General features: G+C 46.8%; 5 protein-coding genes and 1 non-coding gene across 17 annotated transcripts; 2 read left to right on the top strand and 4 right to left on the bottom strand.

Annotated features, from left to right (window-relative positions):
• The first annotated feature begins 9658 nt into the window (after positions 1 to 9658).
• ITGB7 (integrin subunit beta 7) lies at positions 9659 to 24618 on the top strand. 2 transcript variants are annotated; one of them, XM_066369618.1, is made up of 17 exons: positions 9659 to 9800; positions 9902 to 10068; positions 13303 to 13506; positions 15280 to 15481; positions 15564 to 15734; positions 16449 to 16690; positions 17052 to 17210; positions 17479 to 17574; positions 17716 to 17805; positions 19218 to 19364; positions 19674 to 19867; positions 20233 to 20456; positions 20690 to 20909; positions 21042 to 21250; positions 21568 to 21728; positions 22368 to 22453; positions 22560 to 24618. In XM_066369618.1, the coding sequence occupies exons 3-16, from the start codon at positions 13306 to 13308 to the stop codon at positions 22431 to 22433; spliced, it is 2382 nt and encodes a 793-aa protein (XP_066225715.1). In that variant the 5' UTR covers positions 9659 to 9800; positions 9902 to 10068; positions 13303 to 13305; the 3' UTR covers positions 22434 to 22453; positions 22560 to 24618. The 2 variants fall into 2 exon arrangements, with proteins under 2 accessions (XP_066225715.1, XP_066225714.1); XM_066369617.1 differs by having other exon boundaries at positions 9660 to 9800; positions 22368 to 24618.
• Positions 18242 to 18317, bottom strand: TRNAP-GGG (transfer RNA proline (anticodon GGG)). The gene has a single exon. It is a non-coding gene; the product is annotated as a tRNA-Pro (tRNA).
• A 140-nt stretch (positions 24619 to 24758) lies between the features above and the next one.
• ZNF740 (zinc finger protein 740) lies at positions 24759 to 33661 on the bottom strand. 4 transcript variants are annotated; one of them, XM_066369644.1, is made up of 8 exons: positions 33525 to 33661; positions 32383 to 32700; positions 31939 to 32031; positions 29016 to 29165; positions 28589 to 28678; positions 28016 to 28139; positions 27404 to 27522; positions 24759 to 26458 (listed from the first exon to the last, which is right to left on the bottom strand). In XM_066369644.1, exons 4-8 carry the CDS (start codon positions 29097 to 29099, stop codon positions 26369 to 26371), a joined length of 507 nt encoding a protein of 168 aa, XP_066225741.1. In that variant the 5' UTR covers positions 29100 to 29165; positions 31939 to 32031; positions 32383 to 32700; positions 33525 to 33661; the 3' UTR covers positions 24759 to 26368. The 4 variants fall into 4 exon arrangements, with proteins under 4 accessions (XP_066225741.1, XP_066225739.1, XP_066225742.1 ...); XM_066369642.1 differs by lacking the exon at positions 31939 to 32031; XM_066369645.1 differs by lacking the exons at positions 31939 to 32031; positions 32383 to 32700; positions 33525 to 33661 and adding an exon at positions 32124 to 32363.
• Positions 33497 to 72412, top strand: CSAD (cysteine sulfinic acid decarboxylase). 7 transcript variants are annotated; one of them, XM_066369640.1, is made up of 17 exons: positions 33587 to 33630; positions 49414 to 49476; positions 58682 to 58821; positions 59074 to 59210; positions 59827 to 59953; positions 60033 to 60123; positions 60673 to 60779; positions 62178 to 62293; positions 62803 to 62882; positions 63173 to 63227; positions 68755 to 68871; positions 68947 to 69011; positions 69300 to 69381; positions 69882 to 70033; positions 70181 to 70232; positions 70372 to 70461; positions 71772 to 72412. In XM_066369640.1, exons 4-17 carry the CDS (start codon positions 59085 to 59087, stop codon positions 71943 to 71945), a joined length of 1434 nt encoding a protein of 477 aa, XP_066225737.1. In that variant the 5' UTR covers positions 33587 to 33630; positions 49414 to 49476; positions 58682 to 58821; positions 59074 to 59084; the 3' UTR covers positions 71946 to 72412. The 7 variants fall into 7 exon arrangements, with proteins under 7 accessions (XP_066225736.1, XP_066225734.1, XP_066225731.1 ...); XM_066369633.1 differs by having other exon boundaries at positions 69834 to 70033; XM_066369639.1 differs by lacking the exon at positions 58682 to 58821 and having other exon boundaries at positions 33497 to 33630; positions 69834 to 70033.
• A 23946-nt stretch (positions 72413 to 96358) lies between these two features.
• On the bottom strand, positions 96359 to 121449 carry SOAT2 (sterol O-acyltransferase 2). Of its 2 annotated transcripts, XR_010749291.1 has the most exons (16): positions 121038 to 121449; positions 120547 to 120602; positions 119949 to 120085; positions 119550 to 119609; positions 119106 to 119213; positions 117387 to 117663; positions 116630 to 116696; positions 116044 to 116128; positions 115521 to 115566; positions 115235 to 115364; positions 114191 to 114288; positions 113679 to 113777; positions 113056 to 113191; positions 112421 to 112566; positions 111860 to 112218; positions 96359 to 96447 (listed from the first exon to the last, which is right to left on the bottom strand). XR_010749291.1 is itself a non-coding variant. In XM_066369628.1 (15 exons), the coding sequence occupies exons 1-15, from the start codon at positions 121159 to 121161 to the stop codon at positions 112168 to 112170; spliced, it is 1620 nt and encodes a 539-aa protein (XP_066225725.1). In that variant the 5' UTR covers positions 121162 to 121449; the 3' UTR covers positions 111769 to 112167. The 2 variants fall into 2 exon arrangements, 1 of the variants encoding a protein (XP_066225725.1); XM_066369628.1 differs by lacking the exon at positions 96359 to 96447 and having other exon boundaries at positions 111769 to 112218.
• A 986-nt stretch (positions 121450 to 122435) lies between these two features.
• IGFBP6 (insulin like growth factor binding protein 6) lies at positions 122436 to 129485 on the bottom strand. Its single transcript, XM_066365849.1, has 4 exons — positions 128990 to 129485; positions 124532 to 124671; positions 124241 to 124360; positions 122436 to 122767 (listed from the first exon to the last, which is right to left on the bottom strand). The coding sequence occupies exons 1-4, from the start codon at positions 129324 to 129326 to the stop codon at positions 122645 to 122647; spliced, it is 720 nt and encodes a 239-aa protein (XP_066221946.1). The 5' UTR covers positions 129327 to 129485; the 3' UTR covers positions 122436 to 122644.
• Between the last annotated feature and the right edge of the window lie 514 nt (positions 129486 to 129999).

The following is a 129999-nucleotide window of genomic DNA, read 5'->3' as shown; positions in this document are numbered from 1 at the left end:
CCCACAGTCTATATCTAAGTTACAGTGTTTGTTTTATACCAACCCCTTACTCCCTGAGCTCTCCCATCCCTCTGTCCCTTCTGACCCCACTCTTCACCCTGTGACCTCCATTCTGTCCTAATCTCTCCTTCCTCCTCCATGCTGTTAGCCTCTACCACTATGCCCTGTACTGCCTCGTCACTCTCCGGCCTTCTTCCTGGTACAGTGCCTTGCACACCTTGTTCCTGGCTTTCTTTACCGATGACCTGTGCTTATGGGAGAAAGAAATTGAGGATGTGGGAGTAGGGGAGGAGAGAAGAGTGGGGAAAAGCAGAAGAAGAAAGTGAAAGAAGCTCTAGAGGAAACCACAGAGCATATGGGGTAGGAAGGTCATTGCCATGGTAACCTCTGGTGTTGGGGGAAGGGTAAAAGGTCCCATAACCTGAAGCCAATTGAAGCCCACCCAGAGAAGGAGCCCCTTCTCACACCAGTTTCTCCTCTCAGCAGCTACACTCCTATAATTCATCTGCTACTTACTGAGCACCTGCTACAAGATGGGCACTTCGCCAGGTTCTGTGGCTTCAGTTAATCCTGCCTGAAAGAAGTGTTCCTTTTTTTTTTTTTTTTGTATTTTTTCTGAAGCTGGAAACGGGGAGAGACAGTCCGACAGACTCCCGCATGGGCCCGACCGGGATCCACCCGGCACGCCCACCAGGGGCAACGCTCTGCCCACCAGGGGGCGATGCTCTGCCCCTCCAGGGCGTCACTCTGCTGTGACCAGAGCCACTCTAGCGCCTGAGGCAGAGGCCACAGAGCCATCCCCAGCGCCCGGGCCATCTTTGCTCCAATGGAGCCTTGGCTGCGGGAGGGGAAGAGAGAGACAGAGAGGAAGGAGGGGGGGGTGGTGGAGAAGCAAATGGGTGCTTCTCCTATGTGCCCTGGCCGGGAATCGAACCCAGGTCCCCCTCACGCCAGGCCAACGCTCTACCGCTGAGCCAACCGGCCAGGGCCAAGAAGTGTTCCTTTTGCTAAAGGAGGCAGACCTGCGAACACAGACCTCATGTCCAGTTCCTTCTCAAGGCTCTCCTTGGTAAAGTGTGGGCCAGAGACAAATGTTTTCCACAGCCCTATCTTCCAACAGACTTTATCCTTGCCCTGGCTCCAGCTGCCATTCCTGCACTTTGTGCTTCTCCTAGGTGGTCTCCTTCACCCCTTTCCCAGGCTTCACTACTGTCTTGGCTCCTTGGCCCACTCTTATTCTCTGGGCCTGGCCCTGTGCCTCTTTCTCAACTTCCCAGCTGTCTGGACCTTGAATGTCTCAAAACCTCTCTACTTTTCACCTCCATTACTTACTCACTGATTCTCTCATTGAGTTCTTAGTATGTGCCAGGTTCTCTTTTAAACAATTGATGTGGATTATCTCATTAAATTATCAATAATCCTATCTATGAGTGCCACTTGACAGAAGAGAAGACAGCCACAGGAAGGGTAAGTAACTTAGTTAAGGTTCCACTTCTAGAAAGTGATAGAGCCAGGATTTAACTTGGGCAGTTTGGCTCCAGAACCAGTGTAGTTAAGTACCCACTATGATACAGTGGGCACTGGGTTTTCAAAATAAACAATACTCACTAATTTCTCCCTTTCTATAGTACTTAGTGCCTCCATATTTCTTCCTTCCTCTCGTGTTTCTTTATAAGGAACTTGGCAGACCATCAACTTGGGAGGCAGGCAGACTTGGATTTGAATCCCAGACCAGCAGGTTGCTAGCAATGTGACCTTGGGCAGTTTTTATTTCTTACCTCTAATCCCCTACATCTGTAAGACTAGAGGGGCTGAGGAGATATTAACACATGTCATGAGGTTCCTGTTAGGATTAATTATAACATGATACACCCAGCAAACTATGAGGTGCTCAGTGGATGATCTAGATCCCTGTATCATCAGCTCCCTTGGCCCAGTTCCACCCATATCTGTTCCACTTTCTAGATCAGTCACCCCCACCACCCGCAAGTCTCCCCCACCCCAGGCGTGTCACTTCCTCCTCTGCAGCCTCCCAGATCAGTACACAAAGGCTGCTGCTGCTGCTGGAGGAAGGGCTGCTCTGCTCCCACCTGTGAGTACCATGGCACCAGCCCTTCTGCCTCTCTTTCCTAGTCCAGGCCTCACCTTGTGACAGCCTCCTGCGAAGAGGGTTCTGACCTGAAGATACCCAGAATTCAGTTGAAACTTGAGAAATTTCTGAACTCCCTTCTGCATCTCTAAGATCCCCTGTCTTGTCCCCTTCTCCAGTTTCATAAGCCCTCCTTCTCCCCACCTATCTCTCTTGCATCAGTTTCCCAAGAATGGGGCTGGAGGGAGGAAAAGGAGGTAAGGGAATTTATGAGTGCTATCATCTGAATGCCTGCCATGTGCCAAGGGTTATGTCAAGGTAGGGTTCTCCCAATATTACTTCCCCAGCTGCCATCCCTGCTGCTTAATGAGCTGTGTGTGTGTGGCACGTGCGCAGTTTGCGGGGATCCTCCACCCAGGAGACACCTTGCCCAAGGAACCTCGGTCACAGACCCCACACTCCTGGGAGACTGGAGCCCAGTGCCTTAGTTCCCTTTCCTCCTGGTGACTCCGAGTGGCTGGCAGACGGTTCTGCTTGACTTGGGATGATCTGGATGAATTGGGAAGCTGTCCGGCTTCTCAGCTGCCGAGGGAACAGTAGGGTGTGTATTGGAATCAGAATTGAGTCCTGGATAATGGGACAACCACCGAAGGAGAGAAGGGACACTAAAGAAGACTTACCTCACCCCCCACCCCCAACCAAGGAAAAAGAAAGGGGGTTAGGTAGAGGCTATTGGGGCTGCTTGGGGAGAGGGCACTACTTTTGATGATGGTGGAACCTGGTTTGGAGGGAAGGAAAGCAGCAAACCAACCATGTGGCCTGAACTGTCTCAGTTCCTGTTCTGCCTCTAGAGCACTGTGTTACCTTGTCAAGTCACCACTATGGGCTTCAAGTTTTCATTTGTAGAAATAGGGGGTTGAAGTAGAAGGTGCTGTCATTCTATGGTTAGAATCAGAAAAAGAAGCAAAATAAAGGACTATGACTAAATAAAGAGAAAAACAGCAGAGAGATGTAATCAAATTTTTGAATAGGAAGTGGAGAGTGAGGCAGATTAAGAGAAGTGGCAGGTGGCCTTGGCTAGATAGCTCCATTGGTTAGAGAGTCGTCCTGAAGTGCATTAGTTGTCAGTTAGATCCCAGGTCAGGGCACGTACAGGAACAGATTGATATTCTCTCTCTGGCTCTCAAATCAATAAAAATAAAAAATAAAAAAGGACATGGCAGGTCATGTATGCATAAGGAAGGGAGAATAGGAGAAAGAAGGAATTAGGAGAAGGGGACTGGGGTGGACTGTCCAGGAAGTCCCTAAAGGGGAAATGAATGGGACTTGATGTTTCTAGATTTATCTTGGTCAGAGAACCAGTGTGCCTTGGGAGCCCCACCTGTGAGAGATGAGTCAAAAGATGGCTTTCTGCTGCAGCATCTCCAGCCTCCCCGACCACATGCGCGCAGAGCAAGCAAGTCTGAGGTTACACTGAGGTTGAGCTCTGGGCTTGCCTCTCACAGGAGGGTGAGCCTTTGTTATATATACATTCTACGCCTGAGGCCACAGGTGGTGGTGAGCAGGACAAGTTAGTCAACGACTTGGCACCCCACCCTTTTCCCATACTCTTTGCAGAGCATCTGTATTTGAATCTAAGTCCAGGCTGAGGAGGAGGCAGATGCTTCATGACAAAAAATTAGCTACCTTTTCTCATACATCACTGATGGGGATGTAAACTATCTCTAAGGAGGTTATGTTGGCAATACTCAGCAATATTATAAATGATACCTCTTTATTGACCTTATAAATCCTCTTCCAGGGATTTATCCTACAGATGCACTTGCACACATGTGAAATGATAAATATTTGAATTTTCACTGTGGCATTATTAATAATAGTGAACAATTAGAAACAACTTAAATCCCCATCATAAGAGATATATTTGTATATTCATACAATAGAAAACTATGTGACTGTAAAAATGAACAAGGAAGTTCTTTATTTTCTTGGGTAGCAGGATCTCTAAGAAAAGTAGTTAAAAGAAAAAAAAGTAAGATGCAAAACTGTGTAAAGTATTCTACCATTGTAAAAGTCTACCATTTGATTCTACACACACACACACACACACACACACACACTAGTTTGTATATACATAAACCAATCTCTAGAAAGAGTATAAGCAACAAAAGATAATAATAAATGATGATTATTTAAAAAAAATTTTAGTAGGCCCTGGCCGGTTGGCTCAACAGTAGAGCGTTAGCCTAGCGTGCGGAGGACCCGGGTTCGATTCCCGGCCAGGGCACACAGGAGAAGCGCCCATTTGCTTCTCCACCCCTCCCCCTCTCCTTCCTCTCTGTCTCTCTCTTCCCCTCCCGCAGCCAAGGCTCCATTGGAGCAAAGATGGCCTGGGCGCTGGGGATGGCTCCTTGGCCTCTGCCCCAGGCGCTAGAGTGGCTCTGGTCGCGGCAGAGTGACACCCTGGAGGGGCAGAGCATCGCCCCCTGGTGGGCAGAGCGTTGCCCCTGGTGGGTGTGCCGGGTGGATCCCGGTCGGGCGCATGCGGGAGTCTGTCTGACTGTCTCTCCCCGTTTCCAGCTTCAGAAAAAAAATAAATAAATAAAAAATAAATAAAAATAAAAATAAATCCTTTGCTCATTTATTTTTAATTCATTAATTTTCAGAGAGAGAGGAGGGAGAGAGAAGGAGGGGAGAAGAAGAAAACAAACTCCCATACGTACCTTGACCAGGACTAGGGTTTCAAACTGGTGATCTCAGCGGCCAACACTTTATCCACTGCACCATCACAGGTCAGGCCCTTTGTCCATTTTTAAATAGGGTTGTTGGCTCTGGCCGGTTGGCTCAGCGATAGAGCATCAGCCCTGCATGTGATAGTCCCAGGTTTGATTCCCGGTCAGGGCACACAGGAAAAGAGACCACCTGCTTCTCCTCACTCCATCTGTCTTTCCCTCCTGCAGCCATGGCTTGAATGGTTTCGAGCAAAGTTGGCTCCGAGGCCTAAGTGTCAGGCGCTAAAATAGCTCTATTCCTGAGCAATGGAGCAAGGGCCCCAGATGGGCAGAGCATCACTCCCTAATGGACTTGCTGGGTGGATCTCAATGGGCGCGCATGCGGGAGTCTGTCTCTGCCTCCCATCCCTCACATAATATTTTTTAAAAAATAAATAAATAAATAAATAGGGGCCCTGGCCGGTTGGCTCAGCGGTAGAGCGTCGGCCTAGCGTGCGGAGGACCCGGGTTCGATTCCCGGCCAGGGCACACAGGAGAAGCGCCCATTTGCTTCTCCACCCATCCGCCGCACTTTCCTCTCTGTCTCTCTCTTCCCCTCCCGCAGCCAAGGCTCCATTGGAGCAAAGATGGCCCGGGCGCTGGGGATGGCTCTGTGGCCTCTGCCCCAGGCGCTAGAGTGGCTCTGGTCGCAATATGGCGACGCCCAGGATGGGCAGAGCATCGCCCCCTGGTGGGCAGAGCGTCGCCCCATGGTGGGCGTGCCGGGTGGATCCCGGTCGGGCGCATGCGGGAGTCTGTCTGACTGTCTCTCCCCGTTTCCAGCTTCAGAAAAAAAATAAATAAATAAAAAATAAATAAAAATAAAAATAAATCCTTTGCTCATTTATTTTTAATTCATTAATTTTCAGAGAGAGAGGAGGGAGAGAGAAGGAGGGGAGAAGAAGAAAACAAACTCCCATACGTACCTTGACCAGGACTAGGGTTTCAAACTGGTGATCTCAGCGGCCAACACTTTATCCACTGCACCATCACAGGTCAGGCCCTTTGTCCATTTTTAAATAGGGTTGTTGGCTCTGGCCGGTTGGCTCAGCGATAGAGCATCAGCCCTGCATGTGATAGTCCCAGGTTTGATTCCCGGTCAGGGCACACAGGAAAAGAGACCACCTGCTTCTCCTCACTCCATCTGTCTTTCCCTCCTGCAGCCATGGCTTGAATGGTTTCGAGCAAAGTTGGCTCCGAGGCCTAAGTGTCAGGCGCTAAAATAGCTCTATTCCTGAGCAATGGAGCAAGGGCCCCAGATGGGCAGAGCATCACTCCCTAATGGACTTGCTGGGTGGATCTCAATGGGCGCGCATGCGGGAGTCTGTCTCTGCCTCCCATCCCTCACATAATATTTTTTAAAAAATAAATAAATAAATAAATAGGGGCCCTGGCCGGTTGGCTCAGCGGTAGAGCGTCGGCCTAGCGTGCGGAGGACCCGGGTTCGATTCCCGGCCAGGGCACACAGGAGAAGCGCCCATTTGCTTCTCCACCCATCCGCCGCACTTTCCTCTCTGTCTCTCTCTTCCCCTCCCGCAGCCAAGGCTCCATTGGAGCAAAGATGGCCCGGGCGCTGGGGATGGCTCTGTGGCCTCTGCCCCAGGCGCTAGAGTGGCTCTGGTCGCAATATGGCGACGCCCAGGATGGGCAGAGCATCGCCCCCTGGTGGGCAGAGCGTCGCCCCATGGTGGGCGTGCCGGGTGGATCCCGGTCGGGCGCATGCGGGAGTCTGTCTGACTGTCTCTCCCCGTTTCCAGCTTCAGAACAATGAAAATAAATAAATAAATAAATAAATAAATAAATAAATAAATAAATAAATAAATAAATAAATAGGGTTATCTTCTTGTTGATGAATTATAAGAGTTATTTATATATTATAGATTATCAGATATATGATTTGTAAATATTTTCTCCCATTCTGTGGCCTGTCATTTCACTCTCTTGATAATATCTTTTTTTAAATGTCGGTTTTTCTTTTAATGATGATTTTAGAGAGACATAGTACAGAGGAGGAGAGAGAAACATTTATTTGTTGTTTCACTTAGTTGTGAATTCATTAGCTGCTCCTCCTATGTGCCTTGACCAGGTATCTTTTTTATTATTTATTTATTTATTTATTTATTTATTTTACAGAGACAGAGAGAGTCAGAGAGAGGGATAGATAGGGACAGACAGACAGGAACGGAGAGAGATGAGAAGCATCAATCATCAGTTTTTCGTTGTGGCACTTTAGTTGTTCATTGATTGCTTTCTCATCATATGTGCCTTGACCGTGGGGCTACAGCAGACCGAGTAACCCTTGCTCAAGCCAGCGACCTCGGGTCCAAGCTAGTGAGCTTTTTGCTCAAACCAGATGAGCCCGCACTCAAGCTGGTGACTTCGGAGTCTTGAACCTGGGTCCTCCGCATCCTAGTCTGACGCTCTATCCACTGCGCCACCGCCTGGTCAGGCGACCAGGTATCTTTTTTTTTAATCCATCAACATGAGGCATGTTTTTTAATTTTTTTTATTTATTCATTTTTATGGAGGAGAGGGAGAGACAGAGAGAGAGAAGGGGGGGAGAAGCTGGAAGAATCAACTCCCATATGTGCCTTGACCAGGCAAGCCCAGGGTTTCGAACCAGCAACCTCAGCATTTCCAGGTCGACGCCCCATCCATTGCGCCACCACAGGTCAGGCCAGGTATCTTTTGATGTACAAAATTTTTTAATTTTGTCCTGGTTGGAAGGCTCATTGGTTAAACTGCAGTGGTTGGCAAACTCATTAGTCAACAGATTCAAATATCAACAGTACAAGGATTAAAATTTCTTTTGAGAGCCAAATTTTTTATTATTTATTTATTTATTTATTTATTTTTTACAGAGAGAGTCAGAGAGAGGGATAGATAAGGACAGACAGACAGGAACGGAGAGAAGCATCAATCATCGGTTTTTCGTTGTGACACCTTAGTTGTTCATTGATTGCTTTCTCTTATGTGCCTTGACCGTGGGCCTTCAGCAGACTGAGTGACCCCTTGTGGAGCTAGTGACCTTGGGTCTAAGCTGGTGAGCTTTGAGAGCCAAATTTTTTAAACTTAAACTATATAGGTAGGTACATTCCTTATCGAGGTAGCACCCGCACGTGGTATTTTGTGGAAGAGCCACACTCAAGGGGCCAAAGAGCGCATGTAGCTTGTGAGTCGCAGTTTGCCGACCAGCAGGTTAAAGCATCATCCCAAAGTGCAGAGGTTGCAGGTTCTATCCTGGGTCAGGGCATATACAGGAACAGATCAATGTTCCTCTCTCTCTCTCTCTCTCTTCCTCTGTCACTAAAATCAATATATTTAAAAAAATGAAGTTTTAATTTTTTTTTTATTAAGTGAGAGGTGGGAGGCAGGGAGGCAGAGACCGACCCAGTGGGGTGCTGGGATCTACCTGGCAAGCCCCCTCCAGGGCAATGCTCTACCCATCTGGGACCACTGCTCCATTGCTTGGCAACAGAGCTATTTCAGCACCTGAAGTGAGGCCATGGAGCCATCCTCAGCACTCTGGGCCAAACTGCTCAAACTATTCGAGCCATGGCTGTGGGAGGGGAGAAGAGAGAGAGAAGGGGAGAGAGAGGGGTGGAGAAGATGGTCACTTCTCCTGTATGCTCTGACCAGGAATCAAACTTGGGACTTACACATGCCTGCCAATGCTCTACCGCTGAGCCAACCGGCCAGGGCTAAGTTTTAAATTTGATGAAGCTCAATTTATCTATTTATTTATTTTGTTGCTTGTGTTTTAAAAAAATTACTTTCCCCAGAGAGTTGAGAGAGAGAAGCAACTCTTTGTTCTACTTATTTGTTCAATTTAGTTGTGCACTCATTGGTTGTTTCTCATATATGCCCTGACCAGGAATTGAACCCACAACCTTGGTGCACCAGGACAAAGCTCTATCCACTGAACAACCCAGCCAGGTCTACTGGTTGTGCTTTTGGTGTCATAGCTAAGAATCCACAGCCAAGTCCAAAATCACAAAGATTTATCCCTACATTTTCTCCTAAGAGTTTATAGTTTAAGCACTTTTTTTTTCTTCATTTCCCAAGTGAGAGGAGGGGAGATAGAAAGACAGATTCCTGCAGGTGCCCTGATGGGGTATTCACCCTGCAACCTAGTCTGGGGCTGATGCTCTACCCATCTGTGGCCATGCTTACAACTGAGCTATTTTTAGAGCCTGAGGTGAAGGCTCCATGGAGCCATCCTCAGCTCCAGGAGATGCAGGGATGCGCTGGAACCAATCAAGCCATGGCTGCGGGATGGGAAAAGAGAGTGAGAGAGAGAAGGGGGAGGGGTGGAGAAGCAAATGGTTGCTTTTCCTGTGTGCTCTGACTGGGAATCAAACCTGGGACATCCATAAGTGGGGCTGACGCTCTACCACTGAGCCAACTGGCCAGGGCCACTCTTTTAAGACCTTTGATTCATTTTCAGTTAATTTTTGTATATGTTGTGAGGTAGGAGTCCAACATTATTTACATGTAAATATCCAGGTATCCCACTATCATCTGTTGAAGACTATTTTTTTCTTATTGAATAGTTTTGGCACCTTTGTTGTAAATCAATTGGCCATAAATGGATGGATTTATTTCTGGACTCTCAATTCTATTCCATGAATCTATATGCCTGTCCTATGCCATCACCATACTGTCTTACAACATTGGGAAGAGTGAGTCTTCCTGCTTTGTTCTTTTTCAAGATTGCTTTGGCTATTCATGCAATTCCATATGAATTTTATTTTTTATTTTTATTTTATTTATTCATTTTTAGAGAGGAGAGAGAGAGAGGAGAGAGAGACAGAGAGAGAGAAGGGGGGAGGAGCTGGAAGCATCAACTCCCATATATGCCTTGACCAGGCAAGCCCAAGGTTTCGAACTGGTGACCTCAGCATTTCCAGGTCGACGCTTTATCCACTGCACCACCACAGGTCAGGCTCCATATGAATTTTAGAATCAGCTTTTCCATTTCTGTAAAAACAAAAAAAGTCCATTGAGATTTAACCTTTTGATTTTCTTTTTTTTTTTTTAGATTTTATTTATTGATTTTAGAGAGAGGAGAGAGAAAGAGGGGAAGAAGTGGGAAGCATCAACTTGTAGTAGTTGCTTCCTGTATGCACCTTGACCTGGCAAGCCTGGGGCTTCAAACCAGTGACCTCAGCATTCCAAGTTGAAGCTTTATGCACTGCACCACCACAGGTCAGGCATAACTTTTTTATCCTTTCTCTTTCTTTCTTTCTTTCTTTCTTTCTTTCTTTCTTTCTTTCTTTCTTTCTTTCTTTCTTTCTTTCTTTCTTTTTCCTTCCTTGCTTCCTTCCTTCCTTCCTTCCTTCCTTCCTTCCTTCCTTCCTTCCTTCCTTCCTTCTTTCTCTCTTTCTCTTTTTCTCTCTTTCTTTCTTTTTTTTGAGGACGGCAGAGAGAAAGAGGAACATTGAGCTGTTCCTGTATGTGCCCTGACAGAGGAATTCAACTGGCAAGCTCTGCGCTCCAGGACGAGGTTGCAACCAACAAAGCTATCCAGCCAGGGCTTGCTTGCTTATTTATTTATTTATTTATTTATTTATTTATTTATTTATTTATTTAAATAGAGACAGAGAGAGGAAGGAAGGGTGATGGGAGGGGGAAGGGAAGCATTCATTTCCTGTTCTACACAGTCATGCATTTACTGGTTGCTTCCTGAGTGTACCCTGATTGTGATCAAACCTGCAACCTTGCTGTTTTGGTTGGAAGATCTTAATCAACTGAACTAACCGGCCACGGCAACTTTTTGCTATTTAAATCATGTTAATAGATTGCTTATTCAAAATTTTAATTAAGCTCTGGCCAGTTCATTTAGTGGTAGAGTGTCAGCCCAGCGTGTGGATGTCCCAGGTTTGTCCCCAGTCAGGGCACACAGGAGAAGCACCCAACTGTTTTCTCTCCCCTTCTCCCCCGCCCCCCTTTGCCTTTCCTCCTCTCACTTAATAAAAAAAAAAAAGTTTTTAAATTAATAAGTTGCCTGACCTGTGGTGGCGCAGTGGATAAAGCGTCGACCTGGAAATGCTGAGGTAGCCGGTTCAAAACCCTGGGCTTGCCTGGTCAAGGCACATATGGGAGTTGATGCTTCCAGCTCCTCCCCCCTGTCTCTCTCTCCTCTCTCTCTGTCTCTCTCTCTCCCTCTCTCTCTCCTCTCTAAAATGAATAAATAAAATTAATTAATTAATTAATAAGTTTTTTAAAATCAGAAATTTGGCTGGTCTTCCTTAAAGGTTATTCCCAGAATTACCCTGCCTTCGGGCTCTCTACTCTAGATTCTCTTTGTGCAAAGTAAAGAGAACATTCTACCACCCCTTGCCCTTCTTTCTTTTGTTATCAGACCTTTAGAAAGTTCTTATAATCTTATCTTTTTTCCTCTTGGTACCATGTTAATCAAATACAACTAACCTTCCTTGCCTCTTTTCTCAAATCCCTTTATCTGTTCTAGCTTTCTTTCTTCTCATTCTTACTCGCTGACTTTCGCTCCTTACTTAGAGCCTCTGACCCACTTCCCTTTTATAGAATTCAAGATTATAAAAGCTACAAAAGGCCCTGGCCGGTTGGCTGAGTGGTAGAGCGTTGGCCTGGCGTGCAGGGGTCTTGGGTTCAATTCCTGGCCAGGGCACACAGGAGAAGCGCCCATCTGCTTCTTCACCCCTCCCCCTCTCCTTCCTCTCTGTCTCTCTCTTCCCCTCCCACAGCCAAGGTTCCATTGGAGCAAAGTTGGCCTGGGCGCTGAGGATGGCTCTGTGGCCTCTGCCTCAGGCACTAGAATGGCTCTGGTCGCAACAGAGCAATGCCCCAGATGGGCAGAGCATCGCCCCCTGGTGGGCGTGCCGGGTGGATCCTGGTCGGGCGCATGCGGGAGCCTGACTGCCTCCCTGTTTCCAACTTCAGAAAAATACAAAAAAACAAACAAAAAAACCCACCAAAAACAAAAAGCTACAAAAGTTGTCAGATTATTCAACATCCTCACTTTACACATGTGGAAACTAAGGTTCAGAGTGAAAGTCATTCCTGTCACATAGCCAGAGAGTGACTGAGGCAGGACCAGAATCTTTTTTATTTTTTTTAATTTTTAATTTTTATTTTTTTCTGAAGCTGGAAACGGGGACAGTCAGACAGACTCCCACATGCGCCCGACCAGGATCCACCCGGCACGCCCACCAGGGGGCGACGCTCTGCCCACCAGGGGGCAATACTCTGCCCCTCCAGGGCGTCGCTCTGTTGCGACCAGAGCCACTCTAGCGCCTGGGGCAGAGGCCAAGGAGCCATCCCCAGCACCCGGACCATCTTTGCTCCAATGGAGCCTTGGCTGCAGGAGGGGAAGAGAGAGACAGAGAGGAAGGAGAGGGGGAGGGGTGGAGAAGCAGATGGGTGCTTCTCCTGTGTGCCCTGGCCGGGAATTTAACCCGGGACTTCTGCATGCCAGGCCGACGCTCTACCACTGAGCCAACCGGCCAGGGCCAGGACCAGAATCTTGCTTGTTTCTTGTTTGGTTCTATTTCCAATATGGCTTGGAATCTTGGAGAATAGACCTGTATGTAGACCTTGTCTCTAGGCCCAGTCCCTAAGCTCTTGGTTAGGCTATATTACCCACCCAGGCCTTTAGAAGTCTGCACACAGCAGGAATGGGTCTTTTCCAAGGTCCCTACCATGGCTGGTTACTTGCTCCTTCCTGCCATTTTGAAGAAATTGCTGACTTCACAGGGGGAAGTGAAACTTTGAAAAGAGATAAAGAGTTGGGGTAGAGTTTTTTTGTTTGTTTTGTTTTTTCCATTGATTTGAGAGAGTGAGAGAAAGAAGCATCAATTCATTGTTCCACTTAGTTGTTCCATTTAGCTGTGCACTCATTGGTCGCTTCTCTGTGTGCCCCGACTGGGGACTGAACCTGTGACCTTGGTGCACCAGGACGACATTCTATCCACTGAGCGATCCAGCCAGGCCCTAGGGTAGCGGGTTTTTTTTGTTGTTTGTTTGTTTGTTTGTTTTACAAAGACAGAGAGTGAGTCAGAGAGAGGGATAGACAGGGACAGACAGACAGGAACGGAGAGAGATGAGAAGCATCAATCATTAGTTTTTCATTGCACGTTGCAACACCTTAGTTGTTCATTGATTGCTTTTTCATATGTGCCTTGACCGCGGGCCTTCAGCAGACTGAGTAACCCTGTGCTCGAGCCAGAGACCTTGGGTTCAAGCTGGTGGGCTTTTGGTCAAACCAGATGAGCCCGTGCTCAAGCTGGCGACCTCGGGGTCTTGAACCTGGGTCCTCTGCATCCCAGTCCGATGCTCTATCCACTGCGCCACCACCTGGTCAGGCGTTTTGAGAGAGACAACCACAAGTTAAGTTTAGAGGACTGAGAGCTTAGGGGGGTCCTCCCTAATGATCCATATGTCTCCTTTTATGTCCTATTACAGACCATGGTGGCTTTGTCAGTGGTCCTTGTTTTCCTGCTGGTTCTGAGCAGAAGTAAGAGTGAATTGGACACCAAGATCTCATCCTTAGGGGAGGCCACAGAATGGGGGGATCCTGATCTGTCCATGCTGGGATCCTGCCAGCCAGCCCCTTCCTGCCAGAAGTGTATCCTCTCACATCCAAGCTGTGCATGGTGCAAGCAACTGGTAAAGATGGGCCTGTGGCCTTTGAACCACGTGGAGGTGTATATGGAGCCTGGATATGGCTGTATGAGTGTGTGGGCACAACTGTGATTTTTCTGGGTGCACTCTTCAGCCCTTTGTGTGACTGAGTTTGTGTACATAGGACTCTGGTGTGTGATTGCATGTTTGTGTGCATAAACACGCACGAAAGACTCCTGTGCATGTATGTTTATGTCTGTATTTATATTTGTGTGTATATGGACAAGATTTATGACTATGAATTTGGAAGAAGTATGTTCTTATTGAAATTCACACTTGTGTATATAGGTGGAGGTATATATGTACATATGTGAGAAAGTTTGTCAGCTTTGTCTGCTATAACAAAATACCATAGACGGGGTGGCTTAAACAACAGGAATTTATTTCTCACAGTTCTGGAGGCTGGAAAGTCCAAGGCCTGGGTGTCAGCAGATTTGGTTCCTGGCAAGAGCTCTCTTCCTGGTTTACAGATGGGCTTCAGATAAGCTCTCTTGTGTCTCTTCTTATAACAGCACTAATCCCATCATGAGATTTCTACTCTCATGACCTCATCTAACCCTCATTTCTTCTCAGAGGCCCTATCTCCAACTACCATCACATTGGGGGTTAATCCAGAGCAGAAAGTGTGTGGCCGAGTTTTTTGAGTCTGTGTTGGGGGGCGGCGGGGATATGTTCCTAGGTATCTATCAGCCTGTGACTAGGAAGGTAGAAAGAAGGGTGTGTTTCTTTCTTGTCAGAGCCCACTTCCTATAGCACCCTCTCTTCTCTTCCCTTATCTCACTCCCTCTTTTTCCCAACCACCTACCCTTCCCCTTCCCCTAGGGCTACAGACAGGGAAGGGGTTGGAAACCTGTGGGTTTGGGCAAGAGGCGTGAGCTACTTAGTGGCCAAGAGGGATGCTGGGGAGTGGGTGTCTCTCTGGCTGGTGAAACAAGGCTGTTCTTTGTTTATGCCTTAAAGAGACAGGACTTATAGAGTGGTAGAGCATGATGCGTGCCTGAGATGGGGGTGGAGCAGAACATTCACAGAAAAATGGAGTTAGATGAGATATGAGTTGAGGGCAAACTCACTAGGAGGCAGAGCTACAGAGGTTGAGCAGGCCCAGGAGAAAGGCACATAGTGAATCTGAGAGGATCAAAAGGGAAGACAGCTTACAGGAGGCAGAGAGCGGAGGGGTCAGGTGAGGGCTCTTGGGACAGTCTGTGTATGTCTGCCTCCTCCAATCCCCAGACCAGAGTCAGGCACGCACCTGCTGAGAAGCCACTCTAACCATTTCCTTCCTCTGTGGCTTCCCAGCCAGTCCCAGGGGTTCCAGACATATTGAGAGAAATGGTGTCTCCTCTTCTGTCCCTATCCTTTCCCTTTCTCAGGAACTGTAGGTCTTAGTCTGAACCCCTTCCCATTTTGGCCAGAGCAAGCAGGGAAGGTTGGACTAGGAGGCAGGGCTCCTCCTTTTTTGAGATTCTCAACAGGAAGTCTGTAGCCCTAGGGGAAGGGGAAGGGTAGGTGGTTGGGGAAAAGAGGGAGTGAGATAAGGGAAGAGAAGAGAGGGTGCTATAGGAAGTGGGCTCTGACAAGAAAGAAAGGGTTAGTGGTTCAAGGACAGCTGTGGAAGGAAGGAGAAGGGAGGGAATCAGAGAGGCTCAAGGAGTTGACTGAGAAGGGAGCATTTAAAAATGGCTGGTATTGCAGGCTGGGAGCAGGGTTGAGTGGTCTGCAGGGGGACTAGGGTCCCGACGTGTCTACCCTTGGGTTCAGAACTTCACAGCATCCGGGGAGGCGGAGTTGCGGCGCTGCTCCCGGCGGGAGGAGCTGCTGGCTCGGGGTTGCCCCCCAGAGGAACTGGAGGAACCTCATGGCCAACAGAAGGTGCTACAGGACAAGCCGCTCAGCCAGGGCACCCGGGGAGAGGGGGCCACCCAATTGGCACCGCAGCGGGTGCGGGTCACACTGCGTCCGGGTGAGTGAGGGGCGGCAGAGTGGGGCAGAGGTCTGGGAGCAGATCCGAATGCGCCCTGCTGACCTCCACTGCCCTGCCCCAGGGGAGCCCCAGCAATTCCGTGTCCACTTCCTCCGTGCCGAGGGTTACCCTGTGGACCTGTATTACCTTATGGACCTGAGCTACTCCATGAAAGACGACCTGGAGTTCGTGCGCCAGCTCGGGCATGCTCTGCTGGTGCGACTGCAGGAGGTCACCCATTCTGTGCGCATCGGTGAGCCCAGCGCTGCCCCACCACCTACCAGCCCTCTGCCTCTAATTTTAACCGCCTTAGCCTCTGCCAACGTCCTGGACACTCAAGGGTCCCTCCCGCCATCTCCCAGTTTTTAATAGGCCACAGGTTGCTGGCATCTCTCCCTAAAGACATCCATTCTCTAGATAAGACCTGGAAGGGATTTAAGAGACTGTTCAGTAGGACTACTCATTTTACAGGAAGAGTAATTGAGGCCCAGAGTATGGAGAGACTGGTTCAGATAGCTCCCAGGGGTCAGGCAGTGCCCTAGACTTCCCAACTCAGGATACTGCCCCGATGCCACTGTCTCATGCCCCTGTCTCTTGGAGAAGGTCCCGGGCTGCATATTCTGTGCTTATCTCCTCCTTTGCCTCAATGCTGCTACTACACCCTACACCCCACCTTCCTCCATAGCTTTCAGGAAAATGCTGCCTGACCCCCACTGTGTCCCCCTTTTAATCTCCTCCCTTCTCCATTTACCCGAGCTGGTGGATTCAGCCCTTTGCCCCTGCCAGGTACAGAATCCCTGTCCTCTAGGAACACCTTGTTCCCATTACCTCCTCTAAGATCACCCCTCCACACACTTCCCACACACACCCCTCTACTCCTCCCTTCCTACTCCTCAGCAGGGGCCCTTCCATCCTGCTGCTGCTGTTCAGCGACTTCTGGCATAGCTTTCACACCTCCCCCTCCCAGGCTTTGGTTCTTTTGTGGACAAAACGGTGCTGCCCTTCGTGAGCACAGTGCCCTCCAAGCTTCGCCACCCCTGCCCCACCCGGCTGGAGCGCTGCCAGCCACCCTTCAGCTTTCACCATGTGCTGTCCCTGACTGGGGATGCTGAGGCCTTCGAGCGGGAAGTGGGGCGCCAGAGTGTGTCTGGCAACCTGGACTCACCTGAAGGTGGCTTTGATGCCATTCTGCAGGCTGCACTCTGCCAGGTGAGGAGCTAGGGCAGGGATTTGAATCTGGACTGTTTGGGGCCAAGACTGTCACCTGTGGTTGTGCAGTACATAATTCTAGGGTATGCCATTTGTATTAGTCACTGTAGTTTCCATATTTATTTTGACAATTTCATAGTAAAATATCTTGAGGAAGAGGCATGTTCTTCTAATTCAAAAAAAGGCCTCTACTAGCAGCAACCCTGCTTTGGGGGCTAGGGAAAAGAAGCAGGGTGCTGGAGGTGGGGTATAGACAAACTGACTCAGAAGAAGGCTGGCCAAGTTCTTGGCTTTCTTCTCTGGCTGGGGTGGCTCAAGGGCTGTGCCCCAGTGCACAGCCTACCTCCCATCTCAACCCCAGAAACAGATTGGCTGGAGAAATGTGTCTCGGTTGCTGGTGTTCACTTCAGATGACACATTCCACACAGCCGGGGATGGGAAGTTGGGTGGCATTTTCATGCCCAGCGATGGGCACTGCCACTTGGACAGCAATGGCCTCTACAGTCGCAGCCCAGAGTTTGTGAGTTCCCACCCTTCCCCAACCGCTCTCCATCTGAGTCACACCTCCCCTCCTCCCAGGACCTCACCCCCCCCAGCCTCATTCTCCTTACTGGTGAACACCCTGTTGTCTACCCCACTGCTCAGACTCCCTGGGCCCTCCTCCCCTTGCCATTCCCCCAGAGCTCCTCTAGCTGGTGGAAACCCATTTCCTGAATTTCTTGGGCTAAGGGCATCTTGCGTGTTGTGGAGGACCTGTTGTGCTCACCTTGTTTTGCTTCTTGCTCCAGGACTACCCCTCTGTGGGTCAGGTAGCCCAGGCTCTCTCTGCAGCAAACATCCAGCCCATTTTTGCTGTCACCAGTGCCACACTGCCAGTCTACCAGGTGAGAACTATCTGAATGTCAGGCCCTCCCACCCTGAGCCTCCCTCAAGTCCCTCAAAGACCCATTCTCCTCTTATAGACCCCCAGAAGCCCATTTCTCTGGAGTTGTGACCAACATTTCCCTCAACTCCTCATAATTCAGGAGCTGAGTAAGCTGATCCCTAAGTCTGCAGTGGGGGAGCTGAGTGAGAACTCCAGCAATGTGGTACAGCTCATCATGGACGCTTATAATGTGAGGGGCCAGGGGAGGGGAGAATGGTGAGGGCGGGCATTGGGGCACGGTGGGAAGGGGCCTTCAGGAGGGTGGCAGAACTAAGAGGGAATAATTGCGTTTTGGGTGACTCCACGGCTCCTACCTGCGGTTTTCTTTTTTCTTTTTTTTTTGTATTTTTCTGAAGTTGGAAACAGGGAGGCAGTCAGACAGACTCCTGCATGCGCCTGACCGGGATCCACCCAGCACGCCCACCAGGGGGCGATGCTCTGCCCATCTAGGGCATCGCTCTGTTGCAACCAGAGCCATTCTATCGCCTGAGGCAGAGGCCACAGAGCCACCCTCAGCGCCCGGGCCAACTTTGCTCCAATGGAGCCTTGGCTGCAGGAGGGGAAGAGAGAGACAGAGAGGAAGGAGGGGGGAAGGGGTGGAGAAGCAGATGGGCACTTCTCCTGTGTGCCCTGGCCAGGAATTGAACCTGGGACTCCTGCAACCCAGGCCGACGCTCTACCACTGAGCCAACCGGCCAGGGCCCTACCTGCGGTTTTCATATAACTGTCCTTAATAGTTGATTCACTCAGTCTATCTTACATTCATAAATCTTAAGTATCTCATTTGTGCAGAGAATGGAGCCCAGCTCTGGGCAAGAAAGAAAAGTAATATTCACTGGGCATTTATTACATGTCAAGCACTCTTCTAAGTGCACATACTGGTTGCTATCTTATTTAACCCTACTAAAATCCCTGTTTAATACCTATTTTATAGATGGGGATACAGACACAAGGAACTAAGTGACTTGCCCAATGTCACTCAGATAAAAGATAGAAGGGCTGGATTTGTACCTTAGTCAGTTTGTACATAAAGACTGTAACATCTGGAGCCTGCCTTCATTAAGCTTATAAACAATTCAGATATTCTTCATAGGTATCATAGAATTTTTACAGGTAGAAGGAACCATAAGGATTCCTAAGTGTTTTTTGGGTTTAGGTCTTATCTCTGTAACTTCATTCTAGGCTTCTTGATGACAGGAACCATGTCGTAAAACCATGGTGAGGAAATCTGAGACAATATCAAATTTTCCGGGACAAAGTCTGGGAGAATTGCCCTTTAGACCTCGTTTGTACACAGGTTATATGTCCTGATTTGGGATCTGAAAACACAGCCATTGCATGTTTACAGCACCTGGTCAACCCTGACCCCCAGCAGGCCCTTGCTGTAGCTGCACTGAAAAGCTGTTAGAGGCTTTGGCTCCCAACACTCCCCTCAAGGTTCTCACGGGTCCTTCCTCCAGAGATGCCTCCAGACTAGGCAAAATGGAAGGAGCTCCGAGGTGGGCTGAGGGCAGGGTGCTGGCAGAATTTGGAATGGCTGGAGAGGTCATGAAGTGGTGTCAGAGTCCTGCTTTCATGTGGTTACTCATTCTCTCCCCACAGAGCCTGTCATCCACAGTGACCCTTGAACACTCTCCACTCCCTCCTGGGGTCCACATCTCTTATGAATCTCAGTGTGAGGGTCATGAGAAGAGGGCTGGTGAGGCTGGGGACCGGGGCCAGTGCAACCATGTCCAAATCAACCAGACGGTGAGAGCCAGTTAAGATAGGCAGAAGGAAGTGGGGGTGAGAGTGGGAAATTGAGGCAGGCAGGAAAAGATGGGGGGCAGGCACAGAGAACAATGCAAAGCATGGGGGCAGTCCTTTATCCATCCTTTCTGAAGGGGTTTATTGAGTGGTTTCTTCAAGCATGTTGCTAGGAGATGGATGTTAGCATGACTCTGTCCCTTAATTTATTAAGGAGCAGGGTTCTGGATGATCAATAGGTTTGGGATGTACGTGTGTGCACACGGGCACATGCATGATCTTAACTCTGATTTTTGCCCATCCTATCCTCAGGTGAATTTTTTGGTTACTCTCCAAGCTACCCACTGCCTCCCAGAGCCCCATCTTCTGAGGTTCCGAGCTCTTGGCTTCTCAGAGGAGCTGACTGTAGAGTTGCACACAGTGTGCAATTGTAATTGCAGTGACACACAGCTCCCAGCTCCCCATTGCAGTGATGGCCAGGGTCACCTACAATGTGGTGTGTGCAGGTGAGGGCCTCCTGCTTCCTTTTACCTATGTGGCTCCTCACATATACAGCCTCTGTATTCCTCCGCCTTTGCCTTCCTTCCATCCTTCCACTGGGATTTCTAGACAAGTTCTTCATAGACATCCCTAGACTGCACCCTGAGTTTCATCTCCCTAAGTTTCTCAGATATGCTGAGACCCTCCCTTCCACCAGGACTCCCTCTGCTCTTTTATTCCTTGGTGTTTCACTATAATATACATCCCTTCAGCCACTTGCCTATCTCCAACTCTTGTGAGATCTTGGGTTTAGGATCTTGGGAGACACAGGTCAAGGGATGGTCAAACTCTCTGACCCACCTTTCCTCCTCCCCCTATCTTCCTCTCCCAGCTGTGCCCCGGGCCGCCTGGGTAGATTCTGTGAATGCTCTGAGGCTGAGCTGTCCTCCCCAGATCTGGAATCTGGGTGCCGGGGCCCCAATGGGACAGGGCTGCTGTGTAGCGGGAAGGGACGGTGCCAGTGTGGACGCTGCAGCTGCAGTGGACAGAGCTCTGGGCGCCTGTGCGAGTGTGATGATTCCAGCTGTGAGCGACATGAGGGCATCCTCTGTGGAGGTACCTGGGAATTTTTCGAAGAAGGTTGGGGTCAGAGTGGCTCTCCCAAAGATATTTAGGCTCTGGGACCTTCAAGGCACTAAGGGCAAGTAGAGATTCTGGAGTAAGGGCTGGAGCATGCATCTGGTATATTTGAGAGGGAATTGGATGCACAGGAACAAGTCAGCTATAGGCTGAGATGTTCATTGTGTGAGGGGAGTATGGTTGTCACCTTGTGCATGACTCTGCCTCAGGCTTTGGCCACTGCCAGTGTGGAGTGTGTCACTGTCACAACAACCACACGGGCAGAGCATGCGAGTGCAGTGGGGACATGGATGGCTGTGTCAGTCCTGAAGGAGGGCTTTGCAGTGGGCACGGACACTGCAAATGCAACCGCTGCCACTGCTTGGATGGCTACTATGGTCCCCTTTGTGATCAGTGCCCAGGCTGCAAGACACCATGCGAGAGACACAGGTGAGGCCTCAGGTCTTGCATTTTGGGGGCAGGGGTAGAGTGGGGCTCACTGAGCCACTGCCACCTGCCTTTCTTGCATGTGGTGTGGGTGACAACTGTCTAGTTGGTAACTTATTGTTGTCTACTGGACAGGGGCTGTGCAGAATGTGGGGCCTTTGGAACTGGTCCCCTGGCCACCAATTGCAGCATGGCTTGTGCCCATGCCAATGTGACTTTGGCTTTGGCCCCTATCCTGGATAATGGCTGGTGCAAAGAAAGAACCCTGGACAACCACCTGTTCTTCTTCCTGGTGGAAGAGGAAGCTGGAGGCAGGGTCATGCTGAGAGTGAGACCCCGAGAGAGTAAGTGGGCAGGGATGCATTGGACATGCCAAATGGAGCCCTGGGTAGGCCTCAGATCTCAGGTTGGGCAGGTGAAGATAATGAGGAACCAGGGTAGGGGTTAAAGCAGAGCTGCAGATCCAGGCAAAAATGGAGGTAATGGATCAAGTGGACAAGGCAAGGAACTGGGCACTGAAGATAACCCTGCTGGGTTGCCTTTGTTTTCAATGACAGGTAGGGCTGGGGAGATTGGATGGGGCTGCACACATACTGTGGGCACCTCTTGATCAAGCCCTATGCCCCAGCCCCCAGAAGTCTGTGTTGTTTCACTCCTATAGAGGGAGCAGACCACACCCGGGCCATCGTGCTAGGCTGTGTGGGGGGCATTGTTGCAGTGGGACTGGCACTGGTCCTAGCTTACCGGCTCTCAGTGGAAATCTATGACCGCCGAGAATACAGTCGCTTTGAGAAAGAGCAGCAGCAGCTCAACTGGAAGCAGGTAAGACTGCCTTGTAGTTCACTGGGCTGGGTCTTGCTTTCCTTGGTTAAAACCTTTTTCTTTTTTATTAAAATTTTTTTTCATCTTTTCCAAGTGGGAGAGAAGATGGGAGAGACAGACTCCCACATGCATCCCAACTGGGATCCTCCTAGACACCCATCTGGGGCCAATGCTCTGCCCATCTGGGGCCATGCTTGCAACTGAGCTATTTTTAGCACCTGAGGCAGATGTGCTCAAACCAATTGAGCCATGGGTGCAGGAGGGGTGAGGGTAGGGGGGGAGAGAGAGAGAGAGAGAGAGAGAGAGAGAGAGAGAGAGAGAGAGAAGAGAGAAGGGGGAGGGGGAGGGGTGGAAAAGGAGATGGTTGCTTCTCCTGTGTGCCCTAACTGGGAGTCAAACCTGGGACATGCCAGGCCAACGCTCTACCACTGAGCCAACTAGCCAGCGCTAAAGCCCTCTTTGCTCCTTTTCTCATTCCACCCTCAGTCCTGACTCAATGCCCCCTGCCCCAATCACCTAGGTCCCACCTCTCTGCTAATTTCCACTGGCTCCTGGGATCTGGCTCCTTCTAAGTTGGCTCTTAGGACTAGATAAAGAAGTGCTGGGACTTTCCCTCATCATTCCCAATCTTTTTCCCAGGACAACAATCCTCTCTACAAAAGCGCGATCACGACCACTGTCAATCCCCGCTTTCAAGCAACATGAAACCCCCTTCTCTGAAGGGGGTAAGGATACTCACCTCAAGGTTCTTCTGGCTGGGAGGGTGGTGGGAATCGGGGGTCAGGTAGCAGACTAGTAGGAAACTATAATCGCCACCTACTTCATTCTCAGAGTGACACCCAAGAGGGCTGCCTCCTGCTACAACCTTGCTTCCCTACCTCACAAGGAGTGGGGATTACCCCACCTATGTATATAATAAAGCGCCTTATTTCAGATCACAGGTGTCATTTGCTTTACTCCAAGGCGAAAGCAGGCTATGAAGCCTGGGCTGCCTTTTGCCAATTAAGGGCAAGAACTTCGCAAACTTGCACGTACTAAAGCGCCAGTATGTGGCTGCCTGGGAAGCAGCTGGTGGGCGGGCTAGTGAATTCCCAATTCACTAGCTGAAGGAGCACTAACCACACTTTAAGAAATAACATATATGTTGGTATCAACCCTAATTCTGTCCTGTTCTGCAGGGCTTTTCTTTATCAGAATTGATACCATTTTAATTCCACTTGTTGCTAGCCTATGGAGATGGAGGAGAGGAAAGGGGAAGAGAAAGCATGAACTCATTTTGCACTCAGTTGCTTCTTGTATGAGCCCTGATTGGGGATTGAACTTGTGACCTTGTGCTGGAAAGATGCTCTATCCAGTGAACTACCTGGCCAGGGCTGAGAAAGGGGTTTCGAAGTGACAGTTTATAGGATACTTGAGGTTGTGGGATGGCTGTATTTTTTTGGGGGGGGAGGGGGAATACATAGTCTCCAGTGAAAAAGCTTCCCCAAAGGATAATATGTAGAAAAGCCTCATTTTCTTTTTATTTAAATATCCTAAATATATCAGGAAGGAACAAACACTGCACTTTAATGGTAAAAAGATACAAGTTTGTAACATCTTATAAAAACTACCATTTAAAAATGATTTTGTTCATTTGATATTCCCCCCTCAATAGCAAAATAAGTATATTAAAAAAAAAAAAAAAAAAAAAAAGAGGGCAGACAGGAAGGGTAGGAGGGATTAAGGTAAAAGCCCCAGAGCTACAGCAGAGGCAGAGCATCTGAGGAGAGGGTTAAAAGTTGTGGACATCTGCACCTCATTTAACCCTCCCATCACCAAGCCATGGGGCACAATCAGTAGCTAAGTGATGGCTGTTGGGGGTGGATGGAAAAGACTTGGGGTGCTGGGAAGGGCAGGGCTGGTAGGGCCTGGCACACCAGCTCACCCAGAACTGCTGCTACTCTTTCCTAAGTCCCCAAACTCCACGTCCTGGTCTCTGAGAGCCTATCTCCCTTTCCCTTCACTCCGGACACACCTGAGGCATCTTTCCAGTGCTTGACCCCCTCCCAGTAAGCGAAGGGTGGGGCATTGGGCCCAGGAGCCTTTACAGCACTCTTAGTCTGTGGTTTCCCTGGGGTATAAGTGAGGCTCCTGGGCCCTCTGGGTGCTAAACCTCTCCTTTCACCTTTGCTCCTCTCTCCTTACACATCTATTGCCCCAGAACCTGGACAAATGAACTAACCACCTGCTCCTGAGTCTCCCCCACACCTAATTCTTGGCAGGGATGGTTCTGGTATGGCTCTGCACATCAACTCAGTTTCCTTTTCCCATTTTCTCAAACAGGAAGCTGAGGCCTGTTGGGGGCCAGGGCACATTCTGACCCAAACACACATTCACACATATAGGGGCATTGATCACTCACATGATTCTCTTCACTCCCACTCACCCTAACTCACAACAGTCTAGCTGCACGTGGTAGGGAGTGAGGGCTCCCATTTTCAAAAGTGCTCTTGGGAGGGCAGTTTTCTAAATGTATCCTCCTTCCCAGAATATATTCCCAGAGGTGAATGACAGAAAAATTCCAGCCGGGGCAGAGGATTCTCACAGGAAAAGGGGGATGGCTCACATGCAAAAAGATGCCCTGCTTACAGGGACCACAGTGCCGATCCAAGGATTGAGGTCTAGGTTCTGGACGCAACCAACAGGAGTGCCAGCTTTACTAAAGCTAGAAGAGCAAAAGGCAGCAAATATGTTCCCCAGTCTCTGCAAAGGATCTCAGATGCTGTCAGAGAAAACCTGTAAGTTGCCATGCCTCTTTTCTCCTTCCCTGAAATCCTCACACCTCAGATGTATGCAGGACTGTCTCCAGAATAGGTAACAACCAGGAGCTTATTGCTGCTGTTCCTTACAACTTTCTGGGAAAAGAAAACCACACTTCCTAGAGGCTGCCACCTCAGATCCTCACTAACAGCTTGGTCAGGTCCAGCAAGTCTCATGATTACTCTCAGCCCCACAGGTCAGATCAGATCACAGAACACAGACTCCAGAACCTTCCTTAAGGATCCCTTCCTTAGCAGGAAGAGGGTTTTTTATTTCACTTTAGAAAACTTATGCTCATAAGCCCGTAGCTTGGGTTAGAAACAACCTAACCACCAGTCTGTTGAATCAATCTTAAAAAACCCCTCCAAATAAAGCCCTCCTGTTTCCTAAATTGAGTCCTCAACTCCTGCTAGAACCTTAAGCACCCTTCTGGTTTGGGGCAGAGGCGGCGGTTTTATGTTCATCCTCCCCTGCACAGAGGGCCAGAGAAGGGTTTGGCTCAATAATATGCCACCTCCAAGCATACAAACATGAACACTCACATTACACACACACACCCTGGTCATATTTTTGAGGGTGGGTAGGGTGGTCGTGTTGAAGCAGAGGGGAGCAAAGAATATGGTTAAGAATAAAACCTGTATTAGGTTTCTTCCTCAGTCCTTTCTTTGCAGCACCTCTCCCCCCTTTTTGTTGGGTAGGAATGGCCATCAAGAAGGAAGCCAAGACCTTGTTCTCTGGAACTAAAGGCCAGATCCCTATCTCCTCTATCTGAATACAGTGACAGGACTTGGGCAGAGAGAACAGCTCACACTGCTCAACAATTATGTCAGGGGACACGAAATTCCTTTGTTTCCTAAACAGTTGTTACTCAACTTAGGATGAGTCTTGGGTGGTTCCTAAGAGGGTACAAGGAGGAAGAACCTACTATGATATTCATAAGCTCCCTGCTCAACACGTGTCTGGCTTAGGAATCAATGGCACCGAAGTAGCCACAAACTATTTCCAAGGTCAACTGCCTAAAGAGAGAAGGAAAGGGCTTCATGAGCCACTCTCACCCAAGTTTCCTCCAAAAGGCACTTAGGCTGACTCCATTAGGTACCAGTGTGGCACAAGCCTTTAACAACACCCATGGGCACAACTCTTACTCTATCCCAGAGAAAATAACAGGTACCTGTCCACTCTTCTATGATCCAGCCCTTGTCTGCTCCTCTTACTACCAGTCTTCCTTTTGTCCCTACAGTGTATAAGGTCTTAAAGTAAGCTCAGCTGCCATCCCTGATCCTATTCTCCTTCAAACAGGAGGTGAGGTGCAGGGCTGTGGAATACTGAGGCTCAATTGCAACTAAAAACTCAATTTTAGGGGAGGACTGGACCACCCATAGTCTGTGACCATGGCTTTATGTCTCAAGATTACCGGTATCCACAGTGCACCTGCTGAAACTGCTTTTGGATAAACAGAAACAAGAACAGGACAAATAAATCCCTCTCCCCAATCTTCTCCATTTCAGCTGCCAGACCGAGTCCAAGGTTGTAGGAGCCACACTTCAGTCTTGGTCCTGTACCTTGAGTCCCCCACCTTTGACCTCAGCCAAGAGTCCAGGGACTAGTTTTCCGATCCAGGAATGCTGTAGGAACTTCCCCGAGATACTCATAGTCTCAGATTATTTACAGAGCTGAGGCTCTGGGGCTGCTGTCCCCTGATGCACTCTTCTGGTCTCCTGGGTCCACTCCTCCAGGAGGAGACAGGTACACATGGGGTGGTGGTGGGATCATCAAACCAGATGGGGTGAGTTCTTCAGTACATTCTTCTGATCACTTCCACCACCCAGGGCCCCTTGTGCCTATAGAGAAAACTGCCCATCGGAAGTCTTGGACTGGCACCCTTGGCACATCCGTTTGTGTCTGAGTAATCGATCTGTCCGAGAAAAACACTGAGAAGAAAGATAGGGTTAAGTGCCTGAGAGGAGAAACTCAGCTACCTGTTGGCTAGATCTGTTTTCCCCACACAAGCAGGCACACGACCAATTCTATGTTGCCTCAATGTACACAGATTAAGAACAAACAAGTTCTGAAGACTGAATCCTGGTTCTACCACGAAGTAGCTGTGTGACTTTGGACAGGTAATCTAACAGTTTTGAATCTACACTCATCGGTAAAATGGGGCTAAAAGTACCTCCTCACAGTGAGTGTAGCTCCTTGGTTCATCAAATGTTATTGAGTATCTATCTCAAGGTAGGCAAGTTCTTGGAGGCTACAGATAGTGTGCAGAACCAAAGGGACAAAGTCTCTGCCTTATGAAGCTTTCATTCTAGTGTTTTGAAGATTCAGTTTAAGAGCATGGTGCAAAGCTTGAGACATAGTAAAGCACCCAGGAGGTGTTATCATTTCTTAATTCTTGTTCTCTGTTTTGATCCTCGCTCTTACATTCTCATAACATCAGATGCTGACCCCCAGGGCAGAAATTACACCTCTTCCTCCAAAGTACACCAGCTCTGAAGTCTGACTGATTCCTGGCTTTGCCCATGATCTCCTGTGTCCTTGGGAAGCTTAACCTCTCTCAATCTCAACTTTCCTACACGTGAAACGAGGACAACACAGCTACCTTACGGAGTTAATGTAAGAATAGAGTAATGTATGTCAAGTATGCTCTCATTGTGCTTGGCATAAAGTAAGACCTTAGGAAATGACATTATGATTATTACTACAATTATTCTAATGATCCCTTACATTGATCAGCTGCACAAAGCCAGAGAAATACACCACACCCTGAGGTATCAACTCAATCATGGCCAGGAACGCTGGGAGTGGGCATGACACTAACGCTTGGGGAAGAAAAGGTTTCTGTGGAGGGGTGGATAGATGACATGTGAGCTTACCTGATGACATCGTTCACACTGGTAGGGCTTTTCGCCACTGTGCACACGCTTGTGACGCTCCAGATGGTACTTCTGGATGAAGCGCATATCACATACATCACATTCAAATGGCTTCTCACCTGGCCCCGGTGGAAAGAAAAGTTAACATCAGGAGATATATACGTACATGGTAGTGACCTCATCCTAGGTATTTTCCCAGAAAATTTAACTTTTAGCAATGTGCAGACACCTAATGGGGAAGAGTTCACAAAGCTGTTGGCCTCAGTGACACTAGATACAGAACCACACAATCTCTCTACTCCATTCATTTACCTCCTTCCTTTATTTCTAATACCTACCCTTTAAAATAAACCCAACAAAGCCTGACCTTTGGTGGCGCAGGGGATAAAACATTGACCTGGAATGCTGAGGTTGCCGGTTTGAAACTCTGGGATTGCCCAATCAGGGCACATACGAGAAGCAAATATGATTGACGGTTCCTGTTCTTCCCCCAACCTCTCTAAGATCAATAAAGAAAATCTTAAAAATCTTTAAAATAAAATAAACCCAACAAGAACTACACACACACTACAGATTATTTTCTACTCCCTTGAATATGAGCAATAGACTTACCGGTATGAATAAGGATGTGCCTCTTGAGGTGGTAACTGCTCCTAAAGGCTCCGAAGCAGTGTTCACAAACAAAATTTTTGGGAATCTTTACTTGAAATGAACCATTCTGTTCTACTACCACCACCTGGGGGCAATAATCAGACATGTCATAAAACTATCTCTCTGACCCCTTCTTGTCTTCATTCTATTCAGGGTCTATTTCCAACTGCTGGACAAAGTAACCCCTCTGATGCCATCATCTCCCATATCCCCCAGAATTAAGAGACCCTCTGAGAAAGGAGGGAGGATGAGTAAGCTGTCTGCCTTTTTAAACTCAACACTTTTAATGGGACCTGAGTTGTAGCCTATCTGTCTGTCCTTCTGCCACAGGATCTCAAACTTCCCTAACCTTCCTTTCCTTACCAAGGATGTTCTGCAGAGGGCAGAGATCAACTACTAAAATGGCCTCTGGATGAAAACTGGCTGTGAGGGACCAAAACATCCAGGAAAAGCTCCAGGTTGAGCCATAGAAGGAAATAAAAGGAGGGTTACCCATTACCAAACCACCAGTATGGGGATAACCCCATTACCTGCCTTTTTAACCGTCTTTTTTGAATGAGAGGCCTCAGTTAAGCTGTCTTCCTCTTTGCGGCTCCGGGACTTATCGCTGTCTTTTCGGTGGCCCTTTGAATACAAATAAAATCTAAACTCAATAGCCCATCTCAGAACACTAGACAGGGACCAAATGTTGCTTTTAGGCAACCTGTAAATGAGAATAAACCATCTGCCCAAGAGTTAAGAGAAAGTACTCGTTTCTTCTCCAAGTACTCTGCTATTAAGGGGTTGTAGGTACAGAAAAGACCTTTAGCTCTCTAAAATACTCATAATTCATTCATTCCCCAGCTGGACCCCCCTACCCCACTTCCCTAAACAGAAGCACTGAGGAATCAAAGCTTGGCGTCTCCTGGCAGAGAGCTCTGCCCCCAATCCCCAGGTGCTGCAATGGACTCAAGCACTGTACCTGACTCGAGCACCTCAGCACATCAGGGCTACCTGCCCGCTCTCCATTCTCGGCCTGCTTGCTGGCAATCTGGCTCAGCATCATCTTCTTGCTGGCTGCAGTGGGAACCAAACTCACACCTGCTAGGCCTTCACAAGCCAGGAGACTTGCCTAAGTTGAAAGAAGATGAGGTGTCAGGTCACCTAGCAGGGCACAAACATCCCCAATAGAACTACCTTTTACTATTAACTACAAACAAACTGCTTCTCTCTAAGGAATGTCCCTCTTCATTGCAAAACCCTACTTCCTTCACGAGTCCTCCCTAACTCATCTCACCAGGAACTAGTTACTTGTTTAGTCACCCATCACTTAGATATATTATTCACACTTTTATCATTAGCACTGTGCTAGGTACAGTGTGTCTACATATTACTTTGAAGTATTTCTAGGCCTTGTGAGTGGGCTCGAGGGTCTGTCCTGCTGACCCACTGAAATGAGGAACTTCTTTTTTTTTTAATTATTTTTAAAATTATTTTTATTTTATTTATTCATTTCAGAGAAGAGAGAGGGAGGGAGAGGGAGAGAGAGAGAGAGAGAGAAGGTAGGGAGGAGCAGGAAGCATCAACTCCCATATGTGCCTTGACCAGGCAAGCCCAGGGTTTCAAACCAGCGACCTCAGCGTTCCAGGTCAGGGCTTTATCCACTGCGCCACCACAGGTCAGGCTTCTTCCTTCTTCTCTTAATGGCACTCAGCTTCACAGACCCCACTGGTGCCAAATACATATTCTATCAGGTCCTATAAATACGTTTATCAGTAAAATTAAGTCACTTCTCTCTTTAGATTTTAAATTCCCTAAGTGTTTTCTGTTTTCAATGATAACAAACATTAAACCACTTGGAAGGATTTGGGACTTCAATATATAATTTCTCTTGAAACACCACCAGACCATTTATATATGTACATACCCATATTTTTTCACATTCCCTGCTCTACATATAGTTTAAAAATTACATAAGCAAGGAATGTTTAAGAAAATTTCCTCTTTCCACTATTACATTCTTCAAACTGGCTGTTTAGCCAGCACTAGGAAAAAAATAGTTGGTAAGCAAGCTTCCACAAGTGATTCATAAAGAAATCCCTTTTAGATGTTCAGTAATCCTGGAACCCCTTCTCTCACCTTCAAGGACTTTGGACTAAAAGGTCTGGAGGTAAAACAAACAAACTTAGCTTTGCTGTTTGCATTATATAATCTTGGGCTAATTACTCCACCTCTTTAAGCCTAAATTTCCTTAAATGCAAAATGTTTAACATAGTATCCATCTTCACAGGGTAAGAATTAAACTAGGATATAAAATACTTAGCTAGCAGTGCCCAGTACAAAGTTAGTAATTAGTGAAAGACAAAAATCTTCTCAGAACAAGAGTGAACATGATGGCTGACCTGTGGTGGCGCAGTGGATAGTGTTGACCTAGAATGATGAAGTCGCTGGTTTGAAACCCTGGGCTTGCCTGGCCATGGCACTTATGGGAGTTCATGCTTCCTGCTCCCCCACCTCCCAAAAATGAATAAATAAAATCTTAAAAAAAAAAAATGAATGAACATGATGCTATGAAATGGACTGTAAATAGACAAAAGAAATTAAAGGGTTCCTACTCTGCATGGAATGGAAAAGCTTTGCATGTAGCTAGAAGAAGCCAATTATACTCTAATTAGGCTACCATCCTGGTGAGACTGGTAGGGGAGGGTCCCTGGAAGAAAGCTGAGAGAAGCTCTAGAGATCCCTGCACAAAGCTTTCCTACTCCGACAACGAAAATAACCTGGCAATGACCTATCAGGTCAATGTATCTCTCCAATCCATACTGCATTCCCACAATAACAATTACTTTCTAAACACACTAATCTGATGTCACTCTGCTACTTAACATTCTTCAGAGTTCCCACTCCCTAGAGAATACAGCCTAATTCCTTAGCAAGGAATAAAAGGCCCTTGAGTTACAGTCCCCTCCCTTAATTCTCCAGGAAACAACTCCCTCACCCTAATTTTTCCATCCATCACTATCTATCCCAGGGATCCCCAAACTATGGCCCACCAGGCCGAGAGACCATTTATCCCGCCCCTGCTGCACTTCTGGAAAGGGCACCTTTCATTGGTGGTCAGTGAGAGGAGCATAGTTCCCAATGAAATACTGGTCAGTTTGTTGATTTAAATTTACTTGTTCTTTATTTTAAATATTGTATTTGTTCTCGTTTTATTTTAAAATAAGATATGTGCAGTGTGCATAGAGATTTGTTCATAGCTGTTTTTTTTGTTTTTTTTTTTAAGATTTTATTTATTCATTTTAGAGAAGGGGGAGAGAGAGGAGCAGGAAGCATCAACTCCCATATGTGCCTTGACTGGGCAAGCTCAGGGTTTCGAACCAGGGACTTCAGCGTTTCAGGTCGACGCTTTATCCACTGTGCCACCACAGGTCAGGCCATAGTTTTTTTTATAGTCCGACCCTCCAACGGTCTGAGGTATACAGTGAACTGGCCCCCTGTGTAAAAAGTTTGGGGACCCCTGATCTATCCTATTCCCTTAACCCCTTAACCTCCATTTAAATCCTTTCCTCCTTAACTAGCAAACTATATGCAGTACTTGGAACCTCACCACATTCTCCTATTCCTCTAAGCCCTTGCCCATTAAGCTCTCTTTGCCTGTACACCCTGTTCTGATTATTTATCTAGCAACACCCTAGGCATTCTTCAAGATTCACCTTCTTTTTTTCATGCAGGCAGAGGTACCATTCTCTCCCTTGTGGTGTACATATTTCAATCATTGCACATTCCTTCAATCAACATTCACTGAATCTCTACTACTACGTAAATCATTATGCAAGGTAGTATGAATGATAAATAACAGACAGTCTGTCTCTCCATCTCCCCCACCCCCCACCCCAACACACCTAGCCTAGAAGCTTGCTGGGAACTGGAACAATCTTATTCATTTTTGTAACCCCAGCACAATGCCTTGAATATATCAAGAACTCAATAAATTCCTGTTGAAAAAACAAAACAGTTGAAGCATTCACAAGACTGTTCACTCACTCATGCCCCTCAGCACTTAATGTACCAAGTGTAAACTGAGTACCTGTTGCTTTGCAAATGTCCCATCAGTGCCTGTGATGCAGTATAGCCTACCTCCTTTATTTGACTGGAAGCTCCCTGAAGGCAGGGGCTGTGGCCTGTCTCCTTTCCTTCCTCTAGATCTCCCTCTGGTGCTTAATACAAAGCTTGACTCACTGGGGGTTGGTCAATATGTTTGTTGACTAATGCAGCATTCAAGAGTGAAATTGCAAACATGCTTCCCAGTGATCTTGAAGGAGGAGGAGGACGCTAGAGCTTTTTACCTGAGCCATGCTGATTTCTCACTTAATGCAACCCAACAGGTTCAGGAGTTTCTTGATCCACCCTTCCTTAAGACACTGTTGTTTGAAGAACTGTCACCAAATCACTATAACAACTCCTTCCTGTCCCTTCAGTCCTGCTGCCATAATGAACTGCCTTTGTTTTCAAACAGAACTTAGTGCCCTCCAAATGAAGATAGATGTTCCAGAATTCCTGGACTCTGCCTGGCTCCTGCCTGTTGTCTGAAGAAAAAAAAGTGTGCCAGTCTTGGTTTTAACAACTGAATTCTCTCGATGAAGTTCACGATCTGTTTCAGAAACCTGAAACCAGAAAGGGAGATAGAGCTGTTAGGTCCAACATCCTCAGAACATACAACCTGTAGTGAAATTAACTTTTCTCTTTTTTTGGCAGGTGCACTATGAAAAGCTCAGAAAGAGAACATGAACCAAGCAAAATTATTTTTCCATATCGAGTAGAAACTGGTCTCCTGGGCAAGGAGGGAGGCAGCAGTCAATAAGAGAAAAGTAAGTGACTGCTTGGATTTGCGAACGGAAGGGAGCTGAGGATCTTCGGGGCTTTTGTGCCGAGTGGGTCGTTCGCGAAGCTCGTACTCTATCAAGGTGGCCAGAACTGGGGTGGAGAAAAATTCACGGGTATCGCTAGGCGCCTGGGTAACAAGCTGATAACAGACTGGCAGTGAGCATCGGGGCCGGGTCGGGCCGGGCCACAAGTGCGCCTTCTCCGAGTCGGGCCGAAGGTGCAGAAACTCATCACAGAGGTGGAAGGCAGGCAAGCGAAGCCCCGCGTGCGCGTTCTCTCCCTCCCTCCTCCCTCCCTGCAGCCAGTCGCTGAGCCCAGAGAGGGAAGAGACCAAGAGCGCCCAGAAGCGTGCAAGGTGCGTGCTCGCGCCCGCGTCCCCTCCAAGGAAGCCACCCATTCTCGGGTTGATGACGCGGCAGGCACGCGGGCGGGAGGCGGAGCGCGCGCGCGAGACCTCTTTCCCTCCCCAGGGAGCTCCCTCCCTTCGCCACGCGCCCCTCCTCCCTTCCCCTCCCCCTTTCCACAAGGCGCCCCACGGCCTGCGAGCTGCTGAGGCGCTGCGGTGTGCCCGGACGACGCTGCGCTCCCTGGGGCGTGTTCCTACCTGCCAGGCGCGGCCTTCAGCTGTCTCGCCCGCCACGCGACACCTCCTCTAGGCCCCAGCACACTGTGCCAATCCTGTGGCCGCCGCTGCCCCCGCCGGGACCGAGGCAAGTTTACAAACACCAACCCCGGGCCGCTTCCCCGGAAGCACTTCCCCCTCCCCCTCGTCCTTTCCGCTGAGCAGCTATATCCACTTCCGGGCTCCGTAGCGCGGACGGGCGGGGGCAGCCAGAAACGGGGTAAAAACGCAGGAGTGGGGTGCAGTTAGTGGTGCAGCTAGTGAGTGGGCGGTGCTGTCGCGCGGAAAGACGGGAAGAGGGCGGGCCGGCGTTACGGCGCGTGTGCTGTGGTGCGATTAAGCTATGGCGGCCATCTTGACTGAGGGCAGAAACGAACGTCCCAGATTGATTGTTCGCTGGTTAGTGGTTGAGAGGTTTTGCAAAAGACTCAAAAAACCGCCATTACTCTGCCTACCTTCCTCGCGGACGTTCTCCTTGTAGCTTCGGAACCTGGAACTCCAAGTAGAACCAGAACAGTTCGTACCCGGCCTTTTGACAACTCAGCCGAGGTTGTCTTTAGATGAGCTTTACATCAGGCTCAGATCTGCAGATTCTGGGGCCGCCCAGTAAGCTGAGAGAGGAGTTACCTTTCTTGGACACTCAACCCCAGTCAGAAAATGGGTGCCACGGCCATGATCCGCGCACTCTGAGGCCAGTGTGGTTATCTTAAAGCGCTTCCTCCCCGTTATTCCATATCCTCAGGCTTCTGACATTGACTTGTAAAAAACCATAGGACTCCGCACAGTAGGAGACTAGTCTAATTGGAAACGCGACCCTGCTTAAAATGGACTATGGAAAATGCACTTGATGAAAGGAAATGTCCATTTCATTTAGGTACCAGCTTCTGTGGTAGGTACCTAATGTGCTGTCCGTTTGTGAATTTAGGAAAAATAATGGAGATACCAAAAGAAAAAAAAGTTTATATATGAAAATATAATCCCCAGCTGCTTTTTGCACACAGGTTTCATTTCCCTGAGCATTCCATAATTTGAACCCATGACAGCAAGTCCTTGTGCTCTTAGGATCATCATAAAATTTAGATAAAATGGACAGAGAGGGAAACGTTCTTAAGTCTTTAAGAAAAAAAACAGTAGCTCATTTATTTTAAAAAATTAATGCAACAAAAGAATAAGTGGCAAAAATGTTTAGTTTCCCCCTCTACTATACCATGTTCCGGAAGGTAGTCATTTTTTCTTTTTAATTTTTTTTTAATTTTACTTATTTATTTATTTTTTTACAGAGACAGAGAGAGAGTCAGAGAGAGGGATAGACAGGGACAGACAGACAGGAATGGAGAGAGATGAGAAGCATCAAACATTAGTTTTTCATTGTGCGTTGCAACACCGTAGTTGTTTATTGATAGCTTTCTCACATGTTACCTTTACCGCGGGCCTTCAGCAGACTGAGCAACCCCTTGCTGGAGCCAGCGACCTTGGGTCCAAGCTGGTGAGCCTTGCTCAAACCAGATGAGCCCGCACTCAAGCTGGCGACCTTTAGGTCTCGAACCTGGGTCCTTCCGCATCCCAGTCTGATGCTCTATCCACTGCGCCACCGCCTGGTCAGGCCGGAAGGTAGTCATTTTTATCAGCTTGGTATCAACTCAGTTGTGGCACTTCAGTTGTTCATTGGTTGCTTTCTCATATGTGTCTTGACTGGGGGGGGGGGGGTCGGGTGGCTACAGCAGAGTGAGTGACCCCTTGCTCAAGCCAGCAACCTTTGGGCTCAAGCTAGCAAGCTAGGGACCATGGGGTCATGTCTATGATTCTGTGTCCAAGCTGGTGACTGCATACTCAAGCCTGTGACCTCGGGGTTTTGAACCTGGGACTTCAGCGTTCCAGGCTGATGCTCTATCCACTGCATCAGAACATATATTTTGGCCCTGGCCCAGTAGCTCAGTTGGAGCATTGTTCAGATAGGCCAAAGTTGTAAGTTCAATCCCCTATCATGGCACATACAAGAATTAACCAGTAAATGCATAAATAAGTGAAACAACAGATCTGTGTTTCTCTCCCTTCCTGTCTCTCTAAAATCAATCAATAAAATAAAAGAACATACTTTTTTGAGCATCAACAGTGTGCCACACTGTATTTTGGACATGTAAGTCAGTTTACATGTTAAAAATTGTTGCATAGCCTGACCTGGTGGTGGCGCAGTGGATAGAGCGTCGGACTGGGATGCAGAAGGACCCAGGTTTGAGACCCCGAGGTCGCCAGCTTGAGTGCGGGCTCATCTGGTTTGAGTGAGGCTCACCGGTTTGGACCCAAGGTCGCTGGCTCCAGCAAGGGGTTGCTCAGTCTGCTGAAGGCCTGCGGTCAAGGCACATGTGAGAGGGCAATCAATGAACAACTAAGGTGTTGCAATGCGTAATGAAAAACTAATGATTGATGCTTCTCATCTCTCTCCGTTCCTGTCTGTTTCTCTCTCTCTGACTCACTCTCTGTCTCTGTAAAAAATAAATTTAAAAAAAAATTGTTGCATAGTATTTCAACTTATGTTTCTACTTTAATTTGTCTATATTCATCCTGATGAACATTTACGTTAGTTTCATTTTATTTTTGTTTCATAAATAATACCACAATGAGCCTGACCAGGCGGTGGCGCAGTGGATAGAGCATCGGACTGGGATGTGGAGGACCCAGGTTCCAGACCCCGAGGTCGCCAGCTTGAGCCCAAGGTCGCTGGCTTGAGCAAGGGGTCACTCGGTCTGCTGTAGCACCCCAGTCAAGGCACATATGAGAAATCAATCAATGAACAACTAAGGAGCTGCAACGAAGAATTGATGTTTCTCATCTCTCTCCCTTTCTGTCTGTCTGTTCCTATCTGTTCCTCTCTCTGACTCTCTCTGTCTCTGCCACAAAAAAAAACAAATAATACCACAATGAACATCTATATATACAAATATTGATCGACTTAATGACCTGTGCAACTTATGACCATTCGACTTTACAACCACAATCGCTAGCCACGATGGCTTGCGTCTGGCAGTGCAAGCGTTGCCCAGCTGGGCGTACGACAGTGCAGACCAGCTTCCGGCAGCACTACTATCTCCACGTGCACCATTTCAACTGTTATCCCAGACTCGGTACAGCAATTTGTGTTTTGTGTCTTGGATATTTTTCATCAAACCCCTCCCAAGATGTCTACCAAGAGGAAATTGTCTTTGCAAATATTAAACCAGTTGTACTGGTAATGCAGTGTTTTACTTAAACCTGACGAATGTAAAAATAAGAAACAAAATGATGTAGAGATGATACAAACGGCATAAAATGAAAAAAGAACATTATGATATATAACAATGAAAGAAAATTATGATAAAACAATGAAAGAAAATTATGATAAAATATGACTTAAAGATTTTTATAACATCACTTCACAGTACTGTACATATAGCCTACTCAACTTACGACCAAATTGTGTTATGACCAGTCTGTCTGGACCAATCGTGGTCGTAAGTCAAGCACTAGCTATAGTCATCCTTTTGCATTAGATAAATTTGTAGATAGGATATGTATGTTTAAAATTTTAATATAGTCTGTGAAATTGAATTTCAAAAGCTTGTAACAATTTATGCATTCACTTGGAACCATGTGTGAATGTCCCCATTTTCTACAACCTTGGCAATACTGTATTCTATGAAATTTTTATACAGCTGCTAATTAGGTGAAAAATAGTAATTTCATTGTTTTAATTTGCATGTCATTAATAGTGAAAATTGAGCATCTCTTTGTTTTTTGACTAGTTTCATTGTTTTCGTAAACTGCCTGTCCATCTTTTGCCCCTTATAGAAAAAAGTAGATCATTTGTTTAGTTTTTATTGATTAGTAGAAATCTTCTTGATGCTATATTAATTTTTGTCATATACATTTAAAATTTTTTCTCACCTGACTAGGTGGTAGTGCAGTAGATAGAGCATCAGGCTGGGATGCTGAGGACCCAGGTTTGAAACCTCTGAGGCCACATGGGCTGGGGCGTGGCTCATCGAGCTTGAGCGCAGGCTCACCAGCTTGAGTGCGGGGCTTGAGTGTGGGATCATAGACATGATCCCATGGTCGCTGGCTTGAGCCCAAAGGTTGTTGACTTGAAGCCCAAGGTCGCTGGCTCAGCTGGAGGCCCCCCCCATCAAGACCCATATGAGAAAGCAATCAGTGAGCAACTAGGGTGATGCAACTATAAGTTGATGCTTTCTTCCTGTCTCTTTGTCCCTGTCTCCCTCTCTCTCAAAAAAAATTTTTTTTCTCTTGCATTTTTATTTATCTTTCAACTTTTTTTTCTTTTTCTTTTTTTTTTTTTCAGAGAGAGAGAGGGATAGACAGGGACAGACAGACAGGAACGGAGAGAGATGAGAAGCATCAATCATTAGTTTTTCATTGCACGTTGCAACACCTTAGTTGTTCATTGATTGCTTTCTCATATGTGCCTTGACCACGGGCCTTCAGCAGACTGAGTAACCCTTTGCTGGAGCCAGCAACCTTGGGTTCAAGCTGGTGGGCTTTTGCTCAAACCAGATGAGCCCGCGCTCAAGCTGGCGACCTCGGGGTCTTGAACCTGGGTCCTCTGCATCCCAGTCCGACGCTCTATCCACTGCGCTACCACCTGGTCAGGCTCAACTTTTTTTTTATCAGAACAAAAGTTATGCTTTATAGGAAAATATTTGAAATATTTCTATATAGGAACAAGATAAGAATGTTTACCAACAAAATGAATATTGTTCTAGAGGTCCTGGCCACCTAAAACCTCTCATTATTCTCATATGATATATTCATCTACAAAGAGAATCAATTCACGAAATAATAAAACTAGTGAGTTCAGTAGCATGGCCAAATGTAAGACTAACAAACAAAAATTATATAATAAAGTATAACAACAATACACAATCTCAAAATCGTCATAGAAAACCTCATTTACAATAAAAAAAATATTACATTTTGCCTGACGTATGGTAGTGCAGTAGATAAAGTGTTGACTTGGAATGCTGAGGTCTCCTGTTCAAAACCCTGTAAGGCACATATGAGAGGCAACTATGAATTGATGCTTCCCACTCCTACCCCTTGCATTTTTCTCTCCCCTCTCACTAAAAACAATAAATAAAATCTTTGAAAAGTATTACATTTGGCCTGACCTGTGGTGGTGCAGTGGATGGAGCTTTGACCTGGAACTCAGGTTGTCAGTTTGAAACCCTGGCCTTGCCTACTTGGGACACATGTGGGAGTTGATGCTTCCTGCTCCTCCCTTCTCTCTCTCTCTCTCTCCCTCCCCCCTTTCAAAAAATGAATAGATAAAAAATATATATATATATATTATATTTTTTTTGACCAGGCGGTGGTGCAGTGGATAGAGCATCGGCCTGGGATGCTGAGGACCCAGGTCCGAAACCCCAAGAACGCCAGCTTGAGCACAGACTCATCCGGTTTGAGCTTGGGCTCACCACCTTGAGCATGGGGTCACTGACTTATTTGTAGGGTCATAGACATGACCCCATGGTCATTGGCTTGAAGCCCAAGGTCATTGGCTTGAGCAAGGGGTCACTGGCTTGCCTGTCCCCCAATCAAGGCACGTTTGAGATAGCAATCAATGGACAACTAAGGTGCCACACCAAGAATTGATGCTTCTCACTCTCTCCCTTCCTGTTTGTGTGTCTCTCTCTGTCTCTCTCTCGCTAAAAAAAAAAAAAAAAATTCTAGAAATAAATTTAACAGGAAACTGTGTCATATAGTATTTTTAAAAATCAGGCTATTTTAGGGCTCTAATTGCAGCGGAGCAAGGCCTCACAGGGGCAGAGCATGGCCCCCTGGTGGGCATGCTGGGTAGATCCCGGTTAGGTGCATATGGGAGTCTGCCCCACCCCCCTCATTTCTGAAAGAAAAAAGTTCTCTCTCTTAAAAACAAAATCAGGCTATTTTTTAAAATTATTTTTATTTATTTATTCATTTTAGAGAAGAGAGACAGAGAGAGAGAGAGAAGGGGGGAGGAGCAGGAAGCATCAACTCCCATATGTGCCTTGACCAGGCAAGCCCAGGGTTTTGAACCGGTGACCTCAGCGTTCCAGGTTGACACTTGATGCACTGTGCCACCACAGGTCAGGCCAAATCAGGCTATTTTAAGGAAAGACAAAAAGGGCTTGGTTAAATGGCCCTGGCTGGTTTGCACAGTGATAGAGTGTCAGCCCAGTTTGTGGAAGTCCCAGGTTAGATTCTGGGTCAGGGCACATAGGAGAAGTGACCATCTGCTTCTCTCCCTGCCCCCCCCCCCTTCTCTCTTCCTCTGTGGCAGCCATGGCTTGAATAATTCGAGGAATAATTCGAGCAAGTTGGCCCCAGACGCTGAGGATGGCTCCATGGCCTTGCCTCAGACACTGAAATAGCTTGGTTTGGGAGCAACAGAGCGGTGGTCCCAGATGGGCAGAGCATTGCCATGTAGGGGGCTTGCCTGGTGGATCCTGGTCGGGTGCATGCAGAAATCTGTCTCTCTGCCTCCCTGCCTCCCAGCCTCTCATTTAATAAGAAAAAAAAAAGGTTTGGTTAAATGGAGAGCTTTACCATGTCCATTAGTAGGTAGACTGAATATCATAGAGACCAAAATTTTTGCTATATTATAAGTTAAATTCTAATTAAATAGGACTTTTCATGGAACTTAAGTTTATTTTAAAATTTACATGGAAAAAATAAATGCAAGTAGAGGAAAAACCATTTTGGAATACATTGAGTGGGTAGAATAATGAGTGGGGAAAAGTAAAGCCATTTATAATATATACTCTTTCAGAAAGAGAAAATAAAAGTACTACTTCTTTTGCTCCATGCTACCTACCTCATTTATTTATTTATTTTTCTTTTTCCAAGTGAGAGGAGGGGGGACAGAGAGATAGACTCCCTTATGCTCCTTGCACCATGGTCCATTGGGCAAGCCCCCTACTGGCGATGCTCTGCCCATTTAGGGCTGTTGCTCAGCAACTGAGGTATTTTTAGCACCCGAGGTAGAGGCTCCCCAAGCCATCCTCAGCTCCCCAGGCCAACTCCCTTGAAGCAGTTGAGCCAATGGAGCCATGACTGCCAGAGGGGAAAAGAGAGAGGGGAGGGGGAAGGAAAGAGAGAGAGGCGAGGAGGAGGGGAGGAGAAGGAGATGGTTGCCTCTCTTGTGTGCCCTGATGAGGAATCTAATCTGGAACATCCACATGCTGGGCTGATGCACTACCACTGAGCAAACTGTCCAGGGCATAATGGTGTCTTTCTTTACGTAGAATTTAAAAAGTTTTACCTAGTCATATCTGTCTGTGGCTTTTAGGGTTTTTTTTTGTTTGTTTTTTTTTTTTTTTTTACAGAGACAGGGAGAGAGAGAGAAGGACAGACAGGGACAGACAGACCGGAATGGAGAGATGAGAAGCATCAATCATCAGTTTTTCATTGCGCATTGCGACACCTTAGTTGTTCATTGATTGCTTTCTCATATGTGCCTTGACCACAGGCCTTCAGCAGACCGAGTAACCCCTTGCTTGAGCCAGAGACCTTGGGTCCAAGCTGGTGAGCTTTGCTCAAACCAGATGAGCGCGCGCTCAAGCTGGCGACCTCAGGGTCTCGAACCTGGGTCCTCAGCATCCCAGTCTGACACTCTATCCACTGCACCACCGCCTGGTCAGGCACTTTTAGGTTTTTGTGACATGCTACCTTAAGATTATAAAAATATTTCCCTCTATTTCCTTCTGGTATTCTTATAGTTGTTTATTTTTAGTTTACATCTTTTTCTCAGCTGCAGTTTATTTTTGAGTGTGGTGAGTGGTAGTGAGAAATGTCATACTTAAAAGGGACCAATAATGTAGTGGCAGAGGTATCAGCCTAGAAGTCAGAAATCAGCAATCTAGGCTTGCTCCCATATTACCTTTGTAATCTTGGACAAATTAATTCTATCTTTCTAGCCCAAGAGCCCTTATCTTAAAATGAGGGTGAATAAATAAATAAATACCTTTTCGGCTAATTTCTAGCACTACTGTGAGGAAAAATGAGATCATAGATGAGAAGATTTTGAGAAGAGAAAAAAACTCAGCAAATCTTCTAAGTTATCATTAATATAGCTTTTTGGTTTATGCAAATCAAATGCAAGAGGAATGTGATATTTTTTCTGTACTTGGAAATGGTTGATTCACCAAATGTTTATTGAGTGCCTTTGTGCAAGGCCTGGAGGAAAGGGGTGGAGAGTGGGGAAGATGAAAACTAACATTTTTTTATTTGAGTGCATATTTTGTATTTGGAGCTTTTCTTTTTTTCTAATATGTGTTACCATATTAGTTTTTTTTATTTTTTTAATTCATTTTAGATAGGAGAGAGAGAGAGAGAGAGAGAGAGAGAGAGAGAGAGAAAGAGAAAGGGGGGAGGAGCAGGAAGCATCAACTCCCATATGTGCCTTGACTGGAGAAGTGCAGGGTTTTGAACTGGCAACTGCAGTGTTCCCAGGTCGAGGCTTTATCCACTGCGCCACCACAGGTTGGGCTGGAGCTTTTCTTTCTTTCTTTCTTTCTTTCTTTCTTTTTTTTTTTTTTTTATGGAGACAGAGAGTCAGAGAGAGGGATAGACAGGGACAGACAGACAGAAACGAAGAGAGATGAGAAGCATCAATCATCATTTTTCGTTGCAACACCTTAGTTGTTCATTGATTGCTTTATTTTTCTTTTTGTGTGTGTGTGTGTGACAGAGACAGAAAGAGGAACAGACAGACAAGAAGAGAGAGAAATGAGAAGCATCAATTTTTTTGTTTTTTTGTTTTTCAGAGACAGAGAGAGGGATAGACAGGTACAGACAGACAGGAACGGAGAGATGAGAAGCATCCATCATTAGTTTTTCGTTGCGTGTTGTAACACCTTAGTTGTTCATTGATTGCTTTCTCATATGTGCTTTGATGGGGAGGGGGGGCAGCTACAGCAGAGTGAGTGACCCCTTGCTCAAGCCAGTGACCTTTGCTCAAGCTGGTGAGCAATGCTCAAACCAGATGAGCCCGCGCTCAAGCCAGCAACCTTGGGGTTTCGAATCTGGGTCCTCAGCATCTCAGTCCTACACTCTATCCACTGCACCACCGCCTGGCCAGGCTCTTAGCTGATTTAAAATTACACATTCCAGTTGGTTATAGTATCTCCTTCAGTCTGGAACAGTTCCTCAGTCTTTAATTTTCATGACATTAACATTTTTTTTTTTTTTTTTACAGGGACAGAGAGAGGGATAGATAGGGACAGACAGACAGGAATGGAGAGAGATGGAAGCGTCAATCATCAGTTTTTTGTTGTGACACCTTAGTTGTTCATTGATTGCTTTCTCATATGTGCCTTGACCACAGGCCTTCAGCAGACTGAGTAACCCCTTGCTTGCGCCAGCGACCTTGGGTCCAAGCTGGTGAGCTTTTTGCTCAAGCCAGATGAGCCCACGCTCAAGCAGGCAACCTCGGGGTCTCGAACCTGGGTTTTCTGCTTCCCATTCCAACACTCTATTTACTGCGCCACCGCCTGGTCAGGCTGACTTTAACACTTTTTTATGACATTAACATTTCTGAAGTTTTGAATAACACTCATTTTATTTTTATATATTAATTAATTAATTTATTTTTGTATTTTTCTGAAGTTGGAAACGGGGAGGCAGTCAGACAGACTCCCACATGCGCCCAACCGGGATCCACCCGGCACGCCCACCAGGGGGCGATGCTCTGCCCATCTGGGGTGTTGCTCTGTTGCAACCAGAGCCATTCTAGCGCCTGAATCAGAGGCCACAGAGCCATCCTCAGCGCCTGGGGCCAACTTTGCTCCAATGGAGCCTTGGCTGAGGGAGGGGAAGAGAGAGACAGAGAGGAAGGAGAGTGGGAGGGGTGGAGAAGCAGATGGGCGATTCTTCTGTGTGCCTTGGCTGGGAATTGAACCCGGGACTCCTGCACGCCAGGCTGACGCTCTACCACTGAGCCAACCAGCCAGGGCCTAAAAATTTTTTTTTTTTATATCAGTGAGAGGTGAAGAGGCAGATACAGACTCCTGCATGTGCCCCCACCAGGATCCACCCAGCAAGCCCACTAGAGGGTGATGCTCTGCTATTCTGGGGCATTGTTCCATTGCTCAGCAACCGAGCTCTTAGTGCCTGAGGCGGAGACCATGGAGCCATCCTCTGAGCCCTGGGCCAACTCGCTTCAATCTAGCCATGGCTATAGGATGGGGGCGTGGCAAAGCTGATAGGTGTTTCTCCTGTGTGCTCTGACCAGGAATTAAACCCGGACATTCACACACCAGGCCGATGCTCTACCACTGAGCCAACTGGCCCGGGACTATTTTATGTTTTTAAGTGAGAGGAGGGGAAATAGTGAGACAGACTGTGGCATGTGCCCAGACCTGGATCCACCTGGAAACCTGTGTCTGGGTTGATGCTCAAATCAACCAAGCTATATTTACTGCCTGAGGCTGATGATTTGGACCAACCTAGTTATCCTTAGCACCTGGGGCCAACGCTTATTCAGTTAAGCCACTGGCTTTGGGAGGTGAAGAGGGAGAGAAGGGGGAAAGAAGCAGATGGTTGCTTCTCTTATGTACCCTGACCCAGAATCAAACCCAGCATGCTGAGCTGACACTCTTATTTATCTACTGAGCAAACTGGCCAGGGCCAATACCATTTTTAAAAATATTTTATTTATTGATTTTACAGGGGGAAGGGTGGAGTGGGAAGTATCAACTCATTGTTGCTTCACTTGAGTTGTTTATTGATTGATTGACCGTGCCTTGACCAGGCAAGCCTAGGGTTTCGAACCAGCGACCATAGTGTTCCAGGTCAATGCTTTATCCACTGTGCCACCACAGTCCAGGCTAAAATATCATTTTTTACTTCTCAAATTGAAAAGAAGTTTAAATTAGGCTGAGAAGTACTTTCATACACTGGTACTTCTATGATGTTGGCAATCCTGATCAAGATTATAAATGCAGATGGCTATAATAAAAAAGACAGATAGTAACAAGTCTGGCAAGGTTGTGGAAAAATTGGAACCCTCATACATTGTTTTTTTAAGCCTGACCAGGCAGTGGCACAGTGGATAGAGTGTTGGACTGGGATGCAGAGGACCCAGGTTCGAGACCCCGAGATCGCCAGCTTGAATGCAGGCTCATGTGGTTTGAGCAAAAAGTTCACCAGCTTGGACCCAAGGTCACTGGCTCGAACAAGGGGTCACTCGGTCTGCTGAAGGCCTGTGGTCAAGGCACATATGAGAAAGCAATCAATGAACAACTAAGGTCTCACAACGAAAAACTAATGATTGATGCTTCTCATCTCTCTCCACTCCTGTCTGTCTGTTCCTGTCTATCCCTCTCTCTGACTCTCTCTCTGTCCCTGTAAAAAAAAAAAAAAAAAAAAAAAAAAAAGGACTTCCTACTATACTTAGGTAAGATTCTGTTTTTTTTTTTAAGATTTTATTTATTCATTTTTAGAGAGACAGGAGAGAGAGAAGGTAGGGAGGAGCAGGAAGCATCAACTCCCATATGTGCCTTGACCAGGCAAGCCCAGGGTTTCAAACCTGCGACCTCAGCATTCCAGGTCGAGGCTTTATCCCCTGCGCCACCACAGGTCAGGCAGGAACTCTCATACATTGTTGATGGAAATGTAAAATGGTGTGGTGTGGGCACTTTCAAAAAACAGTTTGACAGTTCCTCAAAAAGTTAAACATAGAGTTGCCATATGACCCACAGTTCCACTACCATGTATGTAACAAGAGAACTGAAAACATGCCTACACAAAAATTTATGCATTAATGCCTGATCAGGCGTTGGCTCAGTGAATACAGTGTCGGACTGGGACATGGAGGACCCAGGTTCAAGACCCTGAGGTCACCAGCTTGAATGTGGGCTCATCTGGTTTGAGCAAAGCTCACCAGCTTGAGCTCAAGGTCGCTGGCATGAGCAAGGGGTCTGCTATAGCCTCCCAGTCAAGGCACATATAAGAAAGCAATCAATGAACAACTAAAGAGCCGCAACGAAGAATTGATGTTTATCATCTCTCTCCCTTCCTGTGTGTCTGTCCCTTTCTCTGACTGTCTCTGTCACAAAAAAAAAACACAAAAAACAAACAAAAAAACCCCTTTTGCATTAATATTCAGAGACGGATTATTCACAATAGAGAAAAAGTAGAAACAACCGATATGTTCATCAATTGGTAAATGGAAAAATAAAATATGGTATATCTATATGATGGGATATTATTTGTTCCAAAAAGGGAATGAAATACTGATATATGCTACAACATGGATGAGCCTTGAAAACATTATGGTAGCAAAAAGAAGCCAGTCACAGATGATCAGATATTGTATATTTACGTTTATATGAAATGTTTTGCATAAATTAATCCATAGAGGCTAAAAGTTAGTGGTGCCAGGGGTTGGGAAGAGAAGAGTATGGAGTGTGACTGATAATGAGTTGCTTTTTGGGGTCATGAAAATATTCTAGAATTAGATAGATGGTGATGATGGTTGTATAATTTTGTTACTGTATGAAAAACTACTGAACTGTGCAATTTAAAGGGGTATGTTTTATGGTATGTAAATCACATTTCAATAAAGCTTGTTACATTAAAAAATGGAGTTTTATAAGTACTGATATAAGATTGCCTATATATAGTTAACTAAAAAAAAAGCAAGGTGCAGAACTGATTATATACTCTCTTCTGTGTGAAAATGGAGAAAATAAGAAGATATAATCATATTTGTTAGTATTTACATTAAACACTAAAAGGTTACTCAAGAAACTAGCCTGACCAAGCAGTGGCGCAGTGGATAGAGCGTCGGACTAAGATGCCGAGGACCCAGGTTCGAAACCCTGAGGTCGCCAGCTTGAGCGCGGGCTCATCTGGTTTGAGCAAAAGCTCACCAGCTTGGACTCAAGGTCGCTGGCTCGAGCAAGGGGTTACTCAGTCTGCTGAAGGCCTATGGTCAAGGCACATACGAGAAAGCAATCAACGAACAACTAAGGTGTCACAATGCGCAATGAAAAACTAATGATTGATGCTTCTCATCTCTTCATTCCTGTCTGTCCCTGTCTATCCCTCTCTCTGACTCTCTCTCTCTGTCTCTGTTAAAAAAAAAAAAAAAGCCTGACCAGGCGGTGGCGCAGTGGATAGAGCGTCGGACTGGGATGCTGAGGACCCAGGTTAGAGACCCCAAGGTCGCCAGTTTGAGCACGGGCTCATCTGGTTTGAGCAAAAAAAGCTCACCAGCTTGGACCCGAGGTCTCTGGCTCAAGCAAGGGGTCACTTGGTCTGCTGAAGGCCCACGGTCAAGGCACATATGGGAGAGCGGTCAATGAACAGCTAAGTTGTCGCAACGAAAAACTGATGATTGATGCTTCTCATCTCTTTCTATTTCTGTCTGTCTGTCTCTATCTATCCCTCTCTCTGACTCTCTGTCTCTCTAAAATAAATAAATAAATAAATAAATAAATAAATAAATAAATAAATAAAATAAAAAAAAACTGATAAAAATGGTTATCTGTAGGGGTGGAAATGGGGCATATCAAATAGGGTGGGAATTAGACTTCACTATTAATATTTTTTATATATTTTGACTTTTGAACTACCTGAATATTGTTTAATCAAAATTTTTTGGCCCTGGCAGGTTGGCTCAGCAGTAGAGCATCGGCTTGGCGTGCAGGAGTCCTGGGTTCGATTCCTGGCCAGGGCACACAGGAGAAGCGCCCATCTGCTTCTCCACCCCTCCTCCTCTCCTTCCTCTCTGTCTCTCTCTTCCCCTCCTGCAGCCAAGGCTCCATTGGAGCAAAGTTGGCCCCAGGCACTGAGAATGGCTTCATGGCCTCTGCCTCAAAGGCACTAGAATGAGACAGGCCCAGGTGGGCAGAGCATTGCCCCCTAGTGGGCATGCCAGGTAGATCCTGGTTGGGCGCATGCAGGAGTCTGTCTGACTACTTCCCTGCTTCTAACTTTGGAAAAATACACACACAAAAATTTTTTTTAGGATATTTTTGTGTGTGTGTGACAGACAGAGATAGAGAGAGGGACAGACAGGAAGGGAGAGAGATGAGAAGCATCGATTTTTTTTTTAATTTTAATATTTATTTATTCGTTTTAGAAAGGAGAGAGAGAGGGAGAAAGAGAGAGAGAAGAGAGAGAGAGACAGAAAGAGAGAAGGGGGAGGAGCAGGAAGCATCAACTCCCATATGTGCCTTGACCAGGCAAGCCAAGGGTTTCGAACCGGCAACCTCAGCATTTCCAGGTCGACACTTTATCCACTGTGCCACCACAGGTCAGGCCAAGAAGCATTGATTTTTTATTGCAGCAACTTAGCTGTTTGTTGATTGCTTTCTCATATATGCCTTGACTGGAGGGAGTAGGGGGCTCCAGCAGAGCGAGTGACCCCTTGCTCAAGCCAGCAACCTTTGGGCTCAGGCTAGTGACCATAGGGTCATGTCTATGATCCCATGCTCAAGGCAGCAACCCTGCGCTCAAGCTGGTGAGCCTGTGCTCAAGTCCGATGAGCCCGCACTCAAGCCAGTGACCTTGGGGTTTTGATCCTGGGTTCTCCGCGTCCTAGTCCAACGTTCTATCCACTGCGCCACTGCCTGATCAGGCTTTTTTAGGATTTTAAAAAATGTTTATTTTACTGATTTCAGAGAGAGGGAGGGAGAGAGCAAGAGAGAGATAGGAACATCTGTTCCTATATGTGCCCTGACCGGGGCTGAAGTGCACCCTCCGAACTTCGGGATGATGCTCCAACCAAACTATCTGGCCAGGGTGTAATCAAAATTTTAAAAATTGAAAAGAAAACAATGAATGCAAAACTGTGATAATAATAAAGAGGCAAGTACAAGTTATCATTACTATTTATTAATTTAGGTTCAGTGTTGCTAGTTGCTCAGTTTACCAGCAGCTGGAAGTTTTAGTATACTGACAATTACTTTTTAATGTTTTAAAATGTACTATATAAGCCAAGCAAAACCTTGCCTGTGGGTAGATGTTCACTCACAGTCTTCCAGCTTGTGACTTATACTTCAGACTGTGAACTTGAGGGCAGGGCTGCATGCGGTCTTTTGCTTCCCGTTGTGCCTCTAGCAGCCACCAAAGTGCTTGGCACATACTAGATACTGAGTAATTGTTGTAGGAAGGAAGGGGGAGGGAGGGAGGGATCTAGAGTGCAAGTAATAAAAAGTTGAGTGAGTAGTGATGGCTTTATTTGTTTTCTCTAAAAAATTTGAAATGAGAGAAGAAAACAGAAGGTTGATAGGTCAATAATTTCAGAGGTGGGGAAATTTTAAAATAGTTGCTATGGAGAATTGGAGATAAAGCTGAAAATAGAAAAATATCAATATCATGTAGTGTTACTGTTAAATGTCCAGTTGAGCCTGTCCAGGCGGTGGCGCAGTGGATAGAGCGTCGAACTGGGATGCAGAGGACCCGGGTTCAAGACCCCGAGGTCGCCAGCTTGAACGCGGGCTCATCTGGTTTGAGCAAAAGCTCACCAGCTTGGACCCAAGGTCACTGGCTCCAGCAAGGGGTTGCTCGGTCTGCTGAAGGCCCACGGTCAAGGCACATATAAGAAAGCAATCAATGAGCAACTAAGGTGTTGCAATGCGCAATGAAAAACTAATGATTGATGCTTCTCATCTCTCTCCGTTCCTGTCTGTCTGTCCCTGTCTATCCCTCTCTCTGACTCACTCTCTGTCTCTGTAAAAAATTAAAAAAAATGTCCAGTTGATCATAATCACTGCTGAAGATGGCTCCTACCTTCACGTCTAGCCTGTGATGAAGAAGTTTGATGTGGTCTGCTTCTCTTTCCTTTGTCTATGACCTCGTTTGAGTTTATTTATTTGTTTTGTTTTATCTCCAGAAGTCTTTGGATTCTCCATTGTTTCAAAACAATACAGGGTGAGGCAGAAGTGGGTTTACAATTGTGAGTACTCAAAACACAGAGTTTATTCTTTTAATTATTATTTATTAATTATTGTATTTTTTTTATTTCTTCTGTGAACTTCCCATTGTCTATTTTTTGTTAATTGACAAATGATAGTCCTTCATCTGTTACATACGTTGCAAATATTTTCCCTAGTTTGTCATTTGTGGGTTTTTGTTTTTTGTTTTTTTACAGAGACAGAGAGAGAGTCAGAGAGAGGGATAGATAGATAGGGATAGACAGACAGGAATGGAGAGAGATGAGAAGCATCAATCATCAGTTTTTCATTGCGACAGACAGAAGCGGAGAGAGATGAGAAGCATAAATCATCAGTTTTTTATTGCGACACCTTAGTTGTTCATTGATTGCTTTCTCATATGTGCCTTGACCGCGGGCCTTCAGCAGATCGAGTAACCCCTTGCTGGAGCCAGCGACCTTGGGTCCAAGCTGTGAGCTTTTGCTCAAACCAGATGAGCCCACGCTCAAGCTGGCGACCTCGGGGTCTCAAACCTGGATCCTTCTGCATCCCAGTCCTGCGCTGTATCCACTGCGCCACCGCCTGGTCAGGCTATTGTATTATTTTCTATGTGAACAACTGTAAACCTGCTTTTGTCCCTCCCTGTATTATAATATGTCTTTGTGTTGCTTATTCAGTGGGTGCTTTTATTTACTTACTCATTTTTTCAATGAATTAAGCAATATTTATTGACAAAGATTAAGAATACAGTTCAGCAGATGTTTTTATTTTTATTTTATTTTTTTTAATTTTTTTTTTAATATTTTATTTATTGATTTTCAGAGAGAGGGGGGAGAGAGAGAGAGAGAGAGAGAGAAGGGGGAGGAGCAGGAAGCATCAACTCCCACATGTGCCCTGACCGGGCAAGCCCAAGGCCTCGAACCGGCAACCTCAGTGTCCCAGGACGACGCCCCATCCCACTACGCCACCACAGGTCAGGCCCTCAGCAGATGTTTTTAATCTGTTCTTTTCTATAAAGCTTTCTTTGTTTTTTTCTTTCTTTTCTTTCTTTTCTAAAACATCTATTAGTTGACTATTGGGCCTTTGGATTCGTCTTCTAAAATTCTTTTTTATTGTCCATCTCTTTATATTTTTATCTTTCTGTATATTTTTCTTTGCCTTGTTTTATTTTTTTTTGTGGCAGAGACAGAGAGAGGGGCAGATAGGGACAGACAGAAAGGGAGAGAGATGAGAAACATCAATTCTTTGTTGCGGATCCTTAGTTGTTCATTAATTGATTTCTCATATGTGCCTTGACCGGGGGCTACAGCAGACCAAGTGACCCCTTGCTGGAGCCAGCAACCTTGGGTCCAAGCTGGTGAGCCTTGCTTAAATCATATGATCCCGCGCTCAAGCTGGCGACTTCGGGGTCTTGAACCAGGGTCCTCCGCATCCCAGTTCGATGCTCTATCCACTGCGCCACCGCCTGGTCAGACTCTTTTATTTTATTTTTTAAGTGAGAGGAGGGGAGATAGACAGACTCCTGCATGTACCCAGATCAGGTTCCACTCGGCACCCCCTGTCTGGGGTCGATGCTCAAATCAACTGAGCTAGCCTCAGTACCTGAGGCTGATGCTCAAACTAATCTAGCCACTGGCTACGAGAGGGGAAGAGGCAGAGAAGGAGCAGAGGGAGGGGGAGAGAAGTAGATGGTCATTTCTCCTTTGTGCCCTGCCTGACTGGGAATTGAACCCAGGATGTCCATACACCAGGCCAATGCTTTATCCACTGAGCAAGCTAACCAGGACCTTATTTCTTTTAAAAAAATTTTTTAATTGAATTTATTGAGGGAACGTTGGTTAATAAAATCATACAGGTTTCAGGTGCACAGTTCTACACTACATCATGTGTATGTTGCATTGTGTGTTCACCACCCAAGTCAAGTCTCCTTCCATCACCACTATACTCCTCTCCCCTCCTCCACTTCCCCCAAATCTTTCTCTCCTATCCCCACACTGTTGTCTGTGTCGGTAAGCCTTGTTTTATTTCTAAATTTTCATTTCAGTTGTCATATATATATATACATATATTTGTATTTTTCTGAAGTTGGAAACGGGGAGGCAGTCAGACAGACTCCCGCATGCGCCGGACAAGGATCCACCCGGCATGCCCACTAGGGGGCAATGCTCTGCCCACCTGGGGCACTGCTCTGTTGCGACCATTCTAGCGCCTGAGGTAGAGACCATAGAGCCATCCTCAGTGCCTGGGCCAACTTTGCTCCAATGGAGCCCTGGCTGCGGGAGGGGAAGAGAGAGACAGAGAGGAAGGAGAGGGGGAGGGGTGAAGAAGCAGATGGGCGCTTCTCCTGTGTGCTCTGGCCGGGAATTGAACCCGGGACTCCTGCATGCCAGGCCGACGCTCGACCACTGAGCCAACCAGCCAGGGCCTCAATTGTCTAATTTATTCATTTTTAGAGAGGAGAGAGAGAGGGAGAGAGAGAAACAGAGAGAGAGAAGAGAGGAGGAGCTGGAAGCATCAACTCCCATATGTGCCTTGACCAGGCAAGCCCAGGGTTTTGAACCGGCAACCTCAGCGTTTCCAGGTTGACACTTTATCCACTGCGCTACCACAGGTCAGGCTCAGTTGTCTTTTTTATTTATTTATTTATTTATTTATTTGTATTTTTCCGAAGCTGGAAACGGGGAGAGACAGACAGACTCCCGCATGCGCCCGACCGGGATCCACCCGGCACACCCACCAGTAGCGAGGCTCTGCCCACCAGGGGGCGATGGGCATCACTCTGCTGCAACCAGAGCCACTCTAGCGCCTGGGGCAGAGGCCAAGGAGCCATCCCCAGCGCCCGGGCCATCTTTGCTCCAATGGAGCCTCGGCTGCAGGAGGGGAAGAGAGAGAGAGGAAGGAAAGGGGGAGGGGTGGAGAAGCAAATGGGCGCTTCTCCTGTGTGCCCTGGCCAGGAATCAAACCCGGGACTTCTGCATGCCAGGCCGACGCTCTACCACTGAGCCAACCGGCCAGGGCCTATTTATTTATTTTTTTACAGACAGAAAGAGAGCCAGAGAGAGGGATAGACAGGGACAGACAGACAGGAACGAAGAGATGAGAAGCAGTCAATCATCAGTTTCTCATTGCGCATTGTGGCACCTTAGTTGTTCATTGATTTCTTTCTCATATGTGCCTTGATCGCGGGCCTTCAGCAGACCGAGTGACCCCTTGCTGGAGCCAGTGACCTTGGGTCCAAGCTGGTGAACTTTTTATTTTTGCTCAAACCAGATGAGCCTGTGCTCAAGCTGGGGACCTCAAGGTCTCGAACCTGGGTCCTTGACATCCCAGTCCAACGCTCTATCCACTGCGCCACCGCCTGGTCAGGCCAGTTGTCATTTTTTTTTTTTTTTTTTTTTGTATTTTCAGTTGTCATATTTTTTTAACTTTTTTTATTAATTTTTAGAGAGCAGAGAGAGAGAGAGAGAGAGAAGGGGGAGGGAGGAGCAGGAAGCATCAACTCCCAAATGTGCCTTGACCAGGCAAGCCCAGGGTTTTGAACCGGCGACCTCAGAGTTCCAGGTTGATGCTTTATCCACTGCGCCATCACAGGTCAGGCTAAGTTGTCATATTTTTAAAATCCTAGAGCTTCTTCTTGTTTTCTGAGTATTCCTTTATGAGAGCAACTTTTCTTTTTTTTTTTTTTTTTTTTTTTTTACACAGAGACAGAGAGAGAGTCAGAGGGTTAGATAGGGACAGACAGACAGGAACGGAGAGAGATGAGAAGCATCAATCATCAGTTTTTCATTGCGACACCTTAGTTGTTCATTGATTGCTTTCTCATATGTGCCTTGACCGTGTGCCATCAGCAGACCGAGTAACCCCTTGCTCGAGCCAGTGACCTTGGGCTCAAACCAGATGAGCCCACGCTCAAGCTGGCGACCTCGGAGTCTCTAACCTGGGTCCTCTGCATCCCAGTCCAACACTCTATTCGCTGCACCACTGCCTGGTCAGGCGAGAGAGCAACTTTATTTATTTGTTTGTTTGTTTGTTTGTTTGCTTGCTTATTTATTTATTAAAGGATGCACTTGAATTTGGAGGCTTTCTTCTGCTCCCTGCATTTCTCTTCTTCCACCAGATGTCTTTTTTTATTGTTTATCTTTCCGTGGTTTTCAGGTTTTCACTTCCGTGGTTCATGTTAGGGGCTTTCCTTAAGTGTATGGTAATCTTCGGCTGGCTGTCTGCTCATATTTAAGAGTGAGGCACTGGGCAAATTGGAGGGCCTCAGTGTATGGATTGGTGGTATTGACTTGTGGGCGTTGTTGACGAGGTAATTGGACAAGGACTGAAATAAGAGCTTCAGTAGGTCTTTTCTCTAGGGCTACTGAGGTCAGTTTCTTTAGAGAGGAACCCTTCAATCCCTGTCCCTGGAGGGCTTACCCTGGCCTCTGAATGCTGATTGAGAGAAAAGATTTGATTCAATATGTAACTTCCTCCTAATCTTTCCATCTTTAGTACAATGCTTCATCCTCACCTCCTGCTGTGCCCTGTATCTCTTAAATCCAAGCCTCCCAGTTTTAGTTTCTCTAGAAAACAAACCTCCTGTTTCTTTGAAAGTAGGGGGAGGGTAGTTGCCTGGCTGAATGGGCGGGTAGCAGAGTGAGGGTCTAAATGATCCTTATATAAATTTTCACCTAATTCCATATTTTTAGCTATGTACCTCCCTCCTGCCTTCCAACATAGGTAGTGTTTTTAATTCCTGAGCCTCCTTGGGCCTCTGCCCCAAGAACCAGATTCTTTCCCATTGGCATAGCCCTTTGCAGACATACTGGTTTTGAATTTCTGCCATTTGCTAAACCAGTTACCACTTTTATCTGCTTTCTGTCTTCTACCATTATTGACATCTCTTGCCTCTTGTCTCTCTTCTCATTTGTTTTGTTCTTCTGGAGTTAAAATTCCACTGTTGTAATTTTAGTGGGGTTTCAGGAAGGAGGAGTGGTAAACACACATGTTTAATTGGAATGAGCACAGAGATCATGAATTTATAGCAATACCAATTTGAATCGTTAGGTGGTTTCCACTGGCAGAATTCAGCATCCTGGTGCATTTGGTTAGAGAAGAACTGGCCACTTGGGTTGGGGTTTTGCCAGGTGGGTTTAATGGAAGGATAGTAGGTGTTGGGCAGATAAAATGTATTATGCTCACTTTGTAAAAGATAACGCTGCCCACGTGGAGGTGCCCAGGTGATATTAATGTGTGTTGGGGGCAGGCAGAATCGTTGTAGCCTGGGGCTTGGTTTTGGGATTAAGCCTTTCCCACCCTTTTTGATGTGGGGCGGTACAATCCTATCATGTCTCAGAGAAGTGACTTTGTATTAGAGACTTCCCTATTTTGTATATTGGATTAAAGGTTTGGATTTCTACACTATAAAATGGGGGCAGAACGGGAGCTTGCCCTCTTGGTTCCTGGGATGATTAGCATGAGAGAGCAGAGGGAGCAGAACAGAGAGCAGAAAGAGGCCATGTGGCCAGGAGAAGCAGCCAAAATGGCAGAGTGCTGAGTGAGATGCCAGTTTGTGCAGAGTTTGTATCTGGGATAAGGAAGGAGATGGGGAACTGAGGAGAATAAGGCTGGTGAGCTAGAAACCTTTGATTCTAGGAAACTCGGATAAGTCAGTGGCTTTGTGAGCACTGAATGTGAGTGGGTTTTGGAGCCCAGTGTGTGTTTTTACTTGCCCGCCGGGTGCAAGCTAGAATGAAAGAAAATGGCCTATCAGTTTTTGGCTCCATTGTTTCTTTACCGACTGTCCGAATCCAATGCGAACCTGCATGGGCCGGGCGGCTGTGATGGTGGCCCTGGCCTTGTATACTGGCTTTCAGTAGGGCTGGGAGTGAGGATTTTGGACAAAGAGTGATTGAAATGATGAACTGTACAATTTAGGTTGTATAAGTGAAGGAGTTGATGGTTACAGGAGTTTATGGACTAGAGATTCCCCGAAGTCCAAAATAAACTTGTGACTTGTGAAAAAAATCAACATACCCAGGGGCTAAAACACTGTTTCTAGTCCTATTCATGTTTGTTCCTTTGTTTGCTTTATGATTCTGTATTGCTGGTTAATGTCCTTCTTGCTTTTTTTTTTTTGGACAGAAACAGAGATTCACAGAGAGGGACAGATAGGGACAGACAGACAGGAAAGGAGAGAGATATGAAGCTACAATTCTTTGATTGCTTTCTCATATGTGCCTTGATGGGGGTGGGGGGGGGGCTACAGCAGGGCGAGTGACCCCTTGCTCAAGCCAGAGACCTTAGGCTTCAAGCCAGCAACCTTTGGTCTCAAGCCAGTGGCCATGAGGTCATGTCTATGATTCCACACTCAAGCCAGCGACCCTGTACTCAAGCTGGTAAGCCCGTGCTCAAGCCGGCAACCTCAGGGTTTTGAACCTGGGTCCTCTGTGTCCTACTCCGATGCTGTATTCACTGTGCCACCGCCTGGTCAGGCATGTCATTCTTGCTTTTAAAAAGAAAAACTCTTGCCTTACCAGGCAGTAGCACATCTGATAGAGTGTTGGCCTGGCATGCTGAGGACCCAGGTTCATAACCCTGTGGCCACTGGGTTGGGCGTGGGCTCATCCAGTTTGAGAGTGGGATCATAGGCATGACCCCATGGTCGCTGGCTTGAGCCCAGAGGTCACTGGCTTGAATCCCAAGGTCGCTGGCTTGAGCCCATGGTCACTGGCTTGAGTAAGTGGTCACTGACTTGGCTGCTCAAAGCTCGTATGAGAAAGCAACCAATGAATAGCGAAGGTGCTGCAACTAGGAGTTGATGCTTCTCATCTCTCTCCCTTCCTGTCTGTCTCTCTCATTAAAAAACAAAAACAAACAAACAAAAACTCTACAGGAGGAGCTCTCCTCTCCTTCAGGTACCCAGGACAGGATTCTGTATGGGGAATGAGGGTAGTGATGCTTCACTTTCCTGTTTATCCCATCTGAATCCTCGCCTCCAGATTTCATTTCTGAGAGGTGACTGACATGGAATGGACAAAGAAGGTGCCGGGTGGATGGAGCCATGGTCTTCTTGGAGCTTTGGGAAAGGCCTCCCTCCAGCCAGGTGTCTCTCTTTCTTCACTAGTCATTTCCTCCTGGCAAACCCCTGGCAACCTGTTTTTCACGCTGGCAGAGACAGGAAAGTCTTCCCTGGCCAGCTTGCCATATCCAAGGGCCTGAGCTCCTATATACACCAGCAGTTGCCTTGAAGAACCTCTCTTTAAACCCCTTATTTTATAAAAAGTGAGGTCCTCACTCCTGCCCAGTGCCCTTCATACTACAGCAAACTCAGTGCCTGAGTGGGCTGTACAAGAAGCAATAAAACATGATGGTTAGGAAAACTGGGGCTTCAGAGCCTGATACATCTGGGTTCAAACCCACCTCGGCCACACACTGGCTGCATAATCTGGACAAGTTAAATACATAATGTCCCTGAAGTCTTTTTTTCTCATTTCAATTGTTGGCAATAAACTTACCTCAACCAGTTGTGAAGATTAGAATAATACATATCAAGTACAGTGTGTGGTGGCATATGTAAGTACCTCCTTAAATGGTATATTTTTATTAGCCTCTCTCCCTTAAGGCTGTCGACCTAAATACCCTACTGCTGCTACACCTCAGGTTCCCTTGGACCTTTGTTTTCAACGAGTGTGGGCTCCAGTGGCTGTTGACAGCGGATTACATCAGAGCAGCCCACTTTGAGGAAGGTGCCTCTCTCCCACATTTTCTTGATCCTCATTTGGGGAGTTTCCCAGGCCATGGTGTTTGCCGCTCTTTCCCTGGCCATCTCTCTGAACCTTCTCTCTCAGGGGGAATAGAGCTGGTCACAAGGCTTTGCTGTACCCTGACTCAAATCTGCTTGCTGTCCTACCATCTCATCAGAGCTCTGGGCCTGACTACCTCCTCTATGAGTACCTGAAGTCCCAGGGCACCTCCACTTGGATGATTATGTCCAAGAAATAACCATTTTACTTTCCATCCAGCTTCCCTTTTCTGCACCCCAATATCTTTTAGGGGCATGATTATTTTTCCAATCCCTAGACTTGAAACCCCAGGATCACCTTTGACTCTTCCTTCTCCCCCAATATAGTTTCCATAAGTGTTGAATTCAGTGTAATCTAGAGAGTGGCCAAGCCTGTAGATTTTTCTAGTGGTCCTTTCCTACTGACATTATCCTATTCAAGTGTAGGTCACCTCTGCTTGGTTTATAGCAACAGCCTATTAATTCTTCTGCATCCTGCTGCTATACACTGGTCTTCTGAGAGCATCAAGTTCATCACATTTTTCCATGACACAGAATCTTTCAGCAACTTCTCATTTTTTGCAAGATAAAATTTAGATTCCTTGGCCTGGCAGGCACATGAGGCTCCGCATAACCTTGTCAGCTGTGCTCTTGTATCGCTCTTGCAGACCCTCCCTCCAGCCAGCTGGGCCCCTTCGCTGGCCTTAAAACAAGACATACTCATTCCTGGTTAAACTCATGGCATTCTTCCTCCAGCCCTGCACGCCTCTCTTCCTCCCTTTGCCAATCTCATTTCTCCTGCCCACTTTCAAGATTCAGCTCCATTCCCACTCCAACATTCCCCATTCTTCAGCCTTCATCCGTCTCTTTCCTGAATAACTCTTGGGGTCAGCATCCAGCCATGCCCTGAACTATAACTGTTGCATATGCCTCTGTGTCCTCCCCATGGTTCAGGGAGGCTTTCTCAGTCCCCAGCATTCTGTCAGGAACACAGCTGGTATTCACTTCTAACAGCCGTGACCACTCCCTGTTTATTGAGCCTGCAAGGCACAGGTTACACTTGTTTAACAAAGTGCTTCCTCAATGTAACCTCCTTTACTTCCTGCTCTGGGAGAGGGCTTTAGAATTCAGGGCAGTTCTGAAAAGAGACTGGGGTTGGGATGCAGATTGGCTTCTGAGGCCTGCCTAAACCTTTTCACCTCTACTGCTCTCTCAGACTCCCTCCCCCTTCAGTCTCCCCTCCCCTTGCCCTTGTCTCCCTGCCAAACATCTCCCTCTAGGCCCTTTGGTTCAAGGTAGGAAGCCCCTCTTCCTGCTGGCTCTCTGCTCTTCTTAATTCTGATGTTAAAGTGGCATGTGTTTTTGCCTTTTGTCTCATCTTTCCTCTTCTTTATGTCAGCGAATTATTATTCAGGGGACTTAACCTATTGTCCCTTTCCCAAATCTGTGTACATTTTCTTTAGGACAAGATCATGAGAGTGATGTCAAGGTCATGTGACTGTGGGCTATGCCTTAATTCTTCTGCTGCCCTGATCCTAACATTCTGAAAAGCAAATTCTGTACCGTACCTCCAGCTCACCTGAACAGAGGCCTGAACAGAAAGGTAACCCTCTTGTTGCCTTAGGTGGGCAGTGGCCACTAGATTTCACCAACTAAGTGTTAACTGCTCTTTCCCCTCTCACCCATATCTACTGCCTTTCTCCCTAGACGCTCTCATTTGCCCTTTGTACAGTGAGGGCTGGGACTGAGCTGCAGGACTAGGGCCTTAAGCCCATTAACGGGTTGGGTTTCTTGCTGGTTAGGTCCAGGTGGGATACACAGGCTGAGAAGGGAATAACTCCTGCTCTGCTCACAGATTTTATCCTGATGGCTGACTCTAAACCACTCCTCTCCCTTGACTGGGACCCTGTGGCTGCAGAAGCCTTTCTTCGGGATGTGTTTGGGATCATTATGGATGAAGTCATTTGGAAAGGGACCAGTGCCTCTGAGAAGGTGGGTGATTTCTCCCTCTTCTTCCTGCCCTTCAACCTGGCTCAGAACTTTCCTCCACCTCCAAGACTTCTTTCCAAATTTATTTCTGTCTCACTGTGTGCCTGCCTCAGGGATTATATACTGGGTCTTTTTTTTTTTTTTACAGAGAGAGAGAGAGTCAGAGAGAGGGATAGACAGGGACAGACAGACAGGAACGGAAAGATGAGAAGCATCAATCATTAGTTTTTCATTGCAACACCTTAGTTGTTCATTGATTGCTTTCTCATATGTGCCTTGACTGTGGGGCTACAGCAGACCGAGTAACCCCTTGCTCAAGCCAGGGACCTTGGGTCCAAGCTGGTGAGCTTTTGCTCAAACCAGATGAGCCCGTGTTCAAGCTGGCGACCTCGGGGTCTTGAACCTGGGTCCTCGGCATCACAGTCCAACACTCTATCCACTGTGCTACCGCCTGGTCAGGCTATATACTGGGTCTTACTGTGTTTATTTATCCTTGTTCATGTGTTGCTTTGAAAATATTCCTGACTTGTTGCTTTAACTGCAGTTGGTGGTGTCTTGTGTATATTGAGATGTGGTAGAGTGTCCAAGGGCCCCCATCATCCCCTGCTTCTCCTGCTAGGTCTGCGAGTGGAAGGAGCCAGAGGAGCTGAGGCAGCTGCTAGATTTGGAGCTGCGGAGCCAGGGGGAGTCACAGGAGCAAATCCTGGAGCGGTGCCAGGCTGTGCTCCGCTACAGTGTGAAGACCTGTGCGTCCTGGGTTCTGGTGGGAAGAGTGTCTGGAGTTTGTACCCAGCTCCACTCTGAGCTCCCTGCCTTCTTCTCCAGGTCACCCTCGTTTCTTCAACCAGCTCTTCTCAGGGTTGGATCCCCATGCTCTGGCTGGGCGCATTGTCACCGAAAGCCTCAACACCAGCCAGTGAGCCATGCCAAGGGCCCCTTCTACCACCCTGAGGGAGGGGAAGAAAATGGTTTTTGCCCCATCTCTCTCTCTTTTTCTTTTATTCCCTTTCTCTCTCTTCTCTTCTTCTCTTTTCTTTCTTTTAAGTTTGTCCATTGATTTGAGGGAGAGAAGCATTAACTTGCTGCTTCACTTAATTGTTCCATTTAGTTGTGCACTCGTTGGTTGCTTGTTGTATGTGCCTTGGCCAAGATTGAACTGTGATCTTGGTGTGCTGGGCAATGCTCTACCCACTTACCTTCCCAGCCAGGGCCCGTCTCTGTTTTCTTGGCATCTCTGCCGGCAGTCTTTCCCTTCATGCCCTTTGGGCTCCCTTTCTCTGAGCTTTCTCCTGCCTTCTGACCCTAGTTTGTTCTCTTTCTTGCTTCCTTGGTTCTTTGTCACCAGCTCCTTCCTCTCTGGGCCCTTCCCTTACTCATTCCACCCCTGCTTTCTGACTCCTCTGAGAGTCTCACCTGGTATTCCTCCTTGTCCCTTCCCCTTTCTCATTGTTTCTTCTCCTGGCAGGTACACTTATGAAATCGCCCCTGTGTTTGTACTCATGGAAGAAGAGGTGCTGAAGAAACTCAGGACACTGGTGGGCTGGAGCTCTGGGGATGGAGTCTTCTGCCCTGGTATGTGAGAAGAAGTAGGGTCTTTCTTTGGCCTATTTTTTTAACTGTTATTTATTTATGTATTTGTTTATTTATTTATTTATTTAGAGAGACAGATGGGGACAGACAGACAGGAAGGGAGAGGGATGAGAAGCATCAATTCTTCATTGTAGCACCTTAGTTGTTCATTGATTGCTTCCTCATATATATGTGCCTTGATGGGGGTGGGAGGCTACAGGAGAGCGAGTGACCCTTTGCTCAAGCAAGCGACTTTGAGCTCAAGCTGATGAGCTGTGCTCAAACCAGATGAGCCCACACTCAAGCGGGCGACCTTGGAGTTTTGAACCTGGGTCCTCCGCGTTCCAGTCCGATGCTCTATCCACTGTGCCACTGCCCAGTTAGGCTTAACTGATTTTTAGGTAGAGCAGAGAGAGAAAGGCAGTAAGGGAGGTACAGGAAGCATCACCTCGTAGTAGTTGCTTCTTGTATGTGTCTTGACCGGGCAAGCCCAGGGTTTGGAACTGGTTACCTCAGCATTCCAGGTCCTTGCTTTATTTGCTATGCCACCACAGGTCAGGTTTTTGGCCTTTTAAAGGGTTCTGCTGTCCCCAGCATTCTCTTGCTCTAAGCTAGCAGGGAGGGAGGGATTCTTCTTTGTTTCCTCTCTACCTAGACTCTGGCCACCAGAAAGAGGCTACCCAATACCTTGTTATTCTGGTGTTTATCAAAAATGCCATGGGGTCAGTGTACTTGTGCCTGTTCTCTCCGGGTAGGGGCTGTGTTGGTGTCTGCCCAGGATATCTAGGAGGGAAGTCAGGGGATCCAGAGCCCTAGGCTGTTCTGGGCTCTCATGCCACTTGTAGAGCCCTGGAAATTTGCAACCTGGGGGCCAATCAGTCATGCTTCTTTGGTCAGTTATTCTGGGTGTAGTGGTCAAGAGAGGCAAGCTCCAGGCCAGGCATCCCCAAACTACGGCCCGCTGGGGTCACATGAGGCCCCCCGCTGCACTTCCAGAAGGGGTACTTCTTTCATTGGTGGTCAGTGAAAGGAGCACTGTATGTGGCGGCCCTCCAGTGGTCTGAGGGACAGTGAACTGGCCCCCTGTGTAAAAAGTTTGGGGACCCCTGCTCCAGGCACTGGCCAGGCGTCTTAGTGGGTAGAGCATTGTCCTGGCATGCCAAGGTCGTGGATTTGATCCCCAGTCAGGGCGCATATGAGAAGCAACCAATGATTGCACAGCTAAAATGGAACAACTAAGTGGAACAATGAGTTGATGCTTCCTCTCTCTCTTTCCCTCCCTCTTCCCCATCCCCTTTCCTCTCTCTTTCTCTTTCTCAAATCAATGGAAAAAAAAAAGAGGCAAGTTTCAGTTTTGACCCACTGTCTTTCCCTTTTGCCACCATCCCCTACCTGTGACAGGTGGCTCCATCTCCAACATGTATGCTGTGAACCTGGCCCGCTATCAGTGCTATCCTGATTGCAAGCAGAAAGGCCTCCGATCACTGCCTCCCCTGGCCCTCTTCACAACAAAGGAGGTGGGGAAAAGGCACAGGCCTACCCTAGGCTCCTGATTCTAATCTCTAGCCAACTGAGTCCGGGATCTAGCAGGTCCTCTGCCTGTCCAGACCCATCTCCAAGGCTAAGCTACCCCCAAGTGTATGTGCTTCCTTCCAATCAAGGGGGCTCCTATTCACTTTGCCTTCAGCCTGGGGGGTGGGGAGGGAAAGAGGCAATGAGTGAGGTGGACATAGTCCATACCCTTTCTACCCAGAGTGTGGTCCATGGACCAGAAGCATCAGTATCACTGGCACGTTTGTTAGAAATGCAGAATCTCAGGCCCCACCCCAGACCTTTTGTACTGGCTCTGCATTTTAATCAGATAACCCTGGCATTTTGAAAGCTCATGAATGCTTGAGAAGCCTAGGTCTATAGGGTCTCATCTATATATTACAGCTCACACTGGACATTTACTAGTCTATCTTCTTTCTGCAGCCTCCCTTCCCTCACACCCCTAGCCTAACATGCTCCCTATCTTCCTCCACAGTGTCACTACTCCATCACAAAGGGAGCTGCTTTCCTGGGACTTGGCACCGACAGTGTCCGAGTGGTCAAGGCAGATGAGAGGTGATGGTCCTGTCCTTGTGGCCCTGACTGGTCTTGGTGCAGCATATCTTCCTGCTGTCAGGAGCTCTGGTCACAGGCCCATGCTCTCTCCTCTCTCTGCTCCTGCAGAATTGTCATTTCTGTCTCATTGCTAGAGTCTCCTGCCTTGTCCCCTGAGATGTTTACCCTTCTTGGGGAAAATCAACATTGTGGCCTCTGTATTGCTAACCCCACATTACCCTGCTCTCAACACTTCTGTCTCCTAGTCTAAAGAACCAATCACTCTTTACCCACTCACTTTTATTTTCCAGAGGAAAAATGATCCCTGAGGATCTAGAGAGGCAGATCAGCCTGGCTAAGGCTGAGGTGAGTGAGTGAGGGGCATTCGGATGTGGAGAAGGGTACGGAGCTGGAGTTGTCCCTTTCTTGGAGGATTCTCTGGGCTCTCCCTATTCAAGGCATCTCCCATTCTTCTTGATCTCTTTATTCACCTCCTCTGTGGGCTGAAATGATCCGTGGGGAGTCAGGGGGGGAGTACACTCTGTAGTCCTCTCAGGGACTCTACCGAGACCCACAGGCAGGATCAGACCCCAAGAGGCAGTGACAGGATTGAGTTACTGAGTGGTACCCCAAGGTGGCACCACAGAGGGTGCTGGGGGCCAGAAGTGTAGTGTGGAAGGTTTATGAGCTGAGAAGGTCTGTGCAGAGAGAACCTTGGAAAGATGTGCGGGGTACGGGGTAAGGAGTGCAGAATGTAAAAGTATCTGTCCACTGATTTAAAGTCCCACTGCTGGGATTTATTCTATAAATCATTGTTACAGTACTTAGAATTCTGTGCACTAGAGCAGAGCTTAAAATTAAAAAAAAATTTTTTTTAATGTCCATCAGATAAATTATGATATTGTATCTGTGTGTCTCGGTTTCTTCCTTTGTAACATGAGCATAATATAGAAGTTATTACACAGTATTGTTGTAAGGATTAAATGAATTAATGTATGTTAAGCACTTAGAGCCCATGAAGCACTGTGTAAATATTAGCTACCATTATTGTTGTTATTGTTATTATTGGAATACTATGTAGACGCTTAAAGGGATAAGATGGGAATATATATATACTAATGTGGAAATACCTCCATTATATATTTAAGTCCATATAATTAAGCAAATTGCAATATAAGAAGGGAAGTTTGAGCCTGTTTTTATTTAGAACAATATGATTTTTTTTTTTTTTTTTGGACAAGAGACAGAGAGAGTCAGAGAGAGGGATAGATAGAGACAGACAGACAGAAAGGGAGAGAGATGAGAAGCATCAATTTTTTGTGGCACGGTAGTCGTTCATTGATTGCTTTCTCATATGTGCCTTGACCCGGGGGCTACAGCAGACCAAGTGACCCCTTGCTCAAGCCAGCGACCTTGGGTCCAAGCTGGTGAGCTTTGCTCAAACCAGATGAGCCTGCGCTCAAGCTGGCTACCTTGGGGTCTTGAACCGGGGTCCTCCGCATCCCAGTCTGATGCTCTATCCACTGCGCCACCACCCAGTCAGGCTGGTCAGGCCATTTTTAAAATAATGTTTTTAAAATCAAATTTATTGAGGTAACGTTGATTAATAAAATTACATGCGTTTTAGGTGTACAATTTTTAAAAAAAGATTTTATTTAGTGATTTTAGAGAGAGGAAAGAGAAAGAAAGGTGGGGCGAGGGGAGCAGGAAGCATCAACTCATAGTTGATAGTTGCTTCCCACATGGGCCTTGACTGGGCAAGCCCAAGGTTTAGAACCATCAACCTCAGCATTCCAAGCCAACACTATTCACTGTGCCTCCCTAGGTCAGGGTCAGGTGTACAATTCTATAATACATTATTTATATATTGTATTGTGTGTTCACCACCTGAAGTCAAGGCTCATTCCATCCCCATTTACCTCCTTTACCCTCTTCTACCTCCCCACATCCCCCTTTCCCTCTGGTGATGGTCTTGGCATCCTTGCTGAAAATGAGTTGACTGTGAATATGAGAGTTTATTTCTGTATTCTCAATTTTATTCTGTTGATCTGCATTCTATACTATAGACCATATTGTTTTGATTAACATAGCTTTGTAGTAAGTTTTGAAACCAGGAAGTGTGAGTCCTCCAACTTTGTTCTTTTTTCAGATGATTTTGATTGTTCTTGGTCCCTTAGATTTCTATATGAATTTTAGGGTCAGCTTGTCAATTTCTTTTCCTTTTCTTTTTAATTTTTGTTGATTTTAGTGAGAGAGGAATAAGGAGAGAGAGAGAGAGACAGGAACGTCAATTTGTTTCTGTGTGTGCTCTGACCTCTCTATGCTTCGGGCTGATACTCTTAACTAACCAAGCTATCTAGCCAGAGTTTTATTTTTTTATTTTTTCTTTTTTTTCTTTTTTTTTTTTTTTATATAAGCTGGAAACGGGGAGAGACAGTCAGACAGACTCCCGCATGCGCCCAACTGGGATCCACCCGGCACGCCCACCAGAGGCGATGCTCTGCCCACCAGGGGGTGATGCTCTGCCCCTCCGAGGCGTCGCTCTGCCACGACCAGAGCCACTCTAGCGCCTGGGGCAGAGGCCAAGGAGCCATCCCCAGCGCCCGGGCCATCTTTGCTCCAATGGAGCCTCGGCTGCGGGAGGGGAAGAGAGAGACGGAGAGGAAGGGGGGGGGGTGGAGAAACAAATGGGCGCTTCTCCCATGTGCCCTGGCCGGGAATCGAACCCGGGTCCCCCGCATGCCAGGCCGACGCTCTACCGCTGAGCCAACCGGCCAGGGCCTTATTTTTTTTTTTTTAGAAAGAGAAAGAAAGGGGAAAGAGAGAGAAATATCTATTTGTTGTTCATTGGTTGATTCTTATATGTGCCCTGACCAGAGACTGAATCTGCAATCTTGGCGTATAGTGGCATATAAGGACAAGGCTCTGACCAACCTAGCTATCTGGCCAATCGACATTTTTTCTTTTTTTAGTTGATTTTTAAAAATTATTTTTATTTATTTATTCATTTTAGAGGAGAGAGAGAGAGAAGGGGGGAGGAGCAGGAAGCTTCAACTCCCATATGTGCCTTGACAGGGCAAGCCCAGGATTTTGAACCGGCAACTTCAGTATTCCAGGTTGACGCTTTATCCACTGCACCACCACAGGTCAGGCTTTAATTGATTTTATTGAGAGAGGAAGGAGAGAGAGTGAAAGGAACATCAAGCTCTTTCTGTATGTGCTCTGACCAGGAATTGAACTGGTGACCTCTGTGCTTTGAGATGACACTCTAACCAACCTAGCCATCCGGCCAGGGCCCAATTGATTTTTTCTTTCTTTTGTATTTTTTCAAAGTTAGAAGCGGGGAGGCAGTCAGACTCCCGCATGCGCCTGACCGGGATCCACCCGGCATGCCCACCAGGGGGCAATGCTCTGCCCATCTGGGGCGTTGCTCCGCTGTGGCCAGAGCCATTGTTGCGCCTGAGGCGGAAGCCATGGAGCTGTCCTGAGTGCTCAGGCCAACTTAGTTCCAGTGGAGCCTTGGCTGCAGGAGGGGAAGAGAGAGACAGAGAGGAAGGAGAAGGGGAGGGGTGGAGAAGCAGATGGGCATTTCTCCTGTGTGCCCTGGCCGGGAATCGAACCCAGGACTTCCACATGCCGGGCTGACGCTCTGCTGCTGAGCCAACTGACCAGAGCCTCCAATTTATTTTATTTATTTATTTATTTTTAATTTTTTATTTTTTCACAGAGACAGAGAGTGAGTCAGAGAGAGGGATAGACAGGGACAGACAGACAGGAACAGAGAGAGATGAGAAGCATCAATCATTAGCTTTTCATTGCGTGTTGCAACACCTTAGCTGTTCATTGATTGCTTTCTCATATGTGCCTTGACCGTGGGCCTTCAGCAGACCGAGTAACCCCTTGCTGGAGCCAGCGACCTTGGGTTCAAGCTGGTGGGATTTTTGCTCAAACCAGATGAGCCCGCGCTCAAGCTGATGACCTCGGGGTCTCGAACCCGGGTCCTCTGCATCCCAGTCCAACGCTCTATCCACTGCACCAACGCCTGGTCAGGCTCCAATTTATTTTTTAATATTGCTCTTAACACCTTGCAAACTTGCTGGACTCATTGATTGATTCTAAAAGTTTTCTAGTGGATTCCTTAGAATTTAATAGATACAATCTCATGCTATCAGTAAATAGAGATCATTGTTTTTTCCTTTTCAATCTGAATGCTTCTTATTTTATAGTATTTTCTTACTTTATTGCCCTGCTAAAACCTCAGTATAGTATTGAATAGAAGTGGGGAGAGTGGGCATCCTTGTCTTATTCCTGATCTGAGGGGAAAGCTTTCAGTCTCTCACTATTGAGTGCTGTGTGAGCTGTGGGGTTTTTGTAGTTGTCCTTTTTCAGGGTGAGGGAGTTTTCTTCAGTTACTAGGTTGTTAAGAGTGGATATTTGTCAAATGTTTTTCTGTGTCTATTGAGATGATCAGCAGACTACATTGAGATGTGGGGTTTTTTTTCCATTTTCTATTGATAGGATGTATTATGTTAATTGAGTTTTGGATATTAAATCAAGCTTGCATTCATGGGAAAAATTCCACTTTGTCTTGGTGTATAATTCTGTTCACATGTTGTTGATTTCAGGTTGCTAATGTTTTTTTAGATTTTATATTCATGAGAAATATTATCTGTAGTTTTCTTTTTTCATGATGTTTTGTGTGGTTTAGGTATCAGAGTAATAGTTGCCTCATAGGATGAATTTAGACGTGTTTTCTTTTCTTTTCTTTTTTTTTTTTGGAAGTTTGTGAAGAACTGGTACCAATTCTTTTTTTTTTTAAGTGAGAGGAGGGGAAATAGACTCCCACATGTGCTCCGACCGGGATCTACCTGGCAACCCCAGTTTGAGACCTATGCTTAAATCAACCAAACTATCCTCAGCGCCCGGGGCCATCACTTAAACTAGTCAAGCCACTGGCTGCCAGAAAAGAGAGAGAGAAGAGGGAGAGGGAGGGGAAGATAAACAGATGGTCAATGCTCACACTGGTCAGGCACTGTACTACTAGAAATTTTAAAAATAGCATTTGCCGCCTGACCAGGCCATGGCGCAGTGGATAGAGCGTCGGACTGGGATGCGGAGGACCCAGGTTCGAGACCCCTAGGTCGCCAGCTTGAGTGCGGGCTCATCTGGCTTGAGCAAAAAGCTCACCAGCTTGGACCCAAGGTCGCTGACTCCAGCAAGGGGTTACTCAGTCTGCTGAAGGCCCATGGTCAAGGCACATATGAGAAAGCAATCAATGAACAACTAAAGTGTCACAACGAAAAACTGATGATTGATGCTTCTCATCTCTCTCCGTTCCTGTCTGTCCCTGTCTATCCCTCTCTCTGACTCTCTCTGTCCTTGTAAAAAAATAAAAAATAAATAAAAATTGCAATTGCTGCCTCACCTGTGATGGCACAGTAGATAAAGCATCAACCTAGAACACTGAGGTTGCCAGTTTGAAACCCTGGGCTTGTCTGGTCAAGGCACATATGGGAGTTGATGCTTCTGGCTCCTCCCCTACTTCTTTCTCTTTTTCCTCTCTAAAATAAATAAATACAATCTTTAAAAAAATAATATTTGCTCTTCCAGTAAGGCATACTTTTTTGAAAGAGTATGAGGTTTGGAGGTAGACCATCAGACAGACCCAGGTTTGGATTCTGTCTGTGGAGCTTCAACTTGGGGGCAAGTTTCTTCACACCTCTGAATCTCAGTGTCCTCACTTGCTAATTAAAGGAGACAGTAGTACCTCTTTAAGAAAGAAAGGGCCAAGGTCAGGCATGCAGAGAGTTTAGAGCTGGGCACTAGCAACATGCTCTGACTTGCTATTTAGATGATTTCACAGCTTCTTTCTTCTTCTGCATGTTTGCATTAGGGTGCTGTGCCATTCCTGGTCAGTGCCACCTCTGGCACTACTGTTCTGGGGGCCTTTGACCCCCTGGAAGCAATTGCTGATGTGTGCCAGCATCACGGGCTGTGGCTTCACGTGGATGTGAGTAGGACTTAGGCCTGAGGGTGGGTTGGGCTGAGCTGAGACCAAGCCCATGCTGTTCCTTCTGCTTCACAGGCCGCGTGGGGTGGAAGCGTCCTGCTGTCACAGACACATAGACATCTCCTGAATGGAATCCAGAGGTGCCTATCGTAGCCCCTGCTCCCTGAATCTCACCCTGAAAGCCTTGATCCGTAGACTATTCATGGTCTAGGAGCTTTGGATGGCAGTGGGAGTGGGGTGTTGGTGGGAGTGGGTTGGAGAGATGGTGGATTGGGGCTGGGGGTTCAGATGGCAGACATGGCAACTCTTCCTGACTGCTGGGCTGGGTGAGACTAAAGCCCCTTTACTGAGGTACAGAAATGTAGGGGAGTTTGGTTGGGCAGCTTGCGGAGGAGCCAGCTGACCCAGCTTTGCTGTACCCACCACAGGGCTGACTCCGTTACCTGGAATCCCCACAAGCTCCTCACAGCAGGCCTGCAGTGCTCAGCTCTTCTTCTCCGGGATACCACGGTGAGTCTGCCCCTGCTCCTGGCCTGGTCCCACCTCTCACTTTAGACCTCTGTCTTCTTTTCTGTCTTACCTTAGAGGGGGTCCTGGCTTTACAGTGTTCTCCTTACCATCCCGTCTGAAGCTGAATATCTGCGACTTGCTAACTCCTTGTGGTGGGCTCTCTTAACCGCCATGGGCTCTCTCACTGTCCCCATTGCCTGTCTTCATGCAAAGGGAAATATTTCCAGCTTGAAGTTGTAATTGAAGGGATCCTGGGTTGAGTTTGGGAAGAACTCGGGGTGTTAGGAGAAAACCCAGAGAAAGGGGTCTGAATCAGCTGGCAGTCATCCCATCAACGCCATTTGGTTTCAGGGACAGGAATGAGTGGACTGAGCTTAGAAGTCCTCTAATAGAGCAGTACAGGAAACCTGGGTGGAGAGAGTAGCATCTGACAGTCTCCCACCTACCCACAGAATCTGCTCAAGCGCTGCCATGGGTCCCAGGCTAGCTACCTCTTCCAGCAGGACAAGTTCTATGATGTGGCCCTGGACACAGGAGACAAGGTGGTGCAGTGTGGCCGCCGAGTGGACTGTCTGAAGTTGTGGCTCATGTGGAAGGCACTCGGCGGGCAAGGGTTGGAGTGGCGTGTTGACCAGGCCTTTGCCCTTGCCCGGTAGGAGTGGAGGGTAGTTCTACTTCCCCTCCCCAAGGCCCTTTTCCCTCAAACCCTTTGCTGTTCTCACACCTCTCCAGCTCATTCTCTGGGTCTCTTTTGGTTTTTTTTTCCTCCTCCACTTGTGATTTCTCACTCTCTTTGAAGGTACCTGGTGGAGGAAATAAAGAAGAGGGAAGGATTTGAGTTAGTCATGGAGGTATGACCTACCCCATTCTCTTTGTTTCTATACCCCATAGCCTATCCCACACACAAAGCTCTGATGGAAGAAGAGGAGCCATGAGAGGGGGACAGTCCCCTACCTCAGCTCACACCTTTCTGTTTGTCATTTTTCCCAGCCTGAGTTTGTCAATGTGTGTTTCTGGTTCGTGCCCCCCAGCCTACGGGACAAGCAGGAGAGTCTGGATTACAGTGAAAGGCTGGCTAAGGTAGGCTTTCTCCTCCCTGAAGCTCTGGTTAACCCAGTTTAGGGAACTGACTCAGCTAGTGCGTTACCGCCCCCTGCTGGCTGTGGGTAGCATGTCAGATCCCTTTGCTGACCCGAGGTGCCTTTTCCTCCTGAGGTGGGAGATGCACTGGAAACACCAATTTGTCCTAATTTCTGTGGGGAGGGGTATGGAGAATAAGGTATGTTTCTGCAAAGTAAGAAGAAGACAGAGAGGGGTATTACAGTGTAACTCATCAGTATACATAAACCCCTGTGCAGGGAGTTCTTCTGGGAGCTCAGATCCAGGACGGAGGTGGGAGGTAGAAAGATCATGGAAAAGCTTTACTCACTGATACTGGGAACAGAACAACCCAGTCAGGCCAGTCCAGACATGCTTCCTAGAGGTGAGGAGACATGTCATAGGTCCCTAAAGGATAGGTTGGTAATAGATGCTATAGGATAAGAATGGTCATGTTCTTAGGGAGTAATATTTAGAAAACAAGAGTTACCTATTTGAAACCAATATGTTCAAAGCAATCTTATAAATATACATGTTAGATGGCCGTACAGATAAAAAATATTACAGGATCTCAGAGGGGGGGAAAGGTGTTAAGGATGACTGAGGCTTGAAGTTAGACGAAAGTAGTATTGTGAATCAGGGAAAAGTCAGGTTTTTTATTTTATTTTATTTTATTTTTTTTATTTTTCTGAAGCTGGAAACGGGGAGGCAGTCAGACAGACTCCCACATGCGCCTGACCGGGATCCACCAGGCATGCCCACCAGGAGGCGATGCTCTGCCCATCTGGGGCATTGCTCTGTTGCAACCAGGGCCATTCTAGCACCTGAGGCAGAGGCCACAGAGCCATCCTCAGCGCCCGGGCCAACTTTGCTCCAGTGGAGCCTTGGCTGCGGGAGGGGAAGAGAGAGATAGAGAGGAAGGAGAGGAGGAGGGGTGGAGAAGCAGATGGGCGCTTCTCCTGTGTGCCCTGGCGGGGAATCGAACCCGGGACTCCCGCATGCTAGGCCGACGCTCCGCCGGAAAAGTCAGGTTTTTACAGAAGATGACTCATGTATCAACATAGAGATAGGTGAAATGGGGAATAAAGCAGACAGTAGAGAAGGCTAAGCAGGTTGGACATGGTAGGAAAGGTAAACTTCAGTCATGGTTAGGATCAGAACAACGATGCTCCCTCCGGAAGATGCCTGGGTAGGAGCGGAATGTATTTTGGGTAACTTGCTGGCCAGGAAGCTACCCCACCCCTCACCTGACCCCAGACTGCATCTGGACATTCTCTGCACCCTTTTCATAGGTAGCCCCAGTACTCAAGGAGCGCATGGTGAAGGAGGGTTCCATGATGATTGGCTACCAGCCCCATGGGACCCGGGGCAACTTTTTCCGCATGATCGTGGCCAACCCTGCACTGACCCGGGCTGATATGGACTTCCTCCTCAACGAGCTGGAAAGGCTAGGCCAGGACCTCTGAGTATCCTTCTCACGCCACCCCCTCACCCTCCCTGGCTCTGTATATTCCCTTTGTGTTCTCAAGACTAGTTTTTTTAGGAAACAGAATGTCTATTGACCCACTAACTCTTAGTAAGTATTTAATATTAGGATAATGTTTAATAAATTATAGTATATTCTTATGATGGAATGTTAGCCTGCCTTTAGAATTATGTTTATGAAGAGGATTTTTATTGATATGAGAAAAAATAATTTTAATATAACATTATGTTTAAAAATTTGGATATGGTACTTTATAGATGGTAATATCTGAGCTATGTTCAAAAACATAGAAAAAGACTGATGAAATATGCCAGAATGTTCATAGTTTTCCCTGTATGGGATTATAGGCAATTTAAAAATTATGTTCTTTATGTCTTTTGTACTCCCTCTTTTTATTATGTAAATGAATATGCATTACTTTTATAATAGAAAAATAATAAAGTTAAAATTTCAACTATATTATTATTTAAATTTTTTTTCATTGATTTGAGAGAAGGAAAGAGAGGAAGTAAGGGAGGGAGGGAAGGAGGTAGAGAGAGAGAGAAAGAAGCATCAACTTATTGTTTCACTTAGTTCCATTTAGTTGTGCACTCATTGACTGCTTCTGTTATATGCCTTGACTGGGGGTTGAACCCAGGTGCTGGGTGGACACTTTATCCACTGAACCACCCACTTAGGTGGTGTGTTTTGAAGTTTGTTACCTTTCAACAAAATAGTGGAGTATACAAATTACACTTGCCTGACCAGGCGGTGGCGCAGTGGATAGAGCATCAGACTGGGGTACAGAGGACCCAGGTTCAAGACCCTGAGGTCTCCAGCTTGAGTGCAGGCTCATCTGGTTTGAGCAAAAAGTTCACCAGCTTGGACCCAAGGTCGCTGGCTCGAACAAGGGGTTACTCGGTCTGCTGAAGGCCCGCAGTCAAGGCACATATGAGAAAGCAATCAATGAACAACTAAGGTGCCGCAATGAAAAACTGATGATTGATGCTTCTCATCTCTCTCCGTTCCTGTCTGTCCCTATCTGTCCCTCTCTCTGACACTCTCTCTGTCTCAAAAAAACAAAAAACAAATTACACTTGATCTTAGCCAAAAGGCCGAGAAGTGAAGGAAAATGCAAATTAATTTTTTTAAAAGGCAGGTGGAAAAAAATTTTTTTCCCAAAAAATCTTTAGTGGGAGGAAAGATTAAAAGTGTTGTCACTCTAAGATTAACTGTACTTTAGGGACATTGAAACAAAATGGCCTTGGCCCATTTGGCTCAGTGGTAAGAGCACTGGCCCAGCTTGTGGATGTCCCGGGTTCGATTTCTGGTCAGGAAACACAGGAGAAGCCCTCATCTGCTTCACTCCTCCCCCTCTCGTGCTTCTCTCTCTCTCTCTCTCCCTCTACCTCTCTCTCTCTCTTTCCTCCTGCAGCCATGGTTCGATTGGAGTGAGTTGGCGCCAGGCGCTGAGGATGGCTCCATGGCCTCCGCTTTAGGCACTAAGAAGAGCTCAGTTGATGAGCAATGAAGCAACGCTCCACATGGGCAGAGCATTGCCCCTTGTAGGCTTACCGAGTGGATCCCAGTCGGGGCACATGAGGGAGTCTTTCCCTGCCTCCCCTCCTCTCACTGAGTAAAAAAAAAAAGAAAAAAAGAAAGAAACAAAATGTGTACTGACTGTATATCTTTTTATTTTAATTTCATTTATGTTTGCATTCATTGGATGCTTGTATGTGCCCTGAGCAGGGATCACACCCACAATGGTGTATGAGGCTGATGCTCTAACCTAGCTGAGCTACCTGGCTAGGGCAGGCACTATATCTTGAGACCAGAGCCTTGTCCACTTATTCTTGAAAAATCCACACACACACTCAGGCACAATTTTTTTTTCTTTCTGTAATTTAAACAAAAACCATCTTTAAAAAACAAACAAAAAAACAGCATCCAAGCCACTGTTACATCTTCTGTGAATGCTACTGTCTTATACAAAAACACCCATTTTACACTTACAATTCCAGACTGCTGTTGCTCAGTTACGTTTGGGAAAGAGATGTTTAGTTACAAAAGTTACTGTGTACAAGTGGCCAGTCTACCAGAACTTTCTGTTATTTCCAATTCCTAAAAATACCATTTATGAAAACAATAACAGTCATATAAAAGTTACCCAAAGCTATTTGCAGAGGCAAATACAAACTGTCCAAACCATAGTAAAAGAACATCCAAATCTCAAACCAAGTTCTTTTGACTTTTGGGGGAGGAATCATTTCTATTTATAAATTGTTAATAATTCCTCTATAAACTTGCTAGTCTTGTTATAAATGGCATTTTAATTTCTTCCAAATAATATTGTTTTGAGAGTATTAATAATTTGAACTTAGCTTGACCAGGAGGTGGCGCAGTGGACAGAGCATTGACCTGGGATGCTGAGAACCCAGGTTCGAGCCCGTGCAATTGCCAGCTTGACTGCAGGCTCACCAGCTCGAGTGCAGGGTTGCCATCTTGATCGTGGGATCATAGACATGACCCATGGTCGCTGGCTTGAGCAAGGGGTCACTGGCTTGGCTTGAGCCCCTCCCTCCCAATCAAGACACATAAGAGAAAGTAATCAATGACCAACTAAAGTGCCACAACATCCAGTTGATGCTTCTCATCTCTCTTCCTTCTCATATGTGTCTGTCTCTCACTAAAAAAGAAAAAAAAGATTGAACTTTAATGTTCTTATCTTAAAGAGGTCTATATGTCTACAAAATACCATAAGTATAGTAAAAAAAAGGCACACTAAAAAATCCTTACTTTGGCCCTGGCCGGTTGGCTCAGCGGTAGAGCGTCGGCCTGGCGTGCGGGGGACCTGGGTTCGATTCCCTGCCAGGGCACATAGGAGAAGCGCCCATTTGCTTCTCCACCCCCCCCCCTTCCTCTCTATCTCTCTCTTCCCCTCCCGCAGCCAAGGCTCCATTGGAGCAAAGATGGCCCGGGCGCTGGGAATGGCTCCTTGGCCTCTGCCCCAGGCGCTAGAGTGGCTCTGGTTGCGGCAGAGCGACGCCCCGGAGGGGCAGAGCATCGCCCCCTGGTGGGCAGAGCATCGCCCCTGGTGGGCGTGCTGGGTGGATCCCGGTCGGGCGCATGCGGGAGTCTGTCTGTCTCTCCCTGTTTCCAGCTTCAGAAAAAAAAAAAATCCTTACTTTCAACTCAAAGCAAACCTGGAAAGCAAAGATAAAAACAAAATCTTCAAATTCTTTGAATTATCTCCGTTTGAGAAATATATATATATTTTTATTTATTTATTTATTTATTTTTTTTTTTTTTACAGAGACAGAGAGTGAGTCAGAGAGAGGGATAGATAGGGACAGACAGACAGTAACGGAGAGAGATGAGAAGCATCAATCATTAGTTTTTCATTGCGCGTTGCAACACCTTAGTTGTTCATTGATTGCTTTCTCATATGTGCCTTGACCGCGGGCCTTCAGCAGACCGAATAACCCCTTGCTGGAGCCAGCAACCTTGGGTTCAAGCTGGGGGGCTTTTGCTCAAACCAGATGAGCTCGTGCTCAAGCTGGCGACCTCGGGGTCTTGAACCTGGGTCCTCTGCATCCCAGTCCAACGCTCTATCCACTGTGCCACCGCCTGGTCAGGCGAGAAATATATATTTTTTAATGTTTTATTGATTTTAGAGAGGAACAGGAACATTGATCTGTTCCTGAATTGCCCTGATTGGAGATCGAACCAGCAATCTCTGCATATCCAGACAGTGCTCTAACCAGCCAAGCTATCGGGCCAGGGCCATTTAAGAAATATTTTTAAGAGCAGGCGAGAAAGACAGGACATGAAATCAGTTAATCATCTATTTTTCTCCAGCTTAGTAAAACTGATGTTTCTTTTCTGTTCCCAAAATTCAACCTCAAAATCTGGATACAATATTACAATCCCTCTTTTGCTTCCTGTCTCCCTTTGACATTTACTGAGCCCCTACTCTGTGTAATTCCTTTCTCTGCTTTCAAAGAGCGTAAGACTTAAGCAATCATCTCTCAACCTAGGCTCATCCCTGCTTAAGGGCCTTTGCACCTGCTGTTTGTCCCCTTTTGCCTCAATGTTCTTTCATCTTCCTCATTGCTTTTAGTTTTTATTTTATTTTTTTAGTGAGAGAAAGAGACAGGAAGGGAGAGAGATGAGAAGTATCAACTCGTGGTTGAGACACCTTAGTTGTTCATTGATTGCTTCTCATCTGTGCCTTGACCTGGGAGCTCTAGCCAAGCCAGCAACCTTGGGTTTTACGCCAGTGACCTCAGGGTTTTGAACCTGGGTCTTCAGCATTCCAGGCCGACGCACCATCCACTTCACTGTCACCTGGTCAGGCCTCTCATGGCCTTTAGATTTTTGTTCAGTTATTAGCTTTAATGAAGCCTTTCTTGAATATTAAAATTATATTTTCACCTCTATTCTTCTACTTGCTAATTCCCTTATCAGTCCTGTTTTTCTCCTCGGCATGGATAAGCATCTGACATACTCTATTTCAGTTACTTATTTTCTGTCTCACCCAACTAGAATGTAAGCTCTGGGAGCAGAGATTTTGTGTCACTGCTTCCTAAAATGGAGTCTGGTACTTACTAAGTGGGTATGGTTAAGTGAATGGTTAATGAACCCTAGGTACTGTTGACTTGCTCTCAGTCACACAATTTTTAAGTGGTTAGGTCAAAGCCAAGCTCAGACTATGTTCCTCTGGCTCTTAACCCTGGACCTAGCCTGCTTCTGTTGACAGGTGTATGTAATTCATAAGAGTGGGTGTGAGAGCCGTTTTATTAAACATATGCTGTGGATCTACTATGTGCGAGAAGGATGAAGCACCTTCAGCCACCCACCTGGCCCTTGGCCTGGGGAAACTGTATTTTCATCGTACAAGAAACAAGGATGGCCCTGGCCGGTTGGCTCAGCAGTAGAGCATCGGCCTTGCGTGCAGGAGTCCTGGGTTCGATTCCCGGCCAGGGCACTCAGGAGAAGCGCCCATTTGCTTCTCCCCCCTTCCCCCTTCCTCTCTGTCTCTCTCTTCCCCTCCCGCAGCCGAGGCTCCATTGGAGCAAAAAGATGGCCCAGGCGCTGAGGATGGCTCCTTGGCCTCTGCCCCAGGCGCTAGAGTGGCTCTGGTTGCAACAGAGCGACGCCCTGGATGGGCAGAGCATCGCCCCCTGGTGGGCGTGCCGGGTGGATCCCGGTCGGGCGCATGCGGGAGTCTGTCTGACTGCCTCCCCGTTTCCAGCTTTGGAAAAAGTAAAAAAAAAAAAGAAAAGAAAAGAAACAAAGATATTGGAAACACATGGGCAACTTACAATATTGGAGTGGGTTATTATTATTATATTTTTGGTTTAAAGAGGTCAAAGTGTTCAAGAAGCCAGCCTCCCCACGTGTCTGGCAAAAGAAGATGGTGCCTTCACGGGAGGTAGGCCAGGGGTTAGGGACTAGCAGCTGGGTAGGGCACCTGTGATTGTGCCGTGGCAGAGCGAATGAAAGGGAGCAAACAATGAAGTCAGAATCTGACTGGATACATGGAACTACTCTCAGGCACTCTAGGTCCTCATTTGGCTATTTCTCTTCTGTTATGTACCTTAAAAAAACCTTTTTATTTTGAAATAATTTGAAACTTATAAAAAATTGCAAGAATAATTCAGAAAACTTCCATATACTCTTTACCCAAATTGATCAATTTTTCACATTTTAACAAATTTTCTTTTTTGTAAATTTTATTTAGAAAATTAAATTTAATGGGGTGACGATCAATAAGAGTACATAGGTTTCAGGTAAATATTTCTATAGCATTTGAACTGTTGATTGTGTGTGTACCCGTCACCCAAAATCAAATCATTTTCTATCACCATATATTTGTTCCCCTTTACTCCCCTCCCTTACCCACTTCCCCTACAATGCCCTCCCCTCTGGTAATCACTTCACTTTTTTTTAGCAAGAGAGGCAGACAGACAGACAGAAAGGGAGAGACTGAGAAACATCAATTCTTTGTTGTGGCACCTTAGTTGTTCATTGATTACTTTCTCATATATACCTTGACCAAGGGGCTTGAGCCAAGCCAGTGACCCCTTGCTCAAGCCAGCAACCATGACATGACCCCATGCTCAAGCCAGTGACCCTGTGCTTAAGCTGGTGGGCCCGCACTCAAGCTGGAGACCTCGTGGTTTCAAACCTGGGTCCTCGGCATCCCAGTCCTACGGTCTATCCACTGCACCACCAAGGCACTTCACTTTTCTTTATCGTGATATATGTACTATAATTTATTTTTTCTGAACCATCTGAGTCTATTGTCTACATTATGCCCTTTTATCTCTTAATACTCTAGTGCAGTGGTTCTCAACCTGTGGGTCACGACTCCAATGGCTTTAGGTGACCCCTGTGTTTTGGTCATTCGATCCCTACCGGGGTCGCGACCCACAGGTTGAGAACCGCTGCTCTAGTGTGTACTACCTAAGGACAAGAATATTATCTTAAATAACATGGCACAATGATCAAATTCAGGAAATTTAACATAGATACTACACTTTAAAGTCCATATTCTAGTCCTGGCCAAGTAGTTCAGTTGGTTAGAGCATCATCCTGATATGCCAAACTTGCAGGTTTGATACCCAATAAGGGCACATAGAAGAACTAACCAATGAATGCATAAATAAGTGGAACAATAAATTGCTGTTTCTCTCCTCTCTCTCTCTCATCCTCTAAAATCAATAAAAAAAAATAAAGTCATTCTAAAATTCTCAATTATCCCAATAATGCCCTTTGTGGTGTTTCCCCTCTCCAGTTCAATATCCCAGTCCACGAACCATTTTGTTGTCATGTCTCTTTGTCTCCTTTAATCTAAAGTAATTCTTCAGCCTTTCTTTGTCATGAATGACATTTTTATTTTTATCATTTATTATTTATTTATTAAGTGAGAGGAGGGGAGATAGAGAGACTGACTCCCTCATGCACCCCAATGGGGATCCACTGATGCTTGGATCAACTGAGCTATTTTTAGCACCTGAGGTGGAGGCTCAGACCAGACGAGCTATCCTCCGTTCCCGGGACTAATACTGAAACCAATCAAATCATTGGCTGTGGGAGGGGATGAGGAAGAGTGAGGGAGAGGAGAAGCAGATAGTCACTTCTCTTGTGTTCCCTGACCAGGGACTGAACCTGGGATGCCCATATGCCAGGCTCTATCCACTGAGCTAACCAGCCAGGGCCTGTTATTTATTTATTTATTTATTTATTTATTTATTTATTTATTTATTTATTTATTTATTATTCAGTGAGAGGAGAGGAGGCAAAGACAGACTCCCTCATGCACCCCGACCAGGATCCACCTGGCAAGCCCCCTAGCAGGCAGTACTCTGCCCATCTGAGGCATTGTTCCATTGCTCAGCAACCGAGCTCTTAGCACCTGAGACAGAGGCCATGGACCCATCCTCAGCACCCAGGGCCAACTTGCTCCAATCAAGCCATGACTGCAGGAGGAGGAGAAAGAGAGAAGCACAAGAGGAGGAGGGGTGGAAAAGCAGATGGTCACTTTTCCTGTGTGCTCTGACCAGGAATCAAACCCAGGACATCCACACACTGGGCCAATGCTCTACCATTGAGCCAACAGGTCAGGACCCTTTTTTTTTTTTTTTGTATTTTTCTGAAGTGAGAAGCAGGGAAGCAGAGAGACAGACTCCCGCATGCACCGGACCAAGATCCACCCAGCATGCCCAAAAGGGGGCAATGCTTTGCCCATCGAGGCCCTTGCTCTGTTGCAACCAGAGCCATTCTAGTGCCTGAGGTGGAAGCCATGGAGCCATCTTCAGTGCCCAGGCCAACTCTGCTCCAATGGAGCCTTGGCTGCAGGAGGGGAAGAGAGAGATAAAGAGAAAGGAGAGGGGGAAGGGTGGAGAAGCAGATGGGCACTTCTCCTGTGAGCCCTGGCCAGGAATCGAACCCAGGACTTTCACACTCCGGGCTGATCCTCTACCACTGAGCTATCAGCCAGAACCCCTATTTTTTATTTTTAAATAAAATTTATTGAGCCTGACCAGTCGTGACAGTGCATAGAGCCTCAACCCAGAATGCTGAGGTTCCCGGTTTGAAACCCCGAGGTTTCAAATTTTAAAAATTACGTATTTTGAAAAATATTACGTATTTTTGCTTGAACCAGGCGGTGGCACAGTGGATAGAGCATCAGACTGGGATGCAGAGGACCCAGGTTCGAGACCCTGAGGTCTCCAGTTTGGGCTCATCTGGTTTGAGCAAGGCTCACAGCTTGAGCCCAAGGTCGCTGGCTCCAGCAAGGGATTACTCGGTCTGCTGAAGGCCCACGGTCAAGGCACATATGAGAAATCAATCAATGAACAACTAAGGAGTCGCAACGAAAAACTAATGGTTGATGCTTCTCATCTCTCTCCGTTCCTGTCTGTCTGTCCCTATTTATCCCTCTCTCTGACTCTGTAAAAACAACAACAACAAAAAACCCATTTACGTATTTTTAAAAGTTTTATTGAATTCATTTGGTGACATTGGTTAACACAATTATTATATATGTTTTAGATGTACAATCCTATAATACATTATCTGTATATTAAATTGTGTGTTCACTACCCCAAGTCATGTTTCCTTCCATCACCATTTATCCCCCTTTTACCTGCTTCTGCCTCTCCCTGCCCTCTATCCCTGTTGTAATCCCCATGCTGCTGTCTGTGTCTAAATCCTTTTTCTTTGCTTAATCCCTTCACCTTTTTCACCCAGCCTCCAAACCCCATTCCCTCTGGAGTGGTAATTCTGTTCTCTGTATCTATGAATCTGTTTCTATTCTATTTCTTTTTTTTTTTTTTTACAGAGACAGAGAGAGAGTCAGAGATCAGAGTGAGGGAAAGACAGGGACAGGCAGACAGGAATGGAGAGATGAGAAGCATCAATCATTAGTTTTTCGTTGCGCATTGCGACACCTTAGTTGTTCATGGATTGCTCCCTCATATGTGCCTTGACCACGGGCCTTCAGCAGACTGAGTAACCCCTTGCTTGAGCCAGCGACCTTGGGTCCAAGCTGGTGAATTTTTGCTCAAACCAGATGAACCCACGCTCAAGCTGGTGACCTCGGGGTCTCGAACCTAGGTCTTCCACATCCCAGTCTGACGACGCTTTATCCACTGCGCCACCGCCTGGTCAGGCTCAAATGGTGTGTGTGTGTGTGTGTGGTGTGTGTATGTGTGTGTGTGTGTGTATATATATAATTTTTTTTTTTTTTACAGAGACACAGAGAGAGTCAGAGTGAGGGACAGACAGGGACAGACAGACAGGAACGGAGAGATGAGAAGCATCAATCATTAGTTTTTCGTTGTGCATTGCGACACCTTAGTTGTTCATTGATTGCTTTCTCATATGTGCCCTGACCGTGGACCTTCAGCAGACCGAATAACCCCTTGCTCGAGCCAGCGACCCTGGATCCGAGCTGGCGAGCTTTTTGCTCAAGCCAGATGAGCCTCCAAATCTTGGCTATCGTATATCATGCTGTAATAAACATGGGAGTACATATATATTTTCAAATCAGTGTTTCAGGTTTCTTCAGTTATACGTATTCCCGTAAGTAGAATTGCTTGGTCATAAGGCAGTTCCATTTTTAATTTTTTGAAGTAACTCTTACTGCTTCCCACAATGGCTGCACCAATCTGCATTCCCACCAACAGTGCACAAGGATTCCCTTTTCTCCACATCCTCACCAATACTTGTTGTTTGCTGATTTATTGATAATAGCCATTCTGACTGGTGTGAGGTGATATCTCATTGTACTTTTAATTTGCATTTCTTTAATGATTAGTGATGTTGAGATCTTTCTATTTTGTTTTTAAGATTTTATTTATTGATTTTAAAGAGAGGAGAGGAGGGGAGAGGAGTGGGAAGCATCAAGTTATAGTTGCTTCTTCTTTTTTTTTTTTTTTTGTATTTTTCTGAGGTTGGAAACGGGGAGGCAGTCAGACAGACTCCCACATGCGCCCAACCAGGATCCACCTGGCATGCCCACCAGGGGACGATGGTTGCTCTGTTGCGACCAGAGCCATTCTAGCACCTGAGTCAGAGGCCATGGAGCCATCCTCAGTGCCTGGGCCAACCTTGCTCCAATGGAGCCTTGGCTGCGGGAGGGGAAGAGAGAGACAGAGAGGAAGGAGAGGGGGAGGGGTGGAGAAGCAGATGGGCGCTTCTCCTGTGTGCCCTGGCCGGGAATCGAACCCTGGACTCCTGCACGCTAGGCTGACGCTCTACCACTGAGCCAACCGGCCAGGGCTTATAGTTGCTTCTTGTATATGACTTGATCAGGCAAACCCAGGGTTTTGAACTGGCCATCTCAGCATTCTAGGTCAATGCTTTATCCACTGTGCTTCCACAGGTCAGACAGTGATGTTGAGATCTTTCTGTATGTCTATGGGTCATCTATATGTCCTTTTTGGAGAAATGTCCATTCAGGTCCTTGGCCCATTTCTTAATTTGATTGTTGTTTTTTTTGGTGCTGAGTTTTGTAAGTTCCTTGTAAATTTTGAATATTAAGCCCTATCGAATGTATCAGCAAATAAGTTCTCGCATTCAGTAGGTTGCCTTTTCATTTTGTTGATGATTTCCTTTGCTGTGCAAAAACTTTTTAGTTAGATGTAGCCCTATTTGTTTATTTTTTATTTTGTTTCTCTTGTCTGAGGTGATATATCAGAAAAAATATTGCTACAAGAAATGTCCAAGATTTTACTGCCTATGTATTCTTCTAGGATCTTTATAGTTTTAAGTCTAATATTTAAATCTTCAGTCCACAAATGGTGTTGGGAAAACTGGACAGATACATGCAAGAAAATGAAACTGGGCCTGACCTGTGGTGGCGCAGTGGATAAAGCGTCAACCTGGAAACGCTGAGGTTGCTGGTTCAAAACCCTGGGCTTGCCTGGTCAAGGCACATATGGGAGTTGATGCTTCCTGCTCCTCCCCCCTTCTCTCTCTCTCTCTCTCTCTCTTCCCTCTCTATAATGAATAAATAAAATCTTTTTAAAAAAATTAAAAAAAATGAAACTGGACCACCTTCTGACACCATACATAATAAATTCAAAATGTCTTGGCCTGTAGTGGTGCAGTGAATAGAGCATTGACCTGGAATGCTGAAGTAACCAGTTCGAAGCCCTGGGCTTGCTGGGTCAAGGCACATATGATAACCAACCAATTAACAACTAAAGTGAAGCAGCAATGAGTGATACTTCTTGCTCCCTTGCCTCTCTCCTCTCTCTGTAATATATATATATATAGAACAAACTCAAAATGGACACTGACATATTTATTTATTTATTTACAGGGACAGAGAGAGGGATAGATAGGGACAGACAGACAGAAATGGAGAGAGATGAGAAGTATCAATCATCAGTTTTTTTCGTTGCGACACCTTAGTTGTTCATTGATTGCTTTCTCATATGTGCCTTGACCACGGGCCTTCAGCAGACCGAGTGACCCCTTGCTGGAGCAAGTGACCTTGGGTCCAAGCTGGTGAGCTTTTGCTCAAACCAGATAAGCCCACGCTCAAGCTGGTGACTTCGGAGTCTTGAACCTGGGTCCTCCGCAACCCAGTCCACGCTCTATCCACTGCGCCACTGCCTGGTCAGGTGACACTGACATTTTTAAAGAATACAGGATAGTTATTTTATAGAATGTTTGTCAGCTTGCTTTTTCTTAATGTTTCCTCACTACTGGATCCAAGTAATACATTCTAAGCTGGAATTTGACATAAATAATGTGTGTCCTTTTCAGGGAAGCATATCATAAGCAATGTTCATCTGCTTATTGGTGATGTAATTTTGATGGTCGAAATTGGTCAAGGTATCTTGTGATTTCTCCACACTACAGTTACTATTTCACCCTTTGTAACTAACTAATAAATGATCTCTGAGAAGACATTTTGAGATTATGCAAATATTTTGCTCCTCTTTTTACTTTATCTAACTCTAACTAGATTTAGTATCTACTAATGATTCTTGCCCAAGCCAACTTTTACCATAATACAGTGGTCCCTAGTCTATCACGGGGGTTAGGTTCCAGAGTCCCCTGTGATAGGCAAAAATCTGAGAAGTAGCGACCTTACATTTATTTTATTATTTATATCTATTTTAAGGCTTTATAAACCCTACCCACACTTTTACAAACCTTTCCCACACTGTTATTAACCTTTCCTAGACTCTTATAAACACTTTCTATGCTCTTAAACACTTTCTACACTCTTAAAACTATGTAATTTTAACAACATATAAAATTCTATATCGGTACTCACCAGTAGTATTTTATTTCAATTTAATATTCTTTTAATATGTTTTAATTAATTTTTTTATATTTTTATATTGTTTTCAATTTTTTAGGCTAGAAGATGCTTATTTTACCGCAAAAATAATTAAAATAATAAACATATTAAAATACCTATATACCACAAAATCCCGTGATATAGTGAAAAGTTTACAATACAAAATTAGATATATACAGTTTTAAAATCCGCGATACAGCCTCACCTGTGGTGGCGCAGTGGATAAAGCATTGACCTGGAACACTGAGGTCGCTGGTTCAAAACCCTGGGCTTGTCTGGTCAAGGCACATATGGGAGTTGATGTTTCCTGCTCCTCCCCTCTTTCTCTCTCTCTCTCTCTCTCTCTCTCTCTCACTCTGTCTCTCCTCTCTAAAATGAATAAATAAAGAGAAATTTAAAATCTGCGATACAGTGAGACCACGAAAAGTGAACCGCGATATGGTGAGGAATGACTCTAGTTGCTACGTGGTGATTGTCTAACTCCATCATTCCAACCACTGTTATTATTTGGCATTTGGCTATAAAAAGAGCCCTCCCTTCTCCTTATCCATTCCTTCCTCCATTTATTATCAATATGTTTTATTCAGTAAGTTATAATCCATTTCTGTCCTTACTTATTTTAATGCTGAAATTGCCCCAGTTTTGACCAAGGAAGCCCCTTTAATCTGGTTCCCATCCATGTCCTTTTGACATGACTTTATATTTTTAAAGCACTGCCTTGCTTCCTACCCCAACAAAAAGGTTCCAGGCTTATCTTGTCCCTTCTCTGCCTCAGTCTTGGAATCAGCCATGTCTTCAAGGAGTTCTGATTTCTTATAGTGGAGAATGGCATTTAAAAATCACAATATCGGCCTGACCTGTGGTGGCGCAATGGGATAAAGCGTCGACCTGGAACACTGAGGTTGCCGGTTCAAAACCTTGGGCTTGCCTGGTCAAGGTACATATGGGAGTTGATGCTTCCTGCTCCTCCCCCCTTCTCTCTTTCTCTCTCTCTCTCCCCTCTTTCTAAAAATCAATAAATAAAAAAAATATTTAAAAAAAATCACAATATCGAGACACCAGGTATTTTTATTGCTATTGGATACATTCATGTAGTTGTAAAATTTAAACTAATATCCTCTTGGCTTTCCCAAGCCACCTTAAATGTACTAAGGGGAATAGGAAGGGCCAGGGCTTCAAAGTGGGAAGTGATGTTTTGCCAGGAGCTAGCCCAGCAGCAGCAGCAGAGAGAATGGATGATAACCTACAGATTACTTACTGGTGGAGAGAGAGGTACAGAATTGGGTGCTTGGTTGGGACATTTCTATTTTTTAGAGCTTTTTTTTTTCATGTGAAAGGGAACACTTCTCCTGTTGAATTTTATATTAGGTGGGACAAAAGTAAGTTTACAGTTGTTCATATGGAAAATAATATACAGTAATTAATAAATAATAATGCAAGAATAAACTAGTTTCACTTACTCACAACTGTAAACCCACTTTTGCCCTACCCTGTATAACGATGGCAGTGTTCTCACAACCCTTGATTAAGTGTTTGCACTACAAATTTCATAGAATTTTGGAGCTAAAAGGGTAGCACAAAAAAACCCAAAAACGGGTAGCACAAAATATTCATCTGATACAAACTTGTCTTTAGGCAGTTGTGTTTTTTTTTCTTTTTTGAGAGAGAGAGGCAGAGAGAGGGACAGATAGGGATAGACAGGAAGGGAAAGGGATGAGAAGCATCAATTCTTTGTTGCAGCACCTTAGTTGTTCATTGATTGCTTTCTCATATGTGCCTTGACTGGGGGGCTATAGCAGACTGAGTGACCCCTTGCTCAAACCAGCGACTTCAAGCTGAAACTGGTGAGCCTTGCTCAAATCAGATGAGCCTACTCGGTCTGCTGTAGCCCCACGGTCAAGGCACATATGAGAAAGCAATCAATGAACAACTAAGGCAGGGGTCGGGAACCTATGGCTCATGAGCCAGATGTGGCTCTTTTGATGGCTGCATCTGGCTCGCAGACAAATCTTTAATAAAAATAATAATAACGTTAAAAATATAAAACATTCTCATGTATTACAATCTATTCATTTCCTACTGCTCATGTTCATGGTTGCGGGTAGCTGGAGCCAATCACAGCTGTCCTCCGGGACAACACCAAATTTTTATTGGATAATGCGTAGTGTACACGGATCATTGTATGACTCTCACAGAATTACATTTTAAAATATGTGGCGTTCATGGCTCTCTCAGCCAAAAAGTTCCCCGACCCCTGAACTAAGATGTCATAACGAGAAACTAATGATTGATGCTTCACATCTCTCTTCATTCCTGTCTGTCTGTCCCTATCTATTCCTCTCTCTGACTCTCTCCCTGTCTCTGTAAAAAACAAACAAAAAACAAAAAAAATAGATGAGCCCACACTCAAGCCGGTGACCTTGGGGTTTCAAGCCCGGGTCCACCGCGTCCCAGTTCGATGCTCTATCCACTGTGCCACCACCTGGTCAGGCTTCTCTAGTTTCTTAAGGTGAAATCTGAGGACATTGATTTTAGATTTTTCTTTTTTTTTTCTTATTTAATTAATTTTTAAAGGTTTTTATTTATTAATTTTACAGAAAGAGGAGGGGGTTAGGAACAAGAAGTACCAACTCATAGTTGCTTCACTTTAGTTGTTCATTGATGGCTTATCATATGTGCTTTGACCAGGCAAGGTTAGAGTGTTGAACTGGCAACTTCGGCATTCCAGGCTGATGTTCTATCCACTGTGCCACCACAGGTCAAGCTTTCCTTTTTTTCTAATATAGGTGTTCAGTGCTATGAATTACCATCTAAGTACCACTTCAGCTTTATCTTGTAAATGTTAATATGTTCTGTTTTTGTTTTCATTTTGTTCAAAATACTGTCTAGTTTCTCTTTTAATTTATTCTTTGATTCATGGGTTATTTAGACGTGTGCTCCTCGAGCCATGGCCGATTGGCTCAGTGGTAGAGCGTCAGCCTGGCGTGCAGGAGTCCCAAGTTCAATTCCCGGCCAGGGCACACAGGAGAAGCGCCCATCTGCTTCTCCACCCCTCCCACTCTCTTTCCTCTCTGTCTCTCTCTTCTCCTCCGGAGCCAAGGCTCCATTGGAGCAAAGATGGCCCGGGCGCTGAGGATGGCTCTGTGGCCTCTGATTCAGGCGCTAGAGTGGCTCTGGTTGCAACAGAGCAATGCCCCGAATGGGCAGAGCATCGCCCCCTGGTGGACGTGCCGGGTGGATCCCGGTCAGGCGGATGCGGGAGTCTATCTGACTGCCTCCCAGTTTCCAACTTCAGAAAAATACAAAAAAAAAAAAGACGTGTGTTCTTCAGATTCCATATACAGTAGTCCCCCCTTATCCACAAGGCATACATTCTAAAATCTCCAGTGGATGCCTAAAACTATGGTTAGTACCAAACCCTATATACTATGTTTAGTTTTTCTATACACACATGCCTATGATAAAGTTTAATTTTAAAATTAGACACAGTAAGAGATTAACAGTGATAACTAATAATAAAATAGCACACATATCAATATACTGTAATAAAAGTTACATGAATGTAACTAACATTGTACTAGAGGTTCTAGTTGGGCAATAAGGCAAGAAAAAAGACACAAGGGTTAGAAAGGAAAAAGTAAAATTGTCTTTATTTGCAGGTATGATCATCTATGTATAAAATTCTAATGAATTTACAAAAATGCTATTAGTTTAGCAAGATTGTAAGATACAAGATCAACAAACAAAAATCAATTGTATTTCTATATACTAGCAACAAACTATTGAATGTTGAAATTAAAAAACAAGCCTGACCAGGCAGTGGTGCAGTGGATAGAGCGTCGGACTGGGATGCAGAGGACCCAGGTATGAGACCCCGAGGTCACCAGCTTGAGTGCGGGCTCATCTGGTTTGAGCAAAGCTCACCAGCTTGGACCCAAGGTCGCTGGCTCAAGCAAGGGCTTACTCGTTCTGCTGAACACCCACGGTCAAGGCACATATGAGAAAGCAATCAATGAACAACTAAGGTGTCGCAACGAAAAAAAACTGATGATTGATGCTTCTCATCGCTCTCCATTCCTGTCTGTCTGTCCCTATCTATCCCTCTCTCTGACTCTCTCTCTGTCTCTGTAAAAACAAACAAACAAACAAAAAAAACTAAAAAACAATATCATTTATCATATAAAAATATAAAGTATTTAGAGGCAATTCTGATAAAAGATGTGAAAATCATATAGGCTGAAAACTAAAAACACTGGTTAGAAAAATTAAGACTTAACTGGAGAGATATACTATGTTTATGGATTGAAAGATGCACTATTGCTGAGATGCCAATTTTCCCCAAACTGAATTTGTAGATTCAATGTAATCTCAGTCAAAATCCCAGAATGATTTTTTTTTTTTTTTTTTGTATTTTTCTGAAGCTAGAAACGGGGAGAGACAGTCAGACAGACTCCCGCATGTGCCCAACCGGGATCCACCCGGCACGCCCACCAGGGGGCAATGCTCTGCCTACCAGGGGGCGATGCTCTGACCCTCCGGGGCGTCGCTCTGCCACTCTGCCGTGACCAGAGCCACTCCAGTGCCTGGGGCAGAGGCCAAGGAGCCATCCCCAGCTCCCGGGCCATCTTTTGCTCCAATGGAGCCTCGGCTGCGGGAGGGGAAGAGAGAGACAGAGAGGAAGGAGAGGGGGAGGGGTGGAGAAGCAGATGGGCGCTTCTCCTGTGTGCCCTGGCCGGGAATCGAACCCGGGACTCCTGCACGCCAGGCCGACGCTCTACCACTGAGCCAACCGGCCAGGGCCCAAAATCCCAGAATGGTTTTTGTAGAAACTGACAGTTGATTGTAAAATTCATATGGAAATGCAAATGATCTATTGATAGAATAGCTAAAACCAACCTCAAAAAAGAAGAATGTTAGAGGGCTCTCAGGGCCTGACTTCAAGACAATATAATAAAGACAGTGTGTTATTACCATAATAATAGACAAATAAGTCAGTGAAACAGATATGAGAGTCCTGAAATAGATCCACACACAATGTATGATTTTTTTTCCCTGAAGTTGGAAACAGGGAGGCAGTCAGATAGACTCCCGCATGCGCTCGACCAGGATCCACCCGGCATGCCCACCAGGGGGCGATGCTCTGCCCATCTGGGGTGTCGCTCTGCTGCAACCAGAGCCATTCTAGTGCCTGAGGCAGAGGCCACAGAGCCATCCTCAGCACCCGGGCCAACTTTGCTCTAATGGAGCTTTGGCTGTAGGAGGGGAAGAGAGAGACAGAGAGGAAGGAGAGGGGGAGGGGTAGAGAAAGCAGATGGGCGCTTCTCCTGTGTGCCCTGGCCGGGAATCAAACCCAGGACTCCTGCACACCAGGCTGACGCTCTACCATTGAGCCAACCGGCCAGGGCCTACAATGTATATATTTTTTTTAATTTATTCATTTTTAGAGAGAGGGAGAGTAGAGAGAAAGAGAGAGAGAAGAGGGGGAGGGGCAGGAAGCATCAACTCCCATATGTGCCTTGACCAGGCAAGCCCAGGGTTTCGAACCGGCAAACTCAGCATTCTAGGTCGAGGCTTTATCCACTGCGCCACCACAGGTCAGGCAACAATGTGTGATTTTTAACAAAGGTGCAAAGGCAATTCAGTGGAGAAAGGAGAATCTTTTCAACAAATGATGGTGGAACAAGTGGCTATTTATATGCAAAGTTAAGTTAGATAACTCATTCTCTGAAACTGTGAGGAAACAGGAAACTTCATGCACTTATGGTAAAAAAGTAAAAGGTTCCAGTTCTAGCCATTCTGGAGAACATCTGGTAGTCCTTAGTGAAATTATGTATGTCTTAAGAACTAGTCCCTAAGGAATCTCAGAGAACCACTGTTCCCTTCAGGCCCACTCTAAATGGTCACTACTTGGTTAAGGCATTTATGAATGTAGTGTGTGCATATGATGGAATATTACACAGTAGAAATGAACTAACTTTACCTGTACCACCACTGATACAGTACTGTGCATATTTATTTATTTATTTATTTATTATTTTTAGGTGAGAGGAGGGGAGATAGTGAGGCAGACTCCTGCATGCACCCTGACCAGGATCCACCTGGCAACCCCATCTGGGGCCAGTGCTTGAGTACTGAGCTATTTTTAGAGCCTGAGGCTGACACACTCAGGCCAACTGAGCTATCCTCAGTGCTCAGGGCCATGCTTGAACCAACAGAGTCACTGGCTGAGGGAGTGGAAGAAATAGAGAAGGGGGAGAGGGAGGAGGGGAGAGGCAGATTGTAGCTTCTCCTGTGTACCCTGATTGGGAATCAAACCTGGGATGTCTATACACCGGGCTGACGCTCTATCCACTGAGCCACCGGCCAGGGCCCTGACACATCTTTAAAAACAGTGAAAATTATAACATAAATTATTTATATAAATTTAAAAGGTAGTACATCTCTCTTTCTTCTTGTCTGTGTCCCTCTCTCGGTCTCTAAAAAAAATAATAAAATAAAAGGTAGTACAACACTATATTTTTTCAGAATACATACAGATTTGTCATGTATTAGAGTGTATCCCTATAGTATAAAGGGAAATGACAGAAAGGGATGAATACTGGAGTAAATAATCCATATGAAAATTCAGAGAGGCACTTTTGTAGACCCATGATTAACACAAAAGTGAATAGAGGTGAGAAACCAGCAACAGAGGGCACAAACAACTCTTTCCAGAAGTTTAGCTATGATAGGAATCTGAGAGGTGGGACAACTTGATGAATATGTGGGGTAAAGAGGGAAAGTTAAAGGGAGACATAGTAGAAAAAAATACCAGATGTTGATGGGAGCAAGTTGGTAGAGAGGAGAAAGGAGGGGGTGGTGGCTGGAACTTATCGAAGGGACTAAGTGTTTAAGATGGTGAAAGGAGACTCTGGTCGGTTGGCTCAGTGGTAGAGTGTCAGCCTGGCATGTGGAGCCCTGGGTTTGATTCCCGGTCAGGGCACACAGGAGAAGCGACCATCCGCTTCTCCCCCACCCTCCCCTCTTTCAGCCATGCTGCAAGTTGGCCCCGGGAGCTGAGGATGGCTCCATGGCCTGGGGTCAGGCCCTTGGTTTCGAGCAATGGAGCAGTGGCCCCAGATGGGGGTTGCCGGGTGGATTCTGGTCCCATGCATGTGGGGTCTCTCTCTCTGCCTCCCTGCCTCTCACTTGATGGGAAAAAAAAAAGATGGTGAGAGAAGAGAGACTGGCCTTTGATGTGAAGAGAGCGAATTTCTCCATTTAGCAGGAGGAGACTGGAGAAAAGGAGAGCTGAGGGGTGTTCAAGGGACCGATCTGTAGACTTGGAGATGGATGATGGGAGGAGAAAGAAGGAATGAAATAATTTCATTGGAGAGTGGAACGGACGTCTTCCAGATAAATAGTAGAGTCATTGGATATTGTTGAAATGCTCATTTGAGGTCTGTGTTCCAGAACAGAGGGGCCTCCAAAGAGTAAAACAAGGGAGGAGTAATATGGGATAGCGGAGCTGCTAATAGTGGAGAATGCAGTGTTATGGATGTCACAGACCACTGAGACGTGCAGATTAGAAAGGGGGCCAAAGAAGAGTGGAGTGAGGCCTGACTTGTGGTGGCGCAGTGGATCAAGTGTTGACTTGGAATGTTGAGGTCTCTGGTTCAAAACCCTGGGCTTGCCCGGTCAAGGCACATATGGGAGTTGATGCTTCCTGCTCTCCCCCCCACCTCTCTCTTCTCTAAAATGAATAAATTGAAAAATAACAATAAAAAAGAAGACGAAGGGGTAAAGGGAAGATGTTTGAAGCAGGAGAGTGGGTGCAGAGTTTGCAGGACACGGAAGGTAAAAGGACCAGACAGGAAGACCTGGCTCTGTTCCTGGCCAAGGAGGAGAACCCAGCTTTGCAAGAGGATAGCCTTAGAGCTGCTCCTGCTTTGCACGTGTACCCCCTTTCTGTTAGAATCCATGGGAGTCCAAAAAGACCAGAGTAACAGGCTTTTGTTGAAAGGAAGAAAGGAACCCTGCCGGGCACTTCTCCGGGTGGAGAAAGGCATCAGTACAAGCTAGGGGACGAATTTAATAGGGTAAAGGAGAATCTTGAGCAAAGTGGGTGTTGAATCAAAAGTCCTGGTATGTCCAGAATGCTCCTCCTTGGGGCGGCTTGCCAGCTTCTTGGAATTCCTCTGTCTCAGGGGCGATAGTCCAGTAAGTAAGGGTGAGGTCTGACAGATAAGCGGAACATCAAGAGGGCAGTTTGGAATTCCTGGTAAATTCATGTATCTATCATTTCTCAACTCTGTGGTATGATAAAAAAGGAAAGAAGTGGGGGGAAGGAAAGGGTATGGGGTTCAGGAAGGAGGTTTGTCTCGGACTGGTCATCTTCTGGAGTTACTTCCTGCTGTTATCCCTATTGGGGCCTCCTTCGTGGACCTCTCCCTGGGGCAGTTGGAGTAGGAGTGTATTTATAGGGTTCCAGAATTTTCTGTTTTGCGAAGGCAGGTTTCAGGGTTGGTGTGTAGGGTTAGGTAGATTTTTCCAATTTTCTGATTGGCGAAGGTCTGCATGCGGTTCTGTAAGAAACTAGTGAACAAACGTAAGAGGCAGGGTTCAAAAGTTAGAAAAATAAACAGGAGAGTGAGTGGACCAATGAAAGGCAATAGTCAAGACACCCAGTTTGTGTGAAACCACTGATTCCATGTTTACGAATTTGCTGGGCTTCAGAGAGAGAGAGAGAGTGGGCATAAGACAGGGAAGTGGCCAGTTGCCCTGCCCCTAGACCTATTTTTATAGAAATTCCTAAAGCAACAAGAAGAGGGATTACCTGTACAGCTTGTTTGGTCCTTAGATTGACAGGTAGTGTACTAGGAACTGGAAGAGGCTCTGGGGTTGGATTAGGTTGATATTTGGGGTGAGATAGATTAGGGTACAGGTTTCTGTCCAATTAGTAGGGAGACACATATAGGTGTTATGCCGTTTTTCTACTTTAGCAGCAGTGGGAGTTGTCAGGATCACGGTGTGTGGACCTATCCACGTGAAAGTCAGTCCTTGGGTGATGTACTGCTGGAAGCGCCTCTTGGACAGTCTTTGAACAGTTTGCTGAGTAATCTGTAAATCCTGCAAGTACTTGGGGAAAAGGTGGTTACATTTCTACACTTTGTAGCTAGAGTTTAAGTCCTAGTGACCACTGCTTTTAGCTGGAATTAGCAGCAGGTCCCAGCCTACAATAGGCATGGGGCATTGAGACAAGAGGAATAAAGGAGATACTATACATGAAATAAAGTAACAAAATTAGACTGTTAATACCCACAGTAGAGATCTTCAAGGGATAAATAAAATTCTAATATTCAGGCAAGGCATAGTAGATGGCCCTTGTGTTTACAAGAAATGAGATCAGTTTTATCTGATACTTGGAAGAAATACCTTAGGCTCGTGAATGATGTCCTTGGGCCTTCAGTGGCAATTTCCAGCATGCTGGGCCAGGTCAGGTCACAGGTAGCTGGAGCAGGGCTAGAAGAGACTGAACCCTTTCTCCATGGAGCAAGGGGGCAGCTTACCTTCTCCTGTCCCTCTTTCCACAGCAGAGATGTGTCCCTTGCTGGGGCTGGGAAGCCTGACAGGCTTCAGTTTAATGACCTTTCTTTCCACTCTGGAGCAGGGCCCTGATGGAATCCTATGAAGCCCTTTAGGTCACTGGAACCTTTAAGAGTGTAAGCCAAGAGCTGGTATTTCCTGACTTCTTTTGGGCCTTATTTGCCTTTTCTATTACTTCCTTGGCCATTATAGACCTTAAAAGCCATACTCAGAAGATCTCACTGAGGGTCTTGACTAAGAGAGCAAAATTGGGAATCCAGTGTTTAAAGAAGTCTATTAGACCAAGGAAAAAAAGGATTTGCTTTGTGGTGGTAGGTGGTTGGAGACTGTGGAGGGTCTGAGTTTGATCTAGGGTGAGACCTCAGGTGGTGGGGGTTAAGGCGATGCCTAGATAGGCTACGGACTGAGAGTGAAGTTGAGCCTTAGCAGAGAAGACATGATATCTCGACACAGTAAGGAAGTTAAGAGTAGGTTATCTACATATTGTAAGAGAGTACTAGTTTTGAGATTATGTGCTGTTAAATCCTGAGCTAGTGCCTGCCCAAACAGGTGTGGGCTGTTTTTTATCCCCTGGGGTAAGACAATCCACATAAATTGCTGGGCTGCATTTGTGTCCGGGTCAGTCCAGGTGAATGCAAACAGAAAGTAAGAGTCAGGGTGTAGAGGAATGGTAAAGAAGGCATTCTTGAGGTCTAGGACCGTGAAGTGAGTGATGTTTGCGGGAATGTGTGACAGTAACTGGTAGAGATTAGGGACTACTGGATGGAGGGGAATTACTGCCTCATTGATTAGGTGTAAGATTTGTACGAGGTGATAAGCCCCTGAAGGTTTTTGAACAGGAAGGATGGGAGTATTGCAGGGAGAGTCTGTGGGGATGAGTAAACCTGGTTTAAGAGGCAGGTAATTATTGGTTTAAGGCCTTAGAAACAGACACAGTTACACATTAAACAGAGACTTCACATACAGATTATGAATTAAGGAATTTAAATGAGTGAGCTTTACTTGTTTCAATTAAAATTATATAGAGATATTTTCTGACAAAGAGACAAAACAGATTACTCACTCACACAGCTCAATAGACAACTCTGATTTTTAAAGCTTTTCGAGATGGCAGGGAGTTGTCAGCATAGAGGGGAGGAAGAGGGAAAGCAGACAGATGGACAGTGTGAACAGCTGGATGGAAAGAAGGAGGGTCAGAATCTGCAGGAGGAGGAGGAGGTTAAGGTGCTAGTGGTGGTGCCACATGGTTAGAGGAGTCAAAAAGATTTGGAGCTCTCAAGAGAGGGAAGAGGACAAGGGGGAGAAGGGCATAGCTGTCTCTTTTTCCAGCAGAGGAGGAGAAAGAGAGAATGGTATTTGCAGGTGAATGAAAAAGAGGATTCAGTGAAGAGAGGGGAGGGGGCTTTCTGGAGGGAGTAGACTCAAATGGAAGAGATTTGCAGAGGGACCAGAGAGGGGTCTCGAGAGAGGGGTGCCCCTGGGGGTCAGGCAGGAGGGGAAGAGAGTTGGGAGTCAGTGGAGAAGAAGGGATTAGGACGGAGGTTTTAGGTGAGGTTTCTTTGGCCAAAAAATGGCCTGCATGTAAAACAAGTGGTACAGAAATTAAGGACAGGAGTGAAGGTAGAAGGAAGCCTGCTTGTAAGGAATTTTAGAAGCTTTCCCAGTCCAGTGACAAAAGTTGTCAAGGTCTCTCAGAATATTGTAGTCAAATGTCCCTTTTTCAGGCCAATGGGAGTCATTGTCTAGTTTATATTGTGGCCAGGCTGTATGGCAAAAGAAAATGAGTAGAAGACAGCCCAGCAGGGTTTGGTCAGACAGCTTTGACTCCGAAGAGCCCAATGTGGAGATTAGTGATCTAGAGAGGGCGTCCCTGCCTCCAATCACAATCTCAAAGGAGAAAGCTCTCTTGGGAATGTGGAATCGTCCTGCTTAGAGGTCATCACCACCTAAGAAGGAGCTCAAAGAGAATGTGGAGGGATTTGACTAAGCACTTAGACTTTTGGAATGTGCTGTCCCTGGGACAGAAAAATAGCAAACCCCTCAAAATGTGAAGCTGACCAGAAAAAGCGGTCCGACGATGGATTAGGGACTTATGGGTTGAATTAAAGCCAACCAGCAGAGGGAAGGGAGAAACTCCTTACCTTTCTGGTCCGATAGGGGTTCAGGACAGGGACAGACCACTGGCCAATCAACCTACAATTGCACATCCAAACAGAATCAGGGAGTAAGCCCTGGATGAGCTGCCACTGCCCATTGCTTCCCTGGTTGTAAGTTTGGACAGCAAAGAGGGATCATCCAGGCAGTTAGTACCCTGTCCCGGGTTTCAGCACCAAATGTTGGAACCCATGGGAGTCGAAAGACCAAAATAACAGGCTTTATTGAAAGGAAGAAAGGAACCCTGCCGGGCACTTCTCTGGGGAGAAGAGCCCCGGTTACAGACTAGGGGCGAGTTATATAGTGTTTGGGAGAGCCTGAGGGGATACTGAGGCAAAAGTCCTGGTATGTCCAGAATGCTCCTCCTTGGGGGGCTTCCCAGCTTCTTGGAATTCCTCTGTCTCAGGGGCAATAGTCCAGTGAGTAAGGGTGAGATCTGACAGATAAGCGAAACATCAAAAGGGCAGTTGGAATTCCTGGTAAATTCATGTATCTATCACTTCCCAGGCATTTTCCACCCCAGATCCCCACTGACCCTGGTGGGTTCTGGAAGGAGGGCTGGGCTGGGGTACTCCTGCTGCTGCCCTGTGGGTACAGGGGTAAAACAAGGGTACCACAAGGTAAAATGGGCCCTGGACCTGTGCAAAGAAGGGACTTTCTAGTCTGACTCATCTTTACCTCCACCTAAGAGCATCCTACTCTGGGTGCCTTTAGCTCCTGCCAGCACCCTCTTCTCAGACCGAGAGTCAGGGCAGCAAAGCACCCATGAGGGCTTGCATGATGCCCAGTCCTATATAAGCCTCAGTACAATGAACAAGTTGAAGAACCCAGTGTAAACTGAGAACATACCTTTCTGAGATGAGATTAATTTCCTTAACATAAGAAAGTTGTAATTTTGAATAAGGAGGGCTTGGTTTGGTGTATTCTAATGTGAGGTGCCCAATTCACAGCATCAACTTCCTAAGGAAGTTAGCAATGCAAATTCTCAAGTCCCATCCTGGACCTAATGAATCAGAAACTCCTAGGGTGAGGTTCAACCACTATATTAACATGCCCTGGAGGTGATTCTAATGAACGCTCAAGTTTGAGAACCACTGTTCTAAAGGAATTTCCATTCCATCTTCAAACATCTGTCTCTTCTTATCCATATTGCTGCTGGAGTCAGCAGTCAGGAAGGCACGAACTGGAGGTTAGTAAGGGGAAGCTTTCTTATTCTTACCACACAGGAGCTTAGAGACCAGCTTTGGAGAGCCCCTGAGCAGAGGTCAGGAACATTGGAATACTGGAAGAGTGTGACTCAGAGGGCCTCGGTCCTACAGGGCCCTATAATGATAGGTTTTCTTGCCTACCAGACAGCACAAGAATGGAACCACTGATGAGGTATGTGGCAACTTAAGAAAATATTAGGAACACTTTTTTTTTTAAAGATTTTATTTATTCATTTTTCAAAGATTAGAGAGAGAGAAGGGGGAGGAGCAAGGAAGCATCAACTTCCATATGTGCCTTGACCAGGCAAACTCAGGGTTTCAAACCCATGACCTCAGCGTTCCAGGTTGACACTATCCACTGCGCCACCACAGGTCAGGCAATATTAGGAACACTTAAAGATATTCAAGTAGTACTGTATACCGAAAAATATTTTCTGGAACTAGAAACCATTATTTTCAACAACAACATAAAAACAGTATATGTATGGAAAGAGAAGTCCGGTTAGTGCCGAAAAATTAGTGGCTTGGAAGAACATGTGGGAAAAAACATTTCAAAGCCAGGAACAAATAATATGAAGAGATGGAAATAACAAGGAAAATATGAGACTTGGAGACTAGATCCAATAGTCCTAACAGTCAGACATATTAGTTCCAAAAAAAAAAAGAAAAGGCATAAATGGAGGAGAGGTAGTAATTTAAAAATAGAAGAATATTTTGCGGACCTGAAGAAAGATCTGAGATTGCAGCCTGAAAGGGAACAGGAAAGATACAAAAGCTAAAAACATATACCTAAGCATAAAACTCCTCAACTCCAGATTAATGAAAAACAATGTTAAGTTTGTAGACAAAAAGAACAAGTTATCTAAAAGGGAAAAGAATCAGATTGGCTCAGGAGTTTTCATTTGCAAAATTAGAAGGTAAAAGTGGTAACACAGAAAGAAAAGGATGGCTATATCAGCAAAACCTACGAATTGAAAGCAGAGAGAGAGGTAAGTAAAAGTATTCTAAGGGCTCCTTTTTTTTTTTTTTTTTTTTTTGTATTTTTCTGAAGCTGGAGACGGGGAGAGACAGACAGACACCCGCATGCGCCCGACCGGGATCCACCCGGCACGCCCACCAGGGGGCGACGCTCTGCCCACTAGGGGGCGATGCTCTGCCCTTCCGGGGCTTTGCTCTGTTGCGACTAGAGCCACTCTAGCGCCTGGGGCAGAGGCCAAGGAGCCATCCCCAGCGCCCGGGCCATCTTTGCTCCAATGGAGCCTCGCTGCGGGAGGGGAGGAGAGAGACAGAGAGGAAGGAGAGGGGGAGGGGTGGAGAGGCAAATGGGCGCCTCTCCTGTGTGCCCTGGCCGGGAATCGAACCCGGGACTCCTGCACGCCAGGCCGACGCTCTACCACTGAGCCAACCGGCCAGGGCCTCTAAGGGCTTCTTATTGGGGTTAAAGTGTCAGGAAATAAAACATTTTGATGGAAGAAAAAAGTTGATATAGTATAATAATGGTAAAGAACTATGTATTTGATTATTAGTGCTGGGAAGGAAGTAACTATCAAGGGCATGGAAAAATAGATCAGAACTTCCAAGATGACAGGAAGTACGGAAAATGGAATGAATGGCATCTTCATAGAAACAACAAAAACATGGGATGATTAAAGAATATACAATAAAATAAAAGAGATGATCATATTGTGGGATCATAATTAATTAAAAAGAAGGAACAGCCTGACTGGTGTTGCTGCAGTGAATAGAGCATCAACCTGCAACATTGAGGTCCTAGATTCAAAACTCTGGAGTCTCTAGCTTGAGCGTGGGATCATAGATATGACCCCATGGTTGCTGGCTTGAGCAAGGGGTCACTGGCTCAGCTGGAGCACCCTGATCAAGGTATATATGAGACGTAATCAATAAACAACTAAAAGTGCTGCAACTATGAGTTGATGCTTCTCATCTCTCTCCCATCCTGTCTGTCTCTCTCTGTTGCTAAAAAACTTAAAACAAAATAATTTTAAAAGGACAAAGAACAGTCGGAGAAATAGAAAACAATGGAAAGATGGTATATTTAAATCATACCAATAATCATATTAAATGAAATGGTCAAACATCTCAATTAAAAGTCAAGTATCATCACATGGATAAAAATGCAAGGCCCTGGCCCTGGCTGGTTGGCTCAGCGGTAGAGCGTCGGCCTGGCGTGCGGGGGACCCGGGTTCGATTCCCGGCCAGGGCACATGGGAGAGGCGCCCATTTGCTTCTCCACCCCCCCTCCTTCCTCTCTGTCTCTCTCTTCCCCTCCCACAGCCAAGGCTCCATTGGGGCAAAGATGGCCTGGGCGCTGGGGATGGCTCCTTGGCCTCTGCCCCAGGCGCTAGAGTGGCTCTGGTTGCGGCGGAGCGACGCCACGGAGGGGCAGAGCATCGCCTCCTGGTGGGCAGAGCATCGCCCCTGGTGGGCGTGCCGGGTGGATCCCGGTCGGGCGCAGGCGGGAGTCTGTCTGACTGTCTCTCCCCGTTTCCAGCTTCAGAAAAAATACAAAAAAAACCAAACAAAACAAAAAAAAAAAATGCAAGGCCCAACTATATTCTGCTTATAAAAAACTCATTTAGCGCCTGACCAGGCGATGGTGCAGTGGATAGAGCATTGGACTGGGATGCAGAGAACCCAGGTTCGAGACCTTGAGGTTGCCAGCTTGAGCGCAGGCTCATCTGCTTTGAGCAAGAGCCCACCAGCTTGAGCCCAAGGTCGCTGGCTCCCGCAAGGGGTTACTCAGTCTGCTGAAGGCCCACAGTCAAGGCATGTATGAGAAAGCAATCAATGAACAACTAAGGTGTTGCAAGGTGCAATGAAAAACTAATGATTGATGCTTCTCATCTCTCTCAGTTCCTGTCTGTCTGTCCCTGTCTATCCCTCTCTCTGACTCACTCTCTGTCTCTGTAAAAAATAAATTAAGCCTGACCTGTGGTGGCGCAGTGGATAAAACGTTGACCTGGAAATGCTGAGGTCACCGGTTTGAAACCCTGGGCTTGCCTGGTCAAGGCACATATGGGAGTTGATGCTTCCAGCTCCTCCCCGCTGTCTCTCTCTCTCCTCTCTCTCTCTCTCTCCCTCTCTCTCTCTCCTCTCTACAATGAAGAAATAAAAAAATAAAATATAAAATATAAAAAAAATAAAATAAATAAATAAAAAAAAACAAACCTCATTTAGCCTGACCAGGCGGTGGCGCAGTGGATGGAGCATCAGACTGGGATGTAGAGGACCCAGGTTTGAGACCCCGAGGTCGCCAGCTTGAGCGTGGGCTCATCTGGTTTGAGCAAAGCTCACCAGCTTGAACACAAGGTCCCTGGTTCCAGCAAGGGGTTACTCAGTCTGCTGTAGCCCCATGGTCAAGGCACATATGAGAAAGCAATCAATGAGCAACTAAGGTGTCACAACGAAAAACTGATGATTGATGCTTCTCATCTCTCTTCGTTCCTGTCTGTCCCTCTCTCTGACTCTCTCTCTCTGTCCTTGTTAAAAAAAAAAAATTCTAAAAAACCCCCAAAAACCTCATTTAAGCCTGACCTGTGGTGGCGCAGTGGATAAAGCGTTGACCTGGAATGCTGAAGTTGCCGGTTCAAAACCCTGGGCTTGCCCGGTCAAGGCACATATGGGAGTTGAAGCTTCCTGCTCCTCCCCCCTTCTCTCTCTCTCTCTCCTCTAAAATGAATAAATAAATAAAAATTAAAAAACTCATTTAATTAATTAATTTTTAATTCTTATTTTCCAAGTGAGAGGAGCGGAGACATACTCCCACATTTATCCTGACCAGGATCCACCCAGTAACCCCCATCTGGGGCTGATGCTCTGCCTATCTAGGGATATGCTCCCAACCGAGCTATTTTTAGCGCCTGAGGCAAAGACACCACAGAGCCATCTTCTGTGCCCATATGCTGGAACCAATTGAGCCATGGCTGCGGGAGAGAAAGAAAAAGAGTGAGAGAGAAAGAGAAGGGGGGAAAGGGAGGGGAGGAGAAGCAGATGGTCACTTCTGCTTTGTGCCCTGACTGGGAATAAAATCCAGGACATCCACACGCCAGGGTGACACTCTACCACTGAGCCAACCAGCCAGGGACTATTTTTAAGATTTTATTTATTTACTTCACAGAAAGAGGAGAGAAGGGGCAGTGAGTGAGAAGTATCAAGTTATAATTGCTTCACTTTAGTTATTCATTGCTTATTTGTCACAAGTGCCTTGACTGGGCAAGTCTAGGAGTTTCAAACTGGCAACTTCAGTGTCCCAGGCTGATGGTCTATCCACTGTGCCACTATAGGCCAGGCTGAATACTAACTTATTTATTTATTTATTTATTTATTTATTTATTTATTTATTTATTTATTTATGTAATGAAAGAGAGAGAGACAGACAAGAAGGGAGAGATGAGAAGCATCAACTTGTAGTTGTGGCACATTAGTAGTTCATTGATTGCTTCTCATATGTGTCTTGATGGGGGCTGGGGGGTCTCCAGCGGAGCCAGTGACCCCTTGCTGAAGCCAGCGACCATGGGATCATGTCTCTGATCCCATGCTCAACCTGGCAACCCTGTGCTCAAGCCGGCGGCGACCTTGTGGTTTTGAACCTGGGACCTTAGCATCCCAGGTTAACGCTCTATCCACTGTGCCATCACCAGTCTGACAAGAAACTCATTTTAAATATAAATACAAATAACTTAAAAACAAAACAACTGAAGAAGACATAAGATGCTATCACTAATCAAAGAGAGATGGAGTAGCTATATTCATATCAGACAAAGTAGGTTTCAAAGCAAAGTATCTTACAAGGGATAAAGAAAGATGTTTTATAATGACAAAGGTCAATTCCTTAAGAGGACCTAACAATCTTAAATGTTTACGTACATAAGAAAAGAGCTTCAACAATATGTGAAACTGAAACCAAATAGAAAAACCCACAATTATTTCATCACTGCCCTTTCCATAATTGCTAGAACAAGTAGAAAGTCAGTAAGGCCATAGAAGATGGAACAATGCTATCAAACAACTTGACCTAGTTAATATTTTTATTTATTTATTTTTTTTATTTTTTGTATTTTTCTGAAGCTGGAAACAGGGAGAGACAGTCAGACAGACTCCCGCATGCGCCCGACCGGGATCCACCCGGCACGCCCACCAGGGGCGACGCTCTGCCCACCAGGGGGCGATGCTCTGCCCCTCTGGGGCGTCGCTGTGTTGCGACCAGAGCCATTCTAGCGCCTGGGGCAGAGGCCAAGGAGCCATCCCCAGCGCCCAGGCCATCTTTGCTCCAATGGAGTCTTGGCTGCGGGAGGGGAAGAGAGAGACAGAGAGGAAGGAGGGGGTGGGGGTGGAGAAGCAAATGGGCGCTTCTCCTATGTGCCCTGGCCGGGAATCGAACCCCGGTCCCCCGCACGCCAGGCCGACGCTCTACCACTGAGCCAACCGGCCAGGGCTTTGACCTAGTTAATATTTATCGAACACTCTACCCAACAACAACAACAGAATACACATTCTTTTCAAGAACACACTATTTACCAGAGAGACAACATTCTGGGTAATAACACAAGTCTCAGTAAATTTAAAACAATTCAAATTATACAAAGTATATTCTCTGGTTTAAATTAGAAATTCATAACAAACACATCTAGAAAATTACCAGATATTTGGAAGTTTCCCAGTATACAACAACATACTTTTTTTTTTTTTTTTTCAAATTGGTAGACCCGTAGGAGTTCCAGGATATATTTTATTTATTGATTTTTTAGAGAGAGAGAGAGACAGAGAGAGAGAGAGAAGGGGGAGGAGCAGGAAGCATCAACTCCCATATGTGCCTTGACCAGGCAAGCCCAAGGTTTCGAACTGGCGACCTCAGTGTTCCAGGTCGACGCTTTATCCCACTGCGCCACCACAGGTCAGGCCACAACAACATACTTCTAAAGCACCCACAGACCAAAGAAACCAAAAGTAAAAATACAAACTGCCTGACCAGGCGGTGGTGCAGTGGATAGAGCGTTGGACTGGAATGCAAAGGACTCAGGTTTGAGACCCTGCGTTCGCCAACTTGAGTGCAGGCCCATCTGGTTTGAGCAAAAGCTCACCAGCTTGGACCCAAGGTCGCTGGCTCAAGCAAGGGGTTACTCGATCTGCTGAAGGCCTGTGGTCAAGGCACATATGAGAAAGCAATCAATGAATAACTAAGGTGTCGCAATGAAAAACTGATGATTGATGCTTCTCATCTCTCTCCGTTCCTGTCTGTCTGTCCCTGTCTATCCCTCTCTCTGACTCTCTGTCTCTGGAAAAAAAAACAAAAAACTATTTTGAATGTAATGAAACATCAAAATTTGTGGAAAGCACTTAAAGCAGTGCCTAAAAATCTATATTATGAAAGAAAAAAGGTCTCAAATAAATGACCTCAGCTTTCATTTTAAGAAACTGAAAAAATGCAAAGGCAATTCAGTGGAGAAAAAATAGCCTTTTCAAACATACACATAAATAAAACTTAACACATACCTCACATTACATACAAAACTGAACTCAAAGTTAATCACATACCTGAATGTAAACCCAAAATCTAGAAAACTTCTAGGCTCCAAGAAAATTTCTGTGGCTTCAAGGTAGGCAAAGATTTTTTAGATACCACACCAAAACTATGATCTATGAAAGAAAAAAAGCCCCTATGGCAAGCTTAAAGAGGACAGAAACCTCCCGTGGAGCAGAAGGGCAGAAGCTCGCTTGATCTTGATTTTCAGTATGAATACAGATCATGAAAGTGGGGCCTCATGATCCTTCCGACCTTTTGAGTAAAAAAAAAATTAAAAACATGGCCTGACCAAGCGGTGGCGCAGAGGATAGAGTGTCGGACTGGGATGCGGAAGGACCCAGGTTCAAGACCCCGAGCTCGCTAGCTGGAGTGCAGGCTCATCTGGTTTGAGCAAAAAGCTCACCAGCTTGAACCCAAGGTCGCTGGCTCAAGCAAGGGGTTACTTGGTCTGCTGAAGGTCTGCGGTCAAGGCACATATGAGAAAGCAATCAATGAACAACTAAGGTGTTGCAACACGCAATGAAAAACTAATAATGACTGATGCTTCTCATCTCTCTCTGTTCCTGTCTGTCTGTCCCTATCTATCCCTCTCTCTGACTCTCTCTCTGTCCCTGTTAAAAAAACCCAAAAAATCCACCACCCCCCTGCAAAACCTAATATAAGAAAAATACCCAATAAATTGGATTTAATTAAAATTAAAACCTTCTACACCCCGGCTAAGTGGCTCAGTGGGTAGAGCATCAGCCCAGCACTCTGAGGTTGCGGGTTCAATCCCTGGTCAGAGCACATATGAGAGGCAAACAATGATTGTACAACTAAATGGAACAATGAGGTTGATGCGTCTCTCTTTAGTTTCCTCCCCTTCCTTCCTCTCTCAAGTCAATAGAAAAATTAAAAAAAAAAAATTAAAACCTTCTACTCTGAAAAACATCATTAAGGATATAAAAAGACAAACACAGCCTGACCAAGTGCAGCCCGGTGGTGCAGTGGATAGAGCGTCGGACTGGGATGATGAGGACCTAGGTTCGAGACCCCGAGGTCGCCAGCTTGAGCGCAGGCTCATCTGGTTTGAGCAAAAGCTCACCAGCTTGGACCGAAGGTTCTGGCTCGAGCAAGGGGTTACTCGGTCTGCTGAAGGCCCGCAGTCAAGGCACATATGAGAAAGCAGTCAATGAACAACTAAGGTGTCGCAATGCACAACGAAAAACTAATGATTGATGCTTCTCATCTCTCTCCGATCCTGTCTGTCTGTCCCTGTCTATCCCTCTCTCTGACTCTCTCTCTCTGTCTCTGTAAAAAAAAAAAAAAGACAAACACAGACTGGGAGAAAATATTTGCAAATCAACTTTTGATAAAGGACCTGTATCCAGAGAATATAAGAACTCTCAAAATGCAATAATAAGAAAACCAACAACCCGATTTATTATGTGTCTTAGTATGGGTTTCTGTGTTCATTTTATTTGGGTCTCTCTGTGCTTCTTATACTTGTATTTTATATCTATTTCTTTCACAAAATTACAGTTTTCTGTCATTATTCAAATAGGTTTTCAATTTCTTGCTCTCCTTTTTCTGGCACCCCCATGATTCTAATGTTAGTATGCTTGTAGTTGTCCCGAAACTCCTTACACTATCCTCATTTCTTTCTATTCCCATTGGGGATTTTTCACTTCCTTATCTTACAAATTGCTGATTTGATTTTTTTATTTTAGTGTGTGTGTGTGTGTGTGAGAGAGAGAGAGAGAGAGAGAGAGGCAGACAGGAAGGGAGAGAGATAAGAAGCATCAACTTGTAGTTGCATCACTTTAGTTTTCATTGATTGCTTCTTATACATGACTTGATGGTGGGGGGCGCTCAAGCCAAGCCAGTGACCCCTTGCTCAAGCCACTGACCTTGGGCTCAAGCTAGCAAGCAACCTTGGGCTCAAGCCAGCAACCGTAGCTTGAATGGCTGAGGTTAAAAAGACTAATCATAGCCATATCAAGTGTTGACAAGAATGTGAAACAACTGGAACTCTCATGCATTGCTGGTGGGAGTGTATAATGGCACAACCACCTCAGGAAACAATTTGGCAGTTTCTTCAAAAGTTAAACATACACCTACCATATGATCCAGTCATTCCACTCCTAGGTATTTACCAAAAAAAAAAATGAAACCATACATCCACACAAAGACTTGTACATAACTATTCCCAATATCCTAGTTGTGATATTGCATATAATTGTTTATGCAAAGTGTTACCACGGAGGGAAGTAGGTAAAGGATCCACAGGGTTTCTCTGTATTATTTCTTATAACTGCATGTGAATCTATATCTCAAAATAAAAAGCTTATTTAAAATTAAAATAAAAAAGCTTTAAAGTTTGGTTAGCCAGGCCCTGGCCGGTTGGCTCAGTGGTAGAGTGTCGGCCTGGTGTGTGGAAGTCCCGGGTTCGATTCCCGGCCAGGGCACACAGGAGAAGCATCCATCTGCTTCTCCATCCCTCCCCCTCTCCTTCCTCTCTGTCTTTCTCTTCCCCTCCTGCAGCCAGGGCTCCATTGGAGCAAAAGATGGCCCGGGCGCTGGGGATGGCTCCTTGGCCTCTGCCCCAGGCGCTAGAGTGGCTCTGGTCGTGACAGAGCGACGCCCCGGAGGGTCAGAGCATCGCCCGCTGGTGGGCGTGCCAGGTAGATCCCGGTCGGGCGCATGCGGGAGTCTGTCTGACTGCCTCCCCGTTTCCAGCTTCAGAAAAATACAAAAAAAAAAAAGAAAAAAAAGTTTGGTTAGCCAGTCAAAATAAAAATGCAAATAAACAAAAAAATTTAAAAGCTATTCAGGCTCTGGCCAGTGGTTCAGTGGTAGAGTGTCAGTCTGGTGTGTAGATGTCCCAGATTTGATTCTCAGTCAGGGTACAGAGAAGAAGCGACAGTCTACTTCTCCATGCCTCTTCCTCCCTCTTCTCTCCGTTTCTCTTCTACTCCTGTAGCATGGCTTGATTGGTTTGAGTGCATCGCCCCTGGGCTCCATGGAGCCTTTGCCTCAGGCACTAAAAATAGCTCAGTTTCAAGCATGTCCCCAGATGGGCAGAACATCGATTCCAGATAGGGGTTGCCAGGTGGATCCTGGTTGGGGTGCATGCAGGAGTCTTTCTATCTCCCCTCCTCTCACTTGGAAAAAGAGGGAAATAAAGCTATTCTGCAGAGCACAGAGAATTTTTAGGGCAATGAAACTACTCTGTATATTATAATGGTGGATACATGTCATATAAATTTGTCCTAATCCCCTCGAGGGCATAAAGTTAAGTGAAATAAGTCAGACACAGAAAAACAAATACTGTATGTTCTCACTCAAATGCAGAATCTAATGAAAAAGTTCAAGAAAAAAAGAAAAAATATGAAAAAGTTTTGGGGATCTAATGTACAGTAAGCTGAGTATAATTAACAATACCATATCAATACTTGAAAGTTGTTAAGAGAGATCATAAATGTTACCATCACAGATGCAAAAAAATGGTATTTATGTGAGTTGATTGGAGATATTAACTGACCTTATTGTGGTAGTTATTTCACAATATGTACATGTATCAAGTCATCACATTTTATACCTTTTTTTTTGACCCCTTGCTCAAGCCAGTGACCTCGGTCCTGAGTCTTCAGTCTCTCAGTCTGATGCTCTATCCACTGAGCAACTGCCTGGTCAGGCTATCTTTACTCAATTTTGCTGTGAACCTAACCTAAATCTGCTCTTAAAAAATAGTGTATTGGCCCTGGCCGGTTGGCTCAGCGGTAGAGCGTCGGCCTGGTGTGTGGGGGACTCGGGTTCGATTCCTGGCCAGGGCACATAGGAGAGGCGCCCATTTGCTTCTCCATCCTTCCCCCTCCTTCCTCCCTGTCTCTCTCTTCCCCTCCCACAGCCAAGGCTCCATTGGAGCAAAGATGGCCCGGGCGCTGGGGATGGCTCCTTGGCCTCTGCCCCAGGCGCTAGAGTGGCTCTGGTCGCGGCAAAGCGACGCCCCAGAGGGGCAGAGCATCGCCCCCTGGTGGGCAGAGCGTTGCCCCTGGTGGGCGTGCTGGGTGGATCCCGGTCGGGCGCATGCGGGAGTCTGTCTGACTGTCTCTCCCCGTTTCCAGCTTCAGAAAAATACAAAAAAAAAAAAAAAAAAAAAAAATAGTGTATCGCCTGACCAGGCAGTGGCGCAGTGGGTAGAGGATTGGACTGGGATGTGGAAGGACCCACGTTCGAGACCTTGAGGTCTCCAGCTTGAGCGCGGGCTCATCTGGTTTGAGCAAAGCTCACCAGCTTGGACCCAAGGTCGCTGGCTCAAGCAGTGGGTTGGTCTGCTGAAGGCCCACGGTCAAGGCACATATGAGAAAGCAATCAATGAACAACTAAGGTGTCGCAACAAAAAAACTAATAATTGATGCTTCTCATCTCTCTGTTCCTGCCTGTCTGTCCCTATCTATCCCTCTCTCTGACTCTCTCTCTGTCTCTGTAAAATAAATAAATAAACAAAAAAAATTTTTTTAAATAGTGTATCAATAAATAAATAAATAAAATATTAAATAGAAATGGTTGGTACACATAGGAAAATATATTTAATTTTTAAAAGTACTAAGCATAGCCTGACCAGGTGGTGGCGCAGTGAATAGAGTGTCGGACTGGGATGCGGAAGGACCCAGGTTCGAGACCCTGAGGTTGCCAGCTTGAGCGCGGGCTCATCTGGCTTGAGCCAAAAAAAGCTCACCAGCTTGAACCCGAGGTCGCTGGCTCGAGCAAGGGGTTACTCGGTCTGCTGAAGGCCTGCGGTCAAGGCACATATGAGAAAGCAATCAATGAACAACTAAGGAGTCCCAACGAAAAACTGATGATTGATGCTTCTCATCTCTCTCCGTTCCTGTCTGTCTGTCCCTGTCTATCCCTCTCTCTGTCCCTGTAAAAAAATAATAAATAAAATTTTTTAAAAATTAAAAAAAAAAAGTACTAAGCATAATGCAAAATAAAAACAATAGACATAGCCTGACCTGTGGTGGCGCAGTGGATAAACTGTCAACCTGAAACACTGAGGTTGCCAGTTCGAAACCCTAGGCTTGCCTGGTCAGGGCACATATGGAAGTTGATACTTACTGCTTCTCCTTCTTCTCTTTCTCTCTCTATCTCTCTCTCCTCTCTAAAAATGAATAGATAAAAAAATCTAAAAAAGAAAAAAAGAGGCCCTGGCCAGTTGGCTCAGTGGTAGAGCGTCGGCCTGGCGTGCAGGAGTCCCGGGTTCAATTCCCTGCCAGGGCACACAGGAGAAGCACCCATCCGCTTCTCCACCCCTCCCCCTCTCCTTCCTCTCTGTCTCTCTCTTCCCCTCCTGCAGCCAAGGCTCCATTGGAGCAAAGTTGGCCCGGGCGCTGGGGATGGCTCTGTGGCCTCTGCCTCAGGTGCTAGAATGGCTCTGGTTGCAACAGAGCAACGCCCCAGATGGGCAGAGCATCGTCCCCTGTGGGCATGCCGGGTGGATCCCGGTCGGGCGCATGCAGGAGTCTGTCTGACTGCCTCCCTGTTTCCAACTTCAGAAAAATACAAAAAAAAAAAAATTTTTTTTTAAAGATTAAAAAGTAGACATAACTTTCTGCTGATCAGATTGTAAAAATAAGTTGACAAAATCCTGTATTGCCAAGGGGGAGGAAGATAGGCAGGCAATATCGTACATTGTAAATTCACATAAGCTTTCTAAAGGGAAGTTGGGCGATGTGTATAAAATTTGAATAAGAAATGAAAGGAAAGAAATAAAATTTGAATAAGTCCATCCAATGTTCCAGTAATAATTCTTCCAGAAATGCCCAAAGATCTATATGCATATATTTTCCTAGGGGAATTTAACTAATTACATTCATTTCAATTATTTACAATATTTTGCTTTTTTTTTTTTTTTTTCTTTTTTTGCATTTTTCTGAAGCTGGAAACAGGGAGAGACAGTCAGACAGACTCCCGCATGTGCCCGACCGGGATCCACCTGGCACGCCTACCAGGGGGCGATGCTCTGCCCATCTTGGGGCGTCGCTCTGCCGCAATCAGAGCCACTCTAGCGCCTGGGGCAGAGGCCACAGAGCCATCCTCAGTGCCCAGGCCAACTTTGCTCCAATGGAGCCTTGGCTGCGGGAGGGGAAGAGAGAGACAGAGAGGAAGGAAAGGGGGAGGGGTGGAGAAGCAGATGGGCACTTCTCCTGTGTGCCCTGGCCAGGAATTGAACCTGGGACTCCTGCACGCCAGGCCGACGCTCTACCACTGAGCCAACCGGCCAGGGCCTATTTTGCTCTTTAAAACAATTCTATGATGAACTTTCATATATGATAAAGGTAATTTTTTGTGTGTGTATTTTTCTGAAGTGAGAAGCGGGGAGGCAGAGAGACAGACCCTTTCTTGCATGAGCTCAACCAGGATCCACCCAGCATGCCCACTAGGCGGCGATGCTCTGCCTATCTGGGGCGTTGCTTCATTTTAACTGGAGCCATTCTAGTGCCTGAAGTGATGCCATGGAGCCATCCTCAGTGCCTGGGCCAACTTTTGCTCCAATGGAGCCTTGACTGCGGGAAGGGAAGGGAGAGACAGAGAAAAGAGAGGGGGAAAGGTGGAGAAGCAGATGGGCACCTCTCCTGTGTGGCCTGGCCAGGAATCGAACCTGAGACATCCACACGCTGGGTTGACACTCTACCACTGAGCCAACTGGCTGGGGTCAAAAGTAATTTTTAAGAAATTTTTTATTCAATGAGAAGAGTGGAGGCAGAGACAGACTATCACATGTGCCCTGATGGGATACACCCAGCAAGCCCACAAAGGGGTGATGCTCTGCCCATCTGGGGCATTGCTCCATTGCTCAGCAACAGAGCTCTTCTTAGAGCCTGAGGCAAAGGCCAAGGAGCCATCCTCAGCCCCCGGGGCCAATCGAGCCATGGCTGCAGGAAGGGAAGAGAGAGAGAGAAGCAAGAGGGGGAGGGGTAAAGAAGCAGATGAGCGCTTCTCCTGTGTGCCCTGATCAGGAATTGAACCCAGGACATCCACATGCCAGGTGAAGTTCTATCCACCAAGCCAACTGGCCAGGACTGAATACAAATATTTTGATCTGCTGTCCCTATATAGCTGGGATACTCTTAATTTTAATGTCCATTTGATAGCTCTGGAAACTGAGGCTCACGAAGTTGAAAAATTTGCCTAAGGTCTCTACAGGAGGTTCCTCTCCTAGGTCTGCTGAATGAAAGGCCTGCTATGTGCCCTCTCAAAATGTGTTAGAGATTGCCAAGAGCAGAAGGTTTAAAGGGGTGTGAAAATGTAAGCTGAAAAAGAGTCAAGGTGGAAGAGAGGGTGAGACCAAGTTTTGGAGAGAGGGGAGTGGCATAAAGAAGGTAAGGCGCCTGACCAGGCGGTGGCGCAGTGAATAGAGCATCGGACTGGGATGCGGAGGACCCAAGTTCGAGACCCCGAGGTTGCCAGCTTGAGCCCAGGCTCATCTGGTTTGAGCAAAGCTCACCAGCCTGCACCCAAGGTCGCTGGCTCAAGCAAGGGGTTACTCGGTCTGCTATAGCCCCACGGTCAAGGCACATATGAGAAAGCAATCAATGAACAACTAAGGTGTCGCAACGAAAAAAAACTGATGATTGATGCTTCTCATCTCTCTCCATTCCTGTCTGTCTGTCCCTGTCTATCCCTCTCTCTGACTCTCTCTCTGTCTCTGTAAAAAAAAAAAAAAAAAAAAGAAAAAGAAGGTAAGTCAAGATATCACCCAAGACCCACAGCCCCTTCAATAATGCCTGTCAAAAAGTGGGCCTTCAGCCTGACCTGTGGTGGTGCAGTGGATAGAGCGTTGACCTGGAATGCTGAGGTTGCCGGTTCGAAACCCTGGGCTTGCCTGGTCAAGGTACATATGAGAAGCAACTACTACAAGTTGGGCTTCCCACTACTCATCACCTCCCCTTCTTTCTCACCTCTGTCTCATAAAAAAAGGAAAAAAAAGTAGGCCTCAGCAAATGATAAATGAATGAATGAAAAGAAACACAGAGTTTATTATTGTATTGGAAGTACAAAAAAAGAAACAAACCCTTCTCAGACCTTGGTCATCCCAGGTCTCTCTAACTCACCCAACATTCACCAAATATGTGAGGTCCTTCAAGTCTCCTCAAGTCTGGACAGCCATGGGGTGGATGGAGGCCCTGTGCCCAGTCTATGAAGATGGAGGCTCAAGAGCCACCACCATTCTAGATCTGTGCTCAGTTATCGACAGGCCCAGAGGTCTGAGTCCCTGGACTTCCCTGGTGGGATCATGCATGGTAGGCCCCCTTGCCTCAGAGCTAGGTCTTGGAGTGCAGAGATGAGCCCTGGTCCTGGGCTTTGCAGGTAAAGAAGAACTTGGTAGTGTCACCAGGACAATGCAGGAGCTCTCTGACCTCTAGGTATGGCAGGACCAAGATCGAGGTGTCACCAGCCCCCAGAAGGTTGTCTGTGCCAGAGAAAGGTGAGTTGTGAGTGAGGTCCTTTCCAGGACCCACTTGGTGCACCCAAGACCCATTACCCCCAAACCAGGCCCTGGCCCCTAATCATAGCTATTGAATTGAGCAAAAATAAGAGACTAGCTGTTGGGAAGGGGAGATACATATTTACTGTTGGATGGGGCGTTGAGTGTAGGTGTCATGTTTCCTTACCTGGGGCAGGGGGCAGTGCCGCCTTGCATACCACTCCTGGCAGTACAGGCTGACCTGGATGCCCTGGCCCAGAAAAAGCATGGTCCACATTAGCACGTTCCACGCTGGGCCGGTGTGCCGGTCATGCATCATAAAATTCATTGGTCCTGAGGCAGGAGAAAAGGTTGTCACCCCAGCTCCAGATACCTGTATCTTGTGTCACTGGCTGCGCTCCCATCCCAGGGCATTGGGAAGAGATGGAACAGGAAGCTTCCACTGGGAAGGATCTTGAACCCAGCATGAAAATCCCAAGGGGCTCATGTAAAACCAGGATTCATCATACTGAACCTCTCAACCTCTACCAGTATTCTCCCCTTTGTCTCCCTCTATGTGTGTCCTGCTCAGATGCTCCTCCAGCCAGAAATCTTCTCCCACATCCCCCAGGATACTCCCTCGCTGCCATCTGATGCTGCCTCTTGCCCTGTTCTCAAGGCCCTCCCTCACACTCAACTCTCATGCCTTCTCTCAGAATGTATGCACATCTTCTGTCTTGAGTGTGTGTCCTCCCTATCAGTCTGAATTCTCCCAGAGCAGGAGTATAGGCCTTCTCCCTGTGGATGAATCTCAATCCAGTGGCACACAGAAGCCAAGCTCACCTCCAACGACAAGGAAGAGTATCAGCATGACAGGGTAGAAGAAGCCCAGGACAAAGCAGAAGATGTACTCATGGACGACTGCAGAGACCAGGAACACGCCCAGCATGGCTGCCCCTCGAGCCTGGCTACCAAGGAGCTGGCAGGATTAGGGGGAGGAATGTGGAGTGATTCTTCTTAGGACCCTCCACAAAAAGCCCCCTCCTTAAGAAAGCCAGGAGGGTATGTGGTGCAATGGAAAGAATAAGGATTTGGGGTCAGAAGGGCTGATGTGTTTTATTTAAGAACATTTTACTAGCCCACTGGGCCTTAGTGCAATTTTAAAAAAGAAATATAATAATACTTCCTTCTCAGGGTTATTGTGCAGAGTAAATGTATGTAACAACTCTTGGTAACTGAAAAGTGATATATGCATGTTCCTTAGGCAGGCAGAAAGGCCCTGTGGAGGGGGTGGAGTTAAGGACAAGGAAGGAAGGAAGTTAGGTCACAAGAAAAATCTTCTGTCCTTTGGGTTATGTAGAATGGGGGAGATGGAAGTCCAGGGCCCTTAGGTTGGATGGTGCAGAGGGAGGAAAGGAGAGGATGTTCCAGAGAGGCTCCATTAAATGTGGGAGCTGAGCCCGTACCCACAGCCCATCTTGATATACGTAGCTGTACAGCCAGTCATGGACCACCACGTTCCAAGTGCGGTAGTAGTTGGAGAAGGACGTGGAGTTCCACCAGTCCTGGGGAAGGGGAGCAGTCAAGGCAGGGGAAGGAGGTAAGCGTCTGGGCCCTGTTTCTAACCAGGCCCCAGCTTCTCGCTTCTCACCCCATCCGCTGCCCTTTATCCCAATGTTTTCCCACAAGTTCTGGCAAGCAAGCACTTGCCCAGCGCCCTCTTCCAGACCCGGAGTCCTTGCCTTCCCAGATACTCCACTTTTTCTAAAACTCTCCCTCTGTCCACACAAAAGCAGTTAGCCCTGGCTAGTCAGGAGGTGGAGAAGCAGCATTTTAACCACACCCAGAAGCACATATTTCTCACTGCATGAGATCGACAGTACAGCTGAGGCGACATCCAACATAGTCACCATCCTCCCCAGGATCCTCCCTATCCTCTCTGCCTATTGCTTCCAAGTGGACCAGGTCCAGGCCACACCCGGTAGAACATCCTGTCTCCAAATCGTAGCATCTCTGCGAAGGCGTTGAGCCAGCAGTGGAGAAAAGCAAAGAAGATGAGCAGCAGCATGAAGATGCCTGCGGAGTGGGAACAGAGGGCTGCAGGTTAGACTGGCCCAACGGGAACCCCCAAGATCTAAGGAGCCCTTGCCCAGCAACTAGGACCTCAGTCCTACCCATCTTTACTAATCATGCATTTACTAATTCATCCATTTGCTCATAAACTTTATGCCAGATACTGGGGATATGAAATGATTCTCAAAGCCCCTGACTATTGAGAGTTCTGAGTGGTTGGGGAGAGAGAGAGAGACAAGAGACAGAAGTGAGAGACAGAGATGTGTCCAATCATTCATCAAAGTCAAATGTATTAGGAGCTAAGCATGGTGGCCACTGATGTGCTTGGGGGTGCAGAGCACAGGGTAGCACGTGGTAATTAATGGCTAAAAATGGAAAAGTTTCCTAAAGGAAGGCCTCTCTCTCACAAGGGCTCCAAGATGAAACTGGATTTCACAACTGGAAAGTAGTGAAAGGGCATTCTAAGCTGAGGGACTTTTATGAGTAAAGTCCTGGAGGCATGAAAGTGCATGCTTTTTAGGAATGGCTGGGTTTATAGTGGGATGTGATACTCAGGAAGGACTGTGAATGCCAGGCCAAGATTCTAATCTTATCTGGGGAGCCCAGCAATGGGGAGTCACTGGAGCTTTTGAAGCAGGGTCAGGAATGATTCATCTGTAGGGGAAAGTTCATCTGGGCCGCAATTTCTTCAGGGGCAGTTGGGAGAAGAAGTATTCGGGAGGAGGGGCACAGGTTGGGAGGCTGATGTGGAAAGGGGGAGCAGGTGGCAATCTGAACTGAGACCCTGAGAATGAGCAGTGATAGGAGGAGTGAGAAGTGAAGGGCAAGTCAGAGGAAGAAGGTGTTGAAACTGATTGAGGGTAAAGGGCAAAGGAAGTGAGGGGTGAAAAATTCCTGGCTAAGCCTTCCCAGGACACGGCCTTCTTCAGGCCTGCTTTAGTAGGCATACCTGGCAATGTGGCATGCATGACAGAGAGCACCAGGGCACGGGTGCTGAAGGGCTCCTGGCTCATGTTGGCAAAGACGGGAACACAGAGGCGGCCCAGGATGAAACAGGCATAGAGGATGCAGCCAAAGGCCTACAGAGGGAGTGGTGGACACCTAACTCACTTGGAAATTGGACTTTGGCTAGCACCTGCTTCCTCTCCCCTCTGACCTCCTTCCCAGGCGTCACCACCCCACTCCCAGAAATGTCCCCTCAGCCACCATAAGTCACAGTTGGTCCATCTTCTGACCTGGGAGAAATTCTTGGCCACATAATTCCACCTGACGTTGGATGTCCTGCAGCAGCAATGAGGATGATATGTTTCTTGTTCCTTGCTCAGGTCAGGACCCAGGTTCTGGGACCCTATCTCCATAGCCCTTCAATTGCTCAGGCCTGGGAGGATTACCTGGGGAAGTGGGGGTCTAGAACACTTTACATTTTCCATAGCAGAGATGGCAAATGGATTTTTATCTTGGGTGTCAGTTAAGGTGACCAACCATCTGAAATTTGCTCCAGATAAAGGGATGTGCCAGGCCCTAGGACTTTCAGTGTTAAAACAGGGACAATCCTGGGCAAATCAGGACAGTTGATCACCCTTGTGTCACCACGGGCAGGGCAAGAAGAAGGGTAGTCTACCTGCCACTTCTTTCTCATCTCTGTGATAGGATGCTTGCTGAGTGTCTGGGGTGAGGTTAGGAACCTCAGGGAGAGGAGAGGAGGGCAAGGTCCCTGATGGGCCCATGCATTTGGGGAAAGAATGTTCAGGGTCTTACCTGGGGTAAGTCTCCCTGTAGATGAGTGTGGGACAGAAGAGGAAATAGAGGTAGCTGGAGAAACTGGGGGCCTGGACCCCCTCACCTGGGTAGGAGTGAGAGGTGTCCATCAGTGAAGGGGGAAGGGAGAGAGGGCAGAGGTGACGGGGGTGGGAGTGGGGTGTGGAGGGCTGGAGATGATGAAGGTCTGGGGCTAGGTGAGGAGCTGGATAGTGGGTGTGGAAGTGGGGTAGGGGAGGTGAAACTGGGCAGGAGCTGAACCTGCTCTTTAATATCCCTGTTACTTCCATTCCAGGCACCCCCATTTTCTGATGCAGGACCTGGTATGGCTGAAGCTTTATTTGGAACTCACCTAGAAGTTCCACTATCCATTAATGAAAAAGTACCAGAGGTACTCAGCAACAGATGTGCCATCTCTCAGGGTGAGACCTGAGAATGCCTAATGTCTAAGGCCCACAGAGCCCAGTTGGAGGTCAGAACTATGCATAGTGGTCAAGGTGGACTTAACAAGTCAGAGCTTTTATGAGGATCCTACCAAATCAGCCAAGAGGACTGAGCTCACAGCAGCGCCAGCTGAAGGCCTCACCTCTGGCACGAAGGATCCCAGGAACAACCTCTCTCAGGAAGGAGTAGCTTTTCATCAGGAGCCTGACCTGAGATGGAGTGGAAGGGAGGTTAAGTTGCTGTGTGGCTTTAAGCATATTACACACAATCTCTTGGTCCTCTCCTTTGAGAGGGGGGAGGGGAGAGAGAAAGAGAGAGAATGAGGCAGGCAGCTCATAAAATGGTCAGAGCATATAAATCTTTTTGTTGGGTTGCCTTATTGCTGGGGTGAATTGAGGGTAAGGGGGTACCGAATAAGGCCAGGAGCTCTGAGCCTTCATTAGACCAATCCCCTGTGATTCTCGGTGGAGTCAGATTATATTTGCTTAGCACTACCCATTTAGTTCCATTTCGTTTTCCTTCCTTCTTTCCTTCCTCCCTCTCTCCCTCCCTTCCTTCCTTTCAAAGTTCCGATTTGTTGTTCACTTATTCTGCATTCATTTTTTGATTCTTGAATGTGCCCTGACCTTGGTGTATCTGGACGGTGCTCTAACGGAGCAGTTGGTTAGTTTTGTCTAAAAAGTAGACAATAATGTCGAGTCTAACCAACTGAGTTACGGACTGGAGCTCGTCTACATTTCTTTGGAGCCTGCTGGTTTGCTCAAATCCCTCCCAAGAAACTCTGCCGCTAGGAACTAGCTCCACCTCGCCCAACTTTTTTCCAGTGTTCTCCTTCACTTGGGCCTCCACCGCCTTTTGGTGCTCACCCAACCCGCCCTCCTATTGGCCCCGCCCATCACCTGCTCAAAGACCAGGACACAACTGGAGGCTGGTGGGAGCTGATACTCCACAGCCACGTGGACCGGGAGTATGCCAAGCACTGCGATGTGAGCAGCCAGGAACACACAGCCCAGGCCCGCCCCCAGCGTCCAGGCCCCTGCCGCCTGGGGCCTCGCCCAGAGCCGGAGGGCCTGGTAGGGCGCCAGCAGAGTGGACAGGAACATGGGGACCCATGTCATCAGAGCCAAGGGCAGCTGTCCGAAGCTGAAGATCAATAGGTCGAACTCCAACATCAGCCTTGGAGTGGGGAAGGAAAGACAAAGTAGACAAAAGTGTAGCCCATCTTTTCCCCCTTCTTCTACAGCCAGAGCTCTTGGAAGATAAACAGGTGTCTTGTGAAGGTCGTGAGCTCTTCATCTCTGAAAGTGTTCAAGATGGCACCTCTGTTGCATAAGACTTCTAGTGCAGGGTGTTGCCCGAGGAGACGCTACTGGAAATGGATTTATTGGTGTATACACCTGCCCTTGGTGTATCTGGACGGTGCTCTAACGGAGCAGTTGGTTAGAGTCTAACCAATTAGTGGTAGAGAGCTCCATTCTTTGTATGCCACAGGTGTTAGGATAGGAGGTATTTAGTTTGATTTTTGTTAGTTTTGTTCTTTTGGAGTGCCAGGTTATTTGAGTGTTTTGTTTGCTTAGATTAAGCGTATACAGTTTTAACAGTGAAAAATTGGAAACAACCTTTATGTCCATTAGGGAAGGACTAAATGAACAAAATTGGGCATCTTCAGACTCTGAAGTCATAAAAAACAATGGATTGACATAGAAAGATCTCTAAACTAGGTTGTTAGGGAGTGAAAGCAAAGCAATAGGTATAGTAGCTTATTTATGTAAAGCCCCAGTACATACATCTCTTTGGTTTTTATATATATAAGGATTAAATGCATGGAAATTGCTCTGGAGGGAAACTCTCAAAACTGTTGAAAATATTACTTCTGGGGAGCAGTCTGGGATTGAGGGGTGTGGTCAAGAAGGACTGTCACTTGACGTCTACTTGAACTTTCTTACTGAGATTCGGTCTTTATAATACTTATATAATTAGCAAAAATTTTACCAAAAGGAAGTGCTGTTGTTTAACATGTAGATCCTTGGTCCTCTTCCTTTTACTGCTTCCTAAGCCCTACTTAAGGGGGGGGGGGGCTGCAAATACAGACTGCAGGGTGTGCAGCCTCTGAAGCTCACCCTTCAGAGTGAGGGGGGTGTCTCTGGGGAAAGCAACCCTCCAAAGTACTTGTGTGCATCTCTATCTTCCCTACAAGATTGGGAGAGCCTCATAGGCAGGGATGGGGTCTGTCCTTCATTTCTCTGGTCCTCAGGGCTGGTCCTTAGAAGATGCTCAAATGAGGTTACTTGAATCAAACAGCATTGACTTGGAAAGAAGTGGGGTGGGGAGTGCATATACGCGCACACACATATATATCTGCCTCTGGACAAGATCTGAACCCAAGAACAAACCCAGAGTGGCCCACCCTGGGAGGACAGACCAAGGGCCATTCAAGACTATGGAACAAAAAAGCTAAGAGTGTGTTTTAGGTGGGAATGTTGGAAGCAACACAGACGCATGTGTAATAATCAAAGGGGAAGCTGTGCCCTCTCAGGCCAGTGGTATAGGTGGAACGCTGGGGACCCAAAGTGTTTGATCTGATCTGTGTGCCTATCCTGGGCAGGAGAGGGGCCTACCTGCCCTCATCAATGAAGTCAATGGCCAGGATGCTGATAATGAAGACACACAGGCCGGCGATGAACATGTGGTAGATGGTCCGGAAATGCTGCACTTCCATTAGTTCACTGGAGGGAGAGGGGCCTGAATGTCAATGTGGAAGGGTCCTCAAGGCGATGTGAACTGTTTCAGACTCTGTACACATATGGTGATGGATCCTAGTGATGGGCAATTCTAAGGGCTGAGATGGGACGACATCTGTTCAAAGCCCTTTCCAGCCCAGTCGCTATTTATCCTGGTGCCCTTTCTTCCATAGTCCAACTCAGGGCAAATGGGGAAACTTAAAAACCCTTTCCAAGTCCTCTCTCAAACCACCTAGAGCCTGGGGATAAAAACTGAGATATCCTAGATCTTCAACCAAAGCACTTTCTTTTCCTCCCACCCCCCATCCTCGCCTGACTTACTCAAGCAGGGACTTGCGGATGATAAAAACTTTCCGTTTCCTCAAGGGTGGTTCCTGGGTCCTGAATTGAGACAGTTGCTCTGGGTCAGGACCCAAAGGAAGAAGGCAGTGGGCAGAGGGCAGGGCCTTGCAGAACATCAATACTTGGGAGGCAAGGGCAGTAGTAGCAGAAGGTCAGGCTAAGACCAGAGGGCAGGAGGGCAGGACCAAGGCAGAGCAAGGCTGGAGGTGGAGCTCAATGGCAGGAAGGCAGCAGCAGTAAAAGGAGAAGAGGGAATGTCAAAGTGAGGGTCACACCAGTGCTGGCAAAGGGCACATTAGATGATGTTTATGACTCGTAATCTTACAGTGAAGGAGTCCGCTCTAGCCATTCCTCAGCCCTGGCTCCTTTGACTCTTACTTGCTCAAGGAATCTGAAGGAATGGTGGGCAGAGGTCTGCCTTGTGGTGGGTAGGATTGCACGGCCTCTGACACGGCCCGATCCAGCAGCTCCAGCAGCTGTCTCTGTGCTTGCTCCAGCAGCTGCATCTTCACAGCCTGTAGGACACAGCAGGGCCCCCTGTCCACCACCCTCTCACTCACTCAACATGTACTGAGCTTCTTTCTATGTGCATTAAGTGCTAGGGATGAAGAGCTAGGCTGCAGCCCACAGGTTCCCCAGTGACTATCTCCCTCTGGCTTTCCAGGGCAGCAGTGATGATCAAGGAATAACAGCAGAAACAGAATTTCCACCTTATCATTTCTGACTGACTCTCTTCTCTCTGACTCCAGCTTTCCTTCTCCTGACCACTAGCCCCACTAACAGAAGATGGTTTACAGGCTCACTTTTGGCCCCTGGCCTAATGACCTGTGTTTTAGACCCCTTCATCTTAACCCTTAGCTCTAACTTGATCTGAACCCAGGAACAAATTGTCCTTATTATCAAACTGGTCCTCACCCCTATCTCCTTCCCCTCCAGGAATTGGTCATCTTGACCTCTGACCTCTGAGGTCCCTCACCTCCATATGTTGGGTCCATTGCATGAAGTCAAGGCCTTCAAGCATCTCAGCATTTCCTAGGAGGAGAGATCAAAGGGCACACCCAAGGGGGAGGAGTTAAGTGTTCTGGGCTGCCCTGTGCAAGCCCAGAGGCATCCTCTGCCAGGAAATGCAGGCTCTTAGCCCCCCCAAGTCAGAAGATATCATGGATGGGGCAGTCAGAAGGGAAAATTATTTTGTCAGGAGGTGAGGAGGCCATTGGTAAGCAGGGAGCCTGATGACATTACTGGAAACAGGAGACTGAAGGAACAGGAAGCCTCTCCATTTGCCCTCTGAGGTTAGAAAGTCAGAAAGGTAAGGTAAGGCCACAACTCTGAACGTCCCTTTCCTCTCCCATCTCCCAGCTTAGTGGGTAGGGGCAGAGGCCAGAGTCTGTTTCCCCTGGCCTCCCAGGACAGCAGGAAAGCCTGCAGGTAGACAGCAAGAGCTCCTTTTCAACAGGGTATTCTCACCTCCAACTTCACCTGAGCTTTCTGCACCCCCAGAGGGTGGTTCACCTCCTCCGGAGGGTTGGTCTTTCTCCTCTCTTCTCGGCCCTGTTCTCCTCCTCTGCAAGCAGGCTGCCCTTGGCTCCATGGTGTGAGTCTTGACCGTGCAGCAGGTGGCCTCTGCCGGGTTCCCACTTTTCCTTCACGGCCTGCCAACCACTGAGCTCCTGGTTCTCAGCTCAGCTGACAGCTCCAAAGACTAAAGTCCTTTTAGAAGGAGGGGGCCTCCAAGAGCATGATAGGTTATCTGATCCAGAGGGCAGTGCTTCTCAGCTCCAGGCTCTGTGGACTGCTGCAGGGATGGACTAGAGGCACCCTGCAACAGCCCAGCCACCACTCAGATGCCCAGCTCTGAGCAAGTGTGCTCTTCCTCCCATAGGAGTAGTGACTGTGAGTGTGGTGGGGAGAGGGACTTTGCCTCTCTGGGGCTTATCACCTATCATGGCTCACCTTCCAATCTTTTTCCCAGCAGGCTCAAGGTCAAGGCAGAGTCTGAAACCTCTTCAGGTATCAGTACGTTCATTTTCCTTAGTCCATGCAATAGGTGTGTGAAGGAACCTTGCCAACTTGAAAGCATTGTATGCATATGACTAATACTCTGATGGGGTTGACACTTGTGAAAATTGTGGTGCTGTGGCCCCTCCAGTAAGTGCTGGGTGCCAGGGTCCCCGAATGTCAGCTCTTCCCTACACCTGCTTCAGTTAGTATGTAGGCAAAACAAACACATATTCATTACCTAAGCAATGCCAGGCAGTGTTATATATGGAAGAACTTAATTTAAATCCTCCCTCTGTCATTTCCTGGCTGTGTCATTTCAGGCAATTGACCCAAATATTTTAAGCCACAGTTTTCTGCTCTGAGAAACAGGGGCAAAAGTTGCTACCTCACAAGGTTACTATAAGCACAAAATGAAAGTCTAGGTAAAAGCCCATGGTCCAGGGCCCAGCCCATAAGGGGAGTTCAATAAATAATCACTTCCTTCCTTTTTTAGTAGGATATAACAGAAAAGGGTAAGTGCTTTGAGATTTCCTCTTTGTTAGGTTCCTGTTGGGGATTAATTATTAATTCTTCCCTTCCCCTGTATCCAAAGATCAGTGTTGAAAACAAAATCACAACCTCAGACCAAGGCCATGGCTCAGTGTCTCCCCACTTCTACCTCCTGTCCTGCCCTGGTGGGTGGTTGGGTGAAGCTTCAGGGCTTGAAGCCTCTACCAATGGCTGCCTCTTCTGTTCCAAGTGCAGCAAGAAGGACCAAAGGTAGTCCACAGGAAAGGAGAACTGGTATGAGGGGTGGGGGTTAGAGGCAATTAGAGAGAAGGGCCAGGGGCTCCAGAAATGTGAGAGATGGACACAAGAGACATAGACCAGAGAACCCCCAACACAGCTTTATTAACATCTCAAGCCAACACCAACAATCTTTCCCTGTGTGAGGTCCAGGGAGGGGGACAATGGGGCAGGAACAGAAGGTGGAGTGTGGGACTCGGGGCCCCTGAGTTACGTATTACTCAACAAATGACCCAAGATGACAACCCCATGCTTCTCCCAGTGGCCCTGCAGGCCCCCACCCAGCCTTAGCCACTTGTCCCGGTGGAGCAGGAGGAGCCTCCACTGCTATCCAAGGATGCTGGCAGGGGCTGGCCCATCCGGTCCACACACCAGCAAGGCCCTCGGCGCTGCCCCTGGGAGGAACGGCACTGGGGGAGAGGCACACAGATCAGAGGTGAGGCCAAGGCTCCCACAGGAGAAGTGAGAGGGGTCTCACTGGTGGGGGATGGGCTGTGGACTCCTGAGTCTGCATATGCAGAAACATCAGAGAGTTCTCAGGACCAGGAGGCCTGCTGGGTTCCCTTCCCTTGCTTTTCCTCTTCTCCACCCACAAGATTGGGCCCATTTTTCGAGGCCAGAACAGTAGTAGTTCTCCAAGTGTGGTTCTCAAACCAACAGTATCAGTATCACTAGGAATGAAGTTAGAAAGGCAAATTCTCAGGCTCTGAAGAATCTCAACCACCTGTGTGTTCACAGCCCTCTAGGTAACTCTGATGGGCTTCCCATTTGTGTGCCCTTGAGTTAGGCATTCCTTAGGTGTTGGAGACTGCAAGCTGACAGGGTCCTTGGGGGACGGAGTTGTGGGGAACTGGTGGTTGGCTGACAGTCTGCCCAACCCCCCACCTCACTTGCTTGCTTAAGTTGCTAAAGGATAAGTGTCCCCACACCTCCGTGTTAGCTGTTAGCTGTGATGCCGGAGTGTTTCTAGTCTTTCCATCCCCTCTTGTTTGCCTTAGTTGCTAGAGGCAATTTACATGCCCTTCCTCTCACCCTTTGTTTGTTCTGATGCTGGTAGATTTCAGTTATGCAATGTGTGTGTGGGGGGTTCCTGTTTATGCCTTAATAGAATTCCTGTTTATGCCTCAGATGTGTGACTTTGTATCAGAGACTTCCTTATTTGCATACGGCTCTGCCCTAAATAAAGCAGTTTTGGGGTGGAGACTCGCTCTTGCAAGCTAAAGGATTTGCAGAGACCTCCCGATCCCATCCTTTTTTCTCTTTCAAGTTTATTTCTTCATTCCAAGCCATTCTCACTCAGGACCTGGACAATTACTAGCCACGCTGATTCGCTGCACTTAGGCAGTCTAACTTATCTACTATAGCAGGGGTCCCCAAACTTTTTACACAGGGGGCCAGTTCACTGTCCCTCAGACCATTGGAGGGCCGGACTATAAAAAAAACTATGAACAAATCCCTATGCACACTGCACATATCTTATTTTAAAGTAAAAAAACAAAACGGAAACAAATACAATATTTAAAATAAAGAACAAGTAAATTTAAATCAACAAACTGACCAGTATTTCAATGGGAACTATGCTCCTCTCACTGACCACCAATGAAAGAGGTGCCCCTTCCGGAAGTGCGGAGGGGGCCGGATAAATGGCCTCAGGGGGTCGCAGGGGGTCGCATGCAGCCCGTGGGCCGTAGTTTGGGGACCCCTGTACTATAGTGTGTGGTTGGTTATTCTCTGTTTGTGTGGGTCCTAAGTTGGGAAATTCCTAAAGGCAAAGACACAGTGTCTTACTTATGCAACTGTATAAGCCTCCCCACCCCACCCACCCCCATCCTTAGTAGGAGCCTTAAACTGATGGACCAAGGGGAGGGGAGGAGTGGCCTCACCTGTCGTTTCAGGTAGAAGCCCCGATGGTCACAATTAGGCACGTAGAGAGTGTGAGCCCCTCTGAAGACTTCAGTCTGGAGTTGCTGTAGCACTGAGTCCAAATGTCTGCGGCATGGGCCCTGGGGGAAGTGAGGGCAAGTAGCTTAGAACCACTCCAGCTGGGCTCCACTGCACAGTCTCCCACTAGCCAGCCAGGCTAACATGGGAGACTTTTCTGAGGTCAAGGAAGCAGTCTCAGATGGACTTCTCCAGGGCTCCCCACCCTTGCTCCCTGCCAGCCCCAAGCGTACCATCTCAGTGTCCTGGACACCCCCAGGATTAGGTCTGGTGGGAGTGGTTAAGATCCCCGGGTTCCTTTCTTGGCCTCTGCGGTTCATGTCCTGTTGGCGAGTGCTCCCTGTTCGGGGTTTACTCTCCTTGAGATTCTCCCCTATAGCCATAAGAGGATGGGGGGGAGAAGAGGCCGGAGCACATCAGCCAGATGTCAAAGACCAGAGCCAAGTGGAAAAGAGCCTTGTTTATCCCTACCCACCGAAGTGAGAGAAAGAGGGGCTTTTGGAGCAGAAGTAAAGGGGTTAGAATCTGACTCCACCCTTACCTTCTCTTGGCCTCAGCATTTTTCTCTAGCAAATGGTATTATTACCTTTCCTGACAATGTCACCAGACTAGTTTTAAGGGTTATAAGGGAGAAAAACTTCAGAAAGCAAAATTTGTGAACAAATACAAATACAATAGTTGCCCCTTGTCTGTGGTTTTGCTTTCTGTGGTTTCAGTTACCTGAGGTCAACCTTAATCTAAAATATTAAATAGAAAATTCCAGAAATAAATCATAAGTGTTTAAACTGTATGCTGTTTGAGTAGTGTAATGAAATCTCTCACCCTCTTGCTTCTTCCCACCCAAGACATGAATCATCCTTTTGTCCAGCGTCTCCACGCTGTATAAGCTCCCCATTCGTTAATCACTTACTAGCCTTCTGTTACCAGATCAACAGTCATAGTATCACAGTGCTTGTGTTCCAGTCACCTTTATTCTACTTCTTAATGGCCCCAAAGCACAAGAGTAGTGATTTTGGCATTCAGATATTCCAAAGAGGCCAAAAAGTGCTGCCTTTAAGTGAAAAGGTGGAAATTCTCAATTTAGTAAGGAAAGAAAAAAATTGTACGTTGAAGTTGCTAATATATCTGGTAAAAAACAAATCTTTCCAGGAAATTGTGAAGAAGGAAAAAGAAATTCGTGCTAGTTTTGTTCTCCCACCACAAACTATAAAAGTTATGGCTGCAGAATGTGGTAAGTGCTTAGTTAAGATAGAGAAGACATTAAATTTGTGGGTAGAAGACATGAACAGAAAACGTGTTCTGGCCCTGGCTGGTTGGCTCAATGGTAGCGCGTCGGCCTGGCGTGCAGGAGTCCCAGGTTCAATTCCCAGCCAGGGCTCACAGGAGAAGCGCCCATCTGCTTCTCCACCCCTCCCCCTCTCCTTCCTGTCTGTCTCTCTCTTCCCCTCCCGCAGCCAAGGCTCCACTGGAGCAAAGTTTGCCGGGGCCCTGAGGATGGCTCTGTGGCCTCTGCCTCAGGCGCTAGAATGGCTCTGATTGCAGCAGAGCCACGCCCCAAGATGGGCAGAGCATCGCCCCCTGGTGGGCATGCTGGGTGGATCCCAGTCGGGTGCATGAGGGAGTCTGACTGCCTCCCCGTTTCCAGCTTTGGGAGGAAAAAAAATGTGTTCTGGCCCTGGACAGTGGTACAGTGGATGGAGCCTTGTCCCAGAGTGCCAAGGTCACTGGCTCAATCCTGGGATTGCCAGTTCAATCCTGGGGTTGCTGGTTGGAGCCCAGGTCAGGGCATGTATGAGAAAACATTAGTGGGTGCACAACTAAGTGGAACAAGTTGATGCTTCTCTCTCACACTTCTTTTCTCTCTCTCTTTCCTTTCCCCTCTAAAAAAATGTTGCCTCAGTGGATAGAGCATTGGCCTGGCATGCAGACATCCCAGGTTCACTCCCTGGTTAGGGCACACATGAGAAGTGACCATCTACTTCTCTTCCTCTGCTCCTTCTCTCTCTCTTCATCTCTTGCAGCCAGTGGCTCGATTGGTTCAAGTGTTGGCCTCAGGTGCTGTTAGCTTAGCTGGTCTCAGCTTTGGCCTCAGGTGCTAAAAATAGCTTGGCTGACTCAAGCATTATCCCCCGACAGCGGTTGCTAGGTAGATCCTGGTTGGGATGCGTGAGGGAATCTGTCTCTCTATCTCCCCTCCTTGCACTTAACGCCCTCCCCCCAAAAAGTGTTCTGATTGATGGCAATGTGTTGTGACAAAAAACACTGAGCCTATATGAAGACTTCAGCAAGGGATCCCCTGACATGAGTAACACCAAGACATTTACTACAAGTAAGGGATGGTTACACAGATTCACAACAGGTTTGAACTAGAAAATATAAAAATTCCTGGAGAGACTGTGTCTGCTGATGTAGAAGCTGCTGTTACATTTCCAGGAGAATTGAAGAAATTGATTTAGGATTTGGCACTATTCTGTTTCAGACGTCCACTGTGGGTCTTGGAACATATTCTGCATCAGATAAGGGGGGACTAGACTGTATACTGGGAGGCCTTGGGCTTTGGGTGAAAGGCCTGGGTGTTCCCTCAGAGGCCAGCAGGGGGTGCATCACACCATGGAGATGAGGCAAAAGAGCAATGGATATGGGAGGGGTCAGCAGCCACTCAAGTGGAATGTGTCCCTGCTGTGACTCAGCCCACCTCTCCCAGGAATGAGATATAGTTACTTTTGGGCCAGTAGGGGTGTCTCCCTTCTGGTCCCCTGTGGCTCAGTCCAGTTCAACCCCAGTGGTACCAGGAGCATGTGTGATTCTGTCCTTAACCAAAATGGGCGGAGGGTAAGCTGCAAAGGTTTGGGAATGAGGGGCTTCCAACCTGCAGGCTGCTCCTGGTTCTAGGGAAGTGTCACATATGGTGTCTGGGAGGCCAGGGGCAAACTCAGGATGGAATGAGATGAGGAAATAATTCAGGGTGTCAGGGTAAGGGAAGGACAGGAAGGGGAGCATGAACTGCTTAGAATTCTCCAGCTGTAAAATGAGATACTCTGATCCCTGAAGGTATTTTGTCTCCCTCTCTGTGCCCAAAGCAAGCTCTGTTTAGGTGCCTAGTTCTACAACCTAGATGGTGCCCTCATTTGCCTACTGCTCACAACTGGAGCCACTTCATCTTCAGTCCAGAGTCTGACACTCCTTCCTCCACACTCCTCAGCCCTTGCCCCTCATTCCCTCCATCTAATACCTATGACTATGTTCCTATGGTCTCCTCTGACCCACTTGATCACCTCTTTTAGGAGGACCCCTAGCAGCCTGGACACTGAAAGGAACTCCGTTAATTTGGGACTGAAAGGAACTCTGTTAATTTGGGACTGAAAGGAACTCCGTTAATTTCCCATCCCTCCCCATGGAAGAAACCAGGAGCTCAGATGCCCTTGGGGTAGGGGATATTTGCATGTTTCTGCTGTCCCCTTCTTTCAGGTTCTGTCCCACCCACCCACTAACTTAGCCTTTTGTTTTCCACGCTGGGGTAGGGTGCGATGAGGTGGATGGGGGATTCTTTTCTTTTCTTTTCTTTTTTTTCCAGAGACAGAGGGAGTCAGAGAGAGGGATAGCCAGGGACAGACAGACAGGAACAGAGAGATGAGAAGCATCAATCATCAGTTTTTCGTTGCGCATTGCAACACTTTAGTTGTTCATTGATTGCTTTCTCCTATGTGCCCCGACCGCGGCCTTCAGCAGACCGAGTAATCCCCTGCTTGAGCCAGCGACCTTGGGCTCAAGCTGGTGAGCTTTTGCTCAAACCAGATGAGCCCGCGCTCAAGCTGGTGACTTTGGGGTCTCGAACCTGGGTCTTCCGCATCCCAGTCCGACACTCTATTCACTGCGCCACCGCCTGGTCAGGCTCTTTTCTTTTTTTAAAATTATTTTTAAAAAATTATTTATTGATTTTAGAGAAGAAGGGAGAGAGAAAGAAACATCAATCTGTTGTTGTATGTGCCCTGATCAGGGATCGAACCAGCGATATCTGCACATGAGGACAATGCCTCCAACCAACTGGGCAGATGGAGGATTCTGAGCAGCTTTAAACTATAACCCTGATTTGGCACATTCCTTCTTTTTCTACCTGTGGTCCCCACCACTGGAACCCAGTACCTACCCCCGACCCTAGTGTAGTCTGAAACTACTCTGGAGCCGGGGCATCTTCTGTTTTAGACCCCACGTTCAGGTGCTTTGGACATCCCGATATTAAAAAGGAGAGGATGAGATATTCCTCAGTGTGTTCAGGATTTGGGAGTCTGAGGTTCCTTTTCCTCCTTCTCCAAGTGGAAGCTGAGAACATTTGGGTTTCTATTCCAACTTGGGGGTCTGGAACAGAAGAAGTTGGGCCGCTGTGGCATAAGGCATGGCCATAAGCCCCTCCATTTCCCCACTTCTTTCCCCTCAAGAGAAAGTAATAGAGGGGACAAAAAAGGTTGAGAGCTCAGACACCTCCCGCTTTATCCCCAGGGCCTTAGCTGCTTCTCAGCCTCTAGCTACCGCGCCACACTTGCCCCTTTACTCCTCTAATGTGCCCCCCCACCCGGTTGGGGGATAGAAACGTCAGTGGCAGGACCCAGAGGATTGTAGGGCTGCCCGCGTCCACCTCTGCAGGGCCGTGCCTGCAGAGAAGCGGGGCTCCCGTGGGTGGGGCGCGGACTCACCTTTGAGTGCTCGCGCGGGGCGGCATCGGCCCCGGCCCAGCAACAGCGCCCGCAGAGGAGCCTGGACTTCCTCCGGCGGCTGGCACTGCAGTCCTGGGGCGCAGTTAGGGGTGTAGACCCCGCATTGCTGCCCCTCCCTCCTGAGGCAGCCCCCAGCTTCCGCACAACCTTCTGCCGGCAGCCCCTCATTCTCTCCTTCAACGCAGCCCCCTGGACAACCTGCCTGCACCCTCTGCCCGCAGCCTGGGCACCGTGCCAAGACGCCTCCTGGGCCGGCAGCGAGCAGCAGAGTTAGCAGCAGCAGCAGCAGTGGCGGCGGCAGCCTGTGGGGGATCATGGTCAGGATTTTTGCCTGGTCCACTTCTAGAGCAATGGTAGCGCAGCTGCTGGCGGTCGCCGCCCCTCCGCCTTAAATAGCCACGGGTCAGAAGCCCGTCCCTTTAAGACCCAGGTGAAGGGGGGCAGGATGTGGGTGGAAAAGGCAGAGGCATTCCTTAAACTGGGTGGGACTGAAGAGGAACCCCTACCCCCGGTCCACCCCCAGCCCCTAACTAAGGTCTTCCCTACTCTTCTCTCCCGTCCTTTCCCAATTTCTGTTTTTCCCAAATTACTCTGGTTTTTCTTGCTTTGTTCCCAGGAGTCTCGCCGGGAATTAGGGAGGTCAGTTGGCTCGAGGGACTGGACGATGGGGAGGGTGAAGGGAGGGAGGAGAGGAGGACAGTTGGGACGAAGGGAAAACCTGAAATCAGTTAGCGGGTAGGTGCAGGGGGATTGTAGGGGACACAAGGACTCCTGCGGGGAGTGAAAAGACGAACTAAAAGTGGATAGAGAAGGGCTCTGGCTAAGTCAGAGCGACCTCACCAAAGGTTGTGGTTTGGGCACATATGGAAAGCAAACAGTGGATGCACAATTAAATGGAACAAGTGAATGCTTCTCTCTTTCTCTCTCTTCCTTCTTTTCCTCTCTTTGTCTAAAATTAATCAATACATTAAAAAAAATTGTTTTACAGA

This window comes from Saccopteryx leptura, chromosome 2 (genome assembly GCF_036850995.1).
Source record: "Saccopteryx leptura isolate mSacLep1 chromosome 2, mSacLep1_pri_phased_curated, whole genome shotgun sequence".
In the NCBI taxonomy this organism is placed as follows: domain Eukaryota; kingdom Metazoa; phylum Chordata; class Mammalia; order Chiroptera; family Emballonuridae; genus Saccopteryx; species Saccopteryx leptura.
This window is presented reverse-complemented; position numbering and strand designations above follow the sequence as displayed.

Coding starts and splice junctions, on each gene's coding strand:
- SOAT2 (XM_066369628.1), bottom strand. CDS start 121,161: ATGGAGCCAAGGGCAGCCTGCTTGCAGAGGAGGAGAACAGGGCCGAGA. Junction 116,697..117,386: donor GTGTCCTGGTCTTTGAGCAG/GTGATGGGCGGG, acceptor ACTCCATCTCAG/GTCAGGCTCCTGATGAAAAG. Junction 115,567..116,043: donor TACAGGGAGACTTACCCCAG/GTAAGACCCTGA, acceptor TTGCTGCTGCAG/GACATCCAACGTCAGGTGGA.
- IGFBP6 (XM_066365849.1), bottom strand. CDS start 129,326: ATGATCCCCCACAGGCTGCCGCCGCCACTGCTGCTGCTGCTGCTAACT. Junction 124,672..128,989: donor CCCCGCGCGAGCACTCAAAG/GTGAGTCCGCGC, acceptor TTATGGCTATAG/GGGAGAATCTCAAGGAGAGT. Junction 122,768..124,240: donor GCTTCTACCTGAAACGACAG/GTGAGGCCACTC, acceptor CCTCTCCCCCAG/TGCCGTTCCTCCCAGGGGCA.
- ZNF740 (XM_066369642.1), bottom strand. Junction 28,679..29,015: donor TGCTGAGGTGCTCGAGTCAG/GTACAGTGCTTG, acceptor TTGTATTCAAAG/GGCCACCGAAAAGACAGCGA. Junction 28,140..28,588: donor CAAAAAAGACGGTTAAAAAG/GCAGGTAATGGG, acceptor TATTGCCCCCAG/GTGGTGGTAGTAGAACAGAA.
- CSAD (XM_066369639.1), top strand. CDS start 59,085: ATGGCTGACTCTAAACCACTCCTCTCCCTTGACTGGGACCCTGTGGCT. Junction 69,382..69,833: donor TTCTTCTCCGGGATACCACG/GTGAGTCTGCCC, acceptor ACCTACCCACAG/AATCTGCTCAAGCGCTGCCA. Junction 70,462..71,771: donor ACAGTGAAAGGCTGGCTAAG/GTAGGCTTTCTC, acceptor CCCTTTTCATAG/GTAGCCCCAGTACTCAAGGA.
- ITGB7 (XM_066369618.1), top strand. CDS start 13,306: ATGGTGGCTTTGTCAGTGGTCCTTGTTTTCCTGCTGGTTCTGAGCAGA. Junction 13,507..15,279: donor GTGCATGGTGCAAGCAACTG/GTAAAGATGGGC, acceptor CCTTGGGTTCAG/AACTTCACAGCATCCGGGGA. Junction 16,691..17,051: donor TGCAGGCTGCACTCTGCCAG/GTGAGGAGCTAG, acceptor TCTCAACCCCAG/AAACAGATTGGCTGGAGAAA.